The sequence below is a fragment of the Phoxinus phoxinus genome (assembly GCF_949152265.1).
Source record: "Phoxinus phoxinus genome assembly, chromosome: 23".
Lineage (NCBI taxonomy): Eukaryota > Metazoa > Chordata > Actinopteri > Cypriniformes > Leuciscidae > Phoxinus > Phoxinus phoxinus.
This window is the reverse complement of record NC_136898.1, coordinates 21,337,315-21,481,493: the sequence shown is the minus strand read 5'-3', so window position 1 is coordinate 21,481,493 and position 144,179 is coordinate 21,337,315. Positions and strand designations below refer to the sequence as shown.

Genomic DNA, 144,179 nt, shown 5'->3' with positions numbered 1-144,179 from the left:
TTTTTTTTTAAACGTTATGTTTATGCATCGGGCTAATGCAAACAAAGACTGATTGTGCTTTTACAATATGAACTCTGGGCTATGCTCGCTAACATAACATTAAATTCTTTATCTTATTTTTAGTTTTTTACTACAAACTACAAAGCAGTGGACTATAATCATTATTATAACACGATTTAATTGATAAAAGCATCATTGTACTCCGTGTTAAACTAAGTATTATCTCTGTAAACACTGCTGGGTCATCTGACCAATCGCAGATTAGCGTCGCGCAAAGGAGGGGTTTGGAAAAATGAGTCGTTGAACGAATCATTTGGGAGTCGGTGAGCAAATTAGGTAAAAAAAAATGCATATTATACGACAACAAAAGTGATTTTTGTCATTGCATGCATGTAAAACTGTTGTTGGGGACTCCCAAAACAACATTAGGAACATTTTAAATGTCATAATAGGTGCCCTTTAAATGAACCAATATTTAATGCTGTGGGCCCACACACACACACACACCAGTCATTCACACAACCCACCCCGTTGCAGGCCTGAATCGTGGCTCGTGTTCGTGGTGGCCGGGAAAATGACCCCTTCACTCTCCTGAGCACAAAACAAATCAAATAAGATACCTCAATTCTACGTGCAACCATACAGCAATTCCAGACTCCTTTCGCAGGCCTCGCGCAGCTCCTCGTCCTCTCTCTCCCTCGTCAGCCGACGAAACGCACCTCAAACGCCGCCAGAGGAACCCCAAATAACGCGGGTATTTATAATTCTTGTGTCAGTGCTTCACACCCGATCTACATTACAGTTCAAGATTTTTAAACTTGTAAATCATTAATCAACTCACTCTTTTACTGCAAGTGCGTCTCTCCCTTTATCCTGTCTCTAACTGAACTCCCGCACTTGTCAAAAGCGTTTCTCATCTCTCTGGAACAACCAATAACATTAAACAAAACACCAGTGAAGGTGGGACTTAATTCACATAAACCAATAAAATAATAAAACACCTAACTTGTTGGTTAATGCCACATTTTGCACCATAGATATTATATAGAGACTAGATGCCCTATTGGCCGCTGGGCACTGAGAAATACGGCCGCCATCTTAAACCGGTCGTACTCCTAGTTTCGTTGCTTACTTAGCAGCAGTTAAGATTCCAGAGCACTGTGGAGCATTTTCCTGTTCTAATCGGCGGACCATCGCAAATAGGGCCCGGGATTACTTTTCACAAGTACATTTTAACATTACCGTACTTTTGGTTGTATTTTGTGAATAGTATTACCAGATAATTGAGAAGGAGCAAGGATCTTTGATATTACTGTGCTGAAATCGTAGCCAGCTAACGTTAGCTAGGCTATGTTTACTGTATCACTCGGGATGGAGAGGTGGGGTAAAGTAATAGTTACAAGAGCTTCTCGGTTATCAGATACAAGCATTCAACGGCCCTGTAGTATATACATATATAAATATACCGGTACGTTATTTGTGTTTGCGCACGTGATATCAGGAAGCAATGTAATAACGTTACCTGTGTACACACATGACGTGATGTGCAAATCGTGTGTGTGTGCGAGAGAGAGAGAGAGTGTGTCAAATCATTATTGTTTCTTCAACTTATTAAAATATCTTACTTTACTGTCTGCAACTAAGTTATCTGTTTCTGCTTCTTTATCATATTTATAGTGTGATTTATAAAATACCTTATATCCTACATCACATATTTTGATTTTGGACGTCTGGTCACTTTATATCTTATATCAGAATATTATATGTAATATTTGTATGCCCCTCCTTGAACTGCCACATTAACGTGGTGGAGGGGTTTGAGTACCCGAATGACCCTAGGAGCTATGTTGTCCGGGGCTATATGCCCCTGGTAGGGTCTCCCAAGGCAAACAGGTCCTAGGCGACGGGTCAGACTAAGAGTGGTTCAAAAAGACCCTTTATGAAGAACAATCAATCAAGGACCGTGACGTCGCCCGGTATGGCGCAGCCGGGGCCCCACCCTGGAGCCAGGCCCGGGGTTGGGGCTCGTATGCGAGCGCCTGGTGGCCGGGCCTCCCCCCACGGGGTCCGGCCAGGCTCAGCCCGAAGGAGCGACGTGGGGCCGCCTTCCCGTGGGCTCACCACCTGCAGGAGGGGCCATAAGGGGCCGGTGCTGAGAGGATCGGGCGGCAGTCGAAGGCGGGGGCCTCGACAACCCGATCCCTGGACACGGAAACTAGCTCTAGGGACGTGGAACGTCACCTCGCTGGCGGGGAAGGAGCCTGAGATTGTGCGTGAGGTTGAGAGGTTCCAACTAGAGATAGTTGGCATCACCTCTACGCACGGCTTAGGCTCTGGAACCACACTCCTTGAGAGAGGATGGACTCTTCACCACTCTGGAGTTGCCCATGGTGTGAGGCGGCGAGCTGGTGTGGGTTTGCTTATAGCCCCCCAGCTCAGCCCCCATGTGTTGGAGTTTACCCCGGTGAACGAGAGGGTCGTTTCCCTGCGCCTACGGGTCGGGGATAGGTCTCTCACTGTCGTGTGTGCCTACGGGCCAAATGACAGTGCAGAGTACCCGGCCTTCTTGGAGTCTCTGGGAGAGGTGCTGGAAAGTGCTCCGACTGGGGACTCCGTCGTTCTACTGGGGGACTTCAACGCCTACGTGGGCAACGACAGTGACACCTGGAGGGGCGTGATTGGGAGGAACGGCCCCCCTGATCTGAACCCGAGCGGTGTTCAGTTATTGGACTTCTGTGCTAGTCACAGTTTGTCCATAACGAACACCATGTTCAAGCATAAGGGTGTCCATCAGTACACGTGGCACCAGGACACCCTAGGCCGTAGGTCGATGATCGACTTTGTGGTCGTTTCATCTGACCTGCGGCCGTATGTCTTGGACACTCGGGTAAAGAGAGGGGCGGAGCTGTCAACTGATCACCACCTGGTGGTGAGTTGGATCCGATGGCGGAGGAGGAAGCTGGACAGACTCGGCAGACCCAAGCGTACTGTAAGGGTCTGCTGGGAACGTTTGGCCGAGTCTCCTGTCAGAGAGATCTTCAACTCCCACCTCCGGCAGAGCTTCGACCGGATCCCGAGGGAGGCTGGAGATATTGAGTCCGAGTGAACCATGTTCTCCACCTCCATTGTCGAAGCGGCCGCTCGGAGCTGTGGTCGTAAGGTCTCCGGTGCCTGTCGAGGCGGCAATCCCCGAACCCGGTGGTGGACACCAGAAGTAAGGGATGCCGTCAAGCTGAAGAAGGAGTCCTATCGCGCCTGGTTGGCTTGTGGGACTCCTGAGGCAGCTGACGGGTACCGGCAGGCCAAGCGAACTGCAGCCCGGGTGGTTGTGGAGGCAAAAACTCGGGCCTGGGAGGAGTTCGGTGAGGCCTTGGAAAAGGACTATCGGCTGGCCTCGAAGAGATTCTGGCAAACCATCCGGCGACTCAGGAGATCTCTGTGAATTGGAGCGCGTCTCAAAAATTAACTGAAAAACTGCCTAGACAAGCCTCACAGACATGAGAAATATAGCTAGGGCCTATCTATATAGCTTATAAAAAATGTCCACCAACGGAAAAAATGCATTCGAAAGCAAATACGTACGGTACCATCTGATTATGTAATCCTGTCCGTATAAGGCGCATCTAGGCTACATTACAGCGGAGATGTATGGAGATATGTTTGCAGGCAGCCTACACTGATTTAGAAAAAAATGGTTTATTAATAAACAATTAAAATGCTTCGTTATTTTTTTCAGACACATTTATTATCATTAGTCTACTTTTCCTGGTGATTTGCGGCAAGTTTTATGCATGCGATTGAGCGCGGAGCCCAGGATTGAATATAAACGTGCGATTAGTCCTAATTGCTTAAATGAATGACTGCTATCTAGAAAAATCTTTAGTCTATGGCAACTGTAATCAATAGACTACATTTAATATTTAACATTATTTAACTAATTAGTATCCAGCTCAGTTAATTAGTTAAAATAATAAAATAAAGTTTAAATTAATATACTAACCATATATTTCTATATAGCATTGCTTATTCCACTACACAAAGGACTGTTTATAAGATGACAATCCGTTATACATGTGAAGATTGTCTGTATCTTGAAGATTTTTGAATTGTATTTGTATTGTATCTTCTGTTATAAAGACGAAGATTGACATTATAAAATAGACCACAAAATACACCACGAAACTAGTTGAGGATAAAAAAAAATGGTATTATAATTGGTACAATTCCAGCATTATGGACGTGACATTTCAATTGCATTGAATACCAATATATTCAAACTGTTTATATCCATAGGCCTACTCTCTTTATAAAGGCGTCGAAACATTTTAAAAATTTAAGTCTACACGTGCGTTTTATATTTAATATAAGGGACATACACATGCTACATGGGTGACAAAGGTGACCTGACAAAAAAAAATCTAAATATTTTTAGTAGCCTAGGCTAATTCAGTGAATTATGAAGAAGGGTAGGCTACTCCCGGATGAAGAAGGGGCGGCTCTCCACAGAACATAAAATATGAATTTTACTAGGCGAACATTTTCTCAAAATCTCTCTCTTTCACCAAAGTGACAGATAAAATCTGCTTATTTATTATAGTAAAAATTATCCAGCAATTACGTTTTTTAGTACTCGATCGAATTCAAGATGTATAGCCTAAGCTTAGATCAAATGAGGCTACGGGTCATAAATAACAAATAGCCTTTTGTCTGACAACTGTCAATGCGTGAACATGTTTATATTTAGGCTATTTCAATAGATTTTTTCAGACAGTTAAGCCAAATAATTGGGTAATAAATAGCATGCATATAGACTATTAATTGTATGTGGGTAAACTCTTAATTTGAAAAATAATTAATGCATTTCCTGCCAATCAGATTTAGCACCACCCACAGGGGAAAATCGGAATATCAAGTGTTTTTTCTGAGTTCCGTGCAAGAACGGGTAAACCAAAAATCAAGTCATAATTTCGTTTTTTCGTTTTTCAAAAAAAACGGAAAAACGGAAAAAGGAGCTGTTTTCTCGTTTTTCTGTTTTTAAATGTGAAAGCAAAAACAAATGAACGAATGATACCCGGACCATAAACACTTACTTTTAGTCATTGACGCACACAACTCAGGCAGGAATTAGGAAGAAAAACAACACACGAACCATCTCTCAATGATAAAACGAAACGAAACTAAAAAGTTCTGCGCACGGTCACCGGACCAATGCTATGGTGTGATTGGCTGTCCGTCAGCGTGATCGGGGCATGATCACTATGTCGTTGGTATAGCTATTTGTTGTATGGATAATAAAGTTGTCCGGCAGATGGTGCTGCTGACCTCCTCTTTAACATTGATGGTTTTACACGTTTGTACCCATTGTTGCCTTCAATAAAAAAAAAAAAAAAAAAAAAAATTAGATAAAAAAAAAAAAAAAAAAAAAACACATTTCTAACCGGCATGCATCTCGCGCTGATCACCGGTGATCGGTTCTGCGCAGATTTTGCTCATCTCAAACAAGCCTAATATCGAAGGCCAAAAGGGCCAAAACGTGTGAAACTTACGCGTTAACACGCATTTACGTGTTAACACGCAATTTACGTGTTAACGCGTAAATGCGTGTTACACGTAAATTGCGTGTTAACGCGTAAATGCATTTTTGGGACAGAAATGAGAAACACAGAGAAAGCTTGTAAATACCAGTTTTTAATGTGAAATACATGTTCAACAATGTACTTTTCATCGGTTAAAACTAGCATATACATATAAGTACAGCATATTTTAAATAAGCCTCTAAAAGTCATGCCATTTTCACAAAGTTTTGTTTGGATAATTACACATTTCATTCAAATAGTATTTTCATGTAGCCTACACTCCTACTGTAGCATATTTCTAAAGCATCTTTTTATAATTTAACTATATGCATTATAGTATATAATAGCCCCTTCTGATAACACATTAAGCCTTGTGAATCTGATTGATATATAATATATAAATACACTTTTTAATAAAATAGCAAAACATATATTTACAAGGTAGATGTAAAATCATCTTAATAGGTCAATATAAGCCTTTTCATTAAATTATTTATTATTATTACACTTTTGCCATTATTATGTATATAAGCAACTGAAAAAAGCACAAAATGTCAGTGCATGTCAGAACATCTCAAGGACCCCAAAAAAGGACCCCAAAAACATCTTAGACCCCAGAGTGTTAACTAGCTTTTTAAGCTTGTTAGATTTTTGGTGTCTTGATAAAAGTTGCCCCATTTATATCAGGATAATAATTAAATAGTTTTTTTGTTACAGAAATGATGATAGTGGTGAAAGTCATCCAAAGGGAGTGGGAGCGGCAAAGAGGACAGCAGAATCTAGTGGTGGGTACTTCAATAGATGGGTGGAATTTCTGTTGTATTTACCGTGCCTTTGTTTGTACACTATACCCAAACAAAGATGACATGTTTAAGTGGTATGCAAAAGGAATAACATTTATTAAAGTAAAAGTAATAAAGTAAGAGACTAGACAAAAATGGGAATAAAACAATAACTAAGACGACGACAAAATGGCACGAGGGGAGAGCGCCCCGTCACGACTGAAGGGAGCTGCTTTAATCTGTCATCCAGATGAAAGATACAGATTTCAAAGACTTTCAGTCATGTTTAAAACTTTTCCAGTACAAGCAGGTACCATTCGCTTCAGTGGCCCAAATAACATTTTCTCAAAATCTGTTCAGTGTGCAGTACAGTACCTCCCATGCTCAGCCTCCTATACGGGTGGATATTAGGGGCTCAAATGCCCAAACCAGGGCTAACATGCCAACGTCTCTCTTGCTGCCCAAGCCAAAGTTGCTCACCAACAAAAACACAATTGCAGAGGCAAAGAAGTCAGACCTTTTATCCATTTCCAAGTACATGCCTGCCGTTGACAAAGCATACTACAAGGCAGTATTTAGAAAGCCATAATCTATATAGAAGGTTGGAGGGTTGGAAAGAGTCATGACATAGAGACAACATAAATTACACAACATAAAGAGACAACATAAATTACATATAACATGAAGTACATAATACATAACAAAACAGACATACAAATAAATAATAAAAGTGTCTCATAGTTTAACACTAGCTTATAAAATAAATGAACAATGTGTTTTTAAAAAGTGTTTAATGATGTTAGTAACAGTGTGTGTGCGGGGGGGGGGGGGGGGGGGTGTATACGGGTGGAGAGGAGGGGATGTCAAGGGTGGAGGATTTAAAAAGAATGAATTATAACAATACATTATTGATTAGAAGTGTGTTTAGAATGTTTTTAATGAAATAAATTAACACTGTTTTTAAAATGTTTCAGAGCACAGAGGGGGTGGGGGGATGAAAACATAACTTTCATGATGTTACACAATATTTTGTATGTTTTAATTTACTAAATGAACTGTTTTTAATGTATGTAAGATGCTTCCTAAATGTTTTTACAGTACAGAGGAGTGGGGTATGTGAAGAAAACATTTTTTGTTTAGCTGTAATTTTTCCATGTCCATGTTCTTAAAAAAAAAAAAAATTCCCTTACAAACTTGCTTGGCTTTGATGTATAGGCTACTATACTATTACATTATATACTACAAGCTGTGTGCTTGTATTATAAATATATAAATTGATTAAAATCAATGGTTAGGCTATATACATTTATTCTTTGAAATGTGGGGTTTTATTTGTAAAAGTGGAGATATAACCTTATAATTCCAAACAGAATCAGAGCTCTCAGAATTATAAGGTTCTATCTCCATTTGGGCCATCTTAAAAAAATATAAAGTATAATTTTTTTTTATATAATTGATATCGATGATTTAATTATCTTGTAGGCTAAATACCATACAAATGTGGGGAAATATTAAATGTGTTAAGACATAGGCTAGCCTATGCTAGTAGTATAACTCGCTGTTAATAGACATATCACAGGGGGTTAAATGACCAAATAAGTCGAAGAAAATGCATAACTCTGAAACAACATAAACTCTTATGGATTCCAACTGCAACGGCATTTTTGATGTATTGCATATAATGGCAGGCTGTCGCGCTAATTGCGAAGCAACAATCTCATGACAAAATTAAATAGGCAAAAGTAGGCTAAATAAAATATATGGCATAGCCTATTCAACCCACCGTAATATGTTTAACAGTTTTTATTAGGCTATAACCGAAAGCTAGTTTGTTTTCACAGTTACCTGTAAAGAAGTGTAATATATAATTTGGAAAAATTATGTATAGGCTAGGCTAGGATTCCCGTCTCTCTATACGAAGCTCATCACCGGCGCGCACCGAACGGAAGATGTCAGGTAGGCTCATCCTAACCATTAGGTAAGCGCTTTTTCACAATCTCATGAATAAATACAATAAAACGAAGGTGTGCATCACTAAATTAATAGTCATGAGAATGATTACAAACAGTAACGACAGGCGGTGTCATCGTGACACAACACCTTTATTTTATTTGCATTATTCATGATAGAGTGACTCAAGCACTACGCTGAGCTTTCCTCATGAGCCATCGTGAGCGATGAGCCAACGACACTGATGGCAGTTTCCAGGAAACTGAATTGATAGATCACGAGTATTAGCCATAGACAGTATATGGTATTAGCACTCCAAATCTATCCAACATTTAGGCGAGAATAGGCATATATATGATTACGTTTGGTCCTATATTCATTTCACATTTTAATATCCATTGTAAAATGACATTAAAAGCGGAAGTTCTGTTTGAGTTCATTTATTAAAAATTCAAGCCACTCACTTTAGATTATTATTATTACGCATGTGTGTGTGTAGTGTGTAGTAATATATATATATATATATATATATATATATATATATATATATATATATATATATATATATATATATATATATATATATATATATATGTGTGTGTGCTTCTCAATAAAGTAGGCTAGACTCATTACATGCAAAGTGAGATATTTCAAGCCTTTATTTGTTATAATTTTGATGATTATGGCTTACAGCTTTTTAACCCCCCAAATTCAAAGTCAAAATTTGAATATTACATGAAATCAACAAAAAAAAAAAGATTTTAAATACAGAAATGTTCCTCTCAAAAATATAATCATGCATATACTCAGTACTTGGTTTGGGCCACTTTTGAGTGAAGAATTTCAATTAAGTTCAGAAATTGGTATATACAAAAGTAAATATTTGCTGCATGTTTGTATTGGATATGTAATTGTTTGGGGTATCAGTATGTTTAATGTAATATAATGTGTAAAGTGTAGTGTGTGTGGGTGTGTTGATATATATCAATCAGATTCACAAGGCTTAATGTGTTATCAGAAGGGGCTATTATATACTATAATGCATATAGTTAAATTATAAAAAGATGCTTTAGAAATATGCTACAGTAGGAGTGTAGGCTACATGAAAATACTATTTGAAGGAAATGTGTAATTATCCAAACAAAACTTTGTGAAAATGGCATGACTTTTAGAGGCTTATTTAAAATATGCTGTACTTATATGTATATGCCTAGTTTAAACCGATGAAAAGTACATTGTTGAACATGTATTTCACATTAAAAACTGGTATTTACAAGCTTTCTCTGTGTTTGAGCAGCAAACCAGCAGGTGGTGCTAATGTCCCAAAAATGCATTTACGCGTTAACACGCAATTTGTGTTAACGCGTAAGTTTCACACGTTTTGGCCCTTTTGGCCTTCGATAGTTAACACGTAAATTGCGTGTTAACGCGTAAATGCGTGTTAAAGCGTCAGTTTCACACGTTTTGTCCCTTTTGGCCTTCCATAGAATCCAGACCGTAGTGATGTTACGTGTGACACTGAAGCTTTGATGTGCGTATCGCGTATGCGACGCATTTTCTATTGAAGGTCCGTATCGGGGTGTGTATTGGTTTCCCAGAGTCACGTGGTCGATGACAAATGAAGCCTCACTTTCTGTCCAATCACGTGACGTGCGCGTTTCGCTTTGGGTGTCAGAAGCATGGTCAGAAGGCTCGAACCCCAGACTTACTTAAAGGTGCCATGTGTAATTGTCTGGCAAAAAAAAATCAAGTCATACTCCACATTCCATACCAGATGGGGGCAGTATACCTCACATATCAAAATATGTGATGTAGGATATGGTATTTTATAAATCACACACTATAAATATGATAAAGAAGCAGAAACAGATAGTTGCAGTAAAGTAAGATATTTTAATAAGTTGAAGAAACAATAATGATTTGTGACACACACACACACACTCGATTTGCGCATCGCCATCATGTGTGTATTACAGGTAACGTTATTACATTGCTTCCTGATATCACGTGCGCAAACACAAATAACCTATATTTATATATATGTATATACTACAGGGCCGTTGAATGCTTGTATCTGATAACCGTGAAGCTCTTGTAATTATTACTTTACCCAACCTCTCCATGTCGAGTGATGCAGTAAACATCAGACAGCGCACGTGAACCGATCATCTCTACTATAGTAAAAAAAAAACACGAACACTGTTGAAAGATACAGTAGGCTACAAATGACCTGTTCGCGCCACAAATTGTTCTCCGTCCTTAGCGACCGAGTCATTGAATGTGAAACAGCCGCTGCTGTCGTCAGCGAGCAGCACTCTTCAGACAACGAGGGCGCGCGCCGTGTTGATACCTCCGTTTCAGTTTCTCGAACCCGCGCAGTGCGGCGGTCAGAACACAGAGACCATTCTGCCCCTATAGCTATCCGTGCGAAAGCATGGGAAGCGATCCCGGGCGTGTCAGAATGGGTGCTGAACGTTGTAAAACAGGGCTATGCGCTGCAGTTCGCTCGCCGTCCCCCGCGCTTTCGAGCCCGGACCGTGACGAGCGGTCCTTTTCTTATCTGATTTGATGTGTGCATCAGAGCGCGGTGGTTGTAGGGGTCTCTTGCCAAAGGCTTCAGCCATCCTTCCGCTCTCTTCCCTGAATTGAAATGAAGTAGTGGGCTGTACTTTCCACACGATAGACATCAGGTTCAAGTACGCCCACAAGCCGTGCGAGTTGTTCGTGTATTGCAGGTTGGCTGGTGGTTATGTGCCCCGCATACCGCCTCCCATGGCCGAAACTGGTATTACGACACCTGTCGGGCCGTGGCTAGTAATGCTAATGCTAATTAAGGTTGATATCTCTGCAGCACTATAACTTGACATTTTTTTAATGACATCATTGCCCTTATTTCTTCTCATTCTTTTGATGCGTGTAGCTCATTTTTTGGATATTTTTACCTCAATTTTTACACATGGCACCTTTAACGAGTCGTTGTTGGCTCAGTCTGGTTAATGGGTTTGTGATCAATACATTACATTTAAATAACCAAAACTACTTATTCTTTGTTGTAGTTGTTTTTGTAAAATCTTTGCACTTTTGGTGTGTTTTTTTAGGTAATTTGGTGATGGTATTTGGGGTTAGGGTGGGCTTAGGGGAGGGTGTTGGTGTTTGAAGGGTTTGTATTTAGAGCAATGGCAACAGCAAAAAAAAGGAAGACTTCCCCTATCTGGGAATATTTTGAGTTTATAGCTTCTAATGTATGTATGCATTTCTAAAAAGGAAGAATAACAAATAAATATATATTTATTTATTTATTATTATTTTATTTTTTATTATTGTATTTTATAATTGTTGACCGTTGATGTGTCTTATATTCAGTCAATGTACATGTACAGTCACTACCAATCATTTTTTTTCTCCTCACACTTCTGAGGTGGACACCTTTGGCTTCTGTTGGACAGTGCTGTAGACCAGCACAAACAAAGCTCAAATGCCACTTTTGATGCGATCGTAGAAGTGGATAAATACCTTACAGAGACAAACAAAGAGCTGAAGATCCACTTGAATACTGGAGAATGCAGAAAAATGTCTACCACCATCTATATACATTGGCATTACAGAATAAATTAAAACTTTATCACCTTTCTGTCATACAATTACATAAGCACTATCACTGCCAAGTTTCATAGGTACATTTAATAACAGGTGATCCTATCACACAATGTCCTTATTCAGTGTGTGTGTGTGTGTGTGTGAGAGAGAGAGAGAGTAGGCCTATGGCCTACATTAGATCTTATTGTATCAATCATAAGCTCATTTTATATTTTATTGTCACACTTTAGTTGGTAAAATAATGTATTTAATGGACAAATCAAACACAAACTTGTAAGGCTTTTATTTGTACACATAACATTGAAATTACGGAGCATGTTGTGGTTGCTTCATATGACAGAGCTTCTTACAAAGGCTTCTGGCTGCTTTATTTTAAATAAACACCAAATGGCACTGTTCTCGACACTCTCGGAGCTTTGATTCTTTCCCCGGAACAGTCAGGGGAAAGCCTCATTGCTTCATGAGGCTTCATTTCCCCATCCCTACCAGACCGGGAACGTGAGCAGGAACACAGAACAGGAACAGAGCACGGAACTGAACATCGACCGAGACCAACACACACGATGCCATCAAACAACGATCTGACAAAGAGAGGAAGTTGCAGTGAGTATTTGAAGGTTAGTGGATAAGCTGCAGCTGGTGATGAAAGTGAGATCAGCTGGATCGCTAATCAGCTGAGATGAGCGGCACGCCCATTCACACACACACACACACACACACACACACACACACACACACACACACACACACACACACACACACACACACACACACAACAACAACAACAGTTACACGAGACAAGAAGGAAACAGTGAATTCATGAACCGTGACAATCGTTTTATCAAGAAAAAATCTAGCCTACCTGTCTTTCTTGAAACTAAGTAGGACAGCGCTCCAGATTCATGAACTAAATGCCTACTTATGTTGAAGTTAGGCCCCTCGGAAGTCACAATGTATAAATTGCTTTTGAAAAGTGTAATGGAAATTTTACATTTAGATGTGTTCTTTTACTTTTAGATGGGTACAACTTTTATTAACGTTGAAGATGTATTGTTTACTCATAAGAATTTAAAGGAATATAATCATATAAGCAAAAGCACATTATTAAAGATATATAGGCTAACCAAGCTTTTAGAAATGTATAAGTTAGGACAAACTTGCAGGAACGAAATGTTCTCTGGGTCATGTGAAATGTGACAATATGTGTGTGCGCAGTTTCGATCAGCAGTTAAGATCTGCGGCTAAAAACAGGAAACTTTTGCTGACAAGACATGACATTGTTCTGTCTGGATAGAATTTGTTTTAGACATGAGATCATGAGCTAAGACGTCGCCCTTTAAGGCAACAAAGGATTTTTTACAGGATGTGTTAAGGGTATATAACCTTGGCGAAACGGACTAGCCTTGGCCTTCTCATGTCAGGTGCTCTCTGCGTGGGAATGCCATGGGCCTTCTCATATCAGACGCTGTCTGTGTGGGAACGTCTTATTTCATGCATGAAATAAAATACTTTGTTTAATCTTTTGAGAATCGACTTTGTCTCCTTCATCCAGGTTTTAATATTGATAATTTCCACGACAAAAGTTACGCAGAATTAAATCTATACGCACCTTAACTAATCAAGTTAACAAACGCTTTTGAAAGAATAAAACACTTGTAGAAGTACCAAAAAAAAAGGATTTAATTGGAATAATTGGAGTTATTAAATGATAACTAGCTCAAACAATGGCTTTCAGTATGTGAAGTAGTCACACAATCACATTTCCAGTAAATCTGACACAATTTAACACCTGAAGTGCAATATTGCAGTTGACAGACCTACTTAAATTAGTCTCTAGGTAAAATACACTCAGTATAGATTGAACCAATGGGATGAATACATACAATAACTCACACAGATTATACCAAATATACTCTGAATACTGTTGTGGAAATTATCAATATTAAAACCTGGATGAAAGAGACAAAGTCGATTATCAAAAGATTAAACAAGGTATTTTATTTCATGCATGAAATAAGACGTTCCCACACAGACAGAGTCTGATATGAGAAGGCCCATGGCATTCCCACGCAGAGAGCACCTGACATGAGAAGGCCAAGGCTAGTCCGTTTCGCCAAGGTTATATACCCTTAACACATCCTGTAAAAAATCCTTTGTTGCCTTAAAGGGCGACGTCTTAGCTCATGATCTCATGTCTAAAACAAATTCTATCCAGACAGAACAATGTCATGTCAGCAAAAAGTTTCCTGTTTTTAGCTGCTGATCTTAACTGCTGATCGAAACTGCGCACACACATATTGTCAGCCTTCACATGACTCAGAGAACATTTCGTTCCTGTAAGTTGTCCTAACTTATACATTTCTAAAAGCTTGGTTTTATATCTTTAATAATGTGCTTTTTGCTTATATGATTATATTCCTTTAAATTCTTATGAGTAAAAATGAATCTTCAATGTTAATAAAAGTTGTACCCATCTAAAAGTAAAAGAACACATCTAAATGTAAAATTTCCATTACAATACTCACATCATATTTTCAGTGCACTGAATAATCTTAAAGGGCACCTATTATGGAATTTTGAAATGTACCTTTCATGTAGTGTGTAACATAGATCTAAGTGAACAAAAACATCCTGCAAAGTTTGAAATATGAAAGTGCACCGTATATAAAGTTATTGTCTTTCAAAAGTAAGAGTCGACTCTGAGTCATTTTTATGAATCGTTAGAAGACCGAAGCTTTTTCTCTGACTAGATGACGTCAACTTGTCAAGTTATTTGAATACGATACGCCCACTTATTGCGCTCCAAGGCCAGGGAAAATATGTGACCGGTCATGGAAAGTAAGGACACATGTCGGTTCAGGGGCATTTTGAGTTATTCACAGATTCTGAAAGTGTAGTCTCCAAGCTTTCCAACGATGTGTAACACATGGAAATCTGATAATATTTGGAGAAGTTGTGGCCATTTGAAGGTAGGCACTCAAAAAAAGAGGCAGAGAAATCTGCCTCTAAAGATTGAGCAGTTCTCACCTCTCTGCTGCTGGGAGTGACAATAGGGCTCATTTACATCTCATTTAGATAAGCCATACCCCCTGTAAAGCACATGGGGGAGCAAAAAGGTCAGGAAAATGTGCCATCAAAGAAAAATAAAAAGTTTGCAAACAGGTAATATATAAATAAATGTCTCTTAACATCTACCGATAAAACTGTATAGGCAACTCTTTTGATATCAGATAGAGCCGCTAGAGCGCTGCATAATAAGTAACCACGCTGTAGGGCTGGGCGATATGGACCAAAAGTCTTATCCCGATATATTTAGGCTGAATAATCGATATATGATATATATACCAATATTTTTTACTCAAAGTGAGAGCAAATGTTCAGTGAAAGTCAAAGCCAAATATGGACTTCCCTGTATAAATTATACATTGATTCTTATTAAAGTTACTATTAAAGTTCTCAGTCAAGAGCAGTGTGTGATGTTGTTTTATTAACATTAAATGGATAGTTCTCCCCAAATGTTTAATTGTCATCATTTACTCTCTCAAGTTGTTTTAAACCTGAATAAGTTTCTTTCTTCTGTTGAAGTTATTTGGAAGAATGTGGGTAACCAAACAGTTGATGTTCCCCAGTGACTTCTATATGTATTTCCTATGGTAGTCAATGGGGACCAGCAACTGTCTGGTTACCCACATTCTTCCAAATATCTTCTTTTGTGTTCAGCACAATAAATAAATAAATACAGGTTTGGAACAACATTAGAGTGAGTAAAGAATGACAAAATGTTTATTTTTGGGTGAACAATCCCTTTAAGGACAAGCGGCTGCATGTTTACTATTAGGGCTACTGTCTCTTTAAGACCTGAAAGCAACGCGTCTAATATGTACGCATAATATGACACGCAGATTTCTCTCAATTTTCTCGGTTTGCTTTCAGTTTAGACATAACCAACTTTCTTTATGTAAACCTTGAGTGTATTTGACAGTATTAGCTCAAAAAGACTCGAAAGATAACTTAGTCCAGTATCCAGGCGCTGTTAGACAGGCTTTTAGTGCATGTGCGCGTCGCCTGTTTGCGCGCAGAAAAGCGCATTAGAAAAGCGCTTCAGCAGCGAATGACATGTTTAACCGGCAAGGCTTTAAAGCACATGCAAATAATGAACTTTTGAGAACTGCAGTGTCCTGTTCCTCTGCGTAAACATTTAATGTGAGTATTTGTCGCGTTGTACACTGGGCTGTTGAGACGCAGACTGCTACAAAAGCACGCAGCAGCTTGCTTGCAGCAAGAATCACAGCGCAACTTTGAACTATATCGATGCGATATGGTCTAATTCCATATCCCATTTAAAAATATATCAATATATATCGCCCAGTCCTACCACGCTGTTCCCTTGGAGGGCGGGGGCAATAACATAAGAAACAAAAGCCGGCTTATCCAGTATGGAAATACACACAGACAATGACACGCCCCTACTGCGAGCTAGAATCTCACAAAACAAGCCGATTTCAACCTAAAAATGTACGATTTTAAATATACCAATATTGATATCTAAAACATGGAGAGGCTTCTTCGTGATCTCAACTAACAGATTCTGCAAAAAAGCGAAAATCACCAGTTTTGAAAAAAAACGCTTCTTTCTCATTTTGCTCGTAAGTTGTGCTGCCGACTTGTGTCCCTGGTTTCCGTGGCGGGTCACATATCATGGCGACGAGACGCTGTGTTCTGAAGTGCGACTCAAAAGCCAACTTTTTTCATCTGCCCAAGGAGGAGCATTTGAAGACTAAGTGGCTACAATTCATATAACTATACCACAGAAGTATAGTCCGAGCCTTGTGCTTTGTTCGCGCCATTTTGAAGACGATTGCTTTTTAAATGCAATCAAACTTGGATTCGCGAGTCGGCTGATATTGAAGGAAGGTTCATTTCTAAGTGTATTTGCATCAGCTTCCTCCTCCGTATCACAACCTGTAAGTGTTATTAATAATTGTTGCTTTTATGTTTTATGTAGCATGCTTAATAATTATTTTGTTTGTTGTGTAAGCACCGTTTAGCTTCTAGGTCTTCAATGACAATTGTATTGAGATATGTGAAGTGTTTGTCGTTGTTTTCGGAGTTGTCTTAAAGAATAGAGTAATACCTCGTAGTAACGTAACTGCATTTTTTTTTTTTTTTTTTAAACATTATGTTTATGCATCGGGCTAATGCAAACAAAGACTGATTGTGCTTTTACAATATGAACTCTGGGCTATGCTCGCTAACATAACATTAAATTCTTTATCTTATTTTTAGTTTTTTACTACAAACTACAAAGCAGTGGACTATAATCATTATTATAACACGATTTAATTGATAAAAGCATCATTGTACTCCGTGTTAAACTAAGTATTATCTCTGTAAACACTGCTGGGTCATCTGACCAATCGCAGATTAGCGTCGCGCAAAGGAGGGGTTTGGAAAAATGAGTCGTTGAACGAATCATTTGGGAGTCGGTGAGCAAATTAGGTAAAAAAAAATGCATATTATACGACAACAAAAGTGATTTTTGTCATTGCATGCATGTAAAACTGTTGTTGGGGACTCCCAAAACAACATTAGGAACATTTTAAATGTCATAATAGGTGCCCTTTAAATGAACCAATATTTAATGCTGTGGGCCCACACACACACACACACCAGTCATTCACACAACCCACCCCGTTGCAGGCCTGAATCGTGGCTCGTGTTCGTGGTGGCCGGGAAAATGACCCCTTCACTCTCCTGAGCACAAAACAAATCAAATAAGATACCTCAATTCTACGTGCAACCATACAGCAATTCCAGACTCCTTTCGCAGGCCTCGCGCAGCTCCTCGTCCTCTCTCTCCCTCGTCAGCCGACGAAACGCACCTCAAACGCCGCCAGAGGAACCCCAAATAACGCGGGTATTTATAATTCTTGTGTCAGTGCTTCACACCCGATCTACATTACAGTTCAAGATTTTTAAACTTGTAAATCATTAATCAACTCACTCTTTTACTGCAAGTGCGTCTCTCCCTTTATCCTGTCTCTAACTGAACTCCCGCACTTGTCAAAAGCGTTTCTCATCTCTCTGGAACAACCAATAACATTAAACAAAACACCAGTGAAGGTGGGACTTAATTCACATAAACCAATAAAATAATAAAACACCTAACTTGTTGGTTAATGCCACATTTTGCACCATAGATATTATATAGAGACTAGATGCCCTATTGGCCGCTGGGCACTGAGAAATACGGCCGCCATCTTAAACCGGTCGTACTCCTAGTTTCGTTGCTTACTTAGCAGCAGTTAAGATTCCAGAGCACTGTGGAGCATTTTCCTGTTCTAATCGGCGGACCATCGCAAATAGGGCCCGGGATTACTTTTCACAAGTACATTTTAACATTACCGTACTTTTGGTTGTATTTTGTGAATAGTATTACCAGATAATTGAGAAGGAGCAAGGATCTTTGATATTACTGTGCTGAAATCGTAGCCTGCTAACGTTAGCTAGGCTATGTTTACTGTATCACTCGGGATGGAGAGGTGGGGTAAAGTAATAATTACAAGAGCTTCTCGGTTATCAGATACAAGCATTCAACGGCCCTGTAGTATATACATATATAAATATACCGGTACGTTATTTGTGTTTGCGCACGTGATATCAGGAAGCAATGTAATAACGTTACCTGTGTACACACATGACGTGATGTGCAAATCGTGTGTGTGTGCGAGAGAGAGAGAGAGTGTGTCAAATCATTATTGTTTCTTCAACTTATTAAAATATCTTACTTTACTGTCTGCAACTAAGTTATCTGTTTCTGCTTCTTTATCATATTTATAGTGTGATTTATAAAATACCTTATATCCTACATCACATATTTTGATTTTGGACGTCTGGTCACTTTATATCTTATATCAGAATATTATATGTAATATTTGTATGCCCCTCCTTGAACTGCCACATTAACGTGGTGGAGGGGTTTGAGTACCCGAATGACCCTAGGAGCTATGTTGTCCGGGGCTATATGCCCCTGGTAGGGTCTCCCAAGGCAAACAGGTCCTAGGCGACGGGTCAGACTAAGAGTGGTTCAAAAAGACCCTTTATAAAGAACAATCAATCAAGGACCGTGACGTCGCCCGGTATGGCGCAGCCGGGGCCCCACCCTGGAGCCAGGCCCGGGGTTGGGGCTCGTATGCGAGCGCCTGGTGGCCGGGCCTCCCCCCACGGGGTCCGGCCAGGCTCAGCCCGAAGGAGCGACGTGGGGCCGCCTTCCCGTGGGCTCACCACCTGCAGGAGGGGCCATAAGGGGCCGGTGCTGAGAGGATCGGGCGGCAGTCGAAGGCGGGGGCCTCGACAACCCGATCCCTGGACACGGAAACTAGCTCTAGGGACGTGGAACGTCACCTCGCTGGCGGGGAAGGAGCCTGAGATTGTGCGTGAGGTTGAGAGGTTCCAACTAGAGATAGTTGGCATCACCTCTACGCACGGCTTAGGCTCTGGAACCACACTCCTTGAGAGAGGATGGACTCTTCACCACTCTGGAGTTGCCCATGGTGTGAGGCGGCGAGCTGGTGTGGGTTTGCTTATAGCCCCCCAGCTCAGCCCCCATGTGTTGGAGTTTACCCCGGTGAAAGAGAGGGTCGTTTCCCTGCGCCTACGGGTCGGGGATAGGTCTCTCACTGTCGTGTGTGCCTACGGGCCAAATGACAGTGCAGAGTACCCGGCCTTCTTGGAGTCTCTGGGAGAGGTGCTGGAAAGTGCTCCGACTGGGGACTCCGTCGTTCTACTGGGGGACTTCAACGCCTACGTGGGCAACGACAGTGACACCTGGAGGAGCGTGATTGGGAGGAACGGCCCCCCTGATCTGAACCCGAGCGGTGTTCAGTTATTGGACTTCTGTGCTAGTCACAGTTTGTCCATAACGAACACCATGTTCAAGCATAAGGGTGTCCATCAGTACACGTGGCACCAGGACACCCTAGGCCGTAGGTCGATGATCGACTTTGTGGTCGTTTCATCTGACCTGCGGCCGTATGTCTTGGACACTCGGGTAAAGAGAGGGGCGGAGCTGTCAACTGATCACCACCTGGTGGTGAGTTGGATCCGATGGCGGAGGAGGAAGCTGGACAGACTCGGCAGACCCAAGCGTACTGTAAGGGTCTACTGGGAACGTTTGGCCGAGTCTCCTGTCAGAGAGATCTTCAACTCCCACCTCCGGCAGAGCTTCGACCGGATCCCGAGGGAGGCTGGAGATATTGAGTCCGAGTGGACCATGTTCTCCACCTCCATTGTCGAAGCGGCCGCTCGGAGCTGTGGTCGTAAGGTCTCCGGTGCCTGTCGAGGCGGCAATCCCCGAACCCGGTGGTGGACACCAGAAGTAAGGGATGCCGTCAAGCTGAAGAAGGAGTCCTATCGCGCCTGGTTGGCTTGTGGGACTCCTGAGGCAGCTGACGGGTACCGGCAGGCCAAGCGAACTGCAGCCCGGGTGGTTGTGGAGGCAAAAACTCGGGCCTGGGAGGAGTTCGGTGAGGCCTTGGAAAAGGACTATCGGCTGGCCTCGAAGAGATTCTGGCAAACCATCCGGCGACTCAGGAGAGGGAAGCAGTGCCCTACCACCGCTGTCTACAGTGGAGGTGGGCAGCTGTTGACCTCAACTGGGGATGTCGTCGGACGGTGCTGTCGTCGGACATCACCCAAGTTGAAGTCACCGAGGTAGTCAAAAAACTCCTCGGTGGCAAGGCACCGGGGGTGGATGAGATCCACCCTGAGTACCTCAAGTCTCTGGATGTTGCGGGGCTGTCTTGGCTGACACGCCTCTGCAGCATCGCGTGGCAGTCGGGAACAGTGCCTCTGGGATGGCAGACCGGGGTGGTGGTCCCTCTTTTTAAGAAAGGGGACCGGAGGGTGTGTTCCAACTACAGGGGGATCACACTTCTCAGCCTCCCTGGGAAAGTCTATGCCAGGGTACTGGAGAGGAGAATACGGCCGATAGTAGAACCTCGGATTCAGGAGGAACAGTGCGGTTTTCGTCCGGCCCGTGGAACACTGGACCAGCTCTATACCCTCTACAGGGTGCTGGAGGGTTCATGGGAGTTTGCCCAACCAATCCACATGTGCTTTGTGGATTTGGAGAAGGCATTCGACTGTGTCCCTCGTGGCGGCCTGTGGAGGGTGCTCCGGGAGTATGGGGTCCGGGGTCCTTTGCTAAGGGCTGTCCGGTCCCTGTACGACCGAAGCAGGAGCTTGGTTCGCATTGCCGGCAGTAAGTCAGACTTCTTCCCGGTGCATGTTGGACTCCGGCAGGGCTGCCCTTTGTCGCCGGTTCTGTTCATAATTTTTATGGACAGAATTTCTAGGCGCAGCCAGGGGCCGGAGGGTGTCTGGTTTGGGAACAACACGATTTCGTCTCTGCTCTTTGCAGATGATGTTGTTGTGTTGGCCCCTTCAGACCAGGAACTTCAGCATGCACTGGGACGGTTTGCAGCCGAGTGTGAAGCGGCTGGGATGAGAATCAGCACCTCCAAATCCGAGGCCATGGTCCTCAGTCGGAAAAAGGTGGCTTGCCTACTTCAGGTTGGTGGAGAGTTCCTGCCTCAAGTGGAGGAGTTCAAGTATCTTGGGGTTTTGTTCACGAGTGAGGGAAGGATGGAAGGGGAGATTGACAGACGGATCGGTGCAGCTTCTGCAGTAATGCGGTCGATGTACCGGTCTGTCGTGGTGAAGAAAGAGCTGAGCCGCAAGGCGAAGCTCTCGATTTACCGGTCAATCTACGTTCCTACTCTCACCTATGGTCATGAGCTTTGGGTCATGACCGAAAGGACAAGATCCCGGATACAGGCGGCCGAAATGAGCTTTCTCCGCAGGGTGGCTGGGCGATCCCTTAGAGATAGGGTGAGAAGCTCGGTCACTCGGGAGGAGCTCAGAGTAGAGCCGCTGCTCCTCCACATCGAGAGGGGTCAGCTGAGGTGGCTCGGGCATCTGTTCCGGATGCCTCCTGGACGCCTTCCCGGGAAGGTGTTCCGGGCGCGTCCCACCGGGAGAAGACCCCGGGGAAGACCTAGGACACGCTGGAGAGACTATGTCTCCCGGCTGGCCTGGGAACGCCTCGGTGTCCCCCCGGAAGAGCTAGAGGAAGTGGCTAGGGAGAGGGAAGTCTGGGCATCCCTGCTTAGACTGCTGCCCCCGCGACCCGGCCCCGGATAAGCGGAAGAAGATGGATGGATGGATGGATGGAGAATATTATATTACTGTTACTACTGCCGAACCATGTGTCCTGTATCATAGCTACATGAATGACATTTGCAGAAAAAAACCCCGCGTGAAAATCAGTTCGGTCTTCAGTTCGGTATGATTAATTAAATGCGCTGACAGCTCATTGCCCCTGCCATACAGAATACACTGAGTGGAGCGGGTGACCGGTTTAAGATGGCGGCCCCACGGCTCGACCTCGCTAGTAGGCAGTAGCGGTCGATAGGGCGTCTATCTATATGATGTCTATGTTTTGCACATGTACATCGCAATCAAACTTGACATAGGAACGAACGTTCTTAAAGGAACACACACCTTTAAACATACTATACTGAGATGTATATTTAATTCACATTTTAGCTCTGGATTAGAACTAAATAAAAACGAATACATTTAGATAACCCATTAACTGAATAATTGTAGTTTACTGGGTTACATGCTCCCTCTTCTAAACATCTCATTACCCCATGAGATTACTTCTCAGCACTTTAATGGTGACTTTAGGCTCAGTATAAGAGTTTACTTGGTTACAATGAACACACTGTGCCATAGGGTGACACCACATGGTGTTACAGGATTTCTTTTCTGACTCTTCCCCACCCTATACATGTATGACCATCCCTCTATGAACCAGAGTTAAGGGTCGGTTAGTGGGCTGGCCCAGATTATCATATAGCTCAACTTGACTACTGGTCTTATGTGTCTTTTTGGGTGGGAATGAACAGTCTCTACTACCTCTTTAGTAGCATTAACTATTTCAGGATCTCCCCCTTCTAAACCAGGATCTCCCATTTCATCTGAACTCTGATCTGAGAGCTCTCCAGGTCCTTCTTCAGTGAATATAGGCTCTGCCATTTCGGCAAGGGGTCTATCCAATTCACCTCCAAGGCTAACAGTTTCCTCCCACTGTAGATTCCTCCCGTGTAACACACTCTGGCCTGTGAAGTCTCTCCACTCTATCCGAGTAGTAATACCACAGGTCATCCTCTTCACTGTCAGAGTGGTTCCTCAATTCACTTCCTGTCAGTGCCACATTCCTTTCTCCCAATCCTCTTCTCCGTTTTCTCTCCACAGATCTTGTCCTGGTCTCCGGCGGATCAGAAACTTCCGTTGGTTCTCCAGGATCGGCCAACCTCACCTGGTCCCCAACGGGTAAGAGATGGTCTCGGTGTAAAGTTCTTACACTTCCCATACCAGACTCGGGTTTCAGGCGATACACTGGTAAGTTCTTAAGCTTTTCCACCACCAGGTAAGGAACAGAATTCCACTTGTCGCAGAGTTTGTTCTTTCCAGTCAAAGCCAGATTTCTTATCAGCACACGATCTCCCACAGTCAGACTCTGGTGTTTCACTCGCTTGTCATATAATCGTTTGTTCCTCTGTTGACTTTTCTGGGCAGTTTCAGTGGCTAACTGATATGCTCTCTGTAACTCTGATTTCATTCTTTCCACATACTGTCGATGGCTACCAGGTCCCTTTCCATCAGGCGAAGTCCCGAAACACACATCCACCGGCAGATGAGCCGCTCTTCCGAACAGAAGATAATAAGGGGAAAACCCAGTTGCTTCGTTCTTAGTACAGTTGTAAGCGTGTACTAATCTCTTAACAGGGATTAAAGCAAAAAAAAAATCTTTTGACTGAAAAATTTTCCATGGCCAAACCCCGTTCCACAGCCTGTCACACATCCAGTGTGAAGTTTTTTTCTTCTTGTAATTAGGAGTATAGTGAGTACATGGCATGCATTATCTTCACAAATGAAATACTCAAAGAACATTTGCATTTAAAGAAAGGCCATTTTGAACTGCGTTGCTATTATTTACACACTTTTAAGTCAAGTCAAGTCAATCTGTATTGTGAAAAGCGCTATACAAATATTCTTGACACTTTTATGAAATGTCAATGTTTTCATTTTAATACTTTTACAAGACTTGACTCTTTGTGATGTAGTCATACAAATAATAAAATATTTGCATAAATTTAACACAAGTTTTTATTTCTCAAATAATTAAAGCCAACAGAGCCTTTGCTGCAAAGTGAGCTACATATCATAAACTATATTTTATATTTTAACCTAGCCATTATGAATAAATAATATAATGTTATTTTTTATATAAAAAGTGAACAGCATGAGCAGGGCCGTACACAGGGTTTTATAAATAAAGAGGTCCTTGCTAGGGGGGTTCGGGGGCATGTTGCAAGTTGCGCAAACACAGACAAGCGGAGTGATAAAAACAGTGAAGTCTCCCAGTGCTTACTGGTGAAATATAACATTTTCAAGGGTCATACAAATATTAATATTTATACAATACTACTATTATGGAATTATATTTAATAAGTGCTTGTGTTGTTAATTTGAGCTTATTTTCCACTGTAATTAGCAAAGAACATTTATATGTGTTAAATAGGAATACATTATAATAATGTTAATCTCATGGGCACAGTATGCAACACCTGCTCTTCCTCTCTCATCTCTATTCTCTCTTCTTCTCGCAGTCTCCTAATCTTTACCTGTATATCTTACCTTCCAAAAGCTGATATTTGATTGATACAGTCGTTGCAAACTGTTGTTTGGTTTAGCTACACATCTCACAGGCCAGACTCGTATTTTATGACCGTTACTGAAGCGTGTCGTGAAACGTCGCGCTGGAATTCGCGACCGGCTCGCAGCTTCTGTGAACATAAACTAAAGCCCTAAAGACTAACTTACTTTGATTTTTTCATTCACCTTGCCTGGGAAAACAAGCGAGGCGAGTTGCAACAGCGTCGCTCTCTATTTGAGCGCACTTTTCGCGCATCTACATTTGAAAAAAACGCACGTGAGTGCAAACATGTGAACGGCCCCTGAAGCAGCTCAGATGAGGTCGGTTATCGTGGCGATATGCAATATCATTGCAGCACCAAAGTAGAGTTAACATTAGGCAATCATTTCACAACCTTCATTTTGCACTTATCCTGAGCAGTTTTTCCGTGAGCGGGTATAGAAACCCCGGAGTGGATCAGGAGCGGAGTGATCACAGAATGCTTAGTGCAGATAGGAACGTGCTTTAGCGCCACTCCAGGCTTTGATCACATCCCCCTAAGCAGGGTGAATACACCTCGTCCTTCCTTAATTTAAGACCCATTTAAACTAAAATGAAGACCTTTATTACACTATTTGAGAAATGTAAGCATATTTACGGCCTTAAAATGATTAAAAGTGAACTTAAGACAATGACAGGGGAGCCCTGATATATATTGACGGAAATCCGTCGTAGACTCTCTGCAATTAACGGAAATCCGTCGTAGCGACAGAGAACTTTAATCCCTGTGTTAATGTGTTGACTCCATCTGTTTTTCTCTGCGGGATTCTGTCACAGTGTCTGGTTTGTGTATTCCTGGTGTCCACTAGAGGTCCTCTTCCCCACGGTGTCATCCACATTATAACTACATTTCCCATAATCCTTTGTCTGTTACCCATCAATGTTCATTTCACACAGCTGTTCCTTGTCTTCATTGTTCCCAGCTGTTCTTTGTTGGTGTCTGTGTATAAGTACCCTGTCTTAGAGGTCTTCACAGTGAACCTGAGACCCGTTGACCCGGGACCCGTACGGGTTCGGGTCTATATTTTAAAAGATCAGCCGGGTCCGGGTCGGGTCGGAATCTATTACTTCGGGTCCCGGGTTTGTTTAACATTGTGTGTAATACCCGTGCGAGTCATCAATCTCAAAAATGCGTCTTGTCACACTCATATTTAATATATTTTAAATCAGTAACATAATCTGAGGTGAACTGTCACATGAATGTTTACTTTGACACTCAAAATAAATTGCGTTAAAAAGCATATTTTAGGTTGATCCAGCTAGCGCGCATATATGCAGTCAAGCCCGTGTCATGTTTCTATGGCAACCAGTTACCAGAGGCAGAGCTTCAGTGAGGGACAGCCAAAGACGCGCTTTAGATTTTACAATGTCAATTAACCGTTTTGTTTAATCTTAAAGTTTTAGTGGTCAGATTCAGACTCGATGATGCAGAGCAGAGAGCATGGAGATGATAGCAAATAAATAACGTCAGCGCAGCGGCCATGGCACTGAACGAGCAATCGTTATTATAGTTCAAAAGGGCAAACAGCCAAAAGTTATTGTGCGAGTTAGCAGCTAACGTTAACTCGTTTAATTTGTCATCCGTCACCGTGAGTCCGTGACATCAAGTGGACTTTTGAAGCTGAAATAACAAGGATTAAGCTTGGACTTGGTGGAATAACGAGAGGAATAACATGGATAACTTTCTTGTCGGAGCCGAAGGATTGTAATGCATCACAGCCAGTCAGGTAACGTTACAAGGAAAGGATGGAGAGACTACTAACGTTACGCTGCTACGGCTCCTTAAATTAGGTAAGACAAAAAAGTTGTAATTTTTCGCAACAGGTTTATTGACTTGTAATAGCAGTTTAAGGTGGAATATGTGACAATCGGGTCCAGTCGGGTCTGTGTCTTCCCGGCAGTTTCGGGTCCAGCTTACAAAAATAATCGACGGGTCCAGGTCGGGTCCGGTTAGGCATTTATCGGGTCTGCACGGGTCCGGGTCCAGCTTTTGAAATAATAGTCGGGTCCGGGTCGGTTCGGTGTAGCAAATTACGGGTCCCTTCGGGTTCGGGTACGAATTTTTGGACCCGTGAAGACCTCTACCCTGTCTGTCTCAGTTCATGTCACGGAGTCCTTGTTTAATGTCACTCACACTTCTGAGTTCGTCGGCCTGTTTTATGTGTCTGTTGGATTGCTTTACTGGATTTTGACCTTTGCCTGGACTGTTTTGTGAGTACCGATTACCCCTAATAAACTACTGCAATTGGATCTACCTTTTCCCGCATGTGTTCGTGACAGAAGGACTCCGTCATGAATAGATCAGCGGTAAGGGTTAGCGTGGCTCTTCCCCAGCCAGCAAGAGGGGGAATTCGAGGGACGAGGAGGTTCCACCGCAGATGAACATTTTGCAATGTTTTGCGCTATGGGCCCGGAGGAGATCATGGCGACCAAATCCCCTGAGCCTCTTTCAGTCAGGCATGAACAGTCAACAGTCATCAAGGGAACCCGCCTGGCCAAGTTTTCTGGGACCCGTGGAGGCCGCAGGGAGGGAGGTACTAGAGGCGACTTCCAGCACCACTCCTGGGCCGGTGATGCTCGACCCAGAGCTCCCTTCTCCGTTGTTCCTGCCCCGCCCAGAGCCTATTCCTCGCCATCAGAGGCGGCGGAGGAGGAAGACCTCCAGCCTTAGCCGCGTCCCGGAGGTCGTCCCGGTGCACCCCACTGTCGTCCCGGAGGACATCCCCTCCGAGTAGCCCGCTGTGGTTCCGGAGGTTGTCCCTGTGCAGCCTGCTGTTGTCCCGGAGGCCTTGCTCATGCAACCTGCTGTCATCCCTGAGATCGTCTCAGAGCCATCCACCATCAGTCCTGCCACAGCCAAGAGGGCTGTCTTCCTTTTTTATGTGGTGGTTGTACTGCAGGCATGGAGGAGACACGTGAGCACTGCCGATCCAGAGACTGTTCCAGTACCAGAGGTCGTCCCTGAACAGCCCGCTATTGTCCCGGAGGCCGTCCTCGAACAGCCCGCTGTCGTCCTGGAGGTCGCCCTGGGCTGTCCACCATCAGTCGTGCCACAGCCAATTGGACTGCCTTCCTTTTTTATGCGGTGGTTGTACTGCATGCATGGAGGAGACACGCGAGTACTGCCAATCCAGAGACCATTCACGTCATGCCTGCCGAGCCTGAGCTTCACTGGCCGCCCGAGGGGTCGTCTCCGCCCTGGCCGCCAGATGGACTGTCGTCTCCGCCCTGGCCGCCAGAAGGACTGTCGTCTCCGCCCCCGGCCGCCAGAAGGACTGTCGTCTCCGCCCTGGCCGCCAGATGGACTGCCGTCTCCGCCCTGGCCGCCCGATGGACTGTCTGCTTCGCCCTGGCCGCCGGTTAAGTCGTCATCCCCTGTTCCTGTTCCCCTTCATGGTTCTGACCCTCCATCCCTCCCCCTGATCCTCCACCATTCCACCTTCCGCCTGGACTCTTGTTTTGTTTGTTTTTTGTGGGTCTTGGAGCGTCTGGTAGCCGCTCCGTAGAGGGGGGGTTATGTCACAGTGTCTGGTTTGTGTATTCCTGGTGTCCACTAGAGGTCCTCTTCCCCACGGTGTCATCCACATTATAACTACATTTCCCATAATCCTTTGTCTGTTACCCATCAATGTTACATCAACTACGGGGTCCTCCTCTTGAGCTTTCCTCAACTCTGTATTAGTCAGCTGTTCCATTTGACCAAGACCCAAAGCTGTGGGACAAGAGAACACATCGGGAATACTCTGAGGTAAAACACCTAAGTGATCCACCAGTCTGGATGATGAACCTCCATATTCAGCAACTGACAGATGGCTCTTACTCCTGACTTGGGTATTTCCTTCCATTCAGAGCAAGCAGTCGATTCACAGGGGTAGCGAGACAATACATCCGCATCAATGTTGTGACTTCCTGGTTTGTATTGCAAGCTGAAGTTATAGGTAGCTAATGCAGCTAACCAACGATCATTCTCCGAACTAACCGATGTTTCTGTGGATTTCATGTTTCATGTTCTTACCAGCCTAAACACGTTGGTTGGACAACGCTGGACATCAGTGTCGGGATTATAATTGCTGTTTTGCTCGGTTCTGCTGCATTCGCCACGGCTGTCTAACGCTGCTTACCTCTGCAAACTTTTCTACGCCACAAACCCATCAGACGACACCCTTTACTGAAGTACAGTGACCTACCGTGGATTTCCCAACAAGTTCATCTCTGCTGGTTCCTGAAACTGCTATTCAAAAAGCTCTTTTCTTCCGCTGTGTTGTGGTTTTCCTGGACTCCTGTCACCGTTATGGAATTAGCAAACAGAGCTAGGATGCTAGCAACTGCTTGCTGCCCCTCGGCTACGACTCTCATCAAATATACCGCAGTGGAACTTATGAGCCTTGGCTCTAAAACATCCCCGAGCTGCCTTGAGGTGATAAAATATCTCCATCTTCTGCGTCGTTCCCCCTATATTCATAGGGCTGCCCGTCATAAGTTTGTTTACTATCACAAAACTTTGTCTGTTCCCGCTGTGTGGTGCGCTGCCTCACGGTGGCGACGTCATCGATGCAAACCACGCCCATCACATGCAAATCTGCGATCCTTGGTTTGTGTGGACAACATTGTCACCCCTGACAATGCACTAACCATGACATCATTCATGCTGCTTAACATTCGTTCATTAAATGACAAAGCCCCCCCTTATCCATGACTTAATTCTGGAAAAATCACTGGATTTTGTATGTCTTACTAAGACATGGCAGAACCAGCAAGAGTTCATAACCCTCAACCATGCCACTCCCTCAGGCTATGGCTATATTCAGAAGCCTCGCACCCATGGCCGTGGTGGCGAACTTGCTGTTATCCATCGTGCTGACATCCTGGTGAAAGAGATCGCAGTGAATACTACATCCTTTGAGTGTGTTCACTTCATGTTGACTGGGTCCATGCAGCTACAGGTTGTCCTAATCTACCGCCCCCCCCCCCCAAAGCTTCTGCCTGCTTCCTATCAGAGCTCACTGAACTGCTTGCCAATGTTTGCCCGAAATCCCCATCCACTATCCTGCTGGGCAGTGTTGTAATGTATCGGAGTACAAATACTTCGTTACTGTACTTAAGTAGAAATTTCACGTATCTGTACTTTACTTCGCTATTTAAATTTATGTCAACTTTTACTTTTACTTCACTACATTTCCTAGATAAAATGTATACTTTTACTCCGCTACATTTCCACTAAGCATCTTCGTTACTCGTTACTACAAAATAAAATCAGAAGAAATGTGGGTTTGAGGTTTGGCGAATCACTGCTCCTAGATTGCATTGCGCACACTCTATTTCAGCGTAAAGCTTGTTTGTTGCCATGGAAGCGCGAGCCGCGGCCGCGCGCGAATCCCAACGCGACGCTTCACGAGATAAGATGCAAGTGGCTAAACTAAACCGCTGATTTACAATAGAAGTTTTAAACGACCGACATAAATGATCAGTTTGCAAAGCTCATCTTCGGGAAGGGGAGATGTACAGGTAAAGATAAAGAGACTGAGGGAAGAAGAACGAGAGATGGAGATGAGAAAGGAGAGCAGGTAGAGCAATAGCCTTTTGCATACTGTGCCCAGAATGAGAATAACTTTATTACAATGGATTCCTATTTAACACAAATATACATATGTTTTTTGCCAATGACAGTGGAAAAATAATATGCCCCCGAACCCCCTAGCAAGATCACTTTTGGGACCTCTGTATTTATAAAACCCCGTATACGGCTATTGCACTGAATATAAAATTATATTTTTGAAAAATACAATGAATTATAAGGCTGTACAGAACAGTGCACTATTGCAGACTGATTTTTTTCTTAGTAGAGCAGCTAACTTAAGGTACATGGAGTGGGAGATAAACGATAACACAAGTACAGGCTACAAAACACAAACAACAACAGGTTGTACCAGTTAATAGTATGCCTAGTATAAGAAATCCACAATAAAGTTCACAAACAAACTTAACCGCTTGCTTTAATAAAAAATAAAAAAACTTTTTACTTTTACTTAAAATACTTAAGTACATTAAATATCAGAAAATTACTTTTCATACTTAAGTACAAAATAAATCAGATACTTTAAGACTTTTACTTAAGTAATATTCTAAAAGGTAACTTTTACTTCTACCAAAGTCTTTTTCTAGTACCATACTTGTACTTTTACTCAAGTATTGCTTTCTAGTACTTTATACAACACTGCTGCTGGGTGATTTTAACATTCATGTGGATTCCAGTACCTGCTCTCTTGCTACTGACTTTCTATTACTGCTGGACTGTTTCAATTTTACACAACACATACATGGCCCCACACATGGTGTGCTGTGCTGGCATTACTCCCTCCCACCTGCAGTGCACTGATTTGGCTGTCTCTGACCACTATGCCATCCTATTCTTGGTCCCTGTGCCCCTCCCAAAGCAGTGCACCAAACGACCCATCACGTTCAGGAACATTAAACAGATATGTACTTCCACGCTTTCTGACTCCCTAGCGACTCACTTCGCCACTTACCACCCCTACCAAATAGTCGATGGCATGGTGGAACACTACAACCGTGCCCTCTCTCTCAGCCTGGACTTTGTAGCTCCTCTTACCACGCGTTACGTGTCTTTCACTCGTCCTACCCCCTGGTTCACCCCTCAGCTCCGAAGGTTGAAGACCATAGGACGTAGGCTCGAGAGACGATACAGAAGATCCAGCCTCACTGTCCATCATGAAGCATTTAAAGAACACGTCATGAACTACAAAGAAGCCCTTTCTCAGGCAAAAACAAGGTATTATTCCACACTGATCAGTAACCAACAAAAACACCCCAATCAGCTCTTCTCCACGATAAACCGTCTTCTTCAACCTCCTGATGTTGCTGGACCCTCAGATGCATCTGACCTCTGCTCCAGGTTTTTGTATTTTTTCCAGCAGAAAGTTTACACCATCCACCAGCAGCTCCAGTCTCCTGGGGTCTCTCACCACCCTACACCACCCCAACAGGATTCCCACTACTTAGCTGCTCACTCACCTCAGTACTGCCTATCTGCCTTCTCGCCACTGGACGCCGACCAAGTAACAAAATTGGTCATCTCTGCCAAGACTTCTACCAGCAGTCTTGACCCAATGCCCACCACCCTGGTTAAGGCCTGTCTGCCCATCCTCTGCCTGCCTATGGCAAACATCATAAATGCATCTCTTGCCTCTGGTGTAGTACCATCCAGCTTTAAAATGGCGGCAGTCATGTCCCATGTCCCACCATGAGCTTTTCGAACCTCTCCAATCTGGTTTCAGAACCCACCATAGTACTGAGACCGCCCTCATCAAAATCACTAATGACCTCCTGCTTGCTGCAGACAATGGCCTCATCACTATCCTCATCCTCCTTGACCTCTCCGCAGCTTTTGATACAGTTTCCCACTCCATCCTTCTTCACCGTCTCTCTGAGCACATCAGCCTCAGTGGCACAGCACTGTCCTGGTTCCAGTCCTACCTCACAGACCGGAAACAATTCATCACCCTAAATGGTTCCAACTCGGACCCAGCACCCGCCAACCATGGCGTGCCACAGGGCTCTATGCTTGGTCCTCTGCTTTTCACCATTTACATAATACCCATAGGTCATATTATCCGTAAACATGGTCTTAATTTCCATTGCTATGCCGATGACACTCAACTTTACATCAGCACAAACCCCTCCTCACAGCTCCCACCCTCACAACTTGTCAACTTCTTGGAGGATCTCAAATCATGGATGACCACAAACCTACTCAAACTCAACAGCAACAAGACAGAACTCATGGTGATGGCCCCTGCACCACTGCTTAGGAAAGTTGGAGAACTGTGGATTGTTGTCAGTCTTCACCACAAACTGGGTTCCATATAGATAGTCGTGAAGATAGTCGTGAAACCAAGAACTCTAGCTGATGAATGAGGTAACGCTGCTCGGAGGCACTTAGTTTCCGACTTGCGTAGGCTATGGGCCTCAGTCCTCCAGAATGCTCCTGATTCAAAACGGCACCCAGTCCACTCAGACTGGCGTCCACATGCGTAAGTACATATGACTTGGCAGGATCAGCGAAAGCAAGTACTGGGGCATGTGTGAGACAGTAAATTATTTTATGGAAAGCTGTTGTACAGGTGTCGTCCCGACGCTCTTCAAATTGCTCAGATACTCTGAAGTATTTCTGGCCATCGATTGACTTTCTGTTTTGCCCAGATGTTGGTGGGTAACCTTTGGTGAGCTCCGTCAAAGGCCTTACAATGGCGGAGTAATCCTTTATGAATTGCCGGTGAAATCCACAAAACCCCAGGAACGACCTCAACGTCTTTAGTGGGCCTTTTCCAGCGTGTTACGGCTTCAATCTTGGCTGGGTCTGGTGATACGCCAGCAGCTGACACAATGTGCCCCACATACCGTACTTGAGGCTGGCAAAACTGGCACTTGTCAATCGATACTTTCAGGCCACACTCTCTCAGGCGGTCCAGGACTTTTAACAGTCTCTCTTCATGTTCTTCAAGGGTGCGTCCGAACACAATGATGTCATCAAGGTACACTATAACTTGGAGGAGATGCATGTCACCTACAGCTTTCTCCATTAGCCGCTGGAATGTGGCTGGAGCTCCAGTAATTCCTTGAGGCATGCGTTCGAACTGGAAGAATCCCAGGGGACAGATAAATGGTGTCTTCTCTTTATCTTCCTCCACCATGGCTATTTGAAAGTATCCACTGCGGAGGTCCAGTACAGAAAACCATCTACTACCAGCCAAACTGTCCAGGGCATCGTCGATCCTGGTAGTGGTGTACTGATCAGGGATGGTACGAGCATTTAGCGTTCGATAATCGATGCACATTCTGATTGCCCCACTCTTCTTCCGCGCTACTACAATGGGCGATGCGTACGGACTCCTTGATTCCTTAATTATTCCCGCTGCTAACAGGTCTTTGATGTAACGTCGTACATCCTCGATATCTGCAGGAGCGATGCGTCTTGAGCGTTCTCTGAATGGTTTGGTGTCTTTCAGTCTGATGGGATGTTCAACCCCGGGAGCTAATCCAACATCCCATTCCTCTGTAGAAAACACATCACCTCTGGTGGATAACTTTTGGCGCATTCTCCGTTCCCAGGCCTCAGAAATGGATGACTCACCAAAATTAAACAAGCTCGGGTCTATTGCTTGGGAGCTCTTTTCCCCAGAACTTACGGTGAGTGTGTCAGTCGGATACACATTGGCAATTACTGTTCCAGCAGGAATGGAGATATTTTTGGATGTTTCATTATGGACCAACACTTTGATATTTTGTCCTTCTACTGCTGACGATGGGAGTACCACTGGGGTTATGAATGTTCCAGCTGGAAGACTAGCGTCCTCGGGCGTGTCTACCACAAAGATCTCTTTTCTTAAAGGCTTGTTAGTCTCCATTTTACAGACAGCACATACTTCTCCCCTTGGTGGAACTATGCAATCACCTGGTCCTATCCATCGGACTTTTCCTTCAGGTTTATCAGGTAGAGTTTCAGTCTCTTGCTGCTGTGGCAGATGAATTACAGGGTGTTGAGTCTGGATTCTCAAAGCATGTGCGACACTGGATCCTTCTGTATCATGGCTAAGAGCAGCAAAACGTTTAAAGAAACTGGCGTTGGTACCAATAATGACTGGCAACTGGGAAGGACCTTGGGGTTCAGGACATACAAGAGCTAGGATGGACAACGGCTCCTCCACACCAGTGACAGAGGCAGGAAAGGTGACATCCACTATGATATAACCCTTATAAGGGTAACTGGAAGAACTGAGGCCCCATATGGATAATCCAGTCAAGGGGTGAATGGGCACATCAGGCAGGTTCTTGGAATACCAGCTTTCAAACACAATCGTCACTTGTGATCCGCTGTCTAACAGTGCTTCACATACGCGGCCATTAACCCTCTGGGGTCGGCAAACGCGCGGGCGCGTTTTGCTCGTTTTTTTTTACATAGCAGCAAAATAGACCTAAAATACTCCGTCAGTTTTGGTCATACAGCCTTAAGAAATATGAAAAAATAAGCTGTTAAATGTCTACTTTTTTATGTGTCCACTTACAATCGAAATAAAACATTGTGCTTTTGTAAAATAAAGAAAGTAAACAGGGAGTGCTTTATGCCTCTCCGTCTCCGTGAACTTTTTTTCTGAAGCACGTCTCTAAACTTAAACAAAACTCAGCGAATACTATTCACTCAGACATGAGATATATATCTCTACAATCATTTAAGTGTGTAGTCTTAAATTATCTAATTCAAAACTAAAAGAAATATTCTCTGTTTATGTAATCTATATATAAAGAGCGAGAGATCAGCCGTTCTCATTATGGTTCTGGCAGCTCATTACTCTGCTAATGTGACACGCCCATCGAGAGCGCGCCGCTATTCAAACGCAGGTAATCTGAGGCAACACATGCAAACCAGTCAACGCCCACAACAGCTGGAAAACACACTCGCTGTGAGGAATAATAATATCGTGATAATCCTGGAAATTTTACCTCAAACGTGCTGGAGTAGCCTAACAACGGATCCAGCTGCAGATGATCAGTGAGTGCTTTGTTCTAATCGCGATATGAAATGGTGTCTGTAAACCGCAAAAGACTGTTTAAATTTGAATCGCGTTTCTGTGTTTGAATGAATGAACGGCACATATGCATGCGTTTGTTTACTACAGCTCGCGCGTGTCTGTGTGTGAATGAATTTAGCTTTTAGCAAACTATCTATATTGCCTACTGAGATGAGTAAAAATCGACTGAATACGTTGAAATAAAATGTCTTTGTATAAGCAACATATTAAACTGCAAATTAACATTTATGCCCTAATATATATTAGAAAAGACGATATGTTAAAGACGAAATATGAAAGGCAACATTTCGTTTTGGATAGATTATAAAGTTTTTACTGCCACATCAAAACCTAATTTACAAGGTGCAAACAAAATCTTAAAAGGTCAATATAAGCCTTCTCTTTAAATAATTTTTGTGTTTTATTAGTGACAAATTTGGGGAGAGGATAGCCTACATATTGCAAAACTTTCTGAAAATACGAATGAGAATTAACTGCACAATTACTAGAAATGTTTACCTTGGATATTATACAATTTCCAAGCATACAACGTTTGTGGAAAAATACACTTTTTTTTCATGATGTTTCCAACTCTGAACCAATTCTGTAGTAATATATATATATATTAGGGCTGTCAAACGATTAAAATATTTAATCGCGATTAATCGCATTAATGTCATAGTTAACACGTGATTAATCGCACATTTTAATCTATTCTAAATGTCTCTTTATTTCTTTTTGTTCCATTATTTTTTCTCATTTTAATGCTCTTATCAACATGGAAAAGTGGATCGGCTTGCTTTGTGCAAATGTTTTTTATTGAAACAACATACTGTGTTTAATTTCACACTAACATTCTCACTTGGAGCAAATAATCTCTCACACAATGTAACACTGTCCATCAATAAAAGGGTGAAAGAAATACTGACGAGGTAACGTTACTGATATTGACGAGTGGGCGTAGAAACGCATCAGCGGTGTGTGTGCTTGGCCATCGAGTGGTATTTAGACTGGACGTGCCGCGATGACAGCTCAGTTCACAACACACAGATCACTTTGGTCTTGTCAATAGAACCATTTGGCAACTTTTTAAAAGTAAACTTTACATTCAGAATCTTATTGGAATCCATTTCGGCGTCTTGCGCTCACCATTCATCCTCACAAAACGTAACGTTAAAGGCGGTCGCACACCGGACGAGAAGCGCAGCGCCTCGTATTCAAAATTCGAACACATTATTCTCTATGAGTGTACACAAACCGGCGGCGCCATTCTGCGTTTTTATTGCTGGCCATAAACTGAGAAAGCGCGCGTCCGATGTGCGATACGAGTTGTGCTAGACGCGGCTCGGCGCTGCGCTTCTCGTCCACTCTTTGGCCGGTTCGCATCGCAAGCCCAAACAAGTGTGTGCGGCGTGCCTGTTGTTTTGTTTCTGGTCTAGCTAGATCCGCTGTGGTGTTGTAGTTTTAACAACGTTACTAGTTGTTGCAAAAGCATGTGAAAAAAACTACAAAGTTTGCTGGGCGTTAATCTCGCGCTAAAAAATTTTTACGCCGTTAATAACGCGTTAACTGACAGCCCTAATATATATATATATATATATATATATATATTTATATATATATATATATATGTGTGTGTGTGTGTGTGTGTGTGTGTATGTATATATATGTGTGTGTGTGTGTGTATATATGTGTGTGTGTTGTCTTTGCATTCTTTCTTGTGGCTCAGTGACACCTGAATGAAATGCTCATTAGTAAGCAGCATTAGCAGGTCTTTGTCTTCTCAGGTGTGAATTAGGACATTATTCATGACCTTGTTGGATCATTCACGCCCACCTGCATATTGCCTTTTCGTCAAAGTGTCTTACAAAATTTAAATCAATCTATTGTTTAATGTGAACGATTAGCCCGGATGATTAGCCCGTGCTAAATAGAGTGTAATTACACCTTTGCCATTAATATGTTTATAAGCAACTGAAAAAAATACAAATATCAGGTCATGTCAAAACATCTCAAGGACCCCAAAAACACCTTAGACCCCAGAGGGTTAAGCTCAGTGTTGGGCAAGTTACTTTTAAATAGTAATAAAGTAATTAGTTACAGTTACTAGTTACTTCTTCCAAAAAGTAACTAAATTAGTTACTCAGTTACAAATTTTAAAAGTAACTAGTTACTTAAAGGGGTCATGATATGTTTTATTTTTATTTTATTATTATGTTCCCTTAGGTGCAATTATAGTATTACTATAGTTTTTTTTACAAAAAACTTTTAAAATGTAGTGATTTATGGCCTTTTCCCACCCTGTTTCTCATCCTCTGATTCAAACAGTCTGTTTTGGGGGTGTTCCCCCTTTAAGAGTTCAGTGTTAACGCCCACTGTTATGATTGGCTAACGTCAGTGCCTATGCATCAATTATTAACGCCCCCAGCCAGAACATTTACGGATTCAGCGTATTTAAAAAGTAGTTTAAAGTTTTAAATACATTACTTACAGTTTGCGTCGTCGTTGTTGAGCCCAGAATAATCGGCACGGACTTATCTTTGAGTAACGGTTTTCTGGCAAAGCCAGCATCATTTTGGGATTTGTTCTCAAAACAGTCATCCTTCAAATGTATAGAACGAACGCTTAAACTAACACTGCCGTGACTGGGACGTCCGCAAAAAATAAAGTGCATCTATTTTTCCCTGACGACTGGATCTTTCACAGCGTATTCAAAGATGTTGTTTGTCCACAGCCAGGAACAGCACATCTGCGTGGCATCGTAATTTCCCTGTACACAGACCCACTCGCTGTCCGTCGACTGAACACTTGATGAAGAATACACCTGATCAGAATTTTGTGGAGCTTGACACTTCGTTGCAATATGACCATCGTCTCCACACCTGTAGCAGAAGTAGTCATCTCTTGTTCTGGCTGGCTTGTATCTTAAAGGCGTGGACACGGACTGGGACTGTGATGGTTTTGGCCGCTGCTCTGGAACATGAGTTGTGCATTGAATAGAACTGACACTAAGAACTGCCAACTGCTGTTGTAAGTGTTGGATCTGTTTCTTTAACTCTTGGACTTCTGAATCATCAGTTTTTTCAGTCTTCTTGAATGGTTTTTCTTTAGTTTCAATCACTAATGATGAAGTAGACATGGCTTTTGGCTCAACTCCCCTTATTTGGGTTCTCAATTCTTGAAGCTCGGCCTTGAGTTCCTGGATAACAGACGTGCTGGCTCTTTCCTCTTCGTGGAATTGTATGGCCTTAGCTTTTGCAGACCTTCTGTGGCGAGCCACTTCACTCTCCTCCGCCTCACGTATTTCCTTCAACAGACTCAGAAAAGAAGGAGGGTGATTCTTTCTTTCTCTCAGCCTCAATTGGAGTAACATCATGTCAGAATTCACAGCCCCTCTAATCAGCTGTTCCATTCATACTTTATCGACCAGACTGAGGGTTAGTCCATCTCTTTCCACTACTTTGTTGAGGGTCTTCTCCATCCGTCTCAGGAATTCAGACAAAGCCTCCCCTGTGCCCTGGCGCATAAGACGAAACTTGAAGTATAAATCCTCACCAGACTCAGATGATCCAAAGGTGCTCTCCAACGCTTCCAAGTACTGCGAAGCACTCGCTTCAGGATCGGAGAATCTGACAGCTCTTAATATTGGACAATATCCAATGCATGCCCCTTAAGGCCTTCCAAAATTCTGCGTCGTTTTTCTTTTTCGGAGCAGTCACGCTCAGTTATCATCAGCCTGGCTTGGTCAATTCAACTTTCCATATTCTCCTCGCCCATGGGGGTTGGAACTACGGCTGAAAATGTGCGCAGGCGTCGGAATGTGTTGCCGTCACTCGGGTGCTTTACCGTCTTTTCCAGAACCTCACCCATGGCGCGTATAATTGACTCAGGGGAACTGTCTGTGGCACTGTGGGGAGAAATTAAAGCTTGTACCTCACTAAGAGACTTTCCTTCTTCCATCAGGAACTTTGCAAACTTTTCTGCAAAACCTTCAGAAGCTGGGTCAGATGCAGATTCCTTGGTCTGGATTACTATGACTGACCACGGCTCTTTCCTTTCTCCCCTTGACACTTCAGGAGGCATACTCTTTGGGTCAATGGCTTGTCGACACTCACACAACACCAGCATAGAATGTGAAGTAGGTCCTTCTCTTGTGTCTCTTACACGAACTCTTCCCAGAGCTTTTAGAGCTTCCAACACCTGTTCAATTTCGGCCACTTCTGTGTGAACAGGTACGTTTAACAGCATTAAAGCATGAGTCTCATCAATGCTAGCATCTTTGCACCAGTTGGCCAACTCTGCTTGGAGACAGGGGTCTTTGGTTAGAGCCATAATAACACTTGATGCACTTTTCAGTTACTTATAATGCAATTACAGGGTATGTGTTGAGCTTAATTCTTCTTTTTCTTCTTTCAGCAACTATTTTGTGACTTGCCAGAGGGAGATCCCCCACTTTATGTAACGCCTCCTACCTGGCTCCAGATTCATGAACTAAATGCCTACTGATGTTGAAGTTAGGCCCCTCGGAAGTCACAATGTATAAATTGCTTTTGAAAAGTTACGCAGAATTAACTCTATACGCACCTTAACTAATCAAGTTAACAAACGCTTTTGAAAGAATAAAACACTTGTAGAAGTACCAAAAAAAAAGGATTTAATTGGAATTATTAAATGATAACTAGCTCAAACAATGACTTTCAGTATGTGAAGTAGTCACACAATCACATTTCCAGTAAATCTGACACAATTTAACACCTGAAGTGCAATTTTTTCCATTTTTCCAATTTTTTTCATATGTATCGTGTGAGGTACTGGAGCAGTTTTTAACGCAACAGTGACTTCCAGGCATGTTAAAACAGTTAACAACACACATAAACAATCATGTTTTGCCGCTGGAATCCTGCCAACATGGCGGAGAGGGTGAGGATCCCGCGAGATCCCGTGATATCGAGGGGAGGGGCTCTGTACCATGACGTCAACTCCTCACTCTCAATAGAGTCAACGGTAATAATATTTTCCAGAGATAACCATGTAAATCGAAGTGTATAAGTAATATTGCAGCCTTTTACATCGCAGCAAGGGCAGAACAAAGCGTTTGGAACTGTGAGCTTGTCAATCTGTCTCGCTGAGTGTCACACAGATGCAGGTCATTCTACAGAAACGTCCACTTTTGGTATGGCAAGATGTCTTAAAATTGATTTATTTTTCTAACGTTTAAACTTAGACCACATTATTAGATTACCATTTTACTTTATGAATACACATATATGACAGTTTAATGATTTTTTATATTTTTTGTGTATTTGTTTAAAGACCGCATATACACCATTTTTTTTGTCACTGGTGTTACCTTACTTATTTGGCAATATTAACGTTTTTTTTTGTTTTTGTGATTTTAAAAAGTGAATCAAGTTGTAAAAATTTCAATTTCATTTATAAATTATTTTTTAACTTTCTTATTCACAAAATATAAAGCAGAACAACTGTTAATATTAAAATAGACCACAGCCATTTTAAATCCTAATCATGTTTTACAATATAATGTTTTTATTATTATTATCATTATTATTATTACTGTAATTATGAAATGCAGCCTTTGAGATCCACTACAAAAATGTTTTCAGCACATGTAGTCAGAGTTACTGAAAAATAATAATAATGAAACAAATAAGGAGATTGTCTTATTTTAATCAGGTTTGTTAAAAGTGTGCTTGAATGATGTTAGTTCATTTGCGCAACCTTGTATTTGCTATAACGATAGGGCTGTAACGAATGATCGCGATTAATCGAAATCCAAAATAAAAGTTTGTGTTTACATAGTATATATGTGTGTATTGTGTATACTTATTTTGTATATATAAATACACACACATGCATGCATATATTTGAGAATTATTTGCATTTATATACTGCATATATATTTTTATATGATTTATATGATATATAAATAGAACTATTTTATATATAAATAACACATTTTTATTAAATATATACATGCATGTGTGTGTATTTATATATACAAAATAATTATACACAATACACACATATATACTATGTAAACACAAACTTTTATTTTGGATTTCGATTAATCGCGATCAATCGTTACAGCCCTACGATGAACATATTTGAACACCAGTTAAAATCAAGTAATGATGCAATCCTTTAAATCTTAACTTTTGAGTGTAGCAGAATTAAATGGATGTAAAATTTAAAATAATTTTACAATATGTAATTTTACAAATAACATATTTTTTTGTTTTAAAATGTAAAGAAATTGTAACCCTAAAGTGTCTTTTAAGTGTAATATTTCTGTAAAGGCTAGGGACAGAAAAATGGACATTTCCATAGAATGGTCCAGTAGTAGATTGCCCTGGAGTGGTCACTTTCCATTTAATGTTATATTATATTATAATAATTATAATGTAAATGCATGGGTAAGATGTCACCTAGATGCATAGAGGTCACCTAATTTATTCTTTTCTATATCAGTTTACGACTGTTTCCTCTTTATTTTTTGTGCAGCTGGTGCTTTTGAGGTGACAATTCTTCATTTGTCCTTTAACCCTCATTGTGTTGCCTTTCAATTAAAATATTTTGTTATCGGTGTGTAGTGTGCTTGTTGTTCATTTGTCTCAAAAGTATCATAAGATTTGTTTGTCAGTGTCAGGTGCATTTAGCTGTTCATTAGTGCTGTTGATATCAGTCAACATTTTTAATCATCAGCAAAATGTAATCATCATTTTAATTATCAGCAAAAAAAGGAATACAATAAGACATCAAAAGATGTTTAAAATTATTTATTTAAAGGGGTCATATAATGGTACCTACATGCACTTTTACAAGTTGATTGTACTGAAATGTGAGTTGGCATTGCCTGTACACAACCATCATAAAATGATAAAAATCCATCCAGTGTTTTTTTTTTAAAATCTCCTTATATGTTTTACCCTGTCTCAAATTGAGCTGTTCCATTTTGTGACGTCACAAAATCGATGCCCCTCCCACGATTGTTGATTGACAGCAGCTTTCAATCATAGTCCGCGCGTCATTGTTGATACGCTGGAGCACTGTCTATGAGCAGAATGACGCATTTTTTTTAGATGCCATTCTGCTCATAGACTAAAAAATGTGTACACATGTGTTAAAGTTAACTACACTGTTCACAGAGTAAACGCAACAACGTATCTGACTTGCAACACACACACAGCTGCAGCTGTGCTCACTCAAGGTGATTTTATTCATTAAACAATCAATCACAAATGTACACACCCCCATTATTCATCACGTGCCATTTCATTCATTTCATACATAAATATCAATCAATAATAAAAAATAAACATAAACATAATGCACATTGAGAGCACACGGTTAACTTGCTCTCACATTGTTAACATAGAACGCATCATTTTCCAAAAATAAATGCATCAAACTTCATCATCTTACACTTGGTTGCAGGCTTTGTCAACACATCTGCTACCATCTCATTAGTGGGACAATACACTAATGTAATGTCACCATTATTTACAGAAGACCTAATAAAATGGTACTTGATGTCTACATATTTGCATCTTTGCCTGCTCACAGGATTTTTTGCTAAGGCGATTGTACCTTGGTTATCTTCATATACTTCAGGTTGCGAGTATTGACATGTATCAAGATTTTCCAACAGTTGTTTAAGATAGAGACACTCCTGTATGGTTGTGGCTAGGGCTATATACTCTGCCTCACAGGTGGACAGGGCGACAGTTGGCTGTTTCTTTGTTTTCCATGAAATCAAAGCACCGCATTCAGTTAAACTTACACAATAGCCTGTTGTACTACGTCTGTCATTACTAGCTGCCCAGTCTGCATCACTGTATGCTCTTATTCCCAGTGTCTCATTACATTTTCGGTAACACAGTTCTTTGTCAAGTGTACCTTTAAGATACCTCAGTACCTGTTTAACTGTGGACCATTGCTCAACAGTTGGTTCTGTGAAATATTGTGACAGTTTGCTTACAACAAAACTTATATCATCTCTAGTACAGATGGTCAAATAGATGAGGCTTCCCACTGCCTCTATATTTTTTCACATGCATCAATCATCTTTACGGCATCATTATTATAGTCAAGTTTTTGTTCACAAGGAGTCGATCTAGGTTTGCAATCCTGCATGTTAAACCTCTGCAATATTTTTGTCACATATTTTGCTTGTGACATTCTCACACAGTTGTCACTCTGGTTAAAATCAACACCTAAAAAATGCCTTAATTTGTCCATGTCTTTCATTTGGAATCTTTCAGTAAGCATGTCCTTCACACGTCTAAGAACTTTTTCATCACTTACCACAATCAACAAATCATCAACCCATATTACAATGATCACTTTTTCATTAGCTGTTTCCCTTGTATACACACAATAGTCAGCTTGATTCTGCATAAAGTGGTTTTCGGTCAAGTACTCATGTAGTACCTTGTTCCAGTTTCTGCCCGATTGTTTTAACCCATACAATGACCTTTCCAATCTACAAACCAATTCTTCATTTGTGCCAGATTTTACTTCATAACCCTCTGGTTGTTCTATGTAAATTTCGTGATCTATTGGTGTGTTCAGATAGGCAGTTTTTACATCCATGTGGTGCAAAATTAGGTTTTCTTGTACTGCTTTTTGTAATATCACACGGGAAAAGTCTCTTCATAATCAACACCTCTCTTCTGACTGTATCCTTTGGCTACATAACGTGCTTTGCACTTTTCAGATCCATCGATGTTATTCTTAATCGCATAAACCCATCTGCCCCCCACTGCTTTCTTACCCTCAGGTGAACTACTTAGGGTAAATGTGTGGTTTTCTCTAAGTGATTGCATCTCCTCATCCATTGCAGTGACCCACTCAATTGATCTGTCCGAGGTTACAGCTTCTGTGAAAGTTACAGGTATATTACATGTCACTCTATAACAGTAATCTATGTTGATCTGCACCTGATCAGTTTCCTCATCAGATGCCTGTTGAGAAACATAGTCATGTAAATAGTTTGGCTTCATCCTCACTCTAGAAGGGTATCTTGGAGGCTCAGGCATAGCTTCAACTGATTGGGTCTGAGGACTACTACTCTGCTCCTCCTCTTTGACTGGAACCTGGTCTTTTGCTAGACTTGAATTTACATCCTGCCTAGTTCCATTGACTTTCTGTTTCAGAACATCATCATCATCATCATCATCAATGGTAGTCTGAGTCTGTTGCTCCACACGGGTCTTAGAAAGAAACTTAACTAGCCTGTGCTTTTGTATTTTTCTGCTGTCAGGGAAATAGACAATGTATGCTGGACTGCTTTTATCATAACCAATAAAAACACACTTTTCACTTCTTGGATCCAGCTTTATTTTATCTTGTTTATAAGCAAAACACTCTGAACCAAACTGTTAGCATCTGAACTGGTGTAAGTTTGGTGCGTTTGTTAAAGCACCTGTTCCTGATTATGGCTGCGGTCTGCACTGCATAAGGCCATACATTTTTAGGTAACTCACTCTCTATCAGCATGCACCGTGCCATGTCAAAAGGTGTACGCCAATTTCGTTCTGCTGTACCATTTTGGTGGGGAGAATATGGTGCAGAAGTCTCGTGTCTAATATAGAGCCCGACCGATATAGATTTTTGGGGCCGATGCCGATGCCGATGCCGATATTAACTCGAAAAGAGCCGATTTATAAGCCGATATTTTGATTTTGAAAATAAATAGGATATTAGACCGATTTCCTATAAACTGCACTAACACAATATTCAATAGCCAAATATCTGCCTGTTCTATGTATGTGGGCTGTATAAACCATTTTCCAGAAGGGATTATGTTTTAAAAAAAGCCTTAGATTAATGACTAAACAATTGCACATCAAAAGTATATATTTTTTAATGATCAAAAAACAGTCTTAAACATTTAACACTTTTACTTACTTCCAGTTGAAGCTGGTTTTAACAGTATGTGTCTGTAAATAAATTATAATACTAAAGTTAAAGTAAAAGAGCTACAGTATACCAAACAAATTCAATATTCCACAAAACCATGTCAATGAATTGAAAATTAAATTAAAATAAGTTAAATGTATAGCTACATATAAAATAAATAAATATAAATGATAAAATAAATAAATACCAAAATATAATTAAAACAATGTAGAATGTTCTCAATATATACTGCAAATTGTAAAACATACATTTTCAATATAACAGGCCAAGGAGAGATGATACGTCTCATTGCTATAACTGTCACGCTATTAAAGAAATACTTCAGTCACATTGTCAAAAGTTAAAAGGACAGTCAGTCAACTACACTGTAACAACGTAACGTTACTAGCTAATTCCGCTTCACTCTCGGCTTATTTAACAGCAGCAACACTGGAGATGATAGTCACTAATTTTGTCATGCTTATTTAAGTTAAGAGAACTGATGGGGATGTTCTTTTAATTGTTATTCAAGCGATGTATGTCTCATGACCAACTCACCATGAACTCACTTAACCAGTGCCGCCGCTCCCACCACACGCATCACGCGCTGTGCGGGCACCAAGATCGAGCTGAGGGGGCACCAAAAAAATAGCCTCCTGGAAGTTCCGGGAGTCTCCCGCATATTGATAGCGGCTCACTGATGCCCGCGAATTAGTTAAGTCGAAAAAACACAGATCTGCTTTGTTTGTTACTTGTGTTCTGATTCCTGGAAATCTGATAACCTTCCAAAGTTCCTGCAAATCACATGAATGCAAGGAAAAAATTAAACTGAAAGGAAAAATCTTCAAAATACTGTTATTGTTAATTTTACTGAAATAGCCATTATTGCACATTAAGCCTTCACTAAAATAAGGGACTTTGTAATGTTCTTCTAATGTAATCTCTTTTTGTTTAAACTAAGATCGCACCACCCTCCCCTCTGTTGTTTTGGTACAGTCCAAAGAGATAAAAAAGAGAGGGGCTCCAGCTGGTGCTCCTCATACAAAATACTGAAGGAAACATTCATTCATTCAAACTCATTAATGAATGAGACATCAGAGAATCATTTCAAATTCAGGGTAAGTATCTGTTTCTCTTCAGGTGTAGTGTATTAATGTATATGCATATTTGCTTGTGGTATTCAGTGTTCGGATATTCTGTAAACAATCAGTGAAGAAATGGCATGATTTGCGGAAAGAGGACAGATTTGAATGAGACATAATTTATTTTACTGATACATTTTTAATTAGACCAGGTTAAATAATAAACATGAAGAATGGATCGAAGATGAACTGCTTTTTATCATCTTTTTTGTTGGTTTTGGTATGTTGTATTTTAGAAGTATACATTTACAAATATAGGCTCCAGGAAGAGGGTTGAGAACGGTAGGCTACTGGTAGGAGAATATGGGGTTATTATTGTTGCAATATTCCAAATAAATAGATTAATATTCACAAATAAATGTAAAGAGATTCACAAAAATGTATCGAATGCACAAATGAATAGATTAAGATCCACAAATAAATGTAAAGAGTTTCACAAAAAATTATAAAATTCACAAATAAATAAAATGAGATTTGCAAATAAATAAAACATTTACAAATGTTTTCTTATTTTACAAACACAACTCTGCCTGACATTTATTTGTGAATCGGTTCCTGTGCATTTGTAAATCGCTGCACACATTTGTGAATCGGTTCCTGTGCATTTGTGAATCCCCTCACGCATTTGTGGATTTTGAAACACTTCTAGCGCAGACGTGCAGAGAAATCCACAAATAGGTGGACTCCACCCACCGCCTACTCAAGCCAATCAGATAACGGCCACATCGAGCTGGCCAATCGTAGCACGTTATCGCTTCAACCAATCACGTTTGGCTTTACACTCAGGGCGGGAAGTGGGAACTGATTCTTGCATCAATGAAAGGAGCACTGGAGTGCAGTAGTAGCGCTGAACTGTGTGTGGTAAAAACACTGTTTTCAAAAGATTGTTGGAGTTTAAGGCCTCTTTATATTTCCATCAGGATACACTCAGGGAATTATGATAATCAGAGATCCCGAGCATCATGAACAGTCTCTACACCGGCAAGAGGCGCGACAAAAGCAAATAGGCACTGTCTGTTCACTGCTGCCGCTGCAGTTTAAATCATGTAAAACTAGCATGTTTGAAATGTTAACACACATTCCCTATGTGACGTCTGCTTAGCTTTATATGCATAATCGTGCTCTTAACGGCTCTGATCGTAGCCTGCTTATTGACTAGTCCTGGTTACTATCATATTTCGTGATAGTGTACTGGACGCGGGGCATTCATTGATAGTAAACGGACTTCTGATGTAGCGGCTACTTCACGCAATTAGGACAAATCGTGCCGTTAAGAGCACGATTATGATACCGGTGTAGAGACTGTTCATGATGCTCGGGATCTCTGATTATCATAATTCCCTGAGTGCATCCTGATGGAAATATAAAGAGGCCTTAAACTCCAACAATCTTTTGAAAACAGAGTGTTTTTACCACACACAGTTCAGCGCTACTACTGCGCTCCAGTGCTCCTTTCAGACTGATGCAAGAATCAGTCAGTTCCCACTTCCCGCCCCGAGCGTAAAGCCTAACGTGATTGGTTGAAGCGATAACGTGCTACGATTGGCCAGCTCGATGTGGCCGTTATCTGATTGGCTTGAGTAGGCGGTGGGTGGAGTCCACCTATTTGTGGATTTCTCTGCACGTCTGCGCTAGAAGTGTTTCAAAATCCACAAATGCGTGAGGGGATTCACAAATGCACAGGAACCGATTCACAAATGTGTGCAGCGATAGGCAGAGTTGTGTTTGTAAAATAAGAAAACATTTGTAAATATTTTATTTATTTGCAAATCTCATTTTATTTATTTGTGAATTTTATAATTTTTTGTGAAACTCTTTACATTTATTTGTGGATCTTAATCTATTCATTTGTGCATTCGATACATTTTTGTGAATCTCTTTACATTTATTTGTGAATATTAATCTATTTATTTGGAATATTGCAACAATAATAACCCCATAGGAGAAAGCTGTGTTCACACTACAAGCGACTTTGTGTGAGTGACATTCACGGATGTTACTCCATGTTGTAGACAACAACTCCGTCCTCTCTTCACACAAACATTTTGGAAGGAAAAGTCTAAATGGAATCAATACATAAAATGCACTATTAAAGATGGACGAGAAACCGCGAGTGAAACTGATCTCGGAAAGACACTTCCTGTTTAATGTCCTGCAGTGTTTCGTAGGGATGGCTGAGGCGAAACAGTCGTTCCGAAGCTTTGCGAGATCCCGAAGCGCAGATGTTTCGAAACACTGATCCGAAGCGTGATTCAAAACACCTATGTCACGTGACTATGGCCAAACGAAGCCTCGAAGTGTTTCACTCAGGTCAGGTGTGATCCGCCGAATCAGCGTTTGATTGACACGGTCGGGAACAGACCACGCAATCGCACATCTGTATAAAAGTGAAATCAACCTATATTGTTTTTTGTGAGAGGAGTTTGATCTTGAGATAGCGGATTTTTGGTGATAGTGACATAGTGCGATTTGATTAGGCTTCCATTTAAATTTACACAACACGTTGTGTGATAGGCTAGAGACAGACAGAGTATAGCCTACATATAGTGACACATCAATAGATAGATATAAATATAGACAGCTAGATTAATAGATAGATACATATATAGATAGATTATAGATATAGCCTAGCCTATGTAGCAACATTGACTGCCATCTGGTCAAATTAGGGAATCGCGATTCTCGCGAACACTTCATTAATTTGCCGGAAGACAAGAGGTCTTTGTCTCTTTCTCCATTACAACACACACAAAGAGACACGTAACACGACACCCCAAAAATTCCAAGGAACACACGTGACAGAACACCCACGTCTCCAGAGAGATAAGCACACACACACACCAAGAGACTTTTTATTTCAACAGAATCATATTTAAGACATTAACGAATGGACTTGATATTTTTCTGTGTTGCTATTTATGTGTCATGACAGATTTGGGTTTAGTTTACAATTATAGCATGTATTAATTAAACTTTAAAATGTCTATACTAATGCATAACAATCAAATGTTGTATTCCTAAATGTAACCCGAAGATGTTTGATACTATTTTAAATCCTGAGACCTAACGGAGTTGAATCTTGACTGCAAGGCACAATAATATGCATTTATTCTAGGAAATACCATACTTCTAAATATGAATGTTAAATTTGATCTCACATGACATAGTCAAAGTGGGCGTGTCTTTACAAACAAAGGAACATTCTCCCGCTCTAGATCAGAGGATCCGATTCGCTCTTGTCCCAGAAAAAGGCGTATCCTTACATTCCTTAAAAGCAAAAACGCTCTTCCTGCACGCTCTCTCGTCCCCTGCTCCCTCGTCTGCTCATCATGTGAAGTCCGCGATCGGACTCCTCTGGAGTCCGTCCTTTTTATTTCCTTTATAAAGTTTCTTTTGTTTCATTTTCAAATTCTCCTTTGTCGAACGAACGAAGCCTGAATTCCTTCAGCAACTTCACTTGCAACCAGCTTTCAAAGCTCCCGCGGAAACGTGCTCTGGCAACGAGCACGCGCCCTGCTTTCGAAGCTTCACGGAGAACGCGCCCTGCTCCGAAACGACCCGAGAGAACGCGCCTCAGACACGAGAACGCGCGCTCCCCTCAGATCCAGACATGCACACACACGACCTTTTGCAAGTATTCACTCTAACGAGTTTTTAATGTTTTAAGGTTCGATGCATTTTGGTTGGCTCTCAAAGGTCTGTGATTTCGTTATTCTATGATGTTTGCTGTTCTATGGTCACACGTGACCATTCTCTCTTTCTCTATCTCTCTACAATCTCAGCGCGTGCTACGGCGCGCGCCCCTCCCCAACTCTCTATAACTCTCCTTCTCTCATCACCTGTTACTCGTTTTGTCTTGTCTGTTTAATGTAAGTAACTGTACATAGACGTATAAAACCTATAATCACTATGTGTATTCCGTTATATTCTGTAGTTTGCATTTATTAAAACAATATATTCAACTGTTTCTGTGAAAGGCTCGTAAAAATACAAACGTCAATGAGATGGATCAGAGCTACCGCGCTCCCTGTTTACTACATTAAGTAGTTTTAATTTTATGAACACCAGAAATATTAATGTTCACGGCCAGAAGGTTAGTGTTTCTTGGAGTTTATAAGAAAGGATAACTTTGTTGAGAAATTAATCACTTAATCTAACGGTTGGTCGCGGGACGAACAACGATTTGATAATTACATTAATTTCCATTAAAGATTATCTCATAATCGAAGTTAAGTAAGATTATTGGTATATGAATGAGGAATTATAATTCGTTGTGATTGATTATTCATATATTCATATAATCCACTTTCACTTTCGACAATTTAATGTAACTGTACTATGCAAAACATTGATCATATTCATGATTAGTTATTAAAATTCCCTATGGATCATTTGAGCTAATTCATCCGGACCCAGAGTCCGAAGCATAAGGCACATATACACTACACCTACATAAATACATAGATAGATATAGATGCATATCTAGGTAGGCTACATATATTATAGATACATATCTAGATACATAGGTAGATTCATATAGATAGATACATAGATAGATAGATAGATTTGGATAGATACATGCCCAGAACTCATGATCCACTAACTTACTGGAAAGACAGAGCAGTAATCTTTCCTCTTTTGTATGTCCTAGCTAAAAAAATTCTTTGCATGCCAGCAACAAGTGTCCCTTGTGAGAGGATTTTTTTCAAAGGCTGGAGAAATTATCTGTAAAAAAAGAAGTAGGCCTAAGCTAAGTCCTTCCACAAAAGAGAAATTAATATTTTTGAATCTCTAAAAAAGTGAGACATTGTGGCTTGATTTATTTTATTAATATTCATTTTGCAGGACCAAAATAACATTATGCACAGTGATGAGCCTATAGGTTACAAGCTTCACATATTAGAAAAATACAAAAATTTAAAAAACAACACATTTTTTTAATGGCTCGTCAAGGTTGTTTTAGATCAACACCTGCAAGTGACCACTAGGTGTCACCGTAGAGACGGGAGTCGGATTGATTCGAAGCCTCGAAACAATATGGCACATTTGGTTCAACTGTTTCATTGCTTCACGAAGCCTCGATCTGCCCACCACTAGTGTTTCGGAGTTCCGTAGCGTTTTTAGGGTCCAAGCACTGAAGGTGCGGGCACCTATTGTATCTGTTCCGGTTCTTATTAGGGGCCAAGCACTGAAGGTGCGGGCACCTATTGTATCTGTTCCGGTTCTTATTAGGGGCCAAGCACTGAAGGTGCGGGCACCTATTGTATCTGTTCCCGTTCTTATTAGGGGCCAAGCACTGAAGGTGCGGGCACCTATTGTATCTGTTCCCGTTCTTATTAGGGGCCAAGCACTGAAGGTGCGGGCACCTATTGTATCTGTTCCCGTTCTTATTAGGGGCCAAGCACTGAAGGTGCGGGCACCTATTGTATCTGTTCCGGTTCTTATTATTAGGGGCCAAGCACTGAAGGTGCGGGCACCTATTGTATCTGTTCCCGTTCTTATTAGGGGCCAAGCACTGAAGGTGCGGGCACCTATTGTATCTGTTCCCGTTCTTATTAGGGGCCAAGCACTGAAGGTGCGGGCACCTATTGTATCTGTTCCCGTTCTTATTAGGGGCCAAGCACTGAAGGTGCGGGCACCTATTGTATCTGTTCCCGTTCTTATTAGGGGCCAAGCACTGAAGGTGCGGGCACCTATTGTATCTGTTCCCGTTCTTATTAGGGGCCAAGCACTGAAGGTGCGGGCACCTATTGTATCTGTTCCGGTTCTTATTATTAGGGGCCAAGCACTGAAGGTGCGGGCACCTATTGTATCTGTTCCCGTTCTTATTAGGGGCCAAGCACTGAAGGTAAATGGATGGTAAATGGACTGCATTTATATAGCGCTTTCATAGACCCATGGCCACCAAAGCGCTTTACAATTTGCCTCTCATTCACCCATTCACTCATACATTCATACACCGACGGCGGTGTCAGCCATGCAAGGCGCCACTCAGCTCGTCGGGAGCAGCTGGGGTTAGGTGTCTTGCTCATGGACACCTCGACACTTGGTCCAGTGGAACCGGGGATCGAACCACCAACCTTTCAGTTTGTAGACAACCTACATGAACCACTGAGCCACTGCCGCAAAGGTGCGGGCACCTATTGTATCTGTTCTGGTTCTTATTCTTTTTTCTTTTTTTTCTTCCGACTGGGCGTCTATGGCAGCCTATAGAACCGTTTGCGGGAAACTTATGAAAATTGGCACAGTGATAGAGGACAGCCTGAACTATCACCATAGCGAATTTGGAGTCTCCAACTCATTCCCTCTAGCGCCACCAGCTGTCCAAAGTTTCACTCATGTTTATGCTAATAACTTTTTAACCACAAGGGCTAGAAACAAAATTCTTTTTTCCTCTGATTCCTGAGCTCACGACGATTCGACTGAACCATATGACGTCATTTTCCGTCATAATAGTTTCCCCGCCATTTTGAATTTTCCGAAAAACCTACTTTTTCGAACTCCTCCTAGGCCGTTGCTCCGAATTTCACGAAAATTGAACCAGATCATCTCCAGACCATGACGACAAAAATCAAGTTGAGTCGAATAACCGTTTTTGAATACCGTGCAAATAAATTTTACGTAGCGCTTGCGAAAACAGACGTAAGGCTGTATCTCCACAACGCTTTATCGGATTCAGACCAAATTTGGTACATGTCATCACAAGCATGACCTGAGGCTACATGCTGCGTTTTGGCGCAGCGCCACCTACTGGTCCGAAGATATGAAGAATTTATGTTTTTGTTTATAACTTCTGAACGGTTTGTCCAAAAATCACAAAAGTGGTCTCGTTAGATTCAAGGCGTCATGCTGAGTTGACTGATATCCAATTTTCCCATATCGGCCATTTTGGCTGTCGGCCATTTTGAATTATGTGCTAAAATGCTGTATTTTATGAACGCATGAACGTATCGTTACGAAACTCAGTATGGGTCATCAGTACAAGGCCCTAAAGGTACTCAAAATATTATGAGACAGCGCCACCTTTTGGTCAAAAGTTATAATGAAATTTCTAAAAATGCTAATAACTTTTGAATAAATTTGCCTATAGTAATGACACTGATCTCAATAGATTCCTTGGGTTATGCTAAAAACATAGATACCAATTTTGCCATAATCAGTCAAACTTCCTGTCCGCCATCTTTATTTTCTTTTAAAACCTACTTTTTCAAACTCCTCCTAGACCGAAGGTCCGATTTTCACCAAAATCGGATCGTGTCATCTCCAGACCGTGCCGAGTAAAAGTTATGGATTTCGTGTCGATAGACAAAACCGTTTTTGTATACCGCAGATGCAAAGTTGAGGCATGATGCCAAAATGACTATTCAGGCTTTATATCTGCAATGCCTTGACATATTGACACCAAACTTTGTATGTGTCATTGTCACTTCACTCTGACCACATCACATCAGTTTCGTAATTGCGCCACCTACGGTCGAAAGTGATAATCATATTTTTAGTTAATGTATGTGATTTTTCAACCATTTTGCCAAAATTCATCTTTAAATGTCTTTAATTGCTCCTTGCTGCAGTTGGTCTCACACTCCCAGCCACTTTGGCATGTCTTGTCGTCTTGCTTGCAAATTTGGAGTCTCCAACTCATTCCCTCTAGCGCCACCAGCTGTCCAAAGTTTCACTCATGTTTATGCTAATAACTTTTGAACCACAAGGGCTAGAAACAAAATTATGTTTTCCTCTGATTCCTGAGCTCACGACGATTCGACTGCACCCTATGACGTCATTTTCCCGCCACAATAGTTTTCCCGTAATTTTGAATTTTCCGAAAAACCTACTTTTTCGAACTCCTCCTAGGCCGTTGCTCCGAATTTCACGAAAATTGAACCAGATCATCTCCAGACCATGACGACAAAAATTTTTGGAAATCAAGTTGATTCGAATAACAGTTCTCGAATACCGCGCAAATAAATTTTACGTAGCGCTTGCGAAAACAGGCTCAATAATTTATCTCCACAACGCTTTATCGGATTCAGACCAAATTTGGTACATGTCATTACAAGCATGACCTGAGGCTACATGCTGCGTTTCGGCGCAGCGCCACCTACTGGTCCGGAGATATGAATAATTTATGTTTTTGCTTATAACTGCTTAACGGTTTGTCCAAAAAGCATAAAAGTGGTATCGATAGATTCAGGGCGTCATACTAAGTCGACTGATATCCAATTTTCCCATATCGGCCATTTTGGCTGTCGGCCATTTTGAATTATGCCTTGACATATTGACACCAAACTTTGTATGTGTCGTTGTCACTTCACTCTGACCACATCACATCAGTTTCGTAACTGCGCCACCTAATATGAATATTAAGTAACACAAAATATTCAATAACTTCACAGTTATACAGCGTGTAATGCCATCAAATGCAATAAGCAAATATAATGCAAAAGCTATGGTTGTAACTTTAGCCTAGCTGTGCCTGTGTGTACCAATAGCATATCATTTGTGTAAAGAATAGGACTGCTTATTTTTTATGTGCTATTACTTGCCAAACTAAGTGTTGTATAAACGGCATTAGAGCAGTGATGTGTGAACTGAATTTAGTGTGTTAGTCAAGTTATTGAATATTTTTCATAAGGGCTGTAGAATGACCAGTGGGAGACCATTGATGTGTAAACTGAATATGGTGACACTACAGTGTGTAACATCGAAGTTAATTACTATTTTTGTAGTAACGTTTTTTGTTGAACTGCACTTTGCAGACGGTCCCTTCGAATTTCTCTCCGCCGCCATAGCCTAAAGTTCGTTTTTATGAAATTTGGTTGTATAGCTCGTAGTGGTTTAACGACACCAATGTCACGGTTCGGTTCATATCACGATTTTGGAGTCTCGGTTCGGTTGTTTGCTGTGGGGGCAAGGTTCCTGGAGAGGGGGTAAAATCTTTGCGTGGCAGGGGGAGCTACCACTCGACCAGTCACGGATATATGGGCCGGCCACTCGACCAGTCACAGACATGCGCCTGCCACCCGAACTTACACAATACTGTATGTAAGTTTTTTTTTTAAACAAATGCAGCGCGCGTCTCGTGCGTCGGCCACACACGATCTCTCACCGTTTACATCTTTCAGACTCTCCTGATACACGAGAGCACACAGACAGAAAGATCCACATCCAAAAAAATCAGATAAGATGAGAAATGGGTAAATAAGATCTGTATTGCACTGTCTGTGTGCGCTCGTGTATCAATAGGAGAGTCTGAAAGATGTAAACGGTGAGAGATCGTGTGTGTGGCTGACAGTGGCTGACGCTTAATAGAGACGCTTAATAAAATAAAAAAATCCCAATGCTCCACGTGAAACTTCGGTCTTCCGACCTTTTACCATTGTGTCAATTCTCAATTGATTTAGATTAATATGCGCGAGGGCAGGGCCGGATTAACCATTAGGGCAACTGGGCACTTGCCCAAGGGCACAGGACATCTAAGGGGCCCTGGGCACCGTCAAATATTATGTTTGATCACCTTATAAACGCAGTCCTCATGCACTTTCCTAATTATAAGCAGGTTTGTGCAACCCGTTCGATCAAAATATTATGTTAAATCACGTCAAACAGTGTCTGTAGCTTCCTGCGCAGCGAGCGAGAGCGAGTTGTCATGTCGACTCACACTTGTCCGCTCTGAAATTTAAAATCGGTGGAAAGATGGAGATGACGTTGCCTAACATAAAGGTCTCGACTCTCTAGCGTTATTTTTTCCAACGAACTAAAATTGAAAACGTGATATGGCTTTGTGCCTTTATAAAACCGCACAAGTCTAGCCTATATAATATTCTGTGTGTGCGGCGTGATCTAAAGAGAAGTGCGCACTGTGCTCACGCGATCATCAGCAGGGGATCTGGTGTTTTCTCCAAAATAAAAGCTCAAGGGTTTATTTCTTGCAAGTGAAGAAATTAGGACAAAAGTATTGTAATTCTCCCATAGTAGAGTGTAATGTAAAATATACTTTTGAAATATTAATTTTCATTTATACAGTACATTTATAGGCTATATGGATTTTACGTCATAGGAATAATTATATAAATCATTATTATATTATTATAATAATTGTTTGGCATCCTAAAACACCAGTGATAATGTAATGTAGACTCTATATCTTTCCAAAGCAATCGGCGCGCGGAAACTCGACGACAACAACAACAATAACGCCTGGCATGAGTGTCACAAGACTTTAATTGTGGCTCATGATACTATACCATCCAAATTATAGCAATAGCACTGTGATGTTGTGTTAAAAGCATATTATTCTAGATTAACTTAATGGAGGTCCTGCAGTCCTGTGTAAAAAAAAAACTCTAGGCTGTGACTGTCTGATTTGGGGCGCTTAAAGTTGAGCTGGAGTGAGTGTCTTTGCTCTTGGTCTAAGATCAACCTGAATAAACAAATGATGGAATGGATTTAAAAAAAAAAACAGGTTTTATTCCAAGATAGCATGGAATAGATTATATAATATACTGTTATAATATAACAGCATATTATACAATCTATTCCATGCTGTCTTAAAATGAATGTATAACTTAATAATCTTAATTCATTTATGGAGTAATTAATCTTACTACACAAATAATAACACCACATCTAAATGAAAATACACCATTACCAATGTAACTTCTGTATTCAAAATCTTCAAAGTTTGTTAGCATTAACTGTAAACATTTTTAAAAGTAAAAGCACAACATATTTCTTAATATTAGCTACTGCATGTGGCATTTTACAGCTAAAATGTTTTAACTACTGTAATCATTAAAAATGTAGCAACCCGAATATCACTTCCTAACATCATCCCCTAGCAAGTAACTCTCTTTCTCCTCTCATGTTCCATACTTGCTTGCCCTGGATCTACCTGTGGAACCAGCTCATCTTTCTGTCCCTCATCACTGGTGGCATGTTGCTGCATATCTGTCTGGCTCACTTCTTCACTGCTGCTAATATTTAACTGCGAGGTGCTGCTGCTGGCTGTGCTGCTAAATATTTCAGTTGATTTGCGACATTTAGCGGCTTCAGCATCTAAATTCCGCAAAAACAAATTCTCTCGCCTTCTCAGCCCCACCCTTTTCTTTCCGTTTTTACCTGCGGCTGCGTTAACAGGGAAAAAAAACAGGTGATGACCGCGTGCGTGGCGGTCATCACAGATCACACAGATCACACAGATGGCCAGTCCGCCCCTGCTCTATATCATAACTAAAAGGATGTTTGAGCCCTCTTTAATGTCCAGGTACAAGTCATTGCTTTTTCTTTGTTCAATGTGCACAGTTCATGGGTTGAAGCTCTTCATTTTGAGCTCTCAAAGTGCACCAGATTGATGCATTTAACCTTAAAATGTCCTAAATGTTCTTGGGGGCTACAAGTCATTGTGCCCATGCAGGGTCTCTGAACTCTTAATCCGGCCCTGCGCGAGGGAGGGAGAGGAAGACAGTTAAGGCTGATTTATACCTACGGACCTACGCCGGAGCCTCTACGCAATAGACTACGCGTTGGTTCCCTTTCAAGGCGGTAACTTCAACATTACGTCAACTGAGACGTATATGGGAACTCCTCCCTTTTCCATTTTTGCTGAAATCTTATAAGCTAACGGCAGCTGTGGGACAGCTGGCCAATTGACGCGAAGCATGCAAATACTGACAGGTTCGCGGGCAGTATAAACCTTTGCGTCAGAATCTCTTTCTTCACGCTAGAAATCAGTCATCGTAGAAGTTGCATTAGAGGACTATCAACTTTTCTTCAAAGCATCCGATGGCTACAACATGCCAGATATATGCGGGCCCCCTGGACCCGCCCGACCCTCACGAGTTCTGTGTCGCGTGCCTGGGCCTCGCCCACACCTAAGCGGCACTGACTGACGAAACGTGCGCCCACCGCGCCGAGCTGCCAGTGCGCGCCCTCAGAGCCAGAAGGGAAGTGGCTCGAGCAACAGTAGGGAAGAGGCCCACTGCCGCCAGCGAGCCGCTGGTGGGCCCTCCCCCGGCCGAGGACGAGGTTTTCGACGCTGTCAGCTTCGCGGACGCGAGCTTTCGCCCACAACCCCTAATCCCCCCCCCCCCCCCCCCCCCCCACACGCCGTCGCGAACTTAGTGTCCTTCGGAGCTGGCGGGGAAGACGACTCCATGTCGCTCTCGGCGTCGGAACAGGAATGGTCGTCTCAATCAGAACGCCCTGACCAAGAGGGCCCTGCAGACCTCCAGGAGGAGCTCGTCAGGGTCCTCGGTAAGGCCATCACGGAGCTGGACCTCACGTGGAGCGCTCTCGTGGTTCCTCCAGTCGAGCCGTCGTCAGACTGCATCGAGGAGAAGTACCCCGTTCTTCCCGGACGTCCATGAGCACGTGGTGAAGTCGTGGGCTGCGCCCCAATCGGCGTGCACCCACTCTAACACGCAGGCCATGTTCGCGCACGTGGACAGGGCGGAAGCCCACGGGTATGTGCGCATGCCTCCCGTCGAGGAGACCGTTGCCCCCGCACCTGTGCCCGTCTTCGTCTGCGCTGGGTTCGGACCGCAGCCTGCCCTCCAAGCCGTGCAGGTTCAGAGCCCACCAGGCAGACAAGGCCTATGCATCTGCGGGGGAGGCAGCTTCAGCTCTTCACGCCATGGCAATCCTGCAGGTGTTCCAGGCAAAGCTGCTCCAATCCTTGGACGACGGCGCAGTGGACCCTGACGTCATCAGGGATCTGCGCGCGGCAACGGACCTCGCACTGATGGTCACCAAGCGCTCCGCACAGGCCATCGGCCGCTCCATGGGATTCATGGTCGTCCTCAACAGGCACCTATGGCTAACCCTAGCTGACCTGAAGGACTCAGACCGCAAGACGCTCCTGAACGCTCCAGTCACTCCCTCCGGCCTCTTTGGTGACGCCGTGGAGTCAGTCACGGAGCGTTTTTCTGAGACGCAGAAGCGCGCCAAAGCGATGAGCCACGTGATGCCCCGTCGCTCACTCCAGTCACCTGCGAGGTCCCGCTCTTCTTCGGCTCCTCGGACTAGCCCTGGCTCCCCGAACATTTTTAAAGTGTGTGGACGCAGCGCTTTCCCCCCTCAGATCGAGCGGGATGCGCATCCTGAATTATCTGGACGATTGGCTGATTTTGGCCCACTCAAGAGATGTGCTAATCAGTCATGTGGAAACACTGCTTCGCCACCTGGATACGCTGGGACTGCGTGTGAATATGCAGAAGAGCGTGTTTATTCTGAATCGGACTATAACCTATCTAGGAGTAGGTTTGGACTCGGTGGCGATGCGAGCCCACCTCTCTCAAGAGTGCATAGAGACAATCTCATCAACCTTGCGCCGTTTCAGACCGGGCAGGTCTGTCTCACTGAGGGAGTTTCAGAGGCTTCTGGGACTGATGGCTTCTTCAGTGTGCCATCTGGGCCTGCTGCATATGCGGCCGCTGCAGTTTTGGCTGAAAACTCGAGTTCCGCCGAGGGCGTGGTCCTCAGGCCACAAGCGCATTACGGTCACTCACAGCTGCGTTAGCACTCTGACACCGTGGAGCAACCCTGACATGTTCAGCCCAGGAGTTCCTTTGGGTATAGTGACACAGCGCACCGTGGTCTCGACGGACGCGTCAACCTCGGGCTGGGGAGCAGTATGCTTGGGCGTGCCTGCCTCAGGCCTGTGGTCGGAGTCACAGAGAGAGTGGCACATAAACCGTCTGGAATTGGAGGCGGTGTCCTTAGCCCTGGAAGCATTTCGGTCAAAATTAGAGCAGCAACATGTACTGATTCGAACTGACAAGACGTCTGTGGTCTCGTACATAAATCGCCAGGGCGGCGTGCGCTCCAGAGCCCTGTTCAAACAGGCAGCGAGTCTCCTGTTGTGGGCGGACAGTCACCTTCTCTCCATAAGAGCGGCACACAACCCCGGTCTCCTAAACCGTGGAGCGGATATGCTGTCGAGGAACGGGATTTCTCAAGGGGAGTGGAGGCTTCACCCTGGATCAGCCCAAATGATTTGGGATTGATTCGGGAGGGCGGACGTGGACCTGTTTTCCACAAGCGAGAACACGCACTGTCAGACGTTCTTCTCGCTATCTCACTCCCCACTGTTGGGAGATGCTCTGACATCGCGTTGGCCGGAAGCCAGGCTTTACGCGTTTCCTCCGGTGAAGATTCTGCCTATGGTGTTGTGCAAAATCAGAGAGGAGAGAGCGTCAGTGATCCTCGTGGCCCCGAACTGGCCGAATCAACCCTGGTTCGCGGACCTGAGAGAGTTAATCGTGGCTCCCCCATGGCGAATCCCCATCAGGAAGGACCTGCTGTCTTGGTGACTTACACGCGTTCTCGGTGAACGACGATTGCATCTGTTTCGGACCGGGCGACTGCAGCGTCACTCTCCGGCCGAGACCTGGCTATGTTCCGAAGTCACTCAATACTCCGTTCAGAGCACAAGTTGTTTCCCTGCCCACCTTATCTGCTGAGCCGTCAGCCTCGAATGACACTGACGCTCAGACCGCTGTGTGCCCTGTCAGGGCTCTGCGGATGTACTTGAATCGTTCGGCTGCCTTTCGCCAGTCGGACCAGCTATTCGTGTGCTTTGGTGGATGTACTAAGGGACGTGCTGTTTCAAAACAGAGACTTTCTCACTGGATTGTGGACGCTATTGCATTGGCTTATGAATGCCAGGGGAAGGACTGTCCCCTTAACATCAGAGCTCATTCTACGAGGGCGATTGCCTCCTAATGGGCCTGGTCTAAAGGTATGTCTATTCAGGATTTATGTCTTGCTGCTGGCTGGTCTTCTCAGAACACATTCGCCAGGTTTTACAAGCTGGATGTACCGTCCGTAGCGTCCCAAGTGCTTTCGGTGAGTTGAGTTTACTCATGTATTATGAAACTGTAGATAACCAACTATGCAGTAGTTACCATTAGCTGCTAACTCTGTGTTTTTTGCTATTAGGTTGATGCAGTTGTCACCGCAAACGCTGTCGACTCTGTGTTAACTCGCATGCTTGAATGCGTATTGTTGTTGTGCCTGCCCTGATCAGTGCAGCCTTCACGTTCATTTTGTTGGGATATGCAAATTTTGATAAGGTTGGAGCTGACGCTTCATTGGCTTAGTTCTGCCTATCAGACTAGACTGTCACAAGCGCCGCAGCAGTCTGTCATCTACTACTACATTACTCACCAATCAAATAAGGCTTTGGCGGGATAAAAATTCGCTTTGGCGGCCGTCAAAAAACGCAATAGGCCTATGTGTACGGCTGGTGTTGATTCTGTGGCGGACCGCCACAAAAATTAGTCTGTCACTGTGTGGCACTGTCTAAACTGCCAGCGTGATCGATCACTAAAAGTCACATGACATGCACTTAGAAGACAAATGTTAGTACATAGTAAATAATATTTAGTAAAAAATACAGCTTTCATTAGTTGTTAGTGTAGGCTACTAATTACTATTTAATCAAATGTCAGAAAAAATAGTTTTGTGACATAAGGTGAAGTGAGAGTTGGGCCGGGGCAGGAGGGGCGGGGCGCTTTCGGTTCGAAATGAGAGTTTCGCGGTTCCAACCGTAGGTTGTGAATCGCTGTTTTTCGGTTCGGTTTGAATATCGTTACACCCCTAATAGCTCGTTGTCTACGTTACTGTGATTGTAAATAAGTTTTGTGTTTTAACAATGTTTAGCTCACGAGTTATTGATCCGGGAAGTTCGTATCTGTGAAATATATTGCCAACTTCACTGAACTCCTTGAGTCCAAGTTCAAACACTCCATTAAGTATGAAACGCTCCATTAATGTAGCCTACGAAGCTCTGAAACACTGCCAGAGCGGGACATAGGAAGTGTCTGTCCGAGCTCACAACACCACGTCCCTTTAGGGGCTTTTATCAAAACGTAATAAAATCTTGAGCTCATAATGTAATGATAATTTTTACATTATGAGAAATGTATTATAAACTCACCAAAAACATATGGCATATTTTCACAATTGTAGTAGGGGTAGATTGGGGGAAAACACCCCCCAAAGGACTATTCCGGCGAAAAATTAACCTAGGGGTAATTAACATGGTTACCGAGTCGAAGGTTCTGTGAGATTTGTTTTCATGATAATCTAATGTAAAGAGTTTTATCTCTAAAAACAGATTAGTTTATAACGCTAGTATATGGGGCATTGAATATAAGTAAAAGTAAATCGCTAGTTAATACCACTAACAAGGCTCAAAATAGCCTCACACTAACACGGTAGCATAATGAGGGTCCCTACATGTAAACCGAAGCATTGAGAACTTTGTAAGTGTTGTTGTGGAAATTATAGATATTAAAACCTGGATGAAGGAGACAAAGTCGATTATCAAAAGATTAAACAAAGTATTTTATTTCATGCATGAAATAAGACGTTCCCACACAGACAGCGTCTGTGTTGTGGCAAAACAATATTTAACAAACGCAGCATTCCCAGGCAAAAGAGAGACGTCAATATTCAAATTGTATTTAAAAGAAAATATACATTTATTCTGCAGAATAGTTCCCAGTCTAGCCACACAGGCCAGCTGCAGGGTGAGGTGAAACCCCCACCCTTACAGACCAGTTTGCAGAGCAGAGTGAGACCCAGATAGCTGTTTCTCTGGAGTCTTATAATGTTCTCATCAAAAGCATTCTTTAAACACCCACCCCAGGGGGCAGGAACTGAGGACCCCCCATGGTGGCCTCAACCCCTCCCTAGCCCGGAGTCCTCTCAGTGTCACACATACAGCTACAACAGGAGAATTCCAAATACAGAACACGTCATTCATATGTTAAATCATTGAGAAAACAAAATAAGAAATAAAAGATTAAAAACTGCCACTACAGTCTGATATGAGAAGGCCCATGGCATTCTCACGCAGAGAGCACCTGACATGAGAAGTCCAAGGCTAGTCCCTTTCGCCAAGTTTATATACCCTTAAAGGTGCCATGTGTAAAAATTGAGGTAAAAATATCCAAAAAATTAGCTACATGCATCAAAAGAATGAGAAGAAATAAGGGCAATGATGTCATTCAAAAAATGTGAAGTTATAGTGCTGCGGAGATATCAACCTTAATTAGCATTAGCATTACTAGCCACGGCCCGACAGGTGTCGTAATACCAGTTTCGGCCATGGGAGGCGGTATGCGGGCAACATAACCACTAGCCAATCTGCAATACACGAATAACTCGCACGGCTTGTGGGCGTACTTGAACCTGATGTCAATCGTGTGGAAAGTACACCCCACTACTTCATTTCAAATTCAGGGAAGAGAGTGGAAGGATGGCTGAAGGATGATAGCGCGGGGGACGGCGAGCGAACTGCAGCGCATAGCCCTGTTTTACAACGTTCAGCACCCATTCTGACACGCCCGGGATCGCTTCCCATGCTTTCGCACGGATAGCTATAGGGGCAGAATGGTCTCCGTGTTCTGACCACCGCACTGCGCGGGTTCGAGAAACTGAAACGGAGGTATCAGCGCGGCGCGCGCGCCCTCGTTGTCTGAATATTGCTGCTCGCTGACGACAGCAGCCGCTGTTTCACATTCAATGACTCGGTCGCTAAGGACGGAGAACAATTTGTGGCGCGAACAGGTCATTTGTAGCCTACTGTATCTTTCAACAGTGTTCGTGTTTTTTTTTACTATAGTAGAGATGATCGGTTCACGTGCGCTGTTTACTGCATTCGACATGGAGAGGTGGGGTAAAGTAATAATTACAAGAGCTTCACGGTTATCAGATACAAGCATTCAACGGCCCTGTAGTATATACATATATATAAATATAGGTTATTTGTGTTTGCGCACGTGATATCAGGAAGCAATGTAATAACGTTACCTGTAATACACACATGACGGCGATGCGCAAATCGAGTGTGTGTGTGTGTCACAAATCATTATTGTTTCTTCAACTTATTAAAATATCTTACTTTACTGCAACTATCTGTTTCTGCTTCTTTATCATATTTATAGTGTGTGATTTATAAAATACCTTATATCATACATCACATATTTTGATTTTGGACGTCTGGTCACTTTATATCTTTTTTTTTTTGCCAGACATTACACATGGCACCTTTAAAGTATAATTCGGGTATTTAACACCTTGAGTCTATATTGTAGTTTGTTTTGGATGAACAAGAGTGGTGGACAACATTTTTTTGACAATGGTTCCTCTCTCGAGTTTTTGACTATAATAGAATTGGCCATAGACCCATTTAACATTGGAGTCAATGGGCATGTCCGAAAATGTCATTAAAACAACCTTTAACATTAGTTTTCAAAACTGTGCAACTCACAGAGTGATTAGTGATAATAGTTGATGTTCCAGAAACAAAAAGTGTTGCGAAATACAGTTTATGTCGTGTTTTATTCGTCATTTTGTAAAATCCCATTTAATTCTGTTGAAGGACTGAGTGCTCGTTAATATAAATGCGCTACCGGAAACGGAAAGGGGGCTGTTTACATTTGGTCGATGTAGTCTTTTTGCTCGCTTCCGTTTCTCATAAGGCTAGCGAGCAGAGCAACTGTGCTCCGGGAGAGTAAGCGAAATAAACAAACAAAACCTTCATTAATTGTTACTTGTAATATGAAGTTGAACTCGACTGTGACCGTGAGTGTCCCGCGAGACATAAACATCGGTTATCGCCATCAAGTGGTCGGGAGTGTGCTAACGCTTCAGATTCAAATATTGAGCGGAAGTTACACAGTTGTGAAGTGTCTGAAAAAATAATTCCACTATAGCAAAATAAACGGATTGGAATCATATATTGCGACGATATATTGTTTATAATCCTCAACGAACACCACTAACCACTCGGTGAGTTTAACAGTTTTGTAAACAAACATTATTGGCTGTTTTAATGACATTTTCGGACATGCCCATTGACTCCAATGTTAAATGGGTCCATGGCCAATTCTATTATAGTCAAAAACTCGAGAGAGGAACCATTGTCAAAAAAATGTTGTCCACCAGTCTTGTTCATCCAAAACAAACTACAATATAGACTCAAGGTGTTAAATACCGGAATTATCCTTTAACACATCCTGTAAAAAATCCTTTGTTACCTTAAACCCAGACGTCTTAGCTCATGATCTCATGTCCAACATTATTTCTATCTAGCTGCAGATCTTAACTGCTGATCGAAACTGCGCACACACATATTGTCACATTTCACATGACCCAGACAACTTTTCGTTCCTGCAAGTTTGTCCTAACTTATACATTTCTAAAAGCTTGGTTATATATCTTTAATAATGTGCTTTTTGCTATATGATTATATTCCTTTAAATTCTTATGAGTAAACAATACATCTTCAACGTTAATAAAAGTTGTACCCATATAAAAGTAAAAGAACACATCTAAATTTAAAATTTCCATTACAATCCACCCCATGTTCATTCAAAGAACATACACACAATTTGACATTTACTTCTCCATAATCATAGTACTTTACAACAGGTAAATTTTTCCCATTGTTACTTCATTTTCTAGTCAAACTCATGTTCGCTCTCGTTCTCATAATCCTCATCATCCTCAGCCACTGAAACATTAACTTCGTCCTCTGGTGCTCTATTCCCCTGGACTCATTCTCACCATTGTGGCAGTCACTGCCTTAGCCGTGATTCTAGAAATACAATTCATTAAACATGGAATCATCAAAATCAAACATCCGATTGGCATAATGGTACTTATTAACTATTTCGTCCACCCCTGCAGGCCCAAGAACTAATTATCTAGTGAAGATGACATTTAATCTGGAGTGGCTACGGCCATTTTCATGTGTTCTATTATGTCTGATACATTTTGATAGACGTCAGTCAAATTAAACGTCACCTAGTTCCTCATTCAGCCGTATTGCTGTAGTTATCTGAACAGGAAGTCGAGCTGTAGCCTTCGCTGCTAAATCTGCTGCCCTGTTTCCTTTTTCAATGGATACTGTATTTTCTTTTGCCTATAGTCAGATTTAGGCTTTATTTGAATCGGCTCACAATCTGCAATCAGACCTACATCATATTTATCAATAGCCCATAAACATTTTGAAAACTCTCTCCAACCCGTCTGGTATGACAGGGAGTTGTGTTAAACTCAGTCTGTTTAGTTTCACTTCCTCATCTAACTGGGACTGCTCTCAGACCTCTCAGTGTTTCATGACATGGCTGTTTGGTACCTTCACTTTGGCAGATCAGTCGTTTTGATCTATCATGACCCAGACGGTCAGTTCATGGCACCTGGCCATGAAGGGACCCGCGTCACGCCATTCAGCCTTCACTGGTTTGGCCAGTGATATATGAGGCTGTGCATTTTCCATGTCACAAAACACTGTCTGTCTGTCAGTCAATTTCACATTCAAAACACACCATTTGTCAATCCAATACACAGTCGTCACATTTTCTGTCAACATTAAACATCGCTGCGCGTAGTCATCATCAGGATCAGTGCTGACATGCGAAGTGCAATTTAAATCTGAGTCTCTCATAAATTCAGAAGATGGCAACACTCTGTCTTGAGCCTTTGTGGTCAGACATGTGTTAGAAATTTGCCATTCATACACAAACAGAGGAGTTTCCTCTGTGCTTTCAATTTCATGCATCATTCTCATGTCAGCAGTCAAGCCCTGATCATCACAGTGAACAAAAACACCCAACTTACAAAGTAAATCCCTTCGCATTAAATTCACTGGACATGACTTAGTAATTTAAAATACAATACTCATTTTTTTATTTTATTTTTTTCCCCTTAAATTGAACACTCAAGTGTTTTTAGAATATGGTTCTATGACCACATGACCAGTTGCACTTCCAGAAGAAGTCGTCTTCCCAGATAGTGGAACTGGTTTTTCAAAACCTGTGGCTTTAATTACAAAATTGGAAGCTCCCGTGTCAAGAAGAAACAGTAATCGTACGTCATTAACAGTAATTTCTAATAAAGGTAAAGATAAATGAGCCTTATTGAAAACCCTAGCAAGCAAGTCTTCATTGCATAGAGCAGAATCAGAAAATAAAGGCAAATGATACTCATCAGTTGGAGAGACAGGAACCCGTCGCTCACCCCCTCCTCCTCCTTTCAATCCGCCTGATCCCCACCGCTGCCCAGTGGGCATTCATCACGCCAATGTCCTTTTCCACGTCCACGTCCTCTGCCTGTTCCTCTGCCATTGCCTCTCTGGTTCTGTTGGTGATGGTTGGAGTTGTTGTTGCCCATATACACACCTTGCATTGTCACCAGGGCCAACATGAGGTCTTTGTCTTGCTTGGCTGCGTTGATTTTTCGCTACGCTTTCATGATGTCTTTCGTGTCGTCTCATTTCTGCTGTGGAGGCCAGTTGCCATCCGACACAGCTCTTTTGAATTGCTTTTGAAATGTCACTGTCCAATCCATCCAAGAACAAAGTCTTTACTTTCATTTTCTGGAGGGCTGCAGAGCGGTTGTGGTTGTTCGTGTGGTGCGTTAGGAACTGCGTGACCCCGTCCTTCTGCGGCGGCTGGAATCTGGTTAGGATTGCGAGGAGGTGGAAGATGAGCCGGATATGTCCCGTCCTCCTCTCTTATTCTCACAAACCAAAAACAAACAACAACAACAAAAAACGCCATAATAGGGAGAAGAAGAAACAATGTCAGAGCAGTAATTTTTAAGATTGCATAATGCTTTTCTCTGTGTCTTGTCTTTCTTCTTGACAACGTGAGTCGACCAATTTGTTTTTAGTTTGAGTCAAATGTGACACACTTAAACCCCCATTAAACCCCATATTGCGCTTTGTATGAACCTTTCGAGAAATCAACATGTTCTTCATCTTTCCTTTTTGAATTTTCATTACCCATTTTTCTTTTATTTTCCCTCTTTTTCCTTATTTTTTTCCTTTTTAGTATCCAATTATGTTTGTTCAACTTTATTAAATTTGGTTTACGTATAAATTTTGTTAATTTATATTTATGTACCGGTTTTTTTCTTTTAAAAAAACTCTTTTAACGCACCCTTGCGTCTTTCTTGCCTATATTCGTCAACATGGGTCTTTCCCAGACAAGTCCTTATGTCTGGTGTTTGAGAAATTACTATCAGGCTTATCTCAAACGTGACTTTTTTGGGGAAAAATGTTGAATACTCAAATACAAAAAAAAAAATTGTCTTTGTTTTATACGTTAAAAAAAAGTCCTCTCACTGTCTTGTGAGTCTCACTGTCTATGAGTTCTTTAATCTTGGGATTGCGTCCATCTAGGTCGCCGTGAGGAGTTGAACAATTCTCTTTCCTTAACATTGAGGATTTTGAGCCGTAGAGTGTTCTCTCGGGGTGGCCAGTCAACTGTTCCCCTCACGACGATCATCGGTTTTGCAACCCCATCCTCGTCGCCATTTGTTGTGGAAATTATAGATATTAAAACCTGGATGAAGGAGACAAAGTCGATTCTCAAAAGATTAAACAAAGTATTTTATTTCATGCATGAAATAAGGCGTTCCCACACAGACAGCGTCTGATATGAGAAGGCCAAGGCTAGTCCGTTTCGCCAAGGTTATATACTCTTAACACATCCTGTGTAAAATCCTTTGTTACCTTAAACCCAGACGTCTTAGCTCATGATCTCATGTCCAACTGTATTTCTATCTAGACAGAACAATGTCATGTCTTGTCAGCAAAAGTTTCCGGTTTTTAGCCGCAGATCTTAACTGCTGATCGAAACTGCGCACACACATATTGTCACATTTCACATGACCCAGAGAACATTTCGTTCCTGCAAGTTTGTCCTAACTTATACATTTCTAAAAGCTTGGTTATATATCTTTAATAATGTGCTTTTGCTTATATGATTATATTCCTTTAAATTCTTATGAGTAAACAATACATCTTCAACATTAATAAAAGTTGTACCCATCTAAAAGTAAAAACACATCTAAATGTAAAATTTCCATTACAGTGTACAGACAGTTTAATAAGAATATACTTTATAAAGACAGTAGCCTACATTACACGTATACAGGCAGGAGCCATCTTTGGAAAACAGTCTCGACTAGTCGAGCCACGAACGACTGATCGAGACTGTTTTCCAAAGATGGCTCCTGCCTGTATATTTTTTTTCATAGACAGTATATAAGATTTTTTTACAGTCTATGCTGTATTCTCTTGGTCGGCGTTACGTCACAAATCATGTGCCCCAGCAGCGGGGTAAAAACGCCCCTTTCTTATCAACCAGTTTGCTTCATAATCTCTAAAAGTAAAAAGCAAGTAATGTATCAACATGTATTGTTACGTCCCCGCGTGGTGGTGCGTGCCTGTGTGTCTCTCTCTCTCTCCCTCTCTCTCTTTCTCTGACACATTCTCAGGTTCGCTCCACCTCGAGTCTGCTGGAGGGCTATCATTCGCTACCATTGTGTGACGTTACCTCCCCCGCAGCCAATCAAGCTTCCCGCCAGCGGTTAAAGGGACGCTGAAAGAACGCGACGAGGCAACTTGTTTTCTGCCGCTCTGCTTTGGTGTTGTTTTGCTCGCCTGTTATTCTTTTTCTGTTGCCATCTCGTTTTTGAATATTAGTATGACACTTTCCCTTTACGTTCAGTTTTTCCCTTCTGAGAAGTGTTTTGAGAAGCTTCTGAGAAGTGTTTTGAGAAGCTTCTGAGAAGTGTTTTGAGAAGCTTCTGAGAAGTGTTTTGAGAAGCTTCTGAGAAGTGTTTTGAGAAGCTTCTGAGAAGTGTTTTAAGAAGCTTCTGAGAAGTGTTTTAAGAAGCTTCTGAGAAGTGTTTTGAGAAGCTTCTGAGAAGTGTTTTAAGAAGCTTCTGAGAAGTGTTTTAAGAAGCTTCTGATAAGTGTTTTGAGAAGCTTTTGAGAAGTGGAAAGAGGACAGTTACATGTCACGTGACTTACATACTACAAACACGTAGGTAACTCGATGTATACACACCCCAGGTAAGAAGGTGAATGCCACCTCCTGTATGTTTTGTTTGTTAGTTAGAGTACTTTAGTTAGGGCGCCTGGCGCTGAAGATTTGTTGTCTTTTCTTTTCTTTTGTTTACTAGTTAGATTAGAGGTTTAACAACAAGTTAGATTGTGTTTTGTTTTGTTCTTTTTATTTCTTTGGCTTCACGAACTAAGTCCCCTTTTACCTCTCTGGTTATTTATTTATCTAATATCTTTTGATCTGTAGAGTTGTTTACTTTTCATTGCCTATTTTCACTATTATTATTATTATCACTATTGCTATTATTCATCGTTTTGGATAATTGTTTCATTTCTGTATAATAAATTATCTTTCTTTCACATTTATTCGTAAAGTTTTGTCTCTTGCCACCCCTAATCACAATGCCCTTTTGATCACAACCTCAATGTTACTCTTTGTTGACTTTGTCACAAGGGTTCGTAGCATGTATATTGATATTTATTTCAGGAATGTCCCTCATTTTTAACATTTATATGTATACATGTAAATAAATAAATATTTATTATAAATAAATAAACCCACAAAACCCTGAATAAATATAAATCTCATAAATTAGTAGGCTATATTTATGTAGTGAAATATATTCAATAAATTCATTAAAAGCCACTGTTTCATCATTGGGTCACCTAACCACCATACATCAATGAACTAACGTTAACTGCTAGCAAGCTAGATAGCTAATACTCACTTGAGGTAATTTTTTCATGTTTTGTACAAATATTTTGATTTTACTACCTAGTTATACTGCATTAAGTGTAAAACAAATGATTTGAGAGACAGAAATATGTTATTGTAGTAGGCCAATTATGATAGAGAAACTATGCCCTACTATGGTGCATGCGCTGGTGTCAGCTTCTCCATGGAGATTTGTATATCCCCGTTGTCAACATAGTGCAATAGCAACGGTAAAAATGTATCTTGACTCCCTCTAGTGGTTATTATGGGAAAACAGGTGGGGGATTGGGGTTTGGGAAAAACAGGTTTTACCCCAGTGGGGCATATTCCCCCACTCTACCCCTAGCTTTTAAAACATAAACAAATATTAGTATTCCCTTACAGTCTACAGTATGCCTACATAGTTAAAAATCGAAATCCAGATTAATTTTTTTACATCACAAAACCAAACCGTTTTAGCAGGGGTGTGTGGACTTTTTTTTATAACCCCTGTGCATGATTGATGATTTAATAACTATTTTTAACACGCCCTCTGATGTACTGTACGTTGACTACATTCAGGCTTTGTTTTGCTGTAACTTATACTTAGTGAAGAAATGTTTGCTTAACTTGCGCTCTGTGATGCTCAAGCAGATAACGTGATCACACACACACACCTCATTGCTATATTGATAGTCATTTAACAGTCAGTATGTATACAAATAAGTAGTAGTAATATTAATAGTACTATAGTCTGGTGGATTTTGTTGGCAGTTTAAGACTTGTACTGTAAAGGAATACCAATGCTTTAATTAAAATATAATAATAATAATAATACTAATAATTGCTTGAAATTTGAATGTTACATTTTGCAGGTAGTGAAAGATTTGATTTAGATTTTTGGTAACACTTTACAATAAGGGTGCACTAATAAGCATTAATTCATGCTTCACTAATGCACAGATAATACTGAATGAATGTATTACTAATGATTATCTAAGCTATTCATTAATGATTGCCTCATTAGCAACTAATGAAGAGTCTGTCTGGTTAATATATTAGTTCATATATGAATTGTTATTAATTAAATATGTAATTGTGAATTAATTCCATAATCACTTATTTTATTAACCAATAGTGTTCATTAATTTAATTACCACAATGAGCCTAATATGCATTAATACATTATTAATTACAGCATTAGTAGTGTGTCAATTACTACAATTACTAGATGATGAGTTAATAATGATGTGCCTCAACAAGTAAAGTCACAACATAATGATTGTTAGCTAATGAATAATTAATCATTAATTACCATCACTAGAGTTTATAAAAGCTGTTTATTAAACACTGGTTTCCAAAAACATTGTAGTAATCAACACACTACTAATGCTGTAATTAATAATGTATTAATGCATATTAGTTTACCTGCATTATCTGGAAGTTGAAATATAAGGCTTTGGCTCATTGTGGTAATTAACAAATTAATGAACACTATTAGTTAATAAAATAAGGTATTATGGAATTAATACACACTTACACATTTAATGAATAACAATTCATATATGAACTAATATATTAACCAGACAGACTCTTCATTAGTTGCTAATGAGGCAATCATTAATGAATAGCTTAGATAATCATTAGTAATACATTAATTCAGTATTATCTGTGCATTAGTTAAGCATGAATTAATGCTTATTAGTGCACCCTTATTGTAAAGTGTTACCAGATTTTTTTTTAAATGTACTGTAAGGAATTACAATTTGCAGTTATTACATTATGCTACATATGTTCTTATACTTTGATAATTGTCTGTAATAATTAAAGTATAGCCTTTTCTTTTATTCTAAAAGACAAAATTATGACAACATGCTCTTGTTTACATAGATATTGCATAGAAAATCAAAGGGAAAAGTGCTGCCACCTCCAGACCTCAGAGAAGCATTCCCTGTGCAGAGTAAGTACTGGTATTATCTTTCTGTCTATCAGTCTATTTTTTTGTTGTTGTTCTACAATCTTTGTTTAGATCACTAGGCCTAGACTACTTGTTCTGAGCAGGTGTTGTCAGGCTGTAAAACTGTTGGCTAACTAAGTAACAGTAACTAATGAAAAACTGATGGTAATTATCTGGGAAACATTCTCTAACAGCATGTCAAGTTGTCATTGTTTGTGTTAAACAAGTTGTGAATTTGTTGTAACATTAAAACAGGAGATGAGGAGATCCAGTGTTTTCCTCTGTGGGTGAACGAAACTTTCGGAAGATCACGTGAACAATTCCAGGATATGCTTTCCCCCCCATTGGTTGTTACATTAAATCTTACCCAGATACAATAGTGCTATTTTCTGATTGGCTATTGTGTAGCCCCTTTCTCTTTTTTTGATTGGCTAAGTGGCAGGCTCAACTAAGAACTCCAGGGGAGACGCGGCGACACGCTTGTTTCCTGCCGGTTCCATAGTGAGAGCGGCGCGGCCAGATAAATTTTGGGCGCTGTGGCATATTAAATATATTATAAATAGTTTTTCCGCGTGAGAAATACAATGTGTGGTGGGAGTGTGTGACAAAAGACTGAAATGAGTGACTGTCACACTCAATGCGTGACACCTGAGAGCCCTGGATTAGTGGTTTTCAATCCTGGTCCTCCTGGGGACCCACCCTTTCAGACATTTTGTATGAACACACACCTGATTCAGATCATCATTACACGGCTCCATAAACTGCGCAGAGTGTGTCAGTTAAGAGAGACATACAAAATGTGCAGAGAGGATTGAAAACCACTGATTTAATAAATGTATAATAAATAAGGAAATTAGATTAGGGAATAATCATTCATATGTGTTGAAGTTCTCTTGATTTGTGCTTATAGGTGAAACTGTAATAATTCTAATGAAATGTAAAAATACATTTTTATTATAATTTTGACAAAAATAATCAGGAATATCAATTTAACCATTATGCAACATGATTAAAATGTGGCTTAGTTTTCATTAACTAAAACTAGACTAAAATCCTCAGACATTTAGTTGACTAAAACTTTACTAAACAATAGGACACCGTTGACTAAATATGAAAATGTGTACATTTGAGACAGGACTGAGACGAAATGAACACTACCTCAAAGCCAGTCTCGTGGGTCTTGAAGTTAAGGATATGGCCTCTCTCTGCATGGGTTGGGTTATATTTATATTTCTGGGCCTGGAGCTGAATTCAATTACAATGTGCTCACGTCTTTCATGAGAGTTCATTCTCTCCTTAATGAATTGTCTCTCACAATTCAGAGAAGGAGCATGGGTACAACATTGCACATGTCTCCGGGCCACTCTACACATTTCCTCCCCTTTGTCTAATAACGCGGGTCCAGGTCCATGGCCATGGCTCACAGAGATTATTCCTCTGCCATTACGCATGTACCTCTTGTCCCAAGCGAACGCGGAAATTGACCACCCTCATCCAGACAGGCTTGCCCTCTGGGCCTGTCCCGTGAGAGGACAAACTTAAACAAGAACATCCCAGTCTGACCTTCGCCGCCTTTGAATTGGGGCACAGCCTGTGTGTTCTGCATGCCCACTTGCTTACCTGCAACTTGCCTTTCTTGTGATACTCGCGTCATTTGTGCTCCAGTTCTGTAATAAACTGCCGCTCCTGGGTTAATCTACATCTGCTGTTGTTACAGTTAACCAGTCATAACTATGGTGGTCTTAAATGACACTCGGATGTAATACAGAGCGTTTCAGACAGAAGATCAAAATTAGGGCAGAAAATACGAATTTTATATAACTGATTTATGTGCAAACCTGTACCAACATTATGTGAACCTCAAGAAACCCATTTAAATGAGGCATGTTATGGCCCCTTTAATAAGGATCCATGTTCATACAGTGAAGTCTTTCATTTGATTACTTAAAAATAACATTTCTAAAGCACTGTTTATTTCATTTATATCTTTATTCTATATTCAATTAACCCATTTCTTTTGATTTGCCTATGTTTTCTAATTTGAATACAAGCTGTTTAATTCAATAGTTAAATGATTTATTTTGACCATGCAGGCTATCCCATATTCCCATAGGCTATATACTCTTATTATGTGCTGCCTGCTCTCGGTTTGATTTGGTGATTTGTCTGTAGTCCACCAAGGGCTGAAAATTCTGCCATCTACTCACCCTCAAGTTGTTCCAAACCTGTATGAGTTTCTTTCTTCTGATGAACACAAAATAAGATATTTTCAAATGTAACTCATTTTCTTCTAATTTACAGGGAAGATCATGAAGAGACTCCTGGAAAATTTGGGTTTGGCAGAGTGTTATGGCAAGAAACTCACTCTACACACAGTGCTGCAGATCAACAAGAACAGTGTGACCGATGTGCCTGTCCAGTCCCTTTCAGATCTGCCATGGCTGTTCTTGAAGAGACTGATGTTGCTACAAAGGACAGCGAGGAGTGTTAAGTTGAATCTTTTGCCCCTTCAGAAGAGGAACGAGTGGGATGATGATGATCAGGATAGTGCTGAATCAGACTGTCCTCAGTCAGTAAACCCTTTAGACGTTTTGACTGCCGTGTTTCTTTGTTCTGACAGTTTTCTTCAGCAGGAAATGATCATGAAAATGTCCATGTGTCAGTTTGCGGTTCCTCTGCTGCTTCCAAACAGTGATAACAATAAGATCACTCTTATGCTTTGGGCAATGAGAGATATTGTGAAAAAATACAGACCACACTCCCTGTCAGATCCAAGTGGATTTGTGGAAGAAAGGATTGTTCTCTCAGACCTACCGTTAGTGTCTTTTGTGAGACTTGGCAGGTGCAACATTTCCAAATCAGAAATTCTGAATAAACTGCTCAGCAATCCACAGCAATACACCGATACCTTTGTGCACTTCAACATGGATTGTGGAAACATCAACAAGAAAATATCAAATGGCTTGGTTGAGATGGCCTGGTATCTTCCTTGTGGAAACAAGAACATTGACGTCTTTCCTGAGCCGATAGCGATTGCAAACTTGAGAGGTGACATCCGGGACTTTGAAACACAGTTCTCTTTTCTTTGTGAGGCTTCAACTGCTGTGTTTGTGTTCTTTGAATCACAGTTTTTATATGCAAAGTTCATTTCAGTGGCCAGTCAGAAACCTACACCTCCACTATTTTTTGTGGGGGACTCCAACAACAACAGCATAAAAGATACAGTCAACAAGCTCAACCTGGAGAGAAGCAATTTCATCTTTAAAGCCAGACAAAATGATACAGACTTTGTTGACAAAATTCAGAGCAAGTTGCAAGACGCAATTAATAATAACAATCACAAAACCTCAGTTGTTCGTTTAGTTGAGATTGCACAAGATCTGGGAATCGTGGTGGACGAGGATGGTGAAGAATGTCAGAGTGCAAAAAAAAGTGCAGATGAACTCACATCAAAAATAGTGGATATAGTGCAGTTCAAGAAGGACGAGCTGCCCTTGCAAGGAGAGATCTTGATGAAACTGGCCAAGTTAGAGAAGGAGGAATGCCGACTGAAGAAAGTAGGGGATAAGGATATTGAAAAGTACAAAAAGGACCTTCAGATGCAGAAAGATAAACTCAGAGAAGAGCAACGTAGCAAAGACATATCTGTTACTATGAGCTGCTTCATCAGTGCAATATCAACACCAGAAAGGGCCTACTTCTTAAAATGGTTGAGAATCGCTCTAGAGAATCAATCACATAAAGTACTGCCTCAACTCAGAGAACAATACAAACAGAAATGTCAAGATGGTGGTGGAAACAAGGCAGAAATTGCTGAGCTTGATAAAAAGATTTCAAACAGTTCTTTAGGAGTGGAGCACTTCATTCGAGAGATGAGCCAGGTTTACGAGGCTTCAGTCTCGCTTCCAGAAGATACACCTTACCGAAAACAGCTGGAGCACTTACCTAGACTCTGTGCTGAACTACTATTGGATGGATTTTCACTTGAACTAGTGGATGGAGAGTCTTCAAATATCCCTGAAAAATGGCTTTCTAGTGTGTTTTCTGAATTAAATACACTGGTGGAGTCCAAAAACAAGATTATGGTAGTCACAGTTTTGGGCGTCCAGAGTTCAGGAAAGTCAACGCTGTTGAACACCATGTTTGGAGTTCAGTTTGCTGTAAGCAGTGGAAGGTGCACCAGGGGAGCCTTTATGCAGCTTATTAAAGTAGCAGATGATCGCCAAGCAGAACTCAATTGTGATTATATAGTGATAATTGACACTGAAGGACTGAAATCCCCTGAGCTCGCACAACTGGACAACAGCCATGAACATGACAATGAGTTGGCAACTCTTGTTGTTGGACTGAGTGATGTAACAATTGTCAACATTTCCATGGAGAATTCAACAGAGATGAAAGACATTTTACAGATCATTGTTCACGCCTTCCTCAGGATGAAGGAGATCGGAAAGAAACACACGTGTTTGTTTGTACACCAGAATGTTGCTGATGTCTCAGCTCATAATTCAAACACGAGAGACCGTAAATATCTGTTGGAACAGCTGGATGAAATGACACAAGCTGCAGCCAAAATGGAGAATAAACTGGAATTCAGCAAATTTACAGATGTGATGAACTATGACACTGAGACGGGTGACCTCTACATCCCTGGATTGTGGCATGGAAACCCCCCAATGGCCCCAGTGAGTATTGGCTATAGCGAGTCTGTGTATGCACTCAAAAAGCATATAATGGAAATCTTCAGATGTTACGAGTCCTACAACATCAACGAATTTCTTAAATGGACCAAAGACTTGTGGACTGCTGTGAAATTTGAGAAATTCATCTTTAGTTTCAGAAATAGCCTGGTGGCTGATGCATACATGAAACTGTGCACAGAGTACAACGGATGGGACTGGACACTGAGAAAGCAAATGCACACATGGGCGTTAGAAGCTGAAACCAAGATCTTAAACCATGGAAAATTTGAAAACTCTGAGAAGTGCAACATTGAAAATGTTTGTTATCATTTGCTGCAAGAAGCAGAATTTGAGCTTTCAAAAGGACAAGCTGAAATTAATGACAAGATCAAATCATACTTTGAACAAGGAGAAGGTCATGTTGAACTAGTGGAAAATTATCGACAAGACTTTATAAACTCTGCCACGTCTTTGAAGAAGGAACTTTCAAATTCTGTCACAAGCAAACTGGATGCCGCGGTTTCACGTCGAAATGGGATGATCAAAGTGGAAGGAATCAAAAAGACATACATGGACACAATGGAGAAGAAAGTGCTAAACTTGCTGAAAGACTGTCGTGAGAACAAGTCAGACATGTCAGACTCCATGCTGGATAAAGCATTTGAAGAAATGTGGCAGGAGACTGTCAGGACACTGGCACACACAGCGCTCGAACAACAAGATATCAGGACAAGAGTTTTTCATCGTTTGAGGATAGATCTTCAATCTAGAGGAAGTTCAATGGCTCAATGCTTGGACGAAGTGAAAGATTTAAACACTCATGGCCATGACAAGTTTATTGCCTACAAAGACAAAACAAGTCTATCCAAGTGGTGGAATAAAAATAATATCAAGATAGTTCAAGAGATGTCAGACAACCTTATCAGGGAATGTAGGGAATTTGTTCAAGCAAAGAGGGAATGTAAGGATGATTATGATGACACGTACATCAGGGAAATTCTTAACATGAGTGATGAGAAACTTGAGGCTCATGAAGATCTTGAGCTACAGGGAGATTTTGAGCTGTCCCTTAAACTGCACATATGCGGCTTTGCAAGCAGAGAATTTCAAGAGATTCACAATCAATTCATTAAGAAAAACAACCCACGAACAGCCTTGGAGAACTTCAAACCAACATACCGCTCTGACTTCATTGACCTTTACCATGAACGAGACCAGTGTCAGAGGAAAGCTGATGAATTCATGAGAAGCTGCCTAAAACCTGCCTTGGAACGATATATTTCAGAGAACTTGGGCATGAAAATGGCAGACAAGATGGTGACTGGTGAAAACTCAGTAATTTTCGGATCAAGGACAACATTTCAGATTTCAGTCTTGAATAATCTTCTCGATGAATCTAAATTTAAAACCTATTTGGAGTTCATCTCGTCATATGAAGCATTTGTTAAAGCCTTTATTTTGGACAAAATCAAGAAGCACTTTTCAGCAGAGAACAGAATGTTCACATTGGAGAAGAACCTCGTCAATGAAGTCATCAGTGAAATTAAACAGGCCATTGAAGAGACAGAGCGAGACCCAAAGATAAAGGACATCAAGGGATTTATTGAGAACATTTGTAATAAACTTGTCAAAAGGCTTGTTTTTCCCAAGGACGCAGTGGACAAAATCAGCACACTGAACAATGAAAATGCAAATCCAAAAAAATTCACTGAATGCCTTCAATGTTCCCTGGAGGACATGGATAAATCACTGAGAGCAAGTTTCCAAGCAAGAGTTTTTCAAATTAAAATCGATAGTCTTCAAACCAAACCACAGGATGTGCTGTTCAAACGAGTGCATGGCTGTGGGAAACAGTGTCCATTCTGTAAAGCACCATGTGAGGCTGGAGGAGACGCTCACACTAAACACTTCGTCTCAATGCACAGACCAGAAGGACTTGGTCGCTACAAATGGAATGGTTCTGAAAAACTAACGACCGACATCTGCTCATCACTAGTGCAAAGCAACGCATCCTTTGAGTGCGGAGACACCAATGGTCAGTGGCATCTATATAAAGAATACAGCAAAATCTATCCAGACTGGAGAATCGATCCAGACCCCAGCATAGATGCCTCAGCATACTGGAAATATGTGATGGCAGAATACAATGAGCAGTTTGCGGAGGAGTACGATGCAAAGCCTGCAGAAATACCCTGGGGGAAAATCACAAAGGCAGAAGCAGAGAAAAGCCTAAACATCAATTAACTACCTCTCTGACCTCTGTTTAAAATAGTTTGGTAGGATGGTAAGAACTTAAAACTCACACCTTAAAATCCAAGTATCCTTGAATATTAACTATGACAACAAATGAAGAAGAAAAAAAAAAACCCTGCTGGTTTCAATATTAATCATAGCATATCCTGACTAATGCATGAGTGCCATTTTACAAAAAGTTGCTTGCACTTGCTCTTGCCATGTAATACGAAACCATGAAAAATAATTAAGCTAAGCTTACTAAGCTAAACTTGAATTAAAAAGTTGTGGTATACTCTTGAATTATTTTGTTTTGTTATCTCATTTTAGAAGAAATTTTCTTTCAAATGTTTGAAAGAAAAATTGAGCTTCAAATCGTACTCTTTGATTATTAATCGTGTACTAAACTGCGAGGTGTTTTCCTGAGCTATGTTTGTTTGTGATTGTGAATTTGATTTTGATTTTGATTTTGATTTGTGTTGTGAATATATCTCTGTTAAGAGCGGTTGTTCTGTGACTGTATTGAGACATATACAGGCATGTCTGTATTAGTGAGGTCACACTGCTGACATCTGGATCAGTTTAATTAACAATTCAAGCATTTGCCAATCACATGAAATCAGTGTAACCTGAATAAATATTACCTGCATCAGAATTTATTCTCTGTCTTGCATCTACAATTGAACAGTCACCACCATTATATCTAAATCTATTAATCAATATTATAAGGCGACATAACAAACTTTTATACACATTTGGGTCATTTATTAGGCCATCTAATGGACTCACAGGGAATTATGTATTCTGTATGTAGCCTCCAACATCTCCAGTAGTTGTTATTCCTTTTACAATTTATGTGGGATAGTTTCCTAAAATCTAAATGATTTAGATGTTTAAAGATATCTAAAATGTCCTGCAATATTAACACCAAAGTTTTTTCGTTTTGGCACTTTTTAGAGTCAAAACTGTCAAGTCAACACTTTATTTTAATTTAAGTGGCAGACATAGTGACAAACAATACATTCAGCAAAAAATGCAAAATATTTAAACCAAATTCAACGTAACTTTTGAACTTAAATGATAAACTTTTGTCTAACAAAATGCAAGAATTGGTAACACTTTACAGTAACAGGACATGTCTGAATTAATAGTTACTTCAACATGAAGTCATAATTAGTGAAGATATGCACTAATCTTGAGACAATGAAGAGCTGTCTAACTGTCACTGTCCCGTATACGGGACGCCTACGTTTACCTCACTATATTACAATTAAATCCTAAATGAATCATGACAAACTATATATTGTTGGAAAGGTCTAAGACTCCTTAATAGATATTTCAGCACTGTTTTCTGTTACAAATTATGCAGGAACAGTAATAGATGAATTTATGACAAGAGCGCACCTCAAAAAAATCGACATCATAACAGGAGTTCTGACCTTTGTCACAAAAAGTCGACGCACACACTTTTAATAATTGAAATGTTGATTTTCATGCTAAAAATTAATAATAAAACATATAATCTAGTATTTGTCAATAAAAAAAAATGATAAAATAACATTACCTTCTAAAAAGTATCATGTATATATTATCCTCTAAAATATAATATTATCTTTTTTTATCGCCTTTTTTTATTACATTTCATATTTTAGTAGTTATCATAAATTAGGTATCATTTGAAAGCTTACGATCTCAGAATTCATCCTGTGAAAACTGTTTTGAAATTGGACATTGTGTTACCATAGAAACATTACTCTAAATTATTGTATCAGGCTCCTCCCCTTTTGGGCATTATTATGTTTCATAATTTATAATCAAAATATTTTCTAATCTTGACAAAACACATATTGTCAGAAAGGTCTGAGTCTCAAGGTTCCATATTTTGTGACAGAAGTGATATTTGGACAGAAATGTATACATTTTTTTATGGCAGAATGCATACAGTTAAATTCAATGGAATTCAATGACACCCGGAGGCTATTTTTGGTATTACGCCTAAACAAAATCTCATGGGAACTTCAATTTTTATGATATCAACTTCAAATTTGGAACACAACTTGGTTAGATTTATGGCTTTGATTTTATAGTAATTTTATAGTAAAAAATATTTTGTAAAATATATATTTTATATAAAAGAAAAATATTAAATAAATTATATTTGATTTAATGTAAATTTAAACTTCCATAACTTTTTCATACTTTAATTTTTTGAAGTTCTTTCACTTCAGCAATAATCTGCAATTTTTTCCCTTTAAAACAAGACCAAACTTAGGTCTGTACTCCAAAGCATTCTTGAATTACAGCCATTTAAGCTTGAATAGTGCATTTTAATGTCCATTCTCAAAAAGGGGGGTGACAGCTAAAGGGTTAATGATTCATGCATGAATAACAGCCGCCTTAACTACATCTTAGTACATGTAGTAACATTCATGGGTAAACTAAATCGATTAGACTCTATAAGAATAAATAAGTAATAATCTGAATTTGAATTAAACATATGATTTAATACTGACATATTTTAAACTGTAATTTCATAATATGCCATCTGCAGCTTTGTGACAAATAATTGGAATGGCACATGATTATTTAGCCATTAATTACACCGATCCGTCGAACCAAACGTGGAAAATAGACTAATAACCACTAATAAATTTAATTTGATCTATACCATTTTCTGATTTTTATAGTTAATTTAGGCCTATGTTTAGTACCGGTAGCTACTTTTCTTCCCGGCTGTAGGGTTTGTTTCTGGTGGGACACTCTGTGGTAAAAGTGGAATCTGGGTGAAGCTTCAAATTCTGTGAAGGTGCAACAGGGAAAAATGCACTGACATGATATAGGCCTACAATATGAGCTACTAGACTGATTAGCCTAGTATTGCTAATTTTAGATATTATAGCCTATTCATTTAATATTAAACATGTTTCAAATTAGGCTATTATAATGGTGTGGTGTATGCAAACAGCACTGTTAGTGTACAGTTTGTTTATTTAGCCATTACCTCAATTACATGTACAGTATAACCGAATTATCATCTGAAAGTCTATGTTCTGTTCTTTCAATGGGTTGTCTCGATTCATTTTTAGCACTAATGATCGCGGAGATATTCAAGCAGTTTAGCACTATAGATTTCCTGTTTTAGTGCTCACCTTTCTTTGAAAATAAGTGTTACCAACTGTTTCGCCTCATTTTGTTTTCTTTCCTTTCTTTTTTGGTGGCCTGATTTGGCTTTCTTTGAGAAAGACATTTCCACAGAAGAAGTTTGCGCTCCACCAGATGCGCAACTAACAAACTAACTAACTAACTAACATAAACAAAATGCAAACCATTTGATAAGAAAATAGTGTACCAACCGGACGGAGTTCAGGGGAGGCAGAGACCAGCACACTCGGATGTCAGTAACACACAATTCTTTATTAACTGTTAAAACATGACACCATCACATAAAACACGTTACCCCCCTTTTAGTTGCTTATTGGTCTAATTATGGCTTAAACTCATCAATTTCCCCCGAAAGAGCAGTTTCACATACAGCACAAACAGAAGCACTAACCTCCAAACGTGGATCTGAAAAATCTTCACACTTGGCACCAAATGATGGCAAGCGTGAAAGCGCATCAGCATTAACATGCTTTTTCCCGGGGCGGTGCACAATTGTATATTGAAAACTGGCCAACTGTTCAACCCATCTAGCCAGCTGTCCTTCCAGCCCCTGAAAATTATGAAGCCACCTTAAGGAGCTATGGTCAGTACGCAATATAAATTCTTTCCCAAGCAAATAATGCTTAAAGTATTTAGTAAATACTACCAAACTAAGCAACTCCTTTTTCGTTGTGGCATACCTGCATTCCTGTTTCGTTAAAGCTCGACTAGCATACGCCACAACCCACTCCAAGCCATCCACCTCTATTGACAAAACAGCACCGATGCCCATATCACTCGCATCAGTGTCTAAAATGAATTCCTTGTGTGGGTCGGGATACGCAAGAACTGGAGTTGTCACAAGGGCTGTTTTAAGCTGTAAAAACGCCCGCTGGCACTCACCATCCCATTTCAATTTTCGACCTTTCTCAGTGAGGCGATGTAATGGGCGTGCAATCTCAGCGAACCCCTCAATAAATCGCCGATAGTAAGATGCCAGCCCCACAAAACTTCGAACTTCAGTTTGATTCTTTGGTACAGGCCATTGTCTCACCGCATCTATTTTAGCTGGGTCCGCTCGTATTCCCTCAGCCAATATAACGTGCCCCAAATAACGGACCTTTAGATGGTTTAACCTTCAGGTTCCCGTGGCGCAATTTACCCAGGACCTCATCCAGCCATTGTAGATGTTCCCCAAATGTTCTCCCAAAAACAATAATGTCATCTAGATAAACAAGGCAAGTGGTCCACTGTAAATCTGCCAACACCAGGCGCTGAAATGTGCTTGGTGCGTTGCACAACCCAAAACTTAAAACATTAAATTCAAATAGCCCCTGTCGTGTTATAAACGCGGTCTTATGTTTATCTCTAGGGTCTACCTCGACCTGCCAGTATCCACTGGCCAGGTCAAGAGTAGAAAACCACTGAGCATGGGCAAGGCTATCCAGCGCATCATCAATACACGGTAGGGGATACGCATCTTTCCGCGTTACATCATTCAACCGCCTATAGTCAATGCAAAATTGAAGGGTCCCGTCTTTCTTTCGCACAGGGACCACAGGCGCCCCCCACGGGCTACACGACGGCTGTACAATTCCGTTTACCTGTGTAACAGGTTGATTGATTGTTGTCACGACACACACACACAAAAGGGTGATAGTCCAAGTGCAGTTTAATAATGGGTAATCCGTACTCACAACCAGGAACAGGCAAAGGCAAAGGTCAAGGTCCATGAAAGGCAGTCCAAAAACAAGAAATAAACACAAGACAGACTCAGGGAAGCGGGTGACAACATACAAGGATTCCACACCAAGTGATCAAACAGACAGGGTATAAATAGACAGACACTAACAAGGTGAGTGGGAACAGCTGAGTGTGATGATGACTAATGAGTCCAACAAGAGTGATGGGGATTGTAGTCCAACAGTGACTGACACCTGTGGGGGAAGAGGACCTCTAGTGGACATACACAAACCCGACACTGTGACAATTGTAGCGGTGTCAATCACGCTCTCTGGACCAATCAGGACGGAACTGCATGCTATATGGGCAGAGGGTGGGCCCTCGTCAGAGGCGCACTTCCGCTGTGGGTCCTCTCGCGTTCGTGGTGCAGTCGCGGTTATCGGACAGGTAATATAGCGTGGCTAACTTTCTCATTGCCTAAAGGCCTTGTTAGTGTTGCATGGGCATTACAGTGGGCGTTGTCTTTTTGCAGTGTTTTTCCTGCCGTGTTTCTCCTGTCGTCATAAATCCGATCGTCCCTGTAACGGAACCGGGTTGCCCCTGCTGCACCCATGGTACGGCCGCACAATTCCTTGATTCTTACGCCGGAATGAGAGTAGTTCTTAGCCATATAGGCTTGGAAAATCGCAACTTTTCATTTTCCGTCGATCTTAGTACACGGTTTAACTACAGAAGAGTCAAGTTTTAAATAGGAAAAATATTGAAACTCGTTGGTCATTTTGAAAGAAATGCTCCTGGACCCATCAGAATCAATGATCTATGCTAAGCTATGCTAAAACTGGTACCGTCAGAACCGGAGTTCGGCTGAATGGATTCGAAAACGGTAAAACTCAACTGTTTAACTCTGGGGGAGTTGTAAAATGAGCCTATTTCCAAAAAAAGTGGAGTATCCCTTTAAAACCAAGTCAGTGGGGATTCGATTATTTGTCAATGTCTGCTCTCTCCTCATCTTCATCTTTCTTTTTCTCTCAGTCTCCTTATCCTGCCCTATTTCTTCCCCTCCTAAAGCTGAACTTCGACTGATTCTTCTTTTTTTTTCGTCTGTGTCAGTGAAGAGTAAAGTAAATGAAGTAAACATGGGCTCAACTGATTTTCAACTCATTTTCTTAGACAAGTAAATTTACTCAAGGAAGGCTATACCAGGAAAGCTGTAGCCTAAGTCAGTATGGCCAACCTTCTGCAAGCTTTGGAATTTAAAAAAGGTCTGTTTTTAAATGTTAAAAGTAATTTAAAATAACACAAATGATATGCTACGTTAACCGCATTTGGTGGAATTGGCAGACGTTCCCTTCATGCGCTGTGGAAACACCCAAAGCATTCTCAGATAGCCTATAAATATGCAGCATTAACGCACGTAGGTGATTTTAAGTTGAATATTTCATATCGATATACAATGTTTACAACGTTACATAATGTTAAAACTAATCCTGCTATTGATATCTTTATAAAACTGCAGACCCACACTGAATACATCACCAGGATCACTGTAGTGTGTTATGAATCCTCAAAATGTAATATTTAAATGGGAAACCACTTTTCTGGTCCTCCAGGTAAAACGGTTCCCCCTCTGTTCTCAGTGGAAGAGATCTATGGATGACAGTGTTTACACATAAAGATGACACGTAAAATTAAAGCTACACTGTGTGATTTTTACCCCCATCTAGCGGTGAAAAGGTATATGACCATCCAGTGAATATTAGTTTCTGTTCCTCTCAATTCCGATTTCGTTTTAACTCCTACGGTGGCCAATGTAGTCCAAGATTAACATGGCTTCCAGTTCGACCTCGTCCATGAGTATTCCTTCAAGTGATGAGGTTACTTTAGAAAACTATTATAATTTGCAGTAATTTAATTTGTCAGATAACATATAGGTTATGACATCTATGTAAAATGAATAATAGTTTTATGTTTTCGTTATTTTTTTTACCATTTCATTGCTAACATCAGCTATCAGGTTCCCAGACGAATGCAAGCTAATCTTAGTAAAGTAACTTTTATCAGTGCTGTCGTTATTCTGTATATTGTACGACATCACTAGCGTAAGGCAAAGTTTACATTGTAGGCTATATAATTTTCTCCGTGAGCAGAGATCAGTTGATGTGACGGAGGTGCGAGGGAGAGGGAGAGGGAAAGGAAAAAATAAAAACAGGGCCGGTGCCAGTGAATCGCGGAGACGCGAAAGGCAAAGCTTGAATTAACGGGTATGTCCCTCTTTGGCTAATGTATTTTCAAGATGGAGGGGCAACATGGCGACCGACATTCGAACCCCTCACCCGTATGTATTTTCAATGGCATATTATACACTCACGAGAATACTTTATTACTTGAACGAAGTAAATATACATTAATGAGCACATATATTTTTGAAAGAACTAAGTGTTTTTAGCTGTTACACAGTGTAGCTTTAGCTTTAAATAAAATGACAATATCGTAAATGAAAATAACAATAATAGATTGTAATGAATAGGCAAGAGGATGCAATTGCTATTACTCAATTTATTAATTAAAGAAGAAAATAGCACAGGTCAGGGACAAACACTGGAATTGAAGCAGGGGCGAGATGGCGATCCGGTGGTGGTGCGGTGAATCAACGTGCTCGAGTGAACCCAGGAACCGTGGAACATCCAACGACACGAAGAAAAGGCGAACTCCAACGATGAAACTTCACAGACGAGGCACAGGAAACAGGACACACACACCGAGGAACAACCAACAACGATCTGACAACATGAGAGTGAAATCACTGGGTATATATAGGCAACCGGGATTGAAGACAGCTGGTGACACTAATCAACACAACGAGTAACCACACCCACACAATACACTCACACAAACACATCAGCATGAGACAGCCGATTCATGAACCGTGACAGTACCCCCTCCCCTAGGAACGCCTCCTGGCGTTCCCAGGCAACCCTACCTGTCGATTGTAATCATCGATAAGGGAGTGATCCAGGATGTCTCTAGCAGGTACCCAACTTCTCTCCTCCGGACCGTAACCCTCCCAGTCCACCAGGTACTGGAATCCGCGTCCCCTCCGTCTCGAGTCCAGAATGCGGTGTACCGAATACGTGGGTTCCCCATCTACGAGTCGGGGCAGGCGGATTAATGTGAGAGTAAAATACGGGCTTGACTTTAGACACATGGAAGGCGGGGTGAATTCTCCTGTACGCAGGAGGGAGTTTGAGTCGGACTGTCACCGGGCTAATAATCTTGGTGACAGGAAACGGGCCAATGAATTTAGGGGCTAGTTTGTTAGACACGGAGCGGAGCGGAATATTCTTGGTAGAAAGCCACACTTTTTGACCCACGACGTAGACGGGAGGCTTTGACCGGTGGCGATCGGCCTTGGCCTTCATGCGCCTCCCTGCTTGGAGTAGAGTCTCCCGGGCTCTAGTCCAAGTACGGCGGCACCTCTGGACGAATGCGTGAGCGGAGGGGACCGCGACCTCGGATTCCAGACTCGGAAAAATAGGTGGCTGGTAACCTAAACTACATTTAAATGGCGAGAGGCCCGTGGATGACACTGGTAACGAATTGTGGGCATACTCCACCATAGAAAGTTGTTGACTCCAAGACGACGGATTCTTGGCAACCAAACATCGCAACATTCTCTCGAGGTCTTGATTGGCTTGCTCAGACTGACCATTGCTCTGGGGGTGATAACCCGGGGACAGACTGACCATAGCCCCCAGTAACCTACAAAACTCCTGCCAAAATTTGGATGTGAATTGGGAACCCCTGTCAGAGACCACGTCCATCGGGAGGCCATGTAACCGAAAGACGTGATCAATTACTGTGACCGCTGTCTCCTTGGCTGACGGTAATTTGGGCAAGGGAATGAAATGTGCCGCCTTCGAGAACCGGTCCACTACGGTTAAAACAACCGTCATGCCTTTGGAGGGCGGGAGGGCGGTGACAAAATCTAGCGCGATGTGGGACCAGGGTCTCGAAGGGACAGACAGCGGTCGAAGTAACCCATCTGGAGGCTGGTGAGATGTCTTACCAGTGGCACAGACTGAACAAGCCAACACAAAATCGTGAATGTCGCGAGCCATTAAAGGCCACCAGAATCGTTGTTTAACTAGAAAACCGGTGCGAGTCACTCCTGGATGACAAGCCACGTTGGAGCAATGACCCCATCGAATCACGTCTGACCTTAACCCCTCCGGAATGAACAAACGACCCGGTGGGCAACCAGGCGGAGGCGTTACCCCTTCTAAGGCTGTCTTGACCTTCGATTCGACCTCCCATGTCAGAGTGGAGATGACAATTTTCTCAGGTAAAATGCACTCGGGAGTCACCGGGCGTTCGGATGGATCAAAAATACGAGATAAGGAATCGGGTTTGATGTTCTTGGAACCCGGGCGGTACGAGAGAACAAAATCAAAACGTCCGAAAAAAAGAGCCCACTGAGCCTGCCTGGAGTTGAGTCTTTTAGCAGATCTGATATACTCAAGGTTCTTATGATCGGTCCAAACGATAAAGGGTACCCCCGAACCCTCTAACCAATGACGCCACTCCTCCAACGCTAACTTGACTGCCAACAACTCTCTGTTACCAATGTCATAATTGCGTTCGGCAGGCGATAATCGATGGGAAAAAAACGCGCAGGGATGCATCTTGTCGTCTGAGGAAGCGCGTTGAGAAAGTACTGCTCCTACTCCCACCTCCGACGCGTCGACCTCCACCACGAACTGACATGTGGGATCAGGGGTGACCAGAATGGGAGCCGAAACGAAGCGGCTTTTGAGGTTGGCGAACACTGCCTCAGCAGTGCTCGACCACCTGAACGTCGTTCGGGGGGAGGTCAAGGCAGTCAGAGGTGTGACTAGTTGGCTGAAATTGCGAATGAAACGCCGGTAAAAATTGGCAAACCCCAGAAACCGCTGTAGGGCCTTACGGGAATCTGGACTTGGCCAATCTACCACAGCCTTAACCTTGTCAGGATCCATACGCATTCCCTCAGACGAGACGGTGTACCCTAGGAAAGGAACAGACTGTGCATGAAACGCGCATTTCTCCGCCTTGACAAAAAGCCCATTCTCTAAGAGTCTCTGGAGCACTCGTCTGACGTGTTGAACGTGTTCCTGGAGAGACGAAGAAAAAATCTATATGTCATCCAGGTAAACATATATGAACTGATCGACCATGTCTCTCAACACCTCATTCACGAGTGCCTGAAAAACCGCTGGGCTATTGGAAAGCCCAAAAGGCATAACCAAATATTCAAAGTGCCCCCTAGGGGTATTAAAAGCGGTTTTCCATTCATCCCCCTTCCTGATGCGGACCAAATGATATGCATTACGTAAGTCCAGTTTTGTGAAAATGGATGCTCCCTGCAACCTCTCGAAAGCTGAAGACATCAACGGCAAAGGATAGGAATTCTTTACCGTGATGTTGTTCAGTTCTCGGTAATCAATGCAAGGTCGCAGAGAACCATACTTCTTCCCAACGAAAAAGAACCCCGCCCCCGCAGGAGATGAGGAAGGCTGGATGAACCCGGAGTCCAGAGAATCAGAAATATATTTCTCCATGGCCTCCCTCTCGGGAACAGAAAGAGAGTAAAGTTTGCCCTTAGGCGGAGATTTACCTGGAAGTAAGTCTATCGCACAGTCATAGGAACGATGCGGAGGAAGAGAAGCAGCACGAGACTTACTGAACACTTCCTTCAGGTCCAGGTACTCCACGGGCACGTTAGACAAATCCGCTGCCTCACTCTGAAACACAGAACTAGACACAGAAGGACAGGCAGACACTAAACAGGACTCATGACAGTGGAAACAGTGTTAGTGCACCAGTCAATACGGGGATTATGTTTAGTCAGCCACGGGTGTCCCAAAACCACTGGTGCAAGTGGTGAGTCCATGAGGAGGAAGGAGATGAGCTCTGTGTGATTGCCAGAAGTGATGAGGGTGAGGATTTCAGTGGAGTGAGTGATCCAGGGGAGTTCTTGGCCATTGAGTGCATTGACGGAGATCTGGAGCTGGAAGGGAGTGACGGGGATCTGTAGTTGACGTGCGAGATTAAAGTCCATAAAATTACCTTCTGCTCCCGAATCCAGTAGTGCGCTGGTGCAGTGCGTAGATGTTCGCCATCTCAGTCTTACCGGGAGGAGGGTCGATGATGGTGATGAGGTCTTCTCGGCGGAGATCCCACCCGATAGTAGCCTCATACTTACTATCGGGCCTGCTCTTTTACCGGGCAGGCATGGATAAAATGGCTCCTTTCCCTCTCCTCCCGGGAAAGCCGAGCTCTCCCCACCTGCATGGGCTCGTGATCGAATGTGGGGCTGACTGCGTTCGCTCCACGGGACTGATGACCCTCTGTGCTGGATTGTGGACGACTGGGGTGCGTCCATCTGGTGGCTCGACTCAAGCGAGCGTCGACTCGTAGGGCTAAGTCTATTAATCCATCCAACTTCTCAGGTAGATCCAGTGTGTAAATCTCTTTCTGAACGCGGTCAGCCAGCCCATGCAGGAACATATCCCACTGCGCCGACTCGTTCCAACGGCACTCTGCGGCCAGGGTGCGGAACTGGATGGAATAGTCCGCTACCGAGCCTTCCCCCTGTCGCAGTTCGGCGGGTAATCTGGCCGCCTCCTTACCCGCCACTGCCCGATCGAAAACCTTCTTCATAGCTTCGGAGAGTGCCTGGAACGAGTCACAGCAGTCGTCTCCGTTCTCCCACACCGCCGTTCCCCAAAGCGCTGCTCTCCCCGACAGCAGTGTCAACACGAACGCCACCTTGGCGTGTTCAGTCTGGAACGTACGCGGTTGTAGGGCGAAGTGCATGGAACATCTAGTGAGGAATGCTCTGCAGTACTCGGGCTCGCAGGAATATCCCTCAGGTGTCGGTAGGTGTGGCTCCGGTCTATCCACTGCTGCGGGTGCTGATGGTGGTGGGGGAACGGGCGGTGCGGGGGGCGCAGTGGGAGTCCGCAGAAGCGCGACCTGTTGGGTGAGATACCTGCTTCAAGAGTGCTTGAACCGCCCGACCTGTGCCCGAGATATTCTCCTCTTGCTGATCCATGCGCGTGATGCTGTGCGAAATGAAGTCATTGAGCCGGGTTGAATCTGCTGCATCCATGGTTGGTCAGATCGTTCTGTAATGAATAGGCAGGAGGATGCAATTGCTATTACTCAATTTATTAATTAAAGAAGAAAATAGCACAGGTCAGGGACAAACACTCAGGTGGAATTGAAGCAGGGACGAGATGGCGATCCGGTGGTGGTGCGGTGAATCAACGTGCTCGAGTGAACCCAGGAACCGTGGAACATCCAACGACACGAAGAAAAGGCGAACTCCAACGATGAAACTTCACAGACGAGGCACAGGAAACAGGACACACACCGAGGAACAACCAACAACGATCTGACAACATGAGAGTGAAATCACTGGGTATATATAGGCAACCGGGATTGAAGACAGCTGGTGACACTAATCAACACAACGAGTAACCACACCCACACAATACTGTTAGGGGGGTAACAGTTATAAGACCCGAGACCAGATATGTTGAAAGAAGGACCAGGAGTCGTGAAGTTCAATCAAAAGGATAAAAATTTACTGAAGAATAGTTTGCAGTTTCATCGGTAGAGCGAGCGTCAAAGTCTCACGAGGAGGTCGCAAGCCAACTCTCCCTTACACAAAATCATACACCAATTATACCATTTTGCAAGGGCAAGCATAGCATCATCATACATCTGATTGGCTAAGAGAACATAAAACCATAAACAATTTCACACATGTGAGCAGATAAAAGGTGCCTATCGCCATTAGTTAGGATAGCTGTCGCCAATCCTTAGATTTAGGTCAGCGTTGACCTCACAAGTTAGAGGAGAGCGTCGATGAGGCTGAGCGTTGGGTCCCAAATGCCTACGTAGAAAGTCAAACACACACACACATAACACCACCAAATAACATCGCCAAGGCCGAAGAGTGCTTGAGCTTCGTATTATCAGTTAGCCAAAACATAGCTCCTCAGGAAGAAAGGGAGAGAAATTGCATTGCTCTCAAGAGAAAAATATAATTTCACAAGCACAAAAGAATATAGAAATGATTATGTGATAATGCATATATTTGATTATTGATTTGTATAAAAGTAATGTAAGCTTTCAAAAGGATATAGAATTAAATATATATATAAATGACTGAAGAGACAAGGGATTTTGACCAACCCTTCAATACACTCACACAAACACATCAGCATGAGACAGCCGATTCATGAACCGTGACATAGATAAACTAATGCAATATAGTTTATTAGCAGCGAAACTGACAAAAACGACATACACGATACCTGATTGAGCAATAAAACATCTGAAAACAATACATTATATAGGCTACTTTAAAACCTGTATGTAATTGCAAATTATCTAACAAACAACATAAAATGTACATTACTGTGGCGGAGAGTAAATAAAAACACAGCGATGCACAAACACAATATATCCGTTGAACGGCGCTTGCGCAGATCAGCATGAGCTTGATTTTCGTCTTGATGTTGCGCACGCGCGCTGAAGGGGAAACTGGGGAACTGAATTCTCGAATTCTCCGGAACACCTGTTCACAGTTTCCGGACCGTTCATTAGTGTCACACATTAGTGTTAGTTGTGTTCTTACAGTAATGCTGGCATTTTATCTAATAAATGTTGACTGCTTTGGTAAATAGAAATAATAATTAAAGACATGTTTGCCTATATGTTGTATTGGGAGTTTTCAGGAGATTATGTACAGTAATAAATTGTATTGTTTGTCGTAGCTTGTTATGGATGTGCCCTATTTTACATGTAAACGTGCCTTATTATGTGTATCTTTATATGTGGGCTTTCTTTTAAGTCCTAATGACCGACATCTGACCAACATTTTATTTATTATATACATATAAATAAAAGAACTACAAATCATTTTTATCTTTGTTTTTGTACCATGGGTGTAAAGGAATAAGGATTGCACTCTTAGTGTAGCTATATGTTTATTCATATTTTAATTAATGATTTGTAAGTGCATATTTTTGTCATGACTTCACTTGAGGGGGCACATCATACTTAATTCATTATTAACTAACCATACACTAACATCAACTAATGGCTTGTTAATGCATAATTGTCATAACTTTACTTGAGGGGACACATTACGGTATAATTAATTCACTGTTAACAGGAAGTCCCATATCTTTGTAGAGGGGTTGAGACTACAAACACTCGCTCCTCATTTTTCCAGGGGGTGGGACCCACTCATTCTACAGACCTATTACAGACCAGTGGGTGGGACTTCACATGCAGAAATTAAAAGCAATATCCGCCATCTTATTTTGTTTTTTGCAAAATAAGATGTTTTTGCCTTTTATTATGATCGGAAAATATGGGATCAAAACTAGTCCACGAGCCGGTAGGCTACTTGATTGTGTCACCTCAAAATCCTCAGCTCTTAATGTCGCACTGACCACTAAGCTGTGTCGGCCTGTCAATCAGTGTCAGTTTGATTACTATTAGAACCTCATTGTGTGAGAAACGTGGGGAACAGAATCAGACGGCAAACTTACCAGCCATCGGAATTCGTTCCCCCACTCCCATTTAGAGTGGTGTTGATGTATACAATTCGAAAGGAGTTCAAAATAATATGAACAGAAGATTCATATAAAACTACAAATCATCTCATTTATTCAAGTTAAGGAAATTAAATGAAATAAGGCATTTATATTGCGCTTTACTGTACACCCAAAGCACTTTGCAATCAGGTCTCCCCTCAACCACCACTAGTGTGCAGCATCCACTTGGATGAAGTGACGGCAGCCACAGAACAATGGTGCCAGTGCGCTCACCAAACACCAGCTATAGGTGGAGAGAGAGTGAGAGAGAGAGTGAGTGATTGAGCCAATTTGGTGGATGGGGACTATTAGGAGGCCATGATTGATATGGCCAATGGAGGGAATTTGGCCAGGACATCAGGGGTTACACCCCTACTTTTACGAGAAGTGCTATGGGATTTTTAATGACCACAGAGAGTCAGGACCTCAGTTTAACGTCTCATCCGAAGGACAGTGCTCTTTGACAGCATAGTTTCCCCATCACTGTACTGAGGCTTTAGGACGCATACAGCAGCAACCTGGTTTTCCCAGGAGGTCTCCCATTTAGGTACTGACCAGACTCAATCCTGCTTAGCTTCAGTGGGCAACCAGCCTTGGGCTACAGGGTGAAATGGCTGCTGGCTTCACAGAGCACAATCACAGCACAAAGTCCAAAAGAATTCAGCAGTGGAAGTTTACTGATAACTCTTCTCTTTTTGCATTATGTCTAAATGTCTGTAAAGAGACTGGAAACTGTTTAGTGAATTCCCATGAATGGACTATGGCTGAAGTTGAATGAATTTCAATATTTGGCTTTTGTGTCCCCTCCAGTGTCAGCTCAAGACCCTGAGTCTCTTCCAGTGTCGGCTCAAGACCCTGAGTCCATCCAGTGCCGGCTCCAGACCCTGAGTCCCCTCTAGTGTCGGCTCAAGCCCCTGAGTACCTCCACAGTGTCAGCTCTAGACCGTGAGTCCCTCCAGTGTCGACTCAAGACCCTGAGTCCCTCCAGTGCCGGCTCCAGACCCTGAGTCCCCTCTAGTGTCAGCTCAAGACCCTGAGTCCCTCAGTGTCAGCTCAAGACCCTGTGTCTCTTCCAGTATCGGCTCAAGACCCTGAGTCTCCTCCAGTGTCAGCTCAAGACCTTGAGTATCTCCAGTGTCGGCTCTAGACCGTGAGTCCCCTCCAGAGTCAGCTCAAGACTCTGAGTACCTCCAGTGTCGGCTCAAGACCCTGAGTACCTCCAGTGTCGGCTCAAGACCCTGAGTACCTCCAGTGTCAGCTCAAGACCCTGAGTCTCTTCCAGTATCGGCTCCAGACCCTGAGTCTCCTCCAGTGTCGGCTCAAGTCCCTGAGTCCATCCAATGCCGGCTCCAGACCCTGAGTCCCCTCTAGTGTCGGCTCAAGACCCTGTGTCTCCTCCAGAGTCGGCTCAAGACCCTGAGTACCTCCATTTTCAGCTCAAGACCTTGAGTATCTCCAGTGTCGGCTCTAGACCGTGAGTCCCCTCCAGAGTCGGCTCAAGACTCTGAGTACCTCCAGTGTCGGCTCAAGACCCTGAGTACCTCCAGTGTTGGCTCAAGACCCTGAGTATCTCCAGTGTCAGCTCAAGACCCTGAGTACCTCCAGTGTCGGCTCAAGACCCTGAGTACCTCCAGTGTCGGCTCAAGACCCTGAGTACCTCCAGTGTCGGCTCAAGACCCTGAGTACCTCCAGTGTCGGCTCAAGACCCTGAGTATCTCCAGTGTCGGCTCAAGACCCTGAGTATCTCCAGTGTCGGCTCAAGAGCCCGAGTACCTCCAGTGTCGGCTCAAGAGCCCGAGTCCCTTCTGTGTCGGCTCAAGACCCTGAGTACCTCCAGTTTCGGCTCAAGACCCTGAGTCCCTCCATTGACGGCTCAAGACCCTGAGTACATCCATTGACGTCTCAAGACCCTGAGTACATCCAGTGTCGGCTCAAGACCCTGAGTACCTCCATTGCACCTGCCAAGTCTCACAAAAGACACTAACGGTAGGTCTGAGAGAACAATCCTTTCTTCCACAAATCCACTTGAAACTGACAGGGAGTGTGGTCTGTATTTTTTCACAGTATCTCTCATTGCTCAAAGCATAAGAGTGATCTTATTGTTATGTTTGGAAGCAGCAAAGGAACCGCAAACTGACACATGGACATTTTCATGATAATTTCCTGCTGAAGAAAACTGTCAGAACAAAAGAAACACAGCAGTCAAAATGTCTAAAGGGTTTACTGACTGAGGACAGTCTGATTCAGCATTATCCTGATCATCATCATCCCACTCTGAATCTTCTGCCCCGTCTGAAGAGGAACTCTTAACACTCCTCGCTGTCCTTTGTAGCAACATCAGTCTCTTCAAGAACAGCCATGGCAGATCTGGAAGGGACTGGACAGGCACATCGGTCACACTGTTCTTGTTGATCTGCAGCACTGTGTGTAGAGTGAGTTTCTTAATGTTGTCTCCTGAAAATGAGAACAAAATGTGTTACATTTGCCACCTCTTTTCCAATCAGTGTCTGCTTAATTTTAAGAGCAATTTCATTCTCCTCTAAATAGCCTACTTTTGTCTACAGATTCTGACTGTACATTTGTAATATGCATCTACACTGATCAGCTGTTCAGTCTCTACACAAAAAAAACTGCTCTTTGTTTTAACAGGCCTTACAGTATGTGTTCATTTGAATGCAATTAAATCTCAAGAAAATAATTATCATAATGCTCCTGACTTGTACATAAATTTCATAATAAAGAATGGAGCAATTTAAATTAGAAGCATCACCTTGGTGTATTTGTGTCCTCAGTCAACTCTCCAAATCAACCTATCCGAGAGCAGGCATCACAAAATAGTAAAACCCAGAGGTATTTTTCAAAGTTGTACCACTTAAAGTAAGAAGAGTATTTTTAGGGCTATGAAAATTAGCATGTCTTCCAATTTTTTTACATTTACTAATTCATTAAGTTCAGTGACATTCACTAATTCACTAATTTTCACGTTTGATAATAATGAAGCGTAGCGTCAAATCTGGCAGGTCACATTAGTCAAGCTAGTATAAGCTGACTCTCAGCTGATCCACATCTACCTATAGGAATACGACGCCACTGTATACATATGCTCCTTCAGTATTATCAGCAGCTATCGCATTTATCAGGAGCTAATTACCCTCCTCCATCCCCAGCTCCTCCTCTCGCCAAGTCAGGATTTGGCATTCTGATTCCCCTTGAATCAGAATAAATTCTCAAATTGTACTTTAAAATCTTGAATTATATCTGGATACATTCGTTGGTTCTGTTCCGTTTACCCAAAGGGGGCTTATTGCTGCTCTCCCTGCTCTTATCCATAGGCTGCATGGATGCGCAGGGAGTTCTCAGAACGGTTACAGAACCATAGCGCCAATCCAAACAGTATGCTAATTCACCTTTGGCTAAGCCCCGCCCCCCTTAGTTACTGTTGCTACCTCCGACAACTTTGTCTGGGCTCTGGTTTGGTATCAACATGGCTTATGCTGTGACAGCTCTTCCTGCTGAAATTTTATCAAACTTTTATAAAGCAGCAAATAAAGTGTCCGATAGAAGTAGGCAAAAGTGGCTGCAATATGCGTTCGAAGGCTTTATTCAAGACATACAGGAGAAACGCAAGCCACAACAAGCCAAATAGACGAGGCAAAAGCATAACAGTCACAGTTAAAAAAATGAAGCACCGCATATCCTAATCGAGACGGAGGCTAGGACAATATCAAAGAGCAACACTGTTCATGCAAACCTGGGTAGTTCTACCAAAAAGACTCGGGAGATAAATTGATATAACAGTTTATATTTATTAACAGCCCAGCAAGCATGAATTTATAAAGTTCTTTGGCGTAGGCCCCGTCCTTAGAGAGCAATGCGAGGGTAGCGGAATCTGCATATCCTGCCTGAAGACGAAGGCAGGGGCGCAGCCGACCCCCCTGTGGGTAAGGAAGGGACCATCCTGGTGGTGGTGGGGAGGATGAAGGAGAAGGTACCATCCTGGTGGTGGTTGGGGAGGATGGAGGTAATTGGCAGCGTCAGCATCTGCGAACTCAGACAAATGTAAGTACCGATCTTTTATACTGTGAGTATCAGCACATGATTGGTTAGAAGTGAAGTATTACGTGGCACGCAGATTGAGTCTTCCTGGCAGAACTTACGCTAAAGCTTGCATGTCTCTTCACTTCTATAATCGTTATTACAAAGCAAACGGACTACGCGAGTATAACGTTGTATTTATTAGCAGCGTGTGCTAGCGTATCAACAATTAGGGCAGAGAACCGAAATCATAACCTAAACCAGCATAAAACTGTCTAACTAGTATAACTTCACAGTAAGGTTATAAAAGCAAAAATAGAGCACACAAAAGTGAGCTTGTTGATCCTTGAGGGGTTTCGCTGACTGTGAGGACGTTCACACAGTTTAATCCAAAGACGACACTTGTCAGTATTTTACTTCGGTTTTGGGAAGGGAAAAAAACGGACACCCCCCTCCAACCTCTCTGGGAAACACGTATCTGTGTTACAAATGCCCCAGGCACAACGTTTAACCATATTTTTGATAAAACTACGACGGTAATAGCCTGCCGAGACCAAAACTATGAGACGCCTGTGTTAAATGGAGCGCTGTGAAAAAGTGTCGGACCTCTGTGGGAGCTCGTTCTGGGCTGCGCTGTGATTGGTCAATCTACATTCTAGGGCGTGGCTTAGCCAAAGGCGAAATGTCAATCATATTTGACGATAGTGGTCCTGACAGAATTGCTATTTCATTCTGCTTTAGTACAGGCCAGCCAGAATTGCATTTTTTTTTTTTTTTATTGGATGCAACTCATTTTTCCCACACAGGGTATAAATAGGTTTTTAGACTACATGAAAATAACGATGATTTTGTATTTTGCGTCCCTCTCAAGAAGATGTTTTTTTTTTTTTTTAAGAACAATAAGTCATGTCATGACAATAATTTAAGCAATTTAAACTTATACAAGATTCAACAATTTTTTAATATAATTTAAGTTTAAATGACTTGTACAGCAAATTTAACTTAAATAGGTTGATTTTATAAAAAGTGTATAATATATTGTGATTACTAAATAGGCTTTAAATTGTAATACATGATTTCCTGAACTTCGTCGACAGCTGACGGACTGATCCATTGTCATAGAGGGGTGCTTTTGTGACAAGAATGGTATTTTTATTCAGACATACAACAAACCTGATACCCTTTTTTTAGTTTATAATAGGAATAAGTGAACACATGAGTTTTTCTAATAATTTTTTTTATATAGTAATTAAACCTAAGGCAGTATGTCATGACCACATCGACGTGTCATCAGATGGTTCAGTCCGAGGATGGCCGCTGCTGTCGGTGTAAATAAACAGGCGACGATGGAGCCGTGTGCGCGACACGGCCGCGGAAACACTTCAAATGCGGTGAAGGTATGATGCACATGACATAAATAACAACTACACTAGATGTTTAGCTTATAAAAATCATGAGAGGGATGTGTTTTTCCTCCCGGTGGAGTTCAGTGAGATTCTGCAGGGCGTTAGCACGCTAATGATAGCATAATTCAAAACTGTCACTGCGGGATTTATATTAAACACGCTGTTGCACACTCAATTTAAAAGCGCGATAAAAACACGTCGTTATGAAATAGTGTGTTTTATTTATAAAAGTACAGTTATGACAGGAGTAGTGCTGAGTAGGTTAGCTGGCTAGCTAAATGACCAACCGGTCAGAACACTAGAAAGGGGACTGTGCCTCAAAATACTTATTAAAGATATATAGTCATGAATTTATGGATGTTTACATAGATGTTGCGCAAGGCTTATTTTTATAAATGCATACAATTTCTATGCATAATAATATTTGACATGCAGTGTGTGTGTGTGTGTGTGTGTGAGTGTATATATATGTATAACTGCAAACATTTGTCAATCACAAATTTTAATCCACATATGCATGTGATTGTGAAGGTGTTGGAGTGTGGTGTGTGCGAGGATGTGTTTTCTCTACAGGGGGACAAGGTCCCGCGGCTGCTGCTGTGCGGACACACGGTGTGCCACGACTGCCTGACCCGTCTGCCTCTCCACGGCAGGGCAGTCCGCTGCCCCTTCGACAGACAGGTCACCGAGCTGGGTGAGCTTAACACTGCCGTTCTGTTCTTCATAATAACAGTATAATTCTATAGTTAAGACTTTCTCTAGTAGAAAGAAACATTGTCACTGTGCTCTGCAGGAGACTCGGGTGTGTGGGGCCTGAAGAAGAACTTTGCCCTGCTCGAATTGCTTGAACGGCTACAGAATGGGGCATCCAATCAGTCAGGCATGTCAGAGGATTCACTTCGGGAGATGGGCGAGGTTCGAAATATGCGATTTCAGTTTTCAAATGTGTATTTATATTAACAATAATTTCTATAATAATTATTATGATTATTCTTTATTTTGACTGTTAAATATATCATATTTTTGTCTTAAGTAAATTTGTTTTATTTATTGAACCCTTTTATATTGCTACTGACTCATTTTTATCAAAGCAATAAATATAATTTTTGCCATGTCTCCATTAGTGCGTAATCCGCTGTGATGAGGATGAGACTCACACTGCTTCCATGTACTGCACGGTGTGTGCCACACACCTGTGTGCCGAGTGCTCCCAGCTCACACACTCCACCCGGACGCTGGCCAAGCACCGGCGCGTGCCCCTGGCAGACAAGCCCCATGAGAAGATGCTCTGCCCGCAGCACCAGGTGCACGCCATCGAGTTCGTGTGCCTGGAAGACGGCTGCCTGCCTGGGCCGCTCATGTGCTGCGTGTGCAAGGAGTACGGAAAGCACCAAGGGCATAAGGTGCAGAAATACAATGCAACTCCATTCAAAACCACTTGTTAATCTTTAGGCACCGATATTTGCTTGGATTTCCGGATTTAATTTGACTCTCATTCACAAAGTTTTGATTCTCTTTCGAATCTTGGATCGATTTTCTAATTTTAATTTTAAAGTGTTCTGAATGTAACAACAATGCTTGTTTTTTTTATTTTAGATGCGTTGTTTAAAAGTCATTCGGATGCAACTGAATTGAATTATTTGAGAAATATCGTAATATTTAAGCTGTTTCTGGTGCAATAAAAAGTCTGAAGCAGGGTTATCATCAATAACTGGCTACTACTAAAGGCTACTACTACTAACTGAAACAAACTAAAATCATTAAAAACATCTGTTACTTATTATATACAGAAATTGATTGATTGTACTTGCCAAGGCAACGTTTCTCGTGTTTGTTTAAAGTACTAAAATAACTCCAATTGACCCTTCGCAGGGAGCTTGATTGACAGGTGATCTGACCAATCACACTTCGCCATCCGCCATTTTGTCCGACAAAGCAGTCAGGAGAGTTAGTAGATTAACATGGGATGATTTGAACTTGAGAAGCGGAGTGTACTGACGCCTTTCCGCGGTTAAAACAACATTCCTTCTGATGTTCATTCATGTTTATTTGATGCTATAAATGAACTAGAAGGAAGAGATGATCGGTTCACGGGCAGCTTTAACTGATGCTCTACATCGATCTGTCACGACACATTAAAGAGCCACAAAACGGTATTTATTGTTTCAATTTCTTTAAAAAAAATAACCAAATTTGAAAGGTGAGACTTTGTTTAATAAGTTTAATATCAAAAGTAACTGAAAAGTAACCTGGTCTGTCCTGTCTGTCAGTGTGTTGTCTCTTCTCTCTGCTCCGCGATGTATTTTTCTCTGCGTGAGAACATGGTGTGTGTGAGAGCGGCGTAGCTTGTCGGACATAGCGACAGTAACTAAGGGGGACGGGTCTTTGCGAACGGTCAATTGAAAAAAAAAAACTAATAGAAACCGTATTCACATACTTATATTTTTTTAACTAAACTTTTTACTTAAAATTTACCTAAAATTTAAATAAAAGCTGAAAATGTGTGTGATATATATATATATGTATGTGTGTGTGTATGTATGCATTTAGTTTTTAAACTTGCCTAAGATTTATTAAGAGTTATGCAATTGATTTGCTGTTCACTGTATTGAATTTTTCTCAGTTTACTTATCAAATACAAAAGTAGTAAATATAGAATCAAATCAATTTGCTGTCCACCAAACATCTCTTATCCTCCTGAGTTTCCGTTGTGAGGAAGTTCAGCAGAAACTTCAGAATGAGAGATCTGCTATTAATAATGTATAGCAAAACATGTAATGCATCAATCAAACAAAGCATGGATTAAAAAGGTTATGGTGTATTTTAAGAATTGTATTGGACCATTCAAATATTTCTGGGTAATAACAAATTCAATATTTTGTTCCCATTTTCAGTCACTTGTTCCCTGATCTCTTTTCATGAAATTGTGTTACCAGCATGCTGTACTAGAGGGTGAAGCCAACCAGATCCGCGGGTCCATCCTGGATATGGCGCACTGCATCCGCACGTTCACAGAGGAAGTGTCGGAGTACTCCAGGAAACTAGTGGGCATTGTGCAGCAGATTGAAGGAGGAGAGCAGATCGTGGAGGACAGCATGGGCATGGCCCACACTGAACATGTACGAGCGTGTTCTTGGGTGATTGTAATCGCCTGAAGCATTTGCATCGGTGTAAGATTCCTGTTTTCTCCTCAGGTTCCAGGAACAGCGGAGAGCGCCCGGTCTTGCGTACGCGCCTACTTTGCCGATCTACACGAGACCCTGTGTCGTCAAGAGGAGATGGCTCTGAGCGTGGTGGACGCGCACGTGCGAGAGCGGCTGATCTGGCTTCGGCAGCAGCAGGAGGACATGACCATACTGCTGTCCCAGGTGTCCACCGCCTGTCTGCACTGCGAGAAAACACTGCAGCAGGTACACACTCCGTCACGTCACACACTCCGCTGGATCAGAAGCAGTTCAGGAATTTCAGTTGGTTTGTTGTCTTTTTGTTTTGTTGCCAGGATGATTGCAGGGTGGTTTTGTCGAAACAGGAGATCAACCGACTACTAGAGACGCTGCAGAAACAGCAGCAGCAGTTTACAGAGCTGGCCGACCACATTCAGCTGGACGCAGGCATCCCTGTCACTTTCACTAAGGTGCTTTACATCGCCTTGTTTGCACAGCATGGACACAGCGACGGATGAGATATGACTTTTATAAAAACATAAAATTAAAGGGTTAGTTCACCCCAAAATGAAATTTATGTTATTAATTACACGCCCTCATGTCGTTCCAAACCCGCAAGACCTTCGTTCATCTTCGGAACGCAAATTAAGATTTTTTTGATGAAATCCGAGAGCTTTCTGACCCTCCATAGACCGCAATGCAACAACCACTTTCAAGGCCCAGAAAGGTAATAAAGACTGTTAAAATAGTCCATGTGACTACAGTCGTTCATAACCTTAATGTTATGAAGTGACGGAAATACTTTGTTCGCAAAACCTCCCAAAAATAGCGACTTTATTCAACAATCTCTTCTCGCTGTTGGCGTAGTGTAAACAGTGCAGCGCTTCTGGATCTACGTCAGAACGCCGCTTTACTATTGGCCAACGCTGTTCACGTGAGCACCACGACACATGCTTGTGATGCTGACGCAGGAGCTAGCCAATAGTGAGGTGGTGTTCTGCGTAGAACCAGGACGCACGACACGGTTTACACTACGCCAACAGCGGAGGAGAATGACGTGGAAGGTGAATGACGAATGTTGGTGAGTAATTAATGACAGACATTTTTGGGGTGAACTAACCCTATTTAACACATATGAATAAGCTTAAAGTTTGTGATCTTTGAGTTCATTTAAGAGGTCCCGCCGTGATGTATCGATCTTCTATTGGTCACACATCTCCACTCCATATGGGAGTGAACATTCATTCTCAAATCAGAGTTCACCAAACTTGAACTTTGGTGCACGGCAAACTTTCCATGAGTTTACATATCCAGTCTCCTGCATTTGCATGCGTATGAATGGAAGTCAGTGTAGTGTAGTGTGTAATGTAATCCCTTTCGTCAAACAAACCGATGCCTTCAGCAGTGTACTGCACATAGATCAAACATTGTAATGCAATGTTATATGTTTATCTTTGGCTTATGGGGCTTATGGGGCCGCTAATGGCCATTGTCTGCGTGCAAAATGATGTGACTAGAGTTTATGTGCCAAGTTCAGACCTTTTGTTGGGCCTAATGCAGAATGCCATGGTGTTGTACATGCACCATTGGTCACGACACGTCATCAGTATGCGAAGAAACCGTTTCCATAATCTTAATGCGCATTTTAACTAACAAAAACTGCATCTAGCGGATTCAATTTCTGTGTTAATTGATTCTGAGAGTTTATTCGCACATCAAAATAGATGACTGGGATACACATATATATATATATATATATATATGTGTATGTGTATGTATGTATATGTATGCATGTGTGTGTGTGTGTGCTTTACCTTTCCCTTTCCCTACCTAACTCCACTAACTTGGGATTTACTAATTAAGCTCTAACTTTGACTTGTCTGGTTGTGTTATTAGCGTGCTAAGAAAGTGAACTCTTGTACTTGAGCTGAGTTTTGTGTAGTGTTTGATATCCGTATTAAACAGATGTGTCCGTCTTTTTTTCCAGGACAACCGTGTGCACATTGGTCCAAAGATGGAGATCCGGGTTGTGACTTTGGGCTTAGATGGAGCTGGCAAAACTACTATTCTCTTCAAACTGAAGCAAGATGAGTTTATGCAGCCCATACCGACCATAGGTACCCTTGTGCAACGGAAATACATGTACAGAAACGCAAACATGCAACGGTGTTTAGATAACAAATTATTCTACTTCTGTTTTAGGTTTTAATGTCGAAACTGTTGAATACAAAAACCTGAAATTCACCATTTGGGATGTGGGTGGCAAGCATAAACTCCGCCCACTCTGGAAACACTACTATCTGAACACACAAGGTAACAGCAGAGTTGCTGCTTCTGGAGTTAATAATTCACTTCACTGCGGATGCATACATGTTCATAATGAAATTCACTCAATCACATTACTTGCTCATTAATGAGTGTGTATGACTGAAGCTGGTCATTGGTTCTGTCTCCCAGCGGTGGTGTTTGTGATTGACAGCTGTCACAGAGACCGGCTGATGGAGTCTCACAGTGAACTGGCCAAACTGCTGACCGAGAAAGAGCTCCGAGATGCTCTGCTGCTCATCTTCGCCAACAAACAGGTGAGAGATGTGAACAAAAGTTTGTTCGTATTTTTGTTTTGAACATGACATAAAAAAAAAATCAATAATAATGTACTTTAAAGGTACCATATGTAATATTTGTGCATTAAAATATCCCAAAATCACAAGGCCAGTGTTATATATTCTGTTAAGTTGATTACTTACAATATCCCAAATGTTTCCAACTATTTTTAAATCGTGAGAAAATTGCGATTTTAACCGAGGAAACGGGGCGTGTGAGCGGGGGTGAGCTGGAGTCGCCAGTCAATGGCGTCATATCCGCGTCACCCTCGGTTTCCGCTCGTACTGCGCGGAGTCCTGGACAAATGCGGAAGTTGTAGTTGTAGCGTCTATCAAGCAAACAAACGTTTGTTTCGCGCAGTCGTTATGGAACACAATTATTCTTTACCGATTGCAGCCGGTTCTGTCGACAAAGACAAGTCCCATAACCATACGGGTCAATTTTATATATTCCAAATGTAGCATTCGGTAATAGTTATGTTTATATAAGGAAAGTATTATTGCTTTAGGCTTGTGTTTAGTTTATTGACATTGTTTATCACGTCTGGTGTTTATTGCCATGCAACTAAATATAGCAGTGTTATACATAAAGATTAATCCGTCTTTTGGCAAATTATGTGGGTATGTTCGAATGTACTTTAACAACAATTGTTTAGAACATGTAAAACTGCGCAGCGTTATCACAACAATGAATTCGACAAATACAATAACATAACCAATTTAGTTTTAAACCTTACTTTTCTTGCGGTTAATTCATTTTAATGAAATAAAAGCATGTCATTAAACGCAACATTTATAAAAATAGAACTACCTCATCCATGAACATGATTTTTTGTTAAAAATGACAGTTCCCATCATTCCACGCTCCTTCACATCGTCATCAAGCTACGCTGTTGTTGTTGTTTGGAATGTAGCGCCCTCTAGCGGCAGAAAATATTGCATATTGTACCTTTAAGAATCTCCTTTATCAAACTGGAAGATTTCACAAATATAAAAAGATTGTCGGTGGAATCATTACATTTTTATTTATTACATTTAATTATTTTTTTGTAGTTACAAATCATAAATGCACTTTTGTATTGGGGGGTTACACTTTATAGACGTTAACCCTGGTTAAAGTAAAAAAAGAAAGAAGTTCCCAGCCAATGCCAGTGTTTTTGATAATTTTCACAAAAATGTCATAACCCCCAGAATATTTTATTGTATCTGAACACGCAATTTATCAAAAGAAAGAACAGAGCCTCCGCTTTAAAAAATAAAACCTAGTTTCAGTAATTATTTTTTATTAACACCCGAATGTGGGTAAGTTTCATAAAAAAGCTACATTTTGAACACAAAGCTGAGAAAATCGTGCTTGTTTTTTCAATGACTTCATGCATAAACAATGCTTTTATCGCTCGTTTTATTGGAGATTCTCTACTCTTCGGCTGTGAACTCTGACGTGTGTCTCTGTAGGACGTCCCCGGCGCGGTGTCCGTGGAGGAGATGACGGAGCTCCTGAGCTTACACAAACTGTGCTGCGGGCGCAGCTGGCACATCCAGGGCTGTGACGCCCGCAGTGGCATGGGGCTTCACGAGGGCCTGGACTGGCTCTCACGCCAGCTGGTGGCCGCAGGAGTTTTGGATGTGGCCTGAGGGACGCTTACCCACTCTCAAAAGACTTGTGACTTACAACTCAAGCCTGTCCGTGTCATTTGCACAGTCACCCTGCTCATGTTTACCCATGTCATACCATCAGTAGACTTGCTGCTGTGTGCGCGCTTGTGGTTCAGTGGTGTTCATAAATGGAGCTCATATAGATCTCCAGGTTAAATACAAGGCAACATCCTGCAGGTTATCACCACACATAATTTCAGCTCATCACTCAGTTTCTAAAAAAAATAAAAAAAAGTTTTGAAAGTTACTATGGAAACCTATGGGGCAAGTGTGCTCCATAGACTTCCATTAGAAATGCTTTACTGTATAAAAAAAAAAAAAAAGATTTTTGTTTATTATTACAAAGTGAGTTGAAATTGTGTTGTAAACAAAAATATGTGTGGTGAACAAAAATATATTTGCAGATGCTGTCCATAAAGTTGATTAACATGAACTATTTGAAAAGAAGTTAACGAACATGACTAACTAAACTTACTGTCCCTTCTGTTAAAACATAGAAATGTAACATCTGGTTTATGATGCTTGTCTTTTCAAGGTCAGTTTGCTCATTCTCCTAACTAACTAATGCCTGGAGATATTTCTAGATGTGCTTAAGCAAATGATATACTGGTCATTTTTGTACAGACACCCATATAAAATCCCTGTAGTATCATGTGTGCAAACAGCACAAGGTTTATATAGAGCTATTAAATGTTTTAATCGTAGGTAAAGCCCCTTAGACGAGGATGAAACGAGGCTCCATCGCCAGATTCATGGTTACTGCAATGTGAAGTGCCTGTTGTGTCAGATTAACCAGTTACTGAAATCATTGGAAAGGTCATGTGATCAAATCCATTGCCATTGATCAAACGTTACAAGCAAGTAATTGGGTGAATTTCACAAAACATGTCAACAACATGTGTAGGTCATGCTTCCCTTTAATATATTAAATTTCGCATTAATTTCTAAAATTAAACTTGAGTTCTTGCATTGTTCATTACAATCAAGCACATTCTACCCTTATACTCTCATTACTGTAATATGAGCAATTGTTTTAGACAAGTATTTAGACATGGTATTATTGCCTTTATGGATATTAAAATAATCACTGGGATTTAAACACATCTGTAAGGAGTATAATGTGCTTAGTTATGAAAATGTCAAAGTTAAAAATTCTGAATGGTAGAAATATTTTTTTTCGTTATGCAAAATTAACATTTTGATTTTGGGGGTAAAATGTGACCCACACATGTTTTGTTGTTGTTGTTGTGAGATTCACCTAAAGGCACACCATTATTCTTAACATCTCCAGCTGTTTTTATGGCTGTTGTGAGTTTTTTGGGGCTTTGAATGAGCCAGTAGATATTTATTGAAATGTCCTGTGTGGTCTTATGACTGATGCATGGGTGGAGGTGTATCTTCCCCATGTATGAAGAGATGGATGTGTTTGTGGCAAAAAACAATGTTACTGATTATTTATATTTTAAAGGAGAATTGTAGTTATGAAAAAAAAAAAAAAAAAGTATAAACCTGCTTCCAGTTCATCAGTCCACTGCTTATTAATATCTGGTTATATCTTGATTTGTTGGAACAAGTATTTCTTAGCATCTTAAAAGCAAAAACTTTACATTTCCATTCATTGATATACTTCATGTATAACACAACTGTGGCCGTATGTAAACGCTCCATTACTTGACATGATCTGCATTAGTCCGGTTTAGGAACCATCATTTGTTTTGAAACACTGATCCTCATTGCCATGTAATGTAATAACTGTACTTAGATAAAGCATGTGTGAAGACTTTCCCTGTCCCCTATTGCAGGAGGATCTGAACTTGGTGTTACAGTGAGTTTGAGCCTCTCAGAAGCACACTGCTCACCCACATCTGTTGTTGATTTCACCACGGCTTTTTGTATAACCATTCATAATGTTACGCTATTAAAAACCAATCTGAATGATGCATCACTAAAGAATATTAGTATTATTAAAAAAAGGGTACTTTATTTTACAAAATCAGAAGAGTAGAGCTGAGGCCGCACATCTATTTGACAGTGATGTTTATGATGCTGATGTCTTCATATGGCTTGTCGGTTTTGGGGTTGACTTTTAAGTTGGAGATCCGCTGGACCACCTCCATACCTTTAGTGGTCCTCCCAAAGACTGTGTGCTTGTTATCCAGCCAGGGCTAATTGGAGAGAGGATGAGAAAACAATTTATTGAATTATCAACTATTAGCCAAACTGGCAGCTCAAAATTCATGACTTGAGATGATTTCCCCCCAAAATCATTGTAACTGACATGAATTTCAAGAAGTGACAGCAGTGTGACATTTATGACTACATTGACTTAATTGAATAATTAGGGTTGGGAAAAATATTCATTCCAAATTCATTCATTCGAACAATTTCATTATTGATTTGGTGTTTCCTGCCTCAGCTGCTGAATATATAGAGCAGGCCAATGGCAAAATAAGTCATACTATATGCAATACGCAGCCTCATCAGTGTAATCGGATTCATCAACAAATCTTTTATGAGCTATTTTTAGCGAATCAAAAAGTGCAACCAGTGTAATCGAATTCAGAACTGTATCCGAAATCTTGAGGCGTCGTTAAAAAAAAGACAACCCAAAAATGGGTTATAATATATAAAAAACTAATCTGATGGTCTTACAGTTGGGACGACAGTGATGAAAAACTGCGATCCGTTGGTCCCCGGGCCTGCGTTGGCCATGCTGAGGGTGTAGGGTCTGTCGTGCCTCAGTGTGGCATGAAACTCGTCCTCAAACTCTCCACCCCAGATGCTTTCTCCACCCATCCCTGTGCCCGTCGGGTCTCCGGTCTGGATCATGAAGCCCTACACACACACACACACACACACACACACACGAGAAGCCACCTGTTCAACTCACATCCACAAATCCGTAGGCGCACGTCTAAACACTCGAGCTGCTCATACCTTGATGACACGATGGAATATGTGGCTGTTGTAATAACTGTTCCTGCTGTGGACGCAGAAGTTCTCCACTGTTTTGGGGCACCTGAGAAGCAAAAATAAATAAATTAACATACAACATACTGCCGTCTCAGACCAAACTGCTGTCAAATGACACAAACACATACTCCACAGGAAAGAGTTTGATGTGAATGTCGCCCATTGTGGTGTGAATGATGGCGCTGTCTGACACTCTTTTGGGCCCTTCTGCCTGCGTGGCTGCCATCACTTCCTCTTTAGACGGCTTCTCATTAAAGACATCGCGGTCAGAATCAGCACTCTTGGTGTCCTCCGGCTCTCTCTTTGTAAACTGTTCAAAAACAAAATACAGTATTATGAGTCTAGTGTCAGATTCTTCTAGACACCAGTGGAAAGTAACATAATAGCTTTTCACACTGCGCTTAACCCCGGGTTATCATCGCTCTAAACCCATAAATGTCAAATAGTGATGGAAAAAACATCAATTGTGACCCGATCTGGCGAAATGAGTCGGAAGTCGCAACGTTCCATTTTAAGATACGGGCCGATAATGTGAAAAAACAATAAAAAAATAAAAAACATTTTTTTTTGCTAATTTCAAAGAAAATACATTCAAAAATAATCTTCCAAAGTTTCGTGGTCCAGATAATTGAGCAAATGTATTTAAATGACTATTAAACTTGACAAAGTTTTACTAAATTCGTTGGAAATGAACATTGCTTTTCTCAAATCCTCTCGTCACCTCTGAGCATTTCCCGGGTATCCCCTGAAACGTCACTATCTCTGCTCTACAAATGGTGTTACACGTTGTATTGAGCCAATCAAAAAGTTTAGAAATGTACACAAACGCTGATCATTTGTCAATGGGAAGCCCCGCGGCACGCGATTGGTCCAGCCATCCTCCTGTCAGACTCGCAGCGCTCTGTGTAAACCCAATATTTAACTGTTGGTATCTCCGTTATTAATTTGTTACACTGTTATTGTCAACTAGCCTACACACACACACACGCGCGCGCACGCACGCACGCACACACACACCCGCGCGCTCACACACACACACACACACACACACACACACACACACACGCACAAACACGCACACACACACACACACTCTTTCTCTCTCTAGCTAAAATGTAGCACTTCTGTTCAATCTTTCTGATTTTTGTAAATCTTTGTAAAAGTGCCTTTTAAAATATTTATTCAAATAAATACTTTACAATAATTTGATCTTCAGCCTGGTTTACTGTAATAGCATTTATATATATTAATATCTTTGGTCAAATTAAGCTGTAAAAAAAATAGTTTATCCCTTTAAATGGATTTTGAAAGATATCTACAAAAATACGGGCAAAAAACTTTAAAAGCTATTTTCTCAGGTTTCCAGTTGGAAAAAGAGGGCAGACGACCATAATTCAAATGTGTATATCTTTAAAACCATTCAATGTATGACTTTGACTAGGATATCATTTGAAAGCTTATGATCTCCTCTTTCCATTGATATCAAAATCTCAATTTTGAAATTTGGGTCACTGTGACTCATTTTGCTGGATCAGGTCACAAATGGACCGTTTAATTCTTAACCTTATAGTCTGAAAACTTGATAGTACAGTCATAATATATAATCCGAGGATGCCTTTACGTAAATAGGCAAGTAGGTGCTGCGTTCGTCCAATCAATGACACTGACACAAATATGCAAATGAGGATGTTAACCCAGGGTTTAGTAACTAAAGGGGGCGGGTCTTTTCGAATGGTCAACTACAACATGGCGTGAAGGCAGCACAAGATAACCCCGGTAACTTAAGTGTGGAAAGCGCTATACAGAAATCACTACAGTAACCTGAAAATAAATGATTATAGTAACATATCCAGAAACCAAAGCTTCAGGATAGCGTTGTAAATGCTATGTGTTTTAGTAACGGCACCATGTAGAAGCGGTTCTTCTTGAAGCCGGTGCAGAAGATGGTGGGGTCTGGATTGGAGCTCTGCAGCGCTGGGTTGTCGGAGGCCTTCATCTCAATGGTTGGTGCTGCATGCATGGTCTTGGCCACTCCCTGAAACAGACTCAACTGCGCCACACGAACGTTCTCCAGTTTGCCCAGGATCCGCACACACCTTGACAGAGAAAACGGTTCACAGACACAAAGTAAAAGACTTTCAGAATGGCTCATGTATTGATTTGATTTAGGCCAATGCTGTTGTATTAGCTTAAGTTTTCAAAAATGTATTTCACAAATCTTAACAACTCATTATGCTTCTGTAATGTGACAAGTTTCAGAATGAAGCACGATATTTTGGTCAATGATAAATAGGAGCATCCAAGACCATTATTTTTTTAAGACCAAAGTTATTAATAACATTTTCTAAAAATGTTTTAAAAAGGTTCTTATTGTTAGGGTTGGGATTTGAAAAGAGAACTCAATTTGGCACTCGTGCACTGTTTTCTCTCATATAGTGTGTGTGATACTGAATCGAGCTCTCTTTTGCTTTTTGCACTTGAGCGGACACATATACCCAAAATTATGTCAAGTATCATCGCAAACACAGTCAGTTTATTGTATACAGGATCTGTGCTTTAGGTCTTAAAGTGACAGCAGCCTAATATTCCTGCCGCACTCCGTGTAATTAACGGTAATCAAAGAACAAATGAAAAAGAATATCACTCACTGATCTTGACTGAAATATTTTTTGTAACTTTAATAAGGATTCATTATATTTTATTTATAAAAAGAAAACTATGCAGTGTTATTTTAGATTTGATTTTAATTTCTGAGCTTTGTTCAGTTGTATTTGTGCTATTGCTAATTTGCTTACTTGTGCTATTGTATTACTGACTGTATACTGGTCTTTAATAATGTTTGAAATGTATATTTGTCTAGTTTATTAGTTATCTGTTCTTTAGGCTGCTAACTTCTCTTTTACTCTTCTCTCAGAATGATTTGCAAAAAGACAGAATAAATACATTTGATATCTAAATGTTTGACTTGCATTTTTTTTTTAACCATATTTGAATCGAAACAATGCCCAACCTTACTTATCGGAATCTGTTTTTCCATGAAGAACCTTTAACATCCATGGAACCTTTCCATTGCACATAAGGTTCTTTATATTATTAAAAAAAGGTTATTCTATTGCATTGCTGCAAAAAAAAAAAAGTGTTGAATAATCCTGATTTAAAGCTGCAGTCCGGCACTTTTTTGTGTTTAAAAATATCAAAAAAGACATTTTTGAAAAAAAACGTAACCAGCCAGTGTTCAAAACTATCTGCTTGCCTTACCTCGATTCAAAACGGTAAGCTTGTAATAATGATTTTAATTCCAGTGGTACTGGTGGATTTCCGCGGGAATTTCGAGCATGTCTTTGCGTCATTACGTCACTTCTGTACACATAGAGAATGAGTCCCGGCTAGTCGGCTATATAGCGTGTGTGGATGATGGTGGAGATTTAGCTTAGCACTTGGTATGGCGGATCCCGAAAGTTTAAAGCGACAATCACCAGTGACAACTGGAGATTCACCAGTTGTAAAACCCAAAAGACTTCGGACTTCAGAGTGGCTACAGAAAAAAAGAGACTGCAACCGAGCCCAAGCTAAAACAAGGATAAACATCGGCAGGGCTTTTGAAAGGTGGCGTGAACTCCGTGTTTTGAAGGGGTTCCAAATGTATGTGAATAAAATTTGATAATATTACAGTTTTAAATAAGCATTTGATTACACATACGTGTGTGTTTTTTATTTCAAAGAGAAACAGTTATAAGGAACATTAATGTGTTGGTATGACAATTAGAATTTATACTGCACAGAAATGAAAACTAAACTACAGGTAACTTAGCCCTAATACACATTAAATGTAGTCACGCAATAATGATGTAGTTAACATTAATAATTTGAGAACAAAATATATTTTTCACGTTTTGCAATCGTTAGAATTAAATTAGCATGATATAGCCTACTGCAATGCTTCCCCCCACCCCCCGAATTTGGTCAGAACAAAAGTGAATACATAGCCTACTTGTTCAGATGACATTTACCGATGAAAATTCTAATGTTGGTTATACACTTTCAAAAAGTATACTCTGAGATTGCTGATGACAGTACAGTATCCACAGCGACGCGGCAGCGACATGTTCTCCTCAATACATTGTGTTCATCCGCGCTGTTTCATGCCGATTTACTACCCACGCACAGTTAATAATTCCGCGAATAACTGCAATTGCAGATTTCGAACAGAGATGGCGACAAAGAGGAAAAACGACGGACTGCAGCTTTAATATTATATTTTCAAAAAAGCTTTAAAATGTTTTTCAACAGAAAAATACTTTAATACTATTATTTATTCATAAATATCATTCAAGTTGAGTTGAACAACAAGACAATTCACAATTTGAATGAACTTTGCCATATAATTAAGTCAAGCTGATATTTTAAGAGATTGATCTTGACACACATTCGGCAAGAGTCCTCGCTACGATATCATTTCTATATGCCAAAATATTTTTAAAAAGATGATATTTACAGGTGAAACTCGAAAAATTAGAATATGATGCAAAAGTTTATTTATTTCAGTAATTCAACGTAAAAGGTGAAACTAATATATTATATAGACTCACTACATGCGAAGTGAGATATTTCAAGCCTTTATTTGGTATAATTTTGATGATTATGGCTTCCAGCTTATGAAAACCCCAAATACAAAATGAGAATATTGTGAAAAGGTGTTCACAGCTGTAAACCATAATCATCAAAATTATAACAAATAAAGGCTTGAAATATCTCACTTTGCATGTAATGAGTCTATATAATATATTAGTTTCACCTTTTAAGTTGAATTACTGAAATAAACTTTTGCACCATATTCTAATTTTTCGAGTTTCTCCTGTATACTAATGCCAAACTACTTAAGCTGATATCTGTAAAGTTGTGCCATTCAATTAATTTTGATTCAGAAATGGCACATATGCTCATCATAGAAGAAATGCATTTCATTGTGTGCGGTGTATTCTCTACCTGTTAGTCTCCACGTTTATGACTTTAATGCCCAGCATGGTGCCGTAAAGCACAAAGTGTCCGGTCTCATCGAAGATGACGTTGGTCAGTCGGATGCCGTCCACCTTCTCCAGCTCTCGCTCCACCGCCATTCTGCGGCCGAACTCCATATCGGGCAACTGCTGCCTCATCTGCTGGAGCTCCGTGAACATCTGCCGTCGCACAGACCACACACTCTTACTCAAACTCTTCCAGTGTGCATTTGTTAACACTTGAAATCTGTGATTATATCATTATTATAATTGTCAAACACTAACTTACGGTTAATGATTCGTCAAAGACTCTCATCAGCTTCCCAGTGAGGAAACGGAAAATCCTCACTTTGCGGTCAACGGCGATGGTGGCCATTTTCTTGCCGTCTTGAGAGAACATCAGGCTGGTGGGATACGTTCTGCATTTGGCAAACTCGTACAAGTCCGTGTCAGTCTTGAACTCCCACTCCACCTGCCGTGGGAATTTGAAATCGCTCGGGAGGCCGGTCCAGTATTCCAGCATTCCCGCTTTATCAGCCGACACTATGACGCGATATTTTGGATTCAGGCGGATCTGAGACAGTGGTGCGTTGTGCATCTTTTCAAACTTGTGCAGGGGTTGATTACTTCCACGCCCGTCGTATACAAAAATCTTCCCGGTGGATTTCTCAGAGCAGGCGACGGTGGAGATGGCATCGCCCGGGTTATAGATCCACTCGCACTGGCCTGGATGGAAGCTGAAAAAAAAGAAGAAGAAATAAATAAAAACTCTTAACTCCCTGGTGGTGTTTGGTCAATTTAAACTGAAATACAAAAATTACCTTTTAAATTTTTCACTTAATTTGAGTGATATGATTTTTTTTTTTGTAGAACTTGCTATACACACACAAAAAAAATTGTGGTCATGATTCTAAAAGACTAAAAAAAGTCACTTGTGAGATTTGGAAATGAATGAGAAATACAAATAATACAGAGCAATTTTTAGGACACAATTTACAAATCAGTAACAAAGTATGTGTGTGTTTGAGTGCGTGTATATAAAAAAACCACACTAATTATTTACTTTATTTCTTCCACCAAATGACACCAATCCTCCTTTGATACATTGGATTTAAATACCTTCGCTATATTTTTTTAACTGTATTAGCCTACCGTAATTGAAAATAAGGTTAAAATGAAATATTTTATAATTTAATATTATATTTTAACTATATAAACATGGTACTAGACAATGTTCACATCTAAATTATGCATTATTTCTATATATTATTGTCTAGTACCATGAAATTCCCTCAAAATACAACAAAGAATAAACATTGAAACAAAATATAGTAAATAATTTTTTCTTAAACCACTAATCTTCAGTTTTTTTTTTTTTTTTTTAATTTACTGAATAGAATAGGATAGAAGGAGGCATTTGAATGTATTACTGTACACCCAAAGCGCTTTACAATGATATCGGGGTCTCTCCTCAACCACCACCAGTGTGAGCATCCACTTGGATGAAGTGACGGCAGCCACAGAACAACAGTGCCAGTCCGCTCACCACACACCGGCTATAGTGGAGAGAGGAGAGAGAGAGAGTGATAAGAGGCAATTCAGTGGATGCGGATTATTAGGAGGCCATGATTAGTAAGGGCCAATGGGTGGAGTGTGGCCAGCACACCGGGGTTACACCCCAAGTGCCATGTGATTTCTAATGACCACAGAGAGTTAGGACCTCGGTTTAACGTCTCATCCGACGGACGGACAGACTCTTTGACAGTATAGTGTCCCCGACTCCCAAAATATGCCCAGTGGCCTCTGTCCATCACGGCCTCCTAATCATCCCCATATATATATATATATATACACACACACACACTGATTGGCTTCATCACTGTCTCCTCTCCACCAGTAAGCTGGTGTGTGCTGGGCGTTCTGGCGCAATATGACTGCCGTCGCATCATCCAGGTGGAGCTGCACATTGGTGGTGGTTGAGGAGATTCCCCCTTCTATGTAAAGCGCTTTGAGGTCTCAGAAAAGCGCTATATAAATGTAGCAAATTATTATTATTATTATTATTGAATCATTATCCTGTTATCACTGTAAAGCTGCTTTGAAACAATCTGTATTGTATAAATTGCTATTTAAATAAAGGTGACTTGACTAAATGAGGAATACCAGAGTGTTAAAAACACACTCTCTCTCTCTCTCTCTCACACACACGCAAGGTTTTACCCGAGTTTGAGCATGTTGATCATGTCGAAGTTGACGACATCAAAAACTTTCATGGCCTGGTCATCACCCACAGAGCAGAACAGCGCCCCCTCCGCACTGACGGAGATGCTCTCGATCACACCTATGCACCGGAGACAAACACAGACAGATTATTTACACATACTGCATTTTATACAGTTTCTATAGACGTCTCGCTAGACGTAAGGTGTGCAGTAACAGACACCTACCCAAGTGGCTGCGGAAGTGCTTGACAAACTCCACTCCCTCGTCCTCCTTCTTCTTCCAGAATTTCACATGCCCATCTTGACTTGCTGTTATGATAAAATCTGTTCTAGAATGGTATAAAAATTATAATCAGTAAATCTGGAGTCAAATAAATGCACTTGAGTGTTGATTTACATTTGGTCCAGGACTCCGCAATAAGGATGCCAGCTTGACCAGTGCGAGAAAGTTTGTCACTTGCCCTATCAGGTCAGCACTATATATTCGACCATCATATTTTGAATACTGTATTGAAATACTGTATATCATATCATTTATTTATTTATCAATTGTGTAAATGCATTTCACAGCTTGTGAACAAATATTTTGAGTTTTCTGTTACATATAAATGTTGTAAATTCTGCTTGCTGGATTTTTTTTAAACTTGCCAATTAGGTAATTTCCATATAAGTGTGTATATGTATATGTTCCATATATTATAATAAGTGTGGAATTTCCAGCCATAAAAACTGTGTTAAAATAAAAATGATATATGTATTAATCATTTTAAATGAACACTACAGATATTTCAAAAGAAATTAGAATTCATGTTAGAAATGTATAAATATAATGTATATAAACATGCAGATTTAAATTCATAAAATGAATAAACTTATTTTTGTGGTGGGGCTAATGAAAATGCAGGCAATGAATGCTAGTAGAAATCTTATCAACTGGCCTGACCAGGCTTGCAGAACAAAAACTAATATTATTGATTTACTAGTCAAATATTCTGAGGTGGGAAGTTGGAGAAAACTTACTTGGAGCAAACAATGTGTGTTATAACATCTCTGTGCATGTAACTTCTTTCATACATGGAGGCGGAGGGTAAATTGTCCAGGTACAATCTTTCAAACTCAAGAACTGCAGAAGAAGACATATGCTCCATTATTAACAACACATCTCAAAACTGTACATTGAAATATTTTGGCTGCTATGAAAACACAAGATATGCAAGCTGATATAGAAACGGCTGTCTAGCATAGTGTGTCTCAAAACTTAATCTAGACCTAATACAGGCGACTTTAATGCCCCAAAATGCTGTCTGGACCCTGTGTGGGCAGCTCACTAGAGTTAGGGACAGTAATAGACGCTTCCGGTTTTGTAAAATAAGTCAATTTAACGTACCTTTCTTCTTTTTTGTTTGTGTTGCCTCGTTGGGCAGAGGACCGACCAATTCGCCTTCATCTTCGTCTAGTTTGCGTTTATTTTCAGAACCATCACGGCTCACGTCCGACGCCATTTTCAAATTAAAGTTAATATTTCTTCCTCGATGGTGGTTTATCGTAACAAACGTGTCTCCTTTCACACACTGCCGTCTACAGGAGGGGAGAGTCTCCGCGCGCAGTCACTACACGAAGAACATCTGAAGTTCAGTCAAAATAACAATGAGCAATCCTGCTCGAAATGTAATTCAAAATTCAAGCACATTTGGGGATAAAATGTGCTGTGAATATTATTTTTTAGTAACATGAAGCAACACCGACACACTGAGTGACGTTAGACTGAGACTCACCTCTACAAAATCACATTATAACTTAACGTTACAGTAACATTAACGTTACCTGTCAAAAGAGTGCAAACACTGCACTATGTTTTTGGAAGACGTCTCTTCTGCTCACCAACCAAGGCTGCATTTATTTAATCTAAATACGGTGAAAACAGTAAGATTGCGACCATGAAAAGGACTGTAAAAGTATTAGACTAATTTCGCTCTCTTTATGTTTTGTACTCAAGCCCCTGCTCATTTTCAAAATTAATCAAACTCTCCTCTCTATAATTATCAACAATAATATTGAAACATTTCCCCACCACTTTGTGCCAATGTCGATTTTGTCCCAAATCATATTTTGAAAGCCACTGAAAATAACTCAAACCGCTTATCACGCACATTATCGATTTATAAACGAAATACGGCACTACTTCGAATATATAGTAAACAGAATGCTTAAAATTAACACATTTATATTAAATATACTACTCTCGTGGATGAAAATAAGCACACATTTGACAAAATCATTATGCAGAAGTTAAAAAATTCCAATAGCAATGAGCGTTAAATGTGCTATGTATCTGGTTGCCAAGACAACTTCACGCTTTGATGCTGCTCTGTAGTCATAAAATCTCTTCGCTATTAACGTTACATATGGAGTAACAATAATTTTAAGCTTCATCATTATAAGCATAAAAAACACCACGGTACTATTTTTAAGACAATACGCCAATGCTTTTAGACCATTCTTACCTGTGAACGACATAAATCTGATATGAATGACAAATGCATTGATTTTTTTTATTATTAATATACAGCACGGTTTGACGATTTCCTGACTAAATATTTATTCTGCTCCTAAAAGTGAAGCAAATAACACGAGTTCAGCGCCTCCGCAGAAGCCCCGCCCACATAGTGAAACTGACCACTCACGAAGACAACATTGGAATGCATTATAGAACACGACGTCACAATCGAGCACCTTGCTGCACTATCATTACTTCGCTGAAAGTTTTCTACTGGCATTTTTTTTGAAGCGTAGTTAACGTTATAGCATTTGAATATGGGTTTACACATTTCTTGTATGAAATGTGTAGATGTTTCTGACAGTGTGTACAACTTACACAACTGTACACCATCACAATCAAGCAGTAATAGAGTGGAAGATCATCTTCATTCAGTTGGAGAGAGGGATGTAGGTGCGAAAAAAGAGAAAGGGAGGAAAAAAGAGAAAGGCAAAAGGAAGGAAGAAAACAATAAAACCAGCTCAAGTCAAGGTGAGAAAGAGGACCAGACATGTCCATGTTATTGTAACAACTGGAATGTATTTAATTTTTTTCTGGGGGAAACCATGAAAGTTCAGTTTTGTCTGGTTGTGGATTAATACATTTATGAATATAGTATTTGTCTACTATTCTATTAATAAATACCATGAATTTATTTATTTTTTACTACAGAATTCAAAAACATAATATACTTGACATATACAAACTACACACCTTAAATGACAGTTGTGTAAATGCATCTATAGACATTTAAACGTATTACCTCAAACATTTTAATGGATGTATGTTTGAGACTGTCTTTGGTTCACTGCAGTTTTAAGGAGAAAATACTCAGCAATGGTGCTGACTTATGAACTTGCACATGGTTTGTCTTAAAGCATATTAATGTTAGGGGGTAACAGTTCAGGACCCAAGGACTAGATAGATGTTTAAAAGAAGACCCGGAGTCAGAATTATAATAAATTGAAGAAAAGTTTAGCTGAAGATAGTTTACAGTTTCATCAGCAGAAGTCAGCTTCAAGACTCACACAGGAGTTCGTAGGCCGCCCCCCTTACAGTTACAAAGATCACAGCAGTTATACCCCTCACCAAGGTCTAAGCTACGTCCTTGCTTCAGGTTAAATGATTCTCATTGGCTAAATAGATAAACATGGTAATTTTCCACACATATACAGATAGACTGAAGCATATCCATTGATTATGCAGCTGACACTCGGACCCTGAAGTTAGGCACGTTGTGACCTTCCAGGTCGCAGATTTGGGTTGCTGGCCGCCAACATGTCCCGAACAACAACTCAGTCAATCTCAAATAATGCCAGTGGTTCCTTAACCTGTATCCAAGAAGACCAACACACACACACACACACACACACACACTGACACACAACTTTTCCAAGGTTGGATTTGGCCAGGCTCTAACTGAGTCTTCTCAAAACATTAAGATAATGCGTTCTCTCTCTCAAGGAGAGCTACACTTTAGTCTGACTGGAAAGTAAGGCTTTGAAGTAATGGTCCCTTAAACTATTGCCTTCAGTGACCCCCTATATGTTTTAACATGTTGAAGACCTTTCTCAAACACAAAACAAGTGCCGAAATGCACAAATTAGACCTTTGTGAATGCCTCCAAAAACTTGCTTCATAATTTACAGCAAGCTTAGTTGCAGTAATATGAGTATTCAGTAATATATAGTTATGCAATAATTTATTAATAGTATTTCATTAATATCTCTTTAGATCGGACTGCTCAGCATGTCACCAGTGAGCCTGAAGTCCTCCCCGCTGCAGAGGAACCTGGTCATGCTGAAGTCAATGGCGAGTGGAGTGATGACGCCTTCCAGGATTTAGTCGGAGATTTGTCCGAATGGAGTGCCGACATCCTCAACGTTTTGAGCTGCGTTAACTCCGACAACACCCTCCAAACTCCAGTCTGTGTTGCGACTGACTTGAGTGTTGACATCCCCCAAGCTACAGTCTTTGCTACATCCGACTGTAGAGTACCAGTCCGTGATGTGGCCGACTATAGAGCCAATGTCCCTCGAGTACCAGTCCTTGATGTGGCCTACTATAGAGCCAATGTCCCTCGAGTACCAGTCCGTGATGTGGCCTACTATAGAGCCAATGTCCCTCGAGTACCAGTCCGTGTTGTGGCTGACTGCAGTGTGGACGTCCCCCAAGTCCCAGTGCATGCCATATCATGTAGAGTGGATGTCCCTCAAGATCCAGTCACTACCACATCAGCTCCAGTCTTTGATGTGGCTGACAGTTGTGGCGATGTCTCTCAAGCTCTAGTCAGTGCCTCGTCAGACTGTAGAGTCGACATCCGCCATGAGTCAGTCAGACTGACAGATGACACTGTATCGCCTCAGAGTCAACTGGAGGATTGTGAGATTATTGGTAAGTTGACTGCCATGACTCCAACATTCCACAATACAGACAAACTTTTGATATAATATCGGTCTTTACTCATGTCAACTCCTATTTTTCCTTTAACAGACGTCAATTCATGCAGCTATAAAATCGTCAGGAAGCTCGGTGAAGGAAGCTTCGGCAAAGTTTATGCGGGAATTCGCTTGACAGATGGACTTAAGGTATCACTTATTTTATTTACAATATAATTGTTCTTGCCCTGTCTTACACGTTTCTCATTTTCCTTAGTGTATCTTATGTTCCCTATTTAGAGCACTAGACCTCTCAGACCGGTTTGAATTGTAAGACATGCGTAGAATTTAAATTTGTGAAACTGAACATGTCTGTTCAAGGTTAATGACTGAAATGATATCAATTCTGCATACTTAATAATTGTAAATAACTAACAAATCCATTTTCTTTGTTTTGTTGATCAGGTGGCACTGAAATTCGCTGTCAACATGGGTATAGAATGGTTCGACATTGTAAGTACTCTGTTTCTCCTCTCAGTCAATGTTTTCAAAAGACAAACTTCTATTGTACTTAGGACTGGTCTAATATGACTGGTTTACATCCTTTCTCATTGCCTTTCTTCTAGGAGGGGTGTCCTGAACCCGTTCCACGGGAGATTGGTCTGCTAATTCTCGCCAACAAAGGCCCCAGAGTTCCCCAGATCATCCAGCTTCTGGACTGGGAAGAGGAGCCTGAACAATACATTATGGTTCTAGAGCGGCCTGTACCCTGTGAGGACTTGGCTGGATTTCTAGACCGCCACAAAGGCACCATTGAAGAGGGCGTAGCAGCGGTTATCATGCAGCAGGCAACACTCGCAGCTCAAACGTGCTGCCAACGCGGAGTGCTGCACCGCGACATAAAGCTGGAAAACCTGCTGATTAACCGGAACACACTGGAAGTCAAACTGATTGACTTTGGGTGCGGCGAAATCCTTAACAACGAGGGATACACGTCCTTTAGTGGTATGTATTAACCCTCAAAGCTGTAAGGTGAGTCTCAAACTTTTGTGATGAGTTGGGGGCCGTTAACAGGACAAAATGTCTTCCTTCCAGGCACAGAAGAGTACTGCCCCCCAGAGTACGATATAAGCGGCGAGTATCACGGGGAACCAGCAACAGTTTGGTCACTCGGGATACTCTTGTTCACACTACTGTGTGGGAAATTTCCAGAATCAGAAGACTTGGAGAAGCTCAATGATAACATCTGGGCCAAAGATAGCTTGTCACAAGGTGAGATCTTCATTCAGTAAAGGACACTTGTAATTCTAAATCAAACAAAAGAGAACAAAAAATGTAAAGTAAGTTAAAGTAATAATCAGACATCTCTCCCATCTTTCTGCACAGAATGCTGCGAACTACTTTGCTCTTGCCTGCAAACTAACCCAGAGCAGCGGATTGAATTGAAAAATGTCAGTCTCCACAACTGGTTTATATACTTTAATTATTAATTTACCTAAGCAAACATCAGCACCCTAGGACCAGACAGGCCTCCCCAGCATCAGAACTCCCTGTCGCCACACACCAATGCTCAACCCGCATTGATGTACGGGTACTATCCAGACAGTCACAACCTACAGATGTCCAAGAAGAAACCTGTGGACCAAATATGGCTTGTCAAAAGGTGAAATCTTAATTTCCACAAAGATTACCTGTAATTAAGTATCATACAAAAGAGAACTAAGTAACAAAAGACAGTCATGTGAATAATGCATTCAAAGAGAGCATGTATTAAGTTGAAGGTAATAATCAGACTTCTCTCCCATCTTTCTGCACAAAATGCTGATAATTCATTGGCTTTTGTCCCCTGGTACCATCCAGACAGACACGACCTGTTCATGCCCAAGAAGAACCTCTGGAACAAAGATGGCTTGTCACAAGGTGAAGTTTTTATGACAGCAATGGGGCCTATTTTTAATTCACAATCATTCAGAATACTGTAGAACAAAGTAACTAAAGGCAGTCATGTGGATAATGCAGTAATTCGACTCTTGGTCAAAGAGAGCAGGTGTGAAGTTTAAGGTAATAATCAGACTTCTCTCCCATCTTTTTGCACAGAATGCTGCCATTTCATTGGCTTCTGTCCCCATACACCAATGAGCACCTTGCATTGATGTACAGGTACAATCAAGGCAGACATATTTTTATGTAAATATGTGCTGCATGCTTTCCTCTCAATAACAAAAACACCACAAAAATGAGTGGTGTGAAAACAGCAGGTAAGAAAGCATCTGATCACAGCGACAAGGATATGTTTGCAACAGTTCGGCACTCTAAGCAAGTCACGTTATGTTTATTTATATAGCATTTTATACAATATTGCTTTAAAGTAAGCAGCTTTAGAGTGTTAAACATGAAAAAAGAGTCTACTTTTAATTAGAAGTGCAACGGCAATTTCTACTATAAAGCTGCTCTCCAGTGTGTTCATTTTTTACTAGTATCTGACCTTGATGGACTGAACAGAAGAAATTAACCAGAGAAGATTTCCCTGTAAAAGAAGGCGGATCCACATATCACACCAACCTGTTACGTAATTGCCATGGACCAATAGTTCGAAGGTATTTTACCAGAGTGAATCTTTCCGAAAAGTTTGCTTTGGCAAGCTATTTCTAATTCCCATAACAAACACTAAACAAACATTCGTTTTGGCCTTATTTTGTTCTAAATGACGTCATTTGCTTGATTTATTCTTTATTTAGCATTCGCAGTTTTCAAGAAAAGTGAAAAAACTTGATAAACTTGAAAGGTAAAACCTTTTTTTTTACAATTATCATGAATTGTTAATCAAGTTTTTGGAAAGTTTACATTTTACAAACTTAACTAAATTTGCCATGTCATGTACAGGACTAATTATCCGATATTTTAAGACTACTTATTGATCTTGGCAAACAGGGATGAGGATTATAATGGCCTGAAAAAACATAATTTCCTCTTTTTGTTATTATCTTCTGTCATGAAACAGGAGAGGAGACATAGAGGTAAACATAACAGTTATTTATTAATAGGTTGATAGCGACAAGGACGATGAGGATAACTGAATCTGGAAGAGGACGATAAAGGGTTAGGAAGGTGAATGGTCGGGTAAGTTACTCTCGTGTAACAGGTGCTTGATGAGGGTGTGACAGGTGAGTACTCTTTCTGGTGAATGTGAACGAGTGGGTGGAGCTGAAGGATCTGGTGCTAATAGAGAGCCTAAGTCTCTTCTCTTCCGGTGGACCACCATGGGACCTTATTTCGGAAAAATATTGTATGGTAGTCAATGGCGAGAGACAACAAATATTTTGATCTCGTTTGAATTGTGCCCTGAATTACACATATGATGTTTGTCAATTTAAAAGATACATTTTAAAGTCAAGAAAGTCGCAGTTTGATGTAAAACTGTTGAGGTATAATAAGACTGTGAAAATACGTAATTACAAATACTACAAACCCAAAAGGCGCACATGTGACGTCATACCCTTTCTCTCAATGAATGAAGCTAACGTTACTGAAACTAACGTCTGTCATTTTTTCTATAGTCTTACGTTATAATCGTAACGTAACGCAGTCATGCTTGAGTGTTTTGTACACGCTAAGGTGACAGCCATGTTGGTGACGTATAGTGCGAGACGAGAGATGTAATTCATTGAGCGATTTTCACATAAAACTAAATGTTACTCTTCTGTTTTATGACAAACTGCGACTTTCTTGACTTTCATAATTATCTTTTAAATTAACAAACATCATGTGTGTAATTCAGGGCACAGATTGGACGGAAGAAAAAGATAAGTTGTCTCTCGCCATTGACTACCATACATATTTTTTCCGAAATAAGGTCCCATGAGCCAGAAGCGGAGGGGCGGGACTTAGGCTCTCTATGGTGTGTTGGTTGAATCCATGACAGTTATTTTCCCTTCACGAATTTCAATTGACTGAAACGTTAGTAAACGGTACTTCCACCTACAAACAGCTTAAACATCAGCACAATTAACTGGGATAGGATATAGATATTTTAAATTTGAACCTGTTGATAACATTGAACACTAAATCATATATATACATATATTTGTGAAAATAATAGCTAGTTAATAAAATATTAACAGAAATTTTATTCAAGGAGGTACAGGCATATGCTAATACTACTCTATAGTACTTTCAACACTCTGATCTTCTTGAAAATATGTTTGAAAATATGTTTGATGTAGATTAGGGCTGCACGATTTGGGGAAAATGTCATATTGCGATTATTGATAGAGATGCACCGATTGATCGGCTGGTGACTGGAATTTGACGATAATCACGTGATCGGCGATGACCGGCGATCGGCCGGTCAGTCTGACATATGCAGATTTTATGCCGGTCAAATGCACTCGGGCGCCGCATGAATAACAGGGTACCCCCAGGATCCTCCAACTTAAATTCAAGGCTTTTTAAGACCTTTTTAATACCATTTCAAATGAAATTCAATGCCAACTTCGTACCCATTCCGACAGAAGTATGAGGGGAAAATGTCAAATCTGTATACATTTTAAACCCTAGAAAATAATTATGTACAAGTAGGCTACTTGAATTAAATAAAACATTTTATTTTAATTATCAGTCATATTTAATATATACGCAACAGCGTTGTAGTGCGCATGTGTGTGTAGGCTAGGGCTGAACGATATGGACAAAATTTCATATCTCGATTTTCATGCCAGATATCTCGATATCGATACAATACGATATGACTACAGGGTTCGGTGAAAACCAAGCATTTCTCAGAAAAATAAAAAGATCATAATACAAAAAAATGTGGAAAGTATAGTTTTATTTTTAAGAACAAGTCAAGAGGTAATAATAATCCTTTCCATTATAATTCGACACGTTTTATTCATATCAGATACACATTGTGTAAGTAACTTCAGTGTTTACTCTATTCTATTCCCAGTTCACCAGCCACTTACTTTTAAGTATTTCGGGAGAAGTGGATGAATTCACGTGTTGTAAACATAGAGGTTGTAAATCCAACAGATCCGATTCTCTGAACTGCGTCTGCGGCACAAACTAACACTGCGGCGCCCATCGCGCATACCGCTCAACTAACGTGATCGTTATAAAGGTGTTTAAACAACAATATACTTCCGCTTGCATGTATTTGACAATCGGAATATCAGATATTTCATGCCATAGCTAACACATTTGTGAATATTCTGAATAAAAAAGGAAAAATGTCATAAAAGCAGATCATCATTCATTCAGCGCTGTTGCTGCTGCGGTGTGTCACGTGACAAGCAATGACGCGTCACCATGGAAACGCCGCCCCCCCTCTCACAATATAGTTTCCACGTCCCTGGTAGTGTGCGCGCGCTGGCTTTAGCTGTGCATTCAAAGGCACTCGTAAAACTGATGTTTGTTGTGACTGCCAGAGTTGTATGCAGGGCGAGCGCGGAGAGGGGGAATCTATATCGTCGATATCGCTGCTTTTTTCGATAGTAATATCTTGAAAGTTCATATCGAGATATAGATACGATAACGATATATCGTTCAGCCCTAGTGTAGGCCAGTGTTAATTTTGGCAGCCATTTTTGATTCAGTCTTAGACTTCATCTTCAGACGAAAATGCTTATTAGTCTTAGTCACATTTGAGTCATTCGGTCTTTCATAGTTTTAGTTGACTAGTTAAAGGTCTTTGCATTTTTTGTCAACTTTTAGTCATTACTTTTACTCAAACTGCAGTTACTTTACTTTTGGTAGCTATTTTATATGTAGTCTTTAGACAGAAAATGTTATAATTCCGTGGTTCTCCAATTTTTTTGAGTGCCGTACCCCCTGGTACTCCCTTTCTTCCACTTAGACTGCAGTCACAGCTTTTCCATTAAGGGACAATATTTGCCCCCTTTAATCAATATTCCCATTATTATTTGTTTACCTCTATAATACCTTTAAAAAAAATAATAATTCTTTAAATAAAACCATGTTCAATAAATATACAATGTTAAAAAAACGTTTAATATTAATACAAATATTATATTAAAATAGCCAGTAGGTGGCGGTAACTCACTGTCTTTATGAGTGTGTCATCGAGTCATTCATTCATTGAATCTCACGATTCGTTCAAAGCCAGATTTTGTTGCAAAATAGAGCAATAAGCCTGACTATACTGTTTTAAATGCAGTACATCACTTAATGTTACCCTTTTGTTGTTTTTTAACTGTTGCATAAAATCAATGTCACATTTGAAATCGTGTGGATATATTCGGGAAACATTGCATCTTGCTCATATATGACATTAAAAACACTGCTGGATATCAGCCTGCATTTTGATCGCAGATTTAGTCGACAAACAGCGCAAGCGGCTCGTGACAGAACACAGACCGACTGAATGACATGACACTTTAATTTAACTAGAAAATCTCAAATAAAGATCGCTGAACTCCAGCTTGTCTGTGTTTTCAGATCATCCGCGCTTCTTCAGCAGTGTAGAGAGCGCGCGCGCGCATGGTTGCCAGATACTATTGAAAAGACCGTGTAGAAAACATGTTCTTTTAACAGAAAAGCTCTGATTTGGGGTTTAAATTATTGAATTCTGGCATTTGTGGCCACAGCGGATTAAACCGACACTTTCCCATTTCAGACGACAAACTAGGCTAGGCTACTATCTTGTTCTGTACCTCACTTGCCTAGTAAGTAACCATAGTAACGGGTGCACACACTTTCGCACTTTCTGCTATGACGTGGAGTGCGAGGTGCACTCAACGCTGCATTAATTTTTAATTAGCCTACATTAGTTACAGTTAATTTTGTTACGGTATGAACTTAATCCTAGGAAAGACAAAAAATATAAGACCTTTGTAACGAAATCCAAGACTTTGTATACCAAATTCAAGGCTTTTAAGGCCTTAATTTAAGATGATCAAATTTAAAGGCCATGTTGCAGGTTAACCACCACTGTCGATTAATGGGTACATAAATCAATCAAGATATGTGTATCATTTTTAAAATGTCTCAAAAACCATTTTTTTACGTTTTTGGTATTAACGTTTTTTTTCACGCAATTCGGTGATGACGTCACGTTGGGGAGAAGTGGAGGAAAGCTAGCCTGATGGCCGTCAAAGCCAGTGAAATGCATGGTCCGAGGAGAATGAGTGGAGAGTTGGTGAAGTGTCCTGGTGAGTTGCTATCATTTAGCCACGCAGCAATGAGATAACGACACATATTTTTTTTTACTGTCATTGAATAGCACCGAGTGAAAAATAAACGTTTTCTTTATAGTGGCGGTGATCATGACGTTAGTTCAGATAAGTAACGTTACCGGTAGCCTTTGTCATAGTACTGGTAAACTTTGTCTTTGTCATCTATAAATAAAAGGCTTCGTGCTAGCTATGGGCGTTTCTAAGCATTTCTCTTCCTCCGGTGAAAATGTTGTTGCAAATGTAGCCGCCGCGTGTCTGTCGCGGTGTTTGGCAGGTGCTCGCGCGGGCGGTGCCGTCCCGTGGAAACTGCGTTGGAAAGCTTGTGCTGTAGGGCAGTGAGTGCGTTTTGGTCGCTGGTCGAGGAGCTCACCCCGCGACCAGATGTGACTGAATGCTGAATGCACGCTGCCTAAAATCCGTTTGTGCTGAAGATAGCATACACACGACACATCTCAGGCAGGATCATGGTCCCCTTCAAGCCAGCACGCACGAGTACGTAGCCTATGTTAATTGTTTGTTTACTTTTTTCACGAAGTCTTATGAACCAACTTAAACAGTTATAGGTGATAGAGATGTGTTGTATAGACAATGATCATGTTCTATAATCTGCACTATCTGAATACTCTCGTCCACTACTCGTCTCTCTAGTCACGCTCAACGCGGGCTTTGGTAAACTCTCTCCCCAAGGTGACGTCATGCAATACATTGTGGCGGAAAGGAGAATCGTTGGCGCTGTAAGATAGTACCTACTTTTTCGCATTATATTCCGTTTTGTGATACCCAACAACATAAAATACAATGGATCACAGTTTAAATGTTCATTACCAACAAGCAAATTGCACAAATTCGTTGAAAAATTTAACCTGCAACACGGCCTTTAAGACTTTTTCAATGCTTTTAAGACCCCGCGGGTACTCTGTATAACCTTTGAGCGGTACGGTGCCTACGGTCCCATATATGGGATTTTTATTTCTGTGTCACTGAACATGCTAAATCCCATATGTGGCACCGTACTCTCAGGGGCACAGAAATAAAAATCCCATATAAGGGACCGTAGGCACTGTACCGCTCAAAGGTTAATCATGCGGCGCCCAAGTGCATTTGACCGTGTTTCGTGCGTTGGCTGGCAACATCTGTCAGCGCACTCTCACTCGAGCATGTGGATATTGTTTTTCTCAACATGAAACAATATAAACACGATAACTATATGCTGACTCGAGTGCATATGTAACGTTCTGTACGATAACTGCACAGTCTGTTTTTTTCCCCGTTTGCGCTGCTTGAGCTTAAATGCTTTTTATATTTTTTGTTTACACACATTTTTTTTTTTTACTAAAAGAAAACCTTAAGATAGCCTACATAGTAAGCTTGATGTGTATATTGCTTAAATTGTAAGCTTGTTCAGAAATGGTGACAAAAACGTAAAAAATTTTTTACTTACGTCTTTCTTGTTAAACATCATTTAAATAAACAAATATTCTATTTTTATGAGCCCAAATATTATAGAATACGATATTTTTGAAAAATGCCCATCCCTAGTAATAAGTTGTTATGATTGTGTGGAGGATGAACCCAAATGCAGACCGTATACTATATAGGAAGTTTATTAATAACAGTAAAGGGAAAACAAAACTCACGATGGGGGAAAACAAGACAGGTAAGGAAAATAAGACTGACAACACTAAACTAAGACTTGGTAGATAACTAGACAAAACAAATAGTATATACAGGGTCAGAACACTTCTTCTAAACAAGATAATCACGGACAAGGTACTCACGAGTGTAATACAGAATTTCACAACGTCAAATAATGAACCAGCACAGGACAGCAAACACAAGGGGATTAAATAGGGAGAAACTAATAATGACAACAGGTGACACAGATGAAACAATAATGACTAACGAGGAGAACAAGGGGGCGGGGTGACGTAACGAGACAACGCAAGCACATGGCCCAAACAAAAGGCCATGTGCTTGCACACAAAACATGATCCATGTCATGATCCTGCCTCAAGACTAGAGAAAAATCAAGGACACGAGGGCAGAATCATGACATAAGTGGTATGACTTTACCGTTTCTCTTAAATATCCGTCTAGTTCGAACTTGCTGCGCTACTTCTTTTTCGGTGGAAGCTTTGCGTTTAAAGAGCTAATGAAATATTTTGACTCAGATCTATATTTAATGTCTAATTGTTTACTTATGTGGCAAGTATCCATATAATATGCAGGATAATGTACATCCAGCCGGTTGTTATCACAGAATAAACCCCTTCAGGCTGATGCAAGATCACCCGGTCAGGGTTTATTCTGCAATAACAACCTGTCTGGATGAACATTATTCCTTACTTACAAGTAACTAACTCTGAACCAAACCCTAACCGTAACTCTATAGCAAGTACATGTATATTACTCAGTACTTAGTAGGGGTGTAAAATATAAACTTTTCTCAGGAAAAAAGAAGAAAGAAGAGACCTAGAAGCGAGAAAGCGAGAGCGAGAGAGGAAAGGAGGGAGGGGGGAAAGATAGCTTTAACTTTTACAAATAATTGCAAAAAAATAATATAAATATAGAAAACGTCTCGGGTTACGACTGTAACCCTTGTTCCCTGAGGAGGGAACGAGACACTGCGTCGCTGAAAACGACTATTTGAAGCAAGCCGCTCCCAGTCGTTAAGGGGCGTGGCAAGACGACGCAGTGTCTCGTTCCCTCCTCAGGGAACAAGGGTTACAGTCGTAACCCGAGACGTTCCCTTTCGTAGGGAACTCGCACTGGGTCGTTGAAAACGACCCTTTGGGGATCGAATACCCACTAGGCCACGCACCGAAAAAGCCTGTCCTAGAGTGAAGCTAGGACGAGAGCACTCGTGCGCCAGACGCACTAAGGAGGTGAAGACAATAAAACCTGATGAAAGTGTGTGGGGTAGCCCAACCGGCTGCCTCACGGATCTCCTGGAGTGGCACTCCCGAACGGAGGACCCTAGAGGACGCCATGCCTCTGTTAAAATGAGCCCTTACGGCCAAAGGTGAAGGCAAATTGCGCACCTTGTAGGCCTTCTTATGGTTTGTTTGGATGCCGGGAGCCCCTTATTAGGTGACCCAAAACACACTAACAGTAGGTCCGACCTCCTCGAAGAAGAGGACCTCTCAAGGTAAATACTCTGAACCCTGACTGGCAGAGCAAAGGAACCTCTCTTCTTCTGCCGACACATGAGGTGGAGGATGAAATGCTCGCAGGACCATGGACCTAGCCATGTTAGAATGCACTTAAGGCACATAGCTGGGTCTCGGGTGCAGGATGGCCTTAACTCTGCCGGGGGCAAAACCCCAAGCAAGCTGGCGTTAGTACCAGGGCTTGGAGATCTCCCACTCTCTTAATATTTTAAGAAATAGCTAAGAGAAAGGCTATCTTGAACGTGAGGTTCTAGGCGAAGCCGACTGGAGGGGTTCGAAGGGAGCCAGGGATAGCCCTTCGAGAACCACCGCCAGGTCCCAGGAAGGAACCCTGGACCTGACTGTCGGTCTCATCCTCCATATACCATAGAGAAATAGTATGATGTTGGTGCCTCCCCAAAGGCCCATCACTCGGTGGTGCATGGACCGCCACAATGGCAGCCACGTACGTGTGGACGGGAAGAGACCCGCAGAGAAACATATACTTGGAGCTTTTGCGAGGGGAGAGTGCTAGGCCAAACGGAAGACCCCGAATTTGGTACGCTTCGCCCCCGAAAGCGAACCTCAGAAACCTCCTGTGTATTGGAAGGATGGAGCACGGAATATGCGTCTTTTAGACCTATCGTGATAAACCAGTCCTCGGACCTGATTTGATTCACGATGAGCATCTTGAACCTGAAGCTCCTCAGAGAACGATTTAAGTGACTCAGATCTAGCAGGAACCCTCCATCCTTCTTTGGAACTATAAAGTACCGGCTGAGAAATCCGGACTCCCTGTCTGGAGGAGGAACCCATCATATGGCCTCTCTGACCTAGCCTGGGTTTCCCCATACTGCCTTTGCGCAGCGCGATTTTATTCTCGCTGAAAGGCAGTCTGGAAACCATGGACCTGATTTTCACCTCGTTTAGGGAACCAATCACAGAACGGGGAGGGAGCAGCAAGACAATGACGACATCTATGCGACACAACTAAGCAGTTTGTTTATGGATTCAACATGGCAGCAGACGCGAAGCTACCTTTTGATGCAGCCTTAGATATTGTTCTAAGTAGTTTAGAACGCAAGTTTATTTTGAAAAAAGAGCAGCTTTTGGCGTCTCTACATACGTCATCTGGTATAATGGAAACGATTGGTTATGAGCTACGTACAGGCGCATTTGATAGACATTCTTAGCACCCAATAAACGGCGCCGGGCACCCAATCCTGCTTATACGCAGGACCCATGCAGATATGTTGGGCAAGCGTTTGACACGCTTCAACAAAATCTATTACGGGAACCAGCCCCACGAGGCTGGTTTCAGGTATTCTTTGAGCATTGTTCTCGACCCCTTGAAGCAGATGACCGGCAGGGAGTCGAGACCGATTTTGTAACCAGTCAATGCCCTTTTTCAAGGTTTTTGGAGCGAACACAACGGTATGCGTTCGCTGGAAACTGGGGGGGGGGGGGCTCTAGAGGAAGGAGTGTGGTTTATCACCTGACTTAGATAACTCATTATGTAAGTCAGGAAAAAATTAATAAATAAATAAAAATGGTAAGCTCTGGCGCTGATGTTGTGATTGTTGCTGCAGGAAGTCGAAGAAGAAGCCGCATCGCGGGCTTAGAACCATTCAAATAAAGAATGAGAAAGTGCCGCAGCAGTCTCACGCTCATCAGAAAAAATATATATATACATTTTATTATTTATTTTATTTACGAACCCCACAATCTGAGTCGCGGACCTGAACAACGGAAACGTGAGCTGGCGAGTCTAATTCACGTTCATCCGCCTCGATGCTGAACACACCCACTACCTCAGAAACAGAAAGTTCAAACATCAGGTTCTCATCACGGGCAGAAGAAGCCGCAGCGTGGGCTTCTGCACCATGAAAGGGAGCCACAGAACCTTCAAATAGGGAATGAGAAAGCAGTCTCAATCTCATCTGCAAGATCCTATTGCGAACCCCGCGATCTGAGTCGCCGCGCCCGAACCGCGGGGAACGCGAGCTGGTGAATTTAACTCCCGCTCCTCCGGCCGCCTCGATGCTGAAAACATCCACTCCCTTGGAAGCAGATAGTTCAAACATCGAGGTCTCGTCACGGGCAGAAGAGGCCGCAGCGCGGGCTTCTGCACCATGAACGGGAGCCTTAGAACCTTCAGATGAAGAATGAGAAAGTGCCGCAGCAGTCTCATCCTCGTCTGCAAGATCTGAGTCACTGCGCCGCCTCAACGGACACGGGACCTGAACCACGGGGAACGCGAGCGCAGATAGGGAGTGTTTCACAGAGATCACAGACAGCCCCCTCGAGAGCTGCCCGTGCGTGTGTTACACTCCCAAATAGGGCTGAACGATATTCGGTTTTAACATCGACATCGTGATGTGCGAGTGAGCGATAGTCACATCACCGGAACATGCGATGTGAAGGGTAGTAGCACAGTAGCACCAGCGGGAGATATTACGCGCTTCATGATGCACGCGCGCGTGGCCTCTTGCTCTCTCTCCCTCTCTGCCGTGCACGCGCTGCGCGGTTTGGAGCACAGTCTCTGTCTCGACTCTCTAGATTCCGGAGATTTTAACTAATTCGCGGGCATCAGTGAGCCGCTATCAATATGCGGGAGACTTCCGGGAGACTTGGGATGTCTGTATTTCTATACTGAAATAATATCGGCATTAGAATTATTGATTTTTCATTAGGCTATTTTTTTGGTGCCCCCTCAGCTCTTGATGCGCGTGATGGGAGCGGCGACGCTGACAGGCGGTATGGTGTAAAGCTGCTGTTTAAATGTGTTCGGCTTTTCTGTTTACAGAAACATGTTCTCTAATCTGTTTAGAAGATTTAATACAAAATATATTAAAGTTTTATATCATTTTGTTTATTTCATATGATTATGATGACCAACACCAACACTGTTTTACTTTGGCTAAGAAAAGTTGACTTAAAAGATTGTGAACCAAAATGCTTAAGTTGTTTTATAAAAAATATATTTATTTTAAGTTATATTGTTGTAAACCAATCAGGGGGTTGGTGTAAAGCTGCTGTTTTATTTAAAAATGTGTTCTGCTTTTGTGTTTACAGAAATGTTCTAATTTTGGAATAAAATATTAAAGGTGCTCTAAGCGATCTCGCGCGTTTTTTAGGCCAAAACATTTTTTTATTTTTTTTCACATACCGCAAACATCTCCTCACTATCCGCTAGCTGCCTGTCCCCTGAACACACTGTAAAAAAACACGGTCTCTGCAGAGAGCCCAAGCTCCACAAACAGCAGCAAAAACAAACTGAGCAATAAAGAGAGCGACCCGCACCACGAAACATAACAAACTGTTCCAGCCAATAACCGACAAGAATGATGTGGGGTGGGGTTTGGGGGGTTATTGCGTGGCTGAGGAGGAGGGAGGGTCTAGCTAGCCTCCGTTTTGTTTGATAATAATTCAAACATCAACAAGAGGTTACGCCAACCGAGATCGCTTAGAGCACCTTTAAGTGACCTTTTTGTCACTTGTAATGAAGCTTGCTTATTAGTGAAATTATTAATATCATGGAATGGTAATTATTGTCTTTAGCCTGGAGTTATGGCTCTCAATATCGCAATATATATTGTTGGGGGAAAAAATATCGCAATGTAATTTTTTTCCAATATCGTGCAGCCCTACTCCCAAACAATTCACACACAACTGATGCGTGTCCCCACTCGTAATATATTTTGGGCAGGGGTGCACACATCTAATGAATTGCTCACTCGCCATAATACAGTGACTGGATCAGACAGACAACACCAAATAAGACCAACAAAAACAGAGAGCGCTTGCTGAAGAGCGAAAGCTAATGCGTGTGTGTGCCGGCGACACTTTTATGCATCCGGTTATGCCGTCACATGTTACGTCACGACGCAACACCAATCAGGATTGGATTAGTTTCATTCATACTTCAGAGGCGTACGCTTAGGGAGCGTCCCCAAAGAGTCGTTTTCAACGACGCAGTGCGAGTTCCCTACGAAAGGGAACAAGTATTACACAATCTTTCCATTTATTTATGTCTATTGCATTTATCGCCTATTGCGACCTCAAAATTCCGGTCAGTTGATAATACCTAGAATATCAAAATCGACTGCTGGCGGTAGATCCTTTTCCTATTTAGCACCTACACTCTGGAACAGTCTTCCTAACATTGTTCGAGAAGCAGACACACTGTCAGTTTAAATCTACACTAAAAACACTCTTTAACCTGGCATACACATACAACATTATAAAATGTATATCAAATCAGTTAAATGATTATTAGGCTGCATAAATTAGGTCAGCCGGAACCGGGAACACTTCCCATAACACCTGATGTACTCGTTACATCATAAGAAGAATGGCATCTACGCTAATGTTGGTCTTTTCTGTTTATTCCGAGGTTTACTGAAGTCAGCCGGATCCAGGCCCTATCCAGACCAGATGGAGGACCTGCGCCTGGACCCATCCACAACGCATCCCTGAAGTGTCAGCAGAGATTGTGTCAACTAGACTCTCCCCTTCGAAGGCCTCATCGACACGACAGCCATCGGCACTGATCCTCAACAAACTCGTCTCCATACCGGCATGACTCCGATCTTCAACCAGATGGAACTGGATAAATATTCAGATACAATCTGATTTCTGACCTGTAATGATCATAATCATACACTGTTCGTTCGTTGACCAGAGAAGAACTGGCCCCCCGACTGAGCCTGGTTTCTTCCAAGGTTTTTTTCCCCTCCATTCTGTCACCTGATGGAGTTTTGGTTCCTTGCCACTGTTTCCTTTGACTTGCTTAGTTGGGGACTAGGGATGGGCATTCGATTAAATTTTCATAGTCGATCGTCGGGAGAATTAACGATCGACTATCGATTAATCATTAATATTTTTATATAAAAATTATTTAACTTTTTATAAATTAAAAATGCAATGAAAATACAAAAATACAGAGTGTTTTTCCTCTATGAAATCTTTCTAACTTCTCTAACAAGAAGATCAACTTGTGGCAGTTAAACTGGACGTTCGGTTAGGCTAAACTTAAAGATATATGCGTTGCGGTGCTCTAAAGCAGCTGAACCTGCAGCTGTGAGCCGGCGTTCTTAAACAGAGACCCTCGTTTGTTCCCAAATAATAAATAATAAATAAAAAAATCATGTTAAATAGCGCTGTAACAATATGCAATATAAAACCGAAGTCGGGTGTGGGAAGGCAGAATCGTGACACACCCCTTCCAACTCCCAGAGTTATCCTTCCCGTCCAGATCCAATGCTACCAAATCTTCAAATTACTATTAGTATTATTTGAAGTTAACATTAAACGTAGACCTACACCACAAAACTAGTTGAGGATAAACTATTTAAAATTGGGCAATTCCAGCTTTATGGACGTGACATTTGCAGTCAAAACTTGAAATATAAATTCTCAGAAAATTAATTTAATATATTGAAAATCTGTTTATATATCATACTCCCTTAATAAAGGAGTCCAGACTCCAGACATTAGAAAAATATAAGTCTACACATGCATTTTATATTTAATGTAAAGGAAATACACATGCGTTACGGACGTGACAAAAAAATATTAAACTTTTAGGTGGCAAAATATTTTTTTGTAATTCTGTGAAATGTGTGAATTATGCTGCGCAAACCAAAAGTAATAGGCTACTACCCACCGGATAAAGAAGGGTTGGCTCTCCACAGAACATAAACTACCGGTATTTATTTTATTTAATTTTTTGTGTTTGCGTTTATGAGGAAAAAACAATGTTACGGACGTGACAGTTCCCTGAAAGCGGCACTAAAAGACTGCTTTAAAACTTTCACAGAGACCTCAAACAGAAAGCACAAAGCCTTTCTTTAAAGTGAATTTCGTTTTGTATTAATTGTATCTTAATTTTAAACATTGTTTCATCAACCAATTACCTGGATTTAATCTATAATAATGTAAATATAGAAGACAATAGATAAAACCACGACACAGTTTTTATCACAAGTTAAATCACCAGTTTTTTTTTATATATAGATTTAACTTTATTATATTTTTTAAGTTACCAATATTTACTGATATTTATTTCAATGCTTTACAGGCTTTAGTGTATTTCTTTGACGGAATTGCTCAAATAAACACTAATTTTTATTTTTAAACAACCCCCCAACCACACACCACCGCCGGTTGTTGGTCCAGTACCACCGCGGTGGTAAAAAACTGCCACCATCACAGCCCTAGATGATGACATCCCTGTTTTCTCCAGAGCGGCTATATATATTTCATGTAGTGTGTAACATAGATCTAAGTGAACAAAAACATCCTGCAAAGTTTGAAATATGAAAGTGCACCGTATATAAAGTTATTGTCTTTCAAAAGTAAGAGTCAACTCTGAGTCATTTTTATGAATCGTTAGAAGACCGAAGCTTTTTCTCTGACTAGATGACGTCAACTTGTCAAATTATTTGAATACGATACGCCCACTTATTGCGCTCCAAGGCCAGGGAAACCTTGAAAACAGACGAGACGCTGTGTTCTGAAGTGCGACTCAAAAGCCAACTTTTTTCATCTGCCCAAGGAGGAGCATTTGAAGACTAAGTGGCTACAATTCATATATACAACTATACCACAGAAGTATAGTCCGAGCCTTGTGCTTTGTTCGCGCCATTTTGAAGACGATTGCTTTTAAATGCAATCAAACTTGGATTCGCGAGCCGGCTGATATTGAAGGAAGGTTCAGTTCAGTGTATTTGCATCAGCTTCCTCCTCCGTATCACAACCTGTAAGTGTTATTAATAATTGTTGCTTTTATGTTTTATGTAGCACGCTTAATAATTATTTTGTTTGTTGTGTAAGCACCGTTTAGCTTCTAGGTCTTCAATGACAATTGTATTGAGATATGTGAAGTGTTTGTCGTTGTTTTCGGAGTTGTCTTAAAGAATAGAATAATACCTCGTATAGACATGTGCCGATTTTCGGTAATTCGATAAATCACGATAATGAATATACACGATATTGTTATCGTGGGCACTTCAAAATACCGTAAAAAATAATAGATCCGAATTTTTATTTTTAGAACGTGCATTATAGCTTATTTTCCATCAACCGCTTGAACAAACACTGCGTATATGCTGCGCAGAACACGTGAGCGCACCCGGATGTAAACAGTGTTCACGTCACATGTAGAATCACATTGCACGCAGTGCGCGCCACGGCCACTGACGCCGCATTCAAATTCTCACATGAAGAAGAAGAATGGCTAGAAGGAGGAACGCTGCCGACAATTTATCCCCCTTCAAAAAGGGTAAAGTCAGATGTTTGGAAATATTTTGGGTTCCAAAAAAATGCAGAGGGATTGCTGATCGAAGACAGTTTTAGAAGAAGAGTTAAGAGTTAGCATGAACTCCACTTGTAACACTTAAGTTCGCGTCTCGTATTTTATCAACAAAAATGCAATATTCAGCTAAAAGTTATGTAATTAATAATGGAAGTTAGGCAGAATAATAATAATAATAAAAAAATAAACACAATCATACATTTCCACACAGTGTGACTGTGTGAGTAAATGATGTTTATAGATGTTTACAAGAGAGTACAAGCTTAAGCTCGTGTTTTCCATTACTAAAATCTAGTATTGAATGACAGAAGCATGTAGTTAGAAGTTGGAATTTGGATTATTTTTAATCTAACAAATAAAAAACGAAAATGTACTTTGCTTGTATTCTCTGTCTGAACAGCATGTTTTATTTATATTTATTTGTATTTAAATGTTTGAGTTACTTTTAGTTCATTAAAAAGTTATTAAAGTTACTAAAAGAACAAAAATGAAGTTTGTTTCTTTTTTAACCTGTTTCTCTTGTAAAATTACAATATCGTGATAATACCGTATACCGTGATAAATGCTCTCTCAATTAATCGCAGCATGAAAAAGTGATACCGGCACATGCCTAACCTCGTAGTAACGTGACTGCATTCGTTTTTTTGTTTTTTTATTTATCGGGCTAATGCAAACAAAGACTGATTGTGCTTTTACAATATGAACTCTGGGCTATGCTCGCTAACATAACATTAAATTCTTTATCTTATTTTTAGTTTTTTACTACAAACTACTAAGCAGTGGACTATACTCATTATTATAACACGATTTAATTGATAAAAGCATCATTGTAGCCTACTCCGTGTTAAACAATAAGTATTATCTCTGTAAACACTGCTGGGTCATCTGACCAATCGCAGATTAGCGTCGCGCAAAGGAGGGGAAAAACGAGTCGTTGAACGAATCATTTGGAAGTCGGTGAGCAAATCAGGTAAAAATAAATGCATATTATACGACAACAAAAGTGTTTTATGACATTGCATGCACATAAAACTGTTGTTGGGGACTCCCTAAACAACATTAGTAACATTTTAAATGTCATAATAGGTGCCCTTTAAAGCGTTTTGGGTGCACACTTATTTTGTAGCTCATTTGTAGCACTGGTTTTTGAAACAGACAACATTCAGGCAAAATGCAGGACTATCTGAATGTTGTCTGAGTATGAGTGCCACACTGTAGAGAAATACCCTCAAGGTGCGTGCACACTAGGGCTGCACGATATGAGAAAAAGCTGCGATGTGCGATAATATTGTTTAATATTGCGATGACGATATGACTTGCGATAAATGTGATTGTTAACTATACTGTTCCCATGTCTTAGTGCTTTAATAGGTTTTTTGCGTGATAGGTCAAAGGTTTATTACCTGCCTGGTTCAGAATACACGATTTTGGCACGATCCGTTTGGCGTATGGGTGTCGTGGAGATTCGTAATAACAACGGGCGTCGGGACGCAAGATTCGATCGTGTCATCGTATAGTGTGTCATAGTGGGCGACAACCTACGTCGCGTCTGCGATGCCTCACGACAGAAAGACTATAGCATGTTTAATTCTTTAACGGTCCTCCACGACGGGTTGAATATGTGAGCGAGGCGAGACGTGAGTGAGTGCAACAGTGAGTGTGTGTGTGCGCCAGTGAAAGTGTGAGCGTGTGTGTGCGTGCGTGCGTGAGTGAGCGAGTGAGCGAGGGACAGTGAGTGTGTGTGTTTGTGTGTCTGTGCGTGCGAGTGACTGTTTGCGAGTGAATGTGTGTGTGTGACGGCACGCGATGACTGGTCGGAAAGCAACGTGTAGTCTGACATGTTTCTTGTCCACGACAAGATTTTAGGAGTCAAAAACGTGTAAATTAGTGCTAATCTGAACCAGGCATTATTCATCGTGTCAGGCTGTCTGTTGCGATGTGTTCATCGCGTGAGTTCATATCGCGATGACGATGAAAATTCGATGTATCGTTCAGCCCTAGTGCACACTACAAGCGACTTTGTCGCTGCAGGTCGCCACTGGCTGGCGGTGAGGTCGCTAGTGGGCGTTCCCGCTACTGGTTGCCTAAAAATGTTTGTGAGTGACATTAACGGATGTTTCTCCATGTTGTAGACAACAAATCCGTTTTCTTGCCACTACAAACAAACATTTTGGAAGGAAAATTAGAAATAAATGGAATCAGTTCATAACATGCATAATATTAAAGATGAACGAGAAACTGTGAGTGCTTTTTGCCATCGCGGCTATTTAATTGCAACAAACGGGCAAATACCGGTCTATATGGGTCCACGAAACCAATCCGGCTCTGAGTCAGTACTGTGAATACCACTGTATGTACACGGAGATATATCACAACTTATAGCACAGTTTCTGACTGCTAAAATTAGCTTCTCATTCAACTTGCCTCTGTCAGAGAGTGACGGATGATCACGCGCTCCACTGACTTCACTCCTATTGGTTGTCGCTCCCGAAAGTCGCTCTTCATTTGCATAAAGTTAAACACATCTCAACTTTGTCGCGTCGCCAGACATGCCCCATCAGGTCGCCAACGCCCGCGATCGCGCGTGTCGCCGGAAAACGCCCGCTCCCCATTGAAATGAATGGTAACGTGTCGCTTTGTCGCTTGTAGTGTGCACACACCTTCACACTCCAGACACCTTAAAAATGAATTTGCTGTTTTTGTATATTATTTAACTTCTAAATGGATACAGAATACAAAGCTTCAAACAAAATCACATTACTTTGGCATAAAGTAGTATAATTGTAATGAGATGAGCTTAAAGCACTACCAAAATAAAATATACCATTTTTATTAGTGTCATCTTGAGGGAAGACAATGAACTTCAGCTTCAGTAAGGTAACTTTCACAGGTTTCAAACTGATCCAAAGGGACTTTGATACTAGCAATCTCATTTGAAGGGAATCACTTTCAAAATAATAGCTAAATGTATTTCTTCCAAAGCATGCGTACAAGCTGAGGAATTCAAACATGGGGTGAATAATGGATTTCCGCTTCCAAATTTAAAGTAATTTGAAAAATTAAGCTCAAATGAATATAAATAATATAAATATAACCCACAAGTGTGAAGAAAAAAAATAAAGTTCTGAATGCAAACAGACAACCTAAGGCCGTGTAACAGTGGTTGGTAGGTGTCCCACTGCATCACCGAGGTCCCCTGTCGATTAGCCTAGGGCTGCAATATCCCCAGTTACCTTGTGCATCCGCGAGGAGGCCTGGCAGGAGTCTTCGTGCTGGCAGGGGAAGTTCAAAAAAGTTGCTTCCTTTTTCACCGCAGGGGCTAGCCAGCAGCAGTAAGTTGTAAGCAAGAGGGATGCACACAGATCATAGACATACACCCCTTTAACTACCACTGCACTTTACGCACACATACACAACTAACTATTTACATAACAACTAATATAGAAAAGCTTGAACAATGTCAGCCTGAGAACAAGAACTGGTTTATAGAGTCTTTACCTGTTGAGCAGGCACACCGTTGTCTGGTGTGGACACAGCTGTGGCCAGATTGTCCCGCACATCCTCTCCTGCACTGGCTTCTGTGTTTGGGTTCAGGTGGGTCAATGTCATGATCCTCCGCCACTTCTGTATCAACAATGTCCCCATTGAGAAGATTGGTTGTGGAACACTGTGCTGCATGCAACAACCTCAACAACTCTGGCACTAAGGCAGGGCTGACTTCCAGGGCTTTAAAATGAAACGCCAGCGTGTTTTCAGCATACCAAAGGCCCGTGCACAGGAATGCATCCTGTTAAAGCGAACCTGCACAGGATTCTGTATAGAGTCATGAAGCAGATGGGCAAACTGAAGAATACCCACCATCTCCGAGCATGCACTTTCCTGCAGGTGGATACAGGCGACCAGTGTAAACAGGGCTGTTCTTCAGCACCCCGGCATCCTGCACAGACCCGGGATACCCAACAAAAATGTTGAGGAACTTCCCCTGGTGGTTGATTGATGGCCTGCAGCTGGACAGAATGAAGCAGCTTCCTGTTAAAGTAGCACTTGCTGGTGGTTTAATGCAGATGTGACTGCACCAGCTAGTACACGGAAGCGGGAAACTCCGCCAGATGAGCAAAACCTGCTCCCACTGCTTCCAGGTCATCTGCGGTGGGGAAAGCTATGAGCCGCCTCAAAATCCCAATGACTGCTTTAATCATTCCGTGCACAATGTCATGCAGTGGACCAGCCAGTTGACTTGGGGATGTCGAAGGGCAGTGAC

At 41.3% G+C, this 144,179-nt stretch overlaps 3 protein-coding genes across 5 annotated transcripts; 2 read left to right on the top strand and 1 right to left on the bottom strand.

Moving 5' to 3' along the window:
* The first annotated feature begins 46,283 nt into the window (after positions 1-46,283).
* LOC306992019 (up-regulator of cell proliferation-like) lies at positions 46,284-80,464 on the top strand. Its single transcript, XM_079600433.1, has 3 exons — positions 46,284-46,356; positions 72,831-72,900; positions 75,199-80,464. The coding sequence occupies exons 1-3, from the start codon at positions 46,321-46,323 to the stop codon at positions 79,821-79,823; spliced, it is 4,731 nt and encodes a 1,576-aa protein (XP_079456559.1). The 5' UTR covers positions 46,284-46,320; the 3' UTR covers positions 79,824-80,464.
* An 18,950-nt stretch (positions 80,465-99,414) lies between these two features.
* On the top strand, positions 99,415-109,099 carry trim23 (tripartite motif containing 23). 3 transcript variants are annotated; one of them, XM_079600699.1, is made up of 11 exons: positions 99,415-99,720; positions 100,261-100,423; positions 100,523-100,644; positions 100,854-101,132; positions 102,666-102,848; positions 102,924-103,139; positions 103,229-103,363; positions 104,881-105,010; positions 105,096-105,206; positions 105,351-105,475; positions 106,952-109,099. In XM_079600699.1, the coding sequence occupies exons 1-11, from the start codon at positions 99,634-99,636 to the stop codon at positions 107,129-107,131; spliced, it is 1,731 nt and encodes a 576-aa protein (XP_079456825.1). In that variant the 5' UTR covers positions 99,415-99,633; the 3' UTR covers positions 107,132-109,099. The 3 variants fall into 3 exon arrangements, with proteins under 3 accessions (XP_079456825.1, XP_079456824.1, XP_079456826.1); XM_079600698.1 differs by having other exon boundaries at positions 99,622-99,720; positions 103,259-103,363; XM_079600700.1 differs by lacking the exon at positions 100,523-100,644 and having other exon boundaries at positions 99,622-99,720; positions 100,261-100,410; positions 100,944-101,132.
* A 20-nt stretch (positions 109,100-109,119) lies between these two features.
* Positions 109,120-118,953, bottom strand: ppwd1 (peptidylprolyl isomerase domain and WD repeat containing 1). The gene is made up of 11 exons (XM_079600697.1): positions 118,732-118,953; positions 118,365-118,467; positions 117,570-117,673; positions 117,343-117,463; positions 115,412-115,859; positions 115,112-115,302; positions 112,032-112,221; positions 110,254-110,435; positions 110,090-110,171; positions 109,805-109,987; positions 109,120-109,317 (listed from the first exon to the last, which is right to left on the bottom strand). The coding sequence occupies exons 1-11, from the start codon at positions 118,844-118,846 to the stop codon at positions 109,174-109,176; spliced, it is 1,863 nt and encodes a 620-aa protein (XP_079456823.1). The 5' UTR covers positions 118,847-118,953; the 3' UTR covers positions 109,120-109,173.
* Positions 118,954-144,179: the final 25,226 nt, after the last annotated feature.

What these genes read in the sequence shown, in the direction of transcription:
- LOC306992019 (XM_079600433.1), top strand. Translation starts at nt 46,321, where the DNA reads ATGAATGAGACATCAGAGAATCATTTCAAATTCAGG. An exon ending in AGAATCATTTCAAATTCAGG is followed by an intron (nt 46,357 to 72,830) that starts GTAAGTATCTGT and finishes TTGTTTACATAG; the next exon opens with ATATTGCATAGAAAATCAAA. An exon ending in AGAAGCATTCCCTGTGCAGA is followed by an intron (nt 72,901 to 75,198) that starts GTAAGTACTGGT and finishes TCTAATTTACAG; the next exon opens with GGAAGATCATGAAGAGACTC.
- trim23 (XM_079600699.1), top strand. Translation starts at nt 99,634, where the DNA reads ATGGCCGCTGCTGTCGGTGTAAATAAACAGGCGACGATGGAGCCGTGT. An exon ending in ACACTTCAAATGCGGTGAAG is followed by an intron (nt 99,721 to 100,260) that starts GTATGATGCACA and finishes GTGATTGTGAAG; the next exon opens with GTGTTGGAGTGTGGTGTGTG. An exon ending in TCATCTTCGCCAACAAACAG is followed by an intron (nt 105,476 to 106,951) that starts GTGAGAGATGTG and finishes GTGTCTCTGTAG; the next exon opens with GACGTCCCCGGCGCGGTGTC.
- ppwd1 (XM_079600697.1), bottom strand. Translation starts at nt 118,846, where the DNA reads ATGGCGTCGGACGTGAGCCGTGATGGTTCTGAAAATAAACGCAAACTA. An exon ending in ACAAACAAAAAAGAAGAAAG is followed by an intron (nt 118,468 to 118,731) that starts GTACGTTAAATT and finishes CTTCTTCTGCAG; the next exon opens with TTCTTGAGTTTGAAAGATTG. An exon ending in AGAAGAACCGCTTCTACATG is followed by an intron (nt 110,436 to 112,031) that starts GTGCCGTTACTA and finishes GTTTTTGAACAG; the next exon opens with TTTACAAAGAGAGAGCCGGA.